General features: G+C 45.3%; 4 protein-coding genes across 11 annotated transcripts; 3 read left to right on the plus strand and 1 right to left on the minus strand.

Annotated features, from left to right (window-relative positions):
* Positions 1 to 1,485: 1,485 nt before the first annotated feature.
* Positions 1,486 to 60,539, minus strand: LOC142001109 (zinc finger MYM-type protein 4-like). 5 transcript variants are annotated; one of them, XM_074976047.1, is made up of 30 exons: positions 60,256 to 60,539; positions 57,109 to 57,409; positions 45,518 to 45,560; positions 44,865 to 45,389; positions 42,742 to 42,809; positions 42,071 to 42,241; positions 37,453 to 37,531; positions 36,808 to 37,060; positions 34,389 to 34,563; positions 34,080 to 34,292; positions 29,773 to 29,923; positions 28,841 to 28,956; positions 28,448 to 28,723; positions 27,838 to 27,988; positions 27,446 to 27,618; positions 26,401 to 26,431; positions 24,257 to 24,397; positions 23,855 to 23,892; positions 22,843 to 22,987; positions 20,261 to 20,379; positions 19,086 to 19,257; positions 17,964 to 18,017; positions 17,695 to 17,874; positions 16,974 to 17,068; positions 16,434 to 16,605; positions 14,519 to 14,670; positions 13,230 to 13,341; positions 11,740 to 11,988; positions 10,557 to 10,686; positions 1,486 to 8,326 (listed from the first exon to the last, which is right to left on the minus strand). In XM_074976047.1, exons 4-30 carry the CDS (start codon positions 45,364 to 45,366, stop codon positions 8,119 to 8,121), a joined length of 4,326 nt encoding a protein of 1,441 aa, XP_074832148.1. In that variant the 5' UTR covers positions 45,367 to 45,389; positions 45,518 to 45,560; positions 57,109 to 57,409; positions 60,256 to 60,539; the 3' UTR covers positions 1,486 to 8,118. The 5 variants fall into 5 exon arrangements, with proteins under 5 accessions (XP_074832148.1, XP_074832143.1, XP_074832144.1 ...); XM_074976042.1 differs by having other exon boundaries at positions 26,281 to 26,431; XM_074976043.1 differs by lacking the exon at positions 60,256 to 60,539 and adding an exon at positions 59,794 to 59,990 and having other exon boundaries at positions 26,281 to 26,431.
* Positions 60,540 to 83,131: 22,592 nt separating this feature from the next.
* On the plus strand, positions 83,132 to 100,371 carry SFPQ (splicing factor proline and glutamine rich). 3 transcript variants are annotated; one of them, XM_074976586.1, is made up of 12 exons: positions 83,132 to 84,236; positions 84,601 to 84,789; positions 84,877 to 85,178; positions 85,352 to 85,447; positions 86,181 to 86,377; positions 87,755 to 87,839; positions 88,672 to 88,789; positions 89,027 to 89,075; positions 89,151 to 89,272; positions 98,501 to 98,546; positions 99,269 to 99,332; positions 100,256 to 100,371. In XM_074976586.1, the coding sequence occupies exons 1-10, from the start codon at positions 83,559 to 83,561 to the stop codon at positions 98,522 to 98,524; spliced, it is 1,860 nt and encodes a 619-aa protein (XP_074832687.1). In that variant the 5' UTR covers positions 83,132 to 83,558; the 3' UTR covers positions 98,525 to 98,546; positions 99,269 to 99,332; positions 100,256 to 100,371. The 3 variants fall into 3 exon arrangements, with proteins under 3 accessions (XP_074832687.1, XP_074832686.1, XP_074832684.1); XM_074976585.1 differs by having other exon boundaries at positions 83,133 to 84,236; positions 99,266 to 99,332; XM_074976583.1 differs by lacking the exons at positions 98,501 to 98,546; positions 99,269 to 99,332; positions 100,256 to 100,371 and adding an exon at positions 92,025 to 92,445 and having other exon boundaries at positions 83,134 to 84,236.
* An 11,538-nt stretch (positions 100,372 to 111,909) lies between these two features.
* TMEM35B (transmembrane protein 35B) lies at positions 111,910 to 118,434 on the plus strand. Its single transcript, XM_074976271.1, has 3 exons — positions 111,910 to 112,081; positions 115,650 to 115,830; positions 117,088 to 118,434. Exons 1-3 carry the CDS (start codon positions 111,974 to 111,976, stop codon positions 117,216 to 117,218), a joined length of 420 nt encoding a protein of 139 aa, XP_074832372.1. The 5' UTR covers positions 111,910 to 111,973; the 3' UTR covers positions 117,219 to 118,434.
* Positions 118,435 to 127,002: 8,568 nt separating this feature from the next.
* On the plus strand, positions 127,003 to 133,157 carry LOC142001396 (platelet-activating factor receptor-like). 2 transcript variants are annotated; one of them, XM_074976547.1, is made up of 2 exons: positions 127,003 to 127,301; positions 131,075 to 133,157. In XM_074976547.1, exons 1-2 carry the CDS (start codon positions 127,132 to 127,134, stop codon positions 132,096 to 132,098), a joined length of 1,194 nt encoding a protein of 397 aa, XP_074832648.1. In that variant the 5' UTR covers positions 127,003 to 127,131; the 3' UTR covers positions 132,099 to 133,157. The 2 variants fall into 2 exon arrangements, with proteins under 2 accessions (XP_074832648.1, XP_074832649.1); XM_074976548.1 differs by having other exon boundaries at positions 127,187 to 127,297.
* Positions 133,158 to 142,590: the final 9,433 nt, after the last annotated feature.

Here is a 142,590-nt window from a genome sequence, read left to right on the forward strand (position 1 = left end):
TGATGTGCTGGGGCAGTATTTTTTGCTCTGCAAACAAGGGGTGGGTGGGTGTGGAAATACACACACACTAGAAGATTCAGGGACTTTTTCTCAAGTGGTGAACTGACGGCACTTTGCTCAGATGCTCGTCCTCCCCGACCAAATCCCTCCCTTTTTAAAAAAACAAAAGCTTAGCCCACCAGCCAGTGTAGATGGTCCGTCTGTGGTGACCAATGGCAGCGCGATACTCTGATGAGGTGCCAAAACAAATCTACTTCCAGAGTCCATGGCCTTGGGGGGCTGCAAGGTGGCCAAGTTCTTTTCCAGCAGCCTCAGGCTGCAACCCCCTGCCTCTGTGTGGGATGAGCCTCATCTTTATTACTCCCATGGGGCTCTCCCTGCCAGGGGAGAGCACGGGAGCAGCGTTGCCTCTCCGCTGTACACTTGTGTGGCCAACCAGACAAGATTCAAATACCACCCAGCTGGTTAGCAGAGCGCCCGGAGCCGGCCCGGCCACACCATGTGTTTCCACTGGCGGTGCACATCTGCCTTTGCTTCAGTGCATGTTGCATTTATTCTGCACATGGATGGGAAAAATTAGAGGGAGTATTGCAAATGGGTCCCCTTGTGTGAGCCAGGCTACCCAGTTAAGCATATTTACGTGACACCCCATGTAAAGCATCTGGATGCAGGACAATGTTACCTTACCACATTCACAGCTGCTTATGCAGCTTCCTTGGCTGTGTAAGCTACAGATCCAGTATGTCACAGTAGCAGTGCAGTCTCTCCAGCTGCGTCTTCTCCAGCTTCACTTTCAAATTGCCAAAGGTCACCTTTATCAAGCAGCAAAGCTTTACAGGCTGCAGAAAATAAAGTTCTCTTTGTTAATGTTCATAAACGTGGCTGGCCTCTCCTAGAAGCCTTCTCTGTACACCCCCAGACCTCACTATCTAATATATAGCACCTGGGGGAGAAGTAAAGGCTACCTAAGCACCCTAGAGAAACTAACTCAAGCATGCCCCCCCAAAAAAAGCCTCTTGTCCTTGCTCCACAAAGTCACTGTAGAGCTGCATGTTGACTTGTACAGACCACTCTCCATGCAATCTGCTGATTTGGGAGTAGTTCACGTGATTCCATCAGACCCAGCTTTGGGGGTGGAATGGGGATAGTCTAGATGGTGTTTGGAAGGCAGGGAACTGGAGTCTGACCTCTTGAGGTCCCTTCCAGCTCTAGTGTTCTAAGAGTCTGTGTGTAGGGAGAAGGTGGTTGGCTCGCCGGCCGGCCGCATGTTAAACAGGCAGGGTAAATGGGGAAGAAGGCGTGGGGCCAGATTCTGCACTTATTTACACCGATGTAAATCCTGAATTTCTTAGGATTCAGATGGGTCGAAGAGCAGACTAGCCCTTGTTTCCGTTGAAAATTTTCCACACACGCAGATGAAATACTGACAAAGATATAAGCAGTTTTATTATGAACTGTGTTTCATTTAAACTGTCCATGGTGACAGATGACCAACTGGTTGGACATGTGAAATGGAAACTTTTTATTGGAACAATTAAAAAAAATACAAATGCAGATACACACACACAAACCTGTCACTTTTCTCATAGCCTTCCCACTCCACTGGAATTCCTCAAAATGTAGCTGCTACCAATAGGCCCTGTAATTTTTTCCATGTGTAGAATAAATTTTATTATGTGCACAGAGGCATGTGCCATTAGAAACACATGCTGCCAGCTGAAAGCTCTGGAGGTGCTCTGCTAATCAGTTGGGCAGCATGTGAATCTCTCCTGGGTATTTTGCCCAAGCACTCAGCTTAGAGGGAACACAGGCCACTACACACATACAAATAGCAAAGACCAAGCGCACAACTGTTGGTTATTTAAAGTGGAAAAACTCACCAAAAAATCACTGCAATTATAAGAACTTGCATGGATTTATCATTTGCTAATCGCATCAACACTGCTACAAAGGAAGGAGATTAATGTGAAAGTCATATTGGTATATACTTAAGCCCCTGATCCTGTAACCATTTGTGCACATGCTCAAACTTTAAGCTCATCAGCAGTCCCATTCATGTCTAGGGTTCTATTCACAAGTTTTAAATGAAGCCCTTGCGTATTTGAGCCAGATCCTGGGGAGAAGAAATGCCACTGTGAAGACAATAGTAAAGTTACTAGATGGAATAGACTTGCTCATATCTCTAACGTTATTTTTGTATTAATGTGCAACATTTCCCTGGGGCAGAAAGGCATCAGTTGTTTCCTTTGAAATATAGTGCTGAGGACAGGAATGTGTTTCTGGGCCTTTGCACCAATGCTGATCTGCTGCCTAATTCCTCAGTGTAACAGGCACAGGATTTCAGGGAAGAAAACACTTAAAAATGTCCACACTTCTGTATTTTAAGCATGTATTTAAAAAAAACAACAACTTATCCAGTGTTATGCACTTACAGTACATTAGTGTACAAGGTTTTGTATTGCAAACCTTTGTACTGTAATGACCTTTTCAAACTATGTACCATTTTTCTTTACAAAAGTCTTGGTTTACCCTTTTCCGTCTCCTTAAGTGAACACCAGCTGTGAATGCTCATGCCTGGCTCCCTTACAAGAACAGTACAAAGAGATCAGATGAACAGTACTGCCTAGTTAAACAAGCCTTAATTTAAAAAAAAAAATAAATCACATGGCACATCCATAACTTGTCTTGATAGATTTGGCTTCATAAGAACCTAAGTTACAGCTTTAGAAGCAGACCACATCACTGGTCACTACTTGGAGGAAAATCCTGGTGGCTTAGTACTTTGACACTAGTGCAATATTTAGTGCTAAAATGGATGTGTGTATGTAAGTACTACACATACTGCCAGGACACTTACTTGGTGTGGTATGTATTAACTGCGCTATTGTGAACTTACATATCTTTATCTAAATAGAACATGACCGGACAGGGTCAGACCAAAGGTCCATCTAGCCCAGTGTTCTGACAGTGGCCAGTGCCAGGTGCCCCAGAGGGAACGAACAGTAAAATCATCCTGCGACTCCTCCCCTATCACCCATTGCCAGTGCTGGAAAGCGGCTGAATTATCCAGCTGATAAAATGAAGTGTAATTGTGGATTTTCAGGAACAACAGCTAAATTAAATTATCCTGTACCAAGGTATCTAGCTGGCCAGTAAAGATTAGATGCAGGACAGATTGCACTGGACCTTGGACAAGGTGTGTGTATGGGAGGGTGTAGCTCCGGAGCCCCAGAAGGACTGGGATGTTGCGTGGAAGGGGTAGGGCTGGAGCTGGCCTCCCCTAGCCAACCCTTCAGTGCACCCCAGGGCTCTGGTAGGGATTTAAAGAGCCTGGGGTTTCTGCCACCCCCTTATCAGCAGGCCTCATTCAGTGTTGCAGATGGGTAATGGCCATTGCGCTCACATGCAACTGCTGCACTTAGCAGCGGCTTTATTTTTACTTTCCATCAAGAAAAATGATTATCTATATTATGGCAGGTTTGCCTTGTTCTTGGAAAATGAAACTGGGGTTAGCTGCACAGAGTTATAGAAGAATAGGGGAACTAAGTGATTTCCCCCCTTACTTTTTGCTAGTGCGTGCTACAACTTTTGAAGTTTTGACAGACTTATGGTATCACCCAGACATCAAACAGGACCAAGTACCATTGCGTTAGGTCTCCTGGGAAACACAGTCCTTGCCTGGAAGAGCTTAAATTTTGTTTTCTAAAAAATTCAAACAGTTTATGAGACATACATTTTAAACTGGGACCCTGCTGTTATTTGTGAAATAAGGATTGAACCTTGCAGTCAAGTTGAAAAATGTTTTGCAAATTACAGATATTGCTTATAAACAAAGAACATCCTTACCCAGCCAGTCTACCTGGCAAGTGAGTAACCTGTCTTTTAGGTGTTAGACAAATCTCCACTTCTTTACAAAAATCAGCTTTTTAAGAGGTATTTATTCACTAACTGCCCATTTTAGCCTTTTAAATTAACACTTTGCAGTTAAGCACCTTTCCTCAGTGGGCTGCAAAGCTCTTTATAGAATTTAGTCTTGTAATGTCCGTGAAGTAGGAAATTTATAAATGGGTAAACGTAAGTACAGAGGGTCCAGTGACTCAAATATGTTACAAGAGCAGTTTTTTAAGATATGATAGGTCTAGAGCTACAGGATACGTCAGTTGCAGAGCTCGGAATAGAACCCAGGAATCCAGTTTCAGTTCTTTCGTCTAACGCCTGGAAAACTTCATTAAGCACAGTAGTTGTCCAACAGATCCAGCCTGAGCCATGTCGAATATTCTGGCTGTTCAGGTTATAAACATATATAGGAAATAATAAAATGTGAAGCAGTTTGACCCATTCATGGATAAGCGATGAGAGCCAAGCACTCTAGATGTAAGTCTGCTGCTGCACATGCATAGTCTGAATACCAAGAATACAGACTGGCTTTTGGCCAATGAAATGGACTGTAAATGTGTGTAGAAACAATGAATCCCCTGGTGCCTTTAAAACTTAGATTTATTTGGACATAGGCTTTTGTGGGCAAAGTGGGTTTTTGCCCAGGGATGTTTATGCCCAAATTAATCTGTTAGTCTTTTAAATGTCACAGGGACTTTCTTCAGATTTGGGCTAACACGGCTACCCCTCTGATACTCAGTGCTGCTGAACCTTTATGATTATCTGATTTTAATGGCTGTAACTACTGATTTAAAAACCCAAAATTTAACTTTTTTAAATGACCATTTTTCAAAACTGCCCTCCACATCATCTTTTTTTATCCTTCTCACCAAGGGTCAGGCTGGGAAATTCCAGTTGTTGAACCCAACCCTCCACCAATTAGCACTGAAAATCTTTAGCTGAACGCTAGCATCTTATCAACACAGACCTTTTGGGTACACAGTGCAGAAGCTGTGGAATCTCCACTTTTATGTAAATATTATTTGACCCCTTAGCAAGTTCAAAGTAACTTCCTTCTAAGGTACAGGTGGGCAATAAGTGGTTCATGGGCTTAAAGAGTTTGCTCAGGTTAGCCCCTGCTGGGCTGCCAGCTCCTTTATTTACCTGAGCATCTGCAGGTATAGACACTCACCGTTCCCTGTGGAAGCTGTTGGAGATCAGTCTCAATGGTATGGTCAGCATTTTTCAGGATGCATCCCATCAGAGAAAGTCAGAACTGTGCAAAGGACAGCTGCACCCCAAAAGAGGCACTTATACTCAACAGCCTCATAACTGGGTCTTGCTATAATTCACTATAGTAATAGACAATCTTAACAGCTATGCTGTCTTATTTGTGCCTAGGAAATAAACACCTGAAAAGCTTAAGTGTCAGTGGGTTAGAAGGCCTAAAAATAAGAGAAGAAACCCTATGAGCAGGAAGCAGCCCTTCTATTTGTCTTGCCTGCACTCAGCTTTGTCATTTCTCTGTCATGTTAGGCTCAAAGTTACAAATAGTGTTACACAGGCAGTGAGCAATACAGACAGAAGAAAAAAAGTGTTTTAGGGTACCCAATAATTTTGAACTTCTGCATGTAATTTACATCTTCAAGGCAACAGCTCCAGCCGAACTACTGAGTCCAATCAAACTGACCAAAGATCTGCAAGGCTGAGACAGCACTGGAAATGCATTTTGTCTCTTACAAAGATTGGCTAAGCAGCAGTTCTCACGCTGTCCTGTTAATGTGTCAAAAAGAACCCAGGCTTTGTAAAAAATTGAATAAAAAGACAACCACAACATTCACCAACCTTGCTTGGAATCAGTTGGGTTGAAGTAGTGCAGATTTGTTTGCTAAGAGGATATAAGGAGTAACTATTTTTCATTCCAAGTACCTGGAACAAACTGACATTCTATAGTTGCATAGAGAGCGAAGAGTGAGGTTCTCCAAAGATGGAAAGAAAAATGAATGTCACCCATGATATACAAAAACTATTTTATTCTATGGGAATATTTCTGTAACTTCTAGCAAGGGAAAAAGACAGAAATTTTTGTTTAAAAGCAAGCCTAACAAGATGTTTTGACTGTTTCCCTAGCTTATTCTTTGAAAAAAATTCACACAACTCTCTAACGGGGGATGGGGGAGAAACCTGACACATTATAGCTGCACTCGAGGGGTATTGCCTGTGACGTAATAGTATAGAGGTTCTGAACAGAGCTGCATGCAACTGAGACACTGATTGTTTTGTTTTTTTGGGAGCAATGGGGTGTGAGCTTTTTTGCGTTTGTACAACCATACAGTATATATGTCATCAGTTAAAGGCAAAGGGATATTTTTTCCTGAAATATGTCAGCTGTCCAAACACAGAACCGCTACCTAACCACTTTTAATATTACTACAGGGAGAAGAAGATTAGTATTCATACACTGTAAAATTAACGTAGTTGAAATCATTAAGCCTCCAAGTCTCTGGGTAGTTTATTGGTAGGGTAATAGACGGCGGCCAGGGTATTTTCCCCCACAACTTCAGGACAAGATGTGAAAAACAGTCTCTGATCCGAAATAACAGACACAGATGGACGTGGATCATACAGAATCAGGGGCAGGTTTACTTTTCACACAGTTTTCTGTATTAAAAAATACATCAGTGAAATCCGTTACAGGCAGGGACAGGACTACCGAGTACACAATGTCAATAGACTACTTTCCAATTTTATTGTTTTAATTATGTTGGTTACTGCTAAAAGTAAAGAAAATTTTAAAAAGCAAACAAATTTAACACAAGGATGTTGATTTTCAACTCCTGAAACTGCAGTGAAAAGGTCAACATATCAAAACCACTGCTGCAGAAGTTGGGCAACTGGCTGTAACTACTGATTTAAAAAAAAAAAAATCCAAAAAACCCTACAATTCTCTTTAAAAATAGGGTTGTATTCCAAATGCACTTACAACCTGTCGCCCTCAGAAATGAGCATCTTGCGCTTGAGAAAATGGAGAGACAGATGTTATCTAATCAGCGTCCTGTCCTCTGAATACGGTGTGGGAGACTTCCCCTTTTAAAAGATACAGTAACAGCCAAGCCATTGAAAAAATTTTCAATTTCCAACACTATCACTAAATTTCTTTGGGTGGGGTGGGGTAAAAAACCACACAAGGTACTTTTCTACCACAGTTCTGTTGTCAAAAGTAATACTGCACGCATTGCAAGGGTGGAAAGAGTATCTTCATTTTGAAATGACAAGGCCCTCCAAACTTGCAGGGTATAAAAACAAAAAATTAGGTAGGGGGGAGGGGATAAAAAGGAAGGAAAGCTGCCTGATGACAAAAAAAAAATTCCTCTCCCCCAAACAACCGTTTTTGTGCACCACAACACTTGCTAGATTACATCATCAGCCTGCACAAGCTATTCAGGGGATTTTCTGGGCACAGCCCTCGACCCTCCCTTGCCTCTATGTATTCCAGAGACTTCTGTCCCATAACATGATTTGCTCAGATGCCTGACTTACGGCATCTCCCCTGCATCAGGGATCCAACAGAGTCGTTGTTACTAGCATGGATGAAGAGCTAGACTCTGGGGTCATGTGACTGTTTGAACGCAGCCCAGGTAGTGATCCACTAGGGTAGTGATCTAGCAGATAAACCACTGACTTCTGGCTTAATATCTTTCTTAACCTTTGATCCCAGTAAAAAATAAAATAAAACTAAAAAAGTGTGTGTATAGATAACGGAAGGTTCTATTCATCTAGACTTCGCTGCACTTTGTCTTCTGTCCACATGAAGGTCCCTAGGATCTCCACTGGCTCGCTGGCAGCAGTGGCCACCAGCCAGGCAGCTGCAAAGTCATGTGAGCCACAGCCTAGTTCTCTCTGCCCATGGTTACTATGGTAGAATTTATACAACAGTTTTTCTTAAAAATATTTCACAATTTTGTTTTAATCCCAAACGAATAAAGGATTTATGCACCACTTGAACAGGTTAATTCAGCTTGAGTTTAGAGCATTTATCACTGCATTGGACACTGGCGTTTCTTGCAGCTTAAAGTAGTTTGCCTCCTTCTGATTCCAGTTTGCACATCCATTGTGGTTCAAAATATGCCTGTGTAGTGACGTTAACTTGGCTTATTTGATACACAACATTTTCTGAAGGCTGGATGTGTTCACAGTTTGGTACTTGCAACGTGTATTGAAAGGAAAATAACCCCACTTCAATTAGTCTGACAATTCAATATCAGAGTCCTCTGATCTGACTTTGGCAAGTTCTTCATGTACCTCCCTCACCATAAGAATACGCGTTAACATGATGTCCAAGGTCCCGGGGTCTATTGGCAACGTGGAGTACCACATAGGGCTATTAGGTACACAAGAACGCTCAGGTTGAAGGTAAAATACATCACTTCTCTGCTTCACGCTTTCAGAACTGTTAGTGTAAAACAAGGAAGACTGTATTAGAAGGCAGCATTAGCAGTTGTGCTTACAATGCAGTTTGAGACAGAAATGAAGGTAGTCTAAACCTCCTCCCTGGTGTTACCTTGAGACCAGATCACTACAATTTAAACAGTAAAGTTTGGATCAACACGTCAGTTGCCCCTCTTCATTGCAGTGAGCAGCTAAGCTGTCTCCAGCTCAGAGTTGTTTACAGAGCCAAAAAGAATAGCTGTGCCTCCTTTAGAGAGGGTTCTTCAACAGCAGTACCATCCCGTTACTGGGTATCAATGTCTCATCAACACAAGTATCTGAGGGGTAGCCAAGGTAGTCTGTATCTTCAAAAACAAGAAGTCCTGGGGCACCATATAGACTAACAGATATGTTGGAGCATAAGCTTTTGTGGACAAAGACCCGCTTCATCAGATGCACGGGGGCGGGGTGGTTCAGAGGAGGGTTTAAAGAGGGAGTCGCAGTCAAGGGGAGGGCCAGAGTTGACACAGTCTGTTCAGTCATGGAGGATGTGGCCCATTATCAGCAATTAACACTAACTTCTGATAATGGGCCACACCCTGCGTGACTGAACAGACCATCAGATGCGTGAGTGAGGGGGTTTTAGAGAAGGGTTTAAAGAGGGAGTCGTAGTCAAGGGGAGGGCCAGAGATGACACGAAGCAGGTCTTTGCCCACGAAAGCTTATGCTACAAAAATCTGTTAGTCTATAAAGTGCCACAGGACTTCTTGTTGTCTCAACACAATGTTTATCTCAGAACAAAATTCATTCATGTATTCTAGGCAACAGGGGAACTCCTGCTAAGTATGTCAACTAATAGCATTACTGTTATTTCCTGGGGCACTTGATAACTTTGCAATGTTGTTTGGGATACTTAGAGTACAAGAGCCAGTAATCTACAAAACCAGAGCCTTGCTTCTGCCCATTAGTGATAGCAGAATGGTGAACCCATCTACCCAAAAGACTGACTTTCTGAATGAGAGTGGCTTGCCTTGCAAGAAGCATAACGCTCTTAGCGGAAAAGATTTCTCTCCCTGGTGGGCTTCAGAATTGTCACATTAAAACACAGAAAGCAGAAGAGGCTTTTCACTGCCATTACTGCAGAGAATAAACTATGATGTATGACGAACTATGAGGTACAGCAAATGTGTGATAGCTCAGAATGACACCTCTTGACGTATGCAGTGAACACAAAGAATCATAGAATACTAGGACTGGAAGGGACCTCGAGAGGCCATCGAGTCCAGTTCCCTGCCCTAATGGCAGGACCAAGTACTGTCTAAACCATCCCTGATAGATGTCTATCTAACCTGTTCTTAAATACCTCCAGCGATGGAAAGGAATGGAGTGGAGAGGGTTGCTGGACATGGCTTTGCCTGAGAAGGGCTATTTTGCACTAATTTGGTTGTGTGGTTCACCTAAAGATTGATAGGGCTATTAAGCTTGCACACGGCTCTCTGGCTGTGTGTGTTCTTTCAGAGAAACGAATACTGAACTCCACTGCTCAATGATCAAGTGGAGAGTAGGGGGTGGGGAGACAATTTATAACTGCCTCCTTGTTCCGCATCATTCTTTTTGACACCTGGAGTAAAGTTCACCTCACCTTCCAGCAAGTAAATGTCAGCACGTCTAATTGTTACCTCTAAGTCACACCTTCCACACTGTTTTACAAGGAAAGTGCTACTGAGAGGTAACTTATTTTGAGCAGCAGACTACTGGCTCGATTAGTTAACATGAGGAGCTGAATTAAAATCACTTTGCAGGGTCCAGGCTCTATGAGAATGATTGGGGTTACTGCATTTTTCTCTCCTCCACCCAAGCTGGGTAACTCTGGGCAAAGCTAATCCAAAGCACAGCTGTGTTACCATGTGACAGGATTTCCCAAGTATCTTTTGAACCCTGGGGGGGATCTGCAGGTGCCTGGCTTCATTTGAGCAGTGATGCTGGGAAAGTGAAATGGGGAGCCTTGGAGTCTGGAGAGGCACAAAGGGCTGGGTGACCCTGAGGGGCTCAACATGGCTTGGGGGCTGGATCATTTCTTTGCAGGGTATGTGTGCGTGTGCACATCTGTGTGTAAGAACACTTTCCTTGTGGGTATTTGGAGAAAATCCCCCCAGGGGAAGTAGCATTGACCTGACTCAGCACAAGTTTCCTTGCAGGAGGGCATAACCTGGTCCAAGTAAAATTGAAAAAGAGGCTGTGTAGTCACTCACCATTTTGATAAGTAAAACTCATAGAGTCGGACTGGACATCTCAGAGGGTTATCTGTGTTTTCAGCCATTTCCACTGCTGTTGGAACCTCCTCGTCCTCACTCCGTTTCCTTTTTCCCACAGATAATTTATCTAGATAAAGGAAAATGGCAGCACATAAACTCACTGAAGACCAGTCCTCCTCTTTGAGAGTAAGCTGAAGCCACTTAGTTGAGTTTTGCATGTTGGCAGGGCTCTGTGCAGCACTTACACTAAGTGCTGTTTGAGATGATCACTTTTCATGCAAACTAGTGCTGCCAAGTCAAACAATGAAACATTTTTATCAGCTGAATGCCACCACTGTCACTGACAGATAAAAAGGAGCCCATCATAACATAAAGGATCGGCTTCTACAGAGACTTAAATGCTGGATCAAGAGAATGTAATTGCTTAAACAACATTTGGTTTTCAGGGACTGGTGACCTCTTTAGCCCCAATCCACAGCTCAAGTACTAGGTTGAAGTACCAGTACATGGTCATCCTTGGTGTGTCTGGTTTCCATACATCTCTGTGTTTATGTATCCTTTCCCAGACAGATCCACTTACCTGCCACTATCCTTTTCTCCTCACATCTCTCTGCTGCATCGTCTTCACACACACACACACACACCCTCACTGTGTTTTACTATGATGCCCACCACCACTTTTAATCAGTTATATTAAATGACGTAAAGATTTGCCACATCGTACGTCTCACTTGTGCAAGTGACCTTTGCCAGGGCATGGAATGAATTTTCAATAACTTCTGAAACAAAAGGGTATATCTATACCTACAGCGCCAGAGCTGTTGTGATACAGCAGCCCTGTTGCAGTGTATGATGGAGGTATTCAATGCTATTGAAAGAGAGCTCACCCAATGACATAGCACTATGCATACAAACACTTTTGTTGGTGTAACTTATGTCGGTGAGAAGGGTGGAATGCCTGAGCGACATAAGTCTGCCAACATAGGCTGTGTCCGCACTACAGCCCAAGACATAATGGCTCAATTCTGCACAGACTTGTAACACTACTGGAATCAATAGCTACAAGTGATGTAAGTCAATGTAGAAATTGGCCTCGTTTTAAAATAAAGCATTGGCAGGACTGCTGGGACTATGTAATACAAATTAAAAACACTCAAGTAATTAGAAAGCAGCAACACACCTGATTCTACCTCTTGTTTTTGAAAAGGTGGGAAAAACCGCAAGTACGTCATCTTGGTGTTGTATTTCAGACTCCGAGTGCGCCTCATAACGTGGGCAAAGGACAGCTTCAGATGCTCACTCACATTCTTTAGTTGGAAGTATTTGGTATTGAAGAACAGAAGCGTGTTCAATAAGACGATCGGGGAATATGCACCAAGCTGTTTACATTCCCATAAATGTTCCTCTTCAATTCTTGAGAACATGAAACCTGAGGAGAGTGAGTAAAGGAAAAGGAAAAAGTTTAAAAAAAAAATATCAGCTCTTTACTAAACCACCATCTCATTGTAAGAGTAACTCTCCGGCCTTGGAGATGTGTAAGCAGCTTCCAGTAACCTGAGCACATGATGTGACCCTTGGAGATTTTCACAGGTTTGAGGAAAAAGGATAAAAGAGAAAGAAGAGTTATATTAAAAAGACAGGTTTTGCCAGACAAATTATAATATAAATTAAATCCCCCTAGACCACATGATGCATTAATGAACTGTACATTAGGTCAAACTGAGATTTAAGGAGATTTAACTTTACTGAAATCAACAGAAGTGCACACACTTACACAAGAGATAAATTTGATCTATCAAGCATGAGAGAGACTAAGCTATTGAAGTCACAGAGCTTAATCAACTGGTAAAACGTTACACTTCATTGGCTGTACAGCACAGATAATTATGTGATAACTTCACGGAGAGAAAAATTGTTGTGACATAGTGAACCTGGAAGCAGGTAAAGAAAAGGAGTTACAGAGGTTAATCACTGATGCGTTAGGCAACCAGAAGTCTTTGTTGATGCACCCCCACATGAGGGTTTTTTTTTAGTTTGTTTTTCATTAAAGGAAAAAAATAGAAGACTGGTCCTAGATCCAAGTAAGCAGACACCATGCTCACAAAAGGGTTCTTTGGTATTCTGAAACAAAACTCATCTATCCAAATTACTAACTTTTTTCATTTAGTGTCCATCTCAAGTACACTAACCAGCCTACTCCACAGGAAACAGAGAGAGGATTTATAACAGTGCTTTGTAAGTTTCCTTTGAAAGATGCTAGCTGAAGGGCACTTAAAACATTCATCCATGAATATCCATGAGATCTGACTAAAGGAAGCATTACACCTATTTCACAGAGAGGTAATGTGAGGCAGAGAGATGCTTAAGTGTGTCTTCCTAAAGGCCCCATAGTAAGCAAGTGGCAGAATTGATTATGGAATCTAGGATTCCCATCTATCTCAAATTACTACACATTGTGGAGAGGGGAGGACAGCACTTCACAGTACAGATCATGCTCCTAATCATGATAGGCTTAACGGAGTCTTTCAGTTTTGCTGTTCTTTCATCACTGTGCTCTTGAGGTGACAGGTATTGCAAGGAGCAACCTGGAGAATGCATTCCTTTACAAAGATGAGTTTCACTGTCATGCATATATATAAAACAACACAGTATGAAAAATAGTTGTCCTACCATTTGGAAGTATTGTAGGTTCCCAGATTTTCAACAGTTTTGTAAGTTCAATCATAAACCTGGAATAGGGCTCGGTAAAAATGTTATCTATTCTACCGTTCTCAAACAGGTACTACGAGAGAAAAGAAAGGAAGATACACAATTCAGAGATACACAGAAGAGTGTGGACAGGTTGACATTCCTTCCTTTTACAATTATACTCAAAATGAATGTGCAATTCCAAGTGTGTCATGCACCAAAGCATTTTATTGGCAAGTATGTTAAACATGTAGCCTGGGACCTCTCTTATTGAAGGTGAGATGCAGTCAAGAAGAATTATGAATGTTCCAATCTAAAAAATTCATGATCCTTGAACACAACAAAATACATCCCCAAATATGGTTCTGTATACAGACGCCAGTGTGATTACTGTAGTATGTCTATAATCCCTTGGGCTTAAATATGTTAATACAGCATCTTTTGCCAACACAGACATCATCTAATATAAGCTTTCAAAAGGCACAACAAAAGACTTAAGTCACAGGCAGGCATGTTTGGAATATGCTTGGGGGAAAAGTTCAATCTTCATCATGAATATATAGTCCTTTAATTAATGGCTAATAGAATAGGATAAAAGCATTCTAATGCAGTCTGGAAAAAAATTTAGCTTGGAAAAAAGTGTAACACAGAAATTTTTGATCTCCCTGGATACTAAGTCATAGGCAACCCAAATTTATAGTTCTTCCATTTTGTCAAGAATGTCTGGTCAAAAAAGTTTAGGTGACAAATGAACAGCCAACCAAATGAGCTTTAATGCCAGCGAAAGCATTTGATCCCAATCTGAAGGGTTAGTGCAGAGAATGAATATGATACCTAAGGAAAAACTGGCACAATATGGAACTGAGTGTGAGTTTTAAAAAGCTAATTATAAGGTTCTGGGGTTTTACTGCCATTGTTCCAGCTTACTGTAAGCAAGCAGGACACAACTTACGTATTTTGTTTCTATTGGTTAATTCTTATTTTACCAGTCCCATATTATTTCTGTAAGTGGCATCTGTGATAACGGGTGAGCAATGGCAGCTTAACACATTTTCCAGCTACGCTAGCATGTTAGAAGGGTGCCCCTCAAGCATTCAAGAGGGCCTACACTTGCTGCCAGACGTAAGTTTTAGAGTATGCATGAAAGATTAAGAGTAAGTCTTAAAAATGGGGTAACCAAGCGGCCCACGTCTCCAACATCAACTGCTACCCATCGCTACATTAAAAAACATTTTTTGTATTCTTGACACTGCAAAAGTTCAGTGTGTTACCTGCTGAATTCCAAGGCACAAGTATAAGATACTATCAGGATCATATTTTTCACCATTTGGTCTCCGCACCTCTTGGATAAACTGGCACAAGCCAAAACTCAGTTCAGCAAAAGTGCATGCGAGAATATCTTCCTTGAGCTTCACAGGCCGAACTGAGGGAAACAGAAGTGCAGTGGACATAAGATTCCATTCTGCAGGTCAGTCCTTCTACACGTCCCGTATATCACAAGAGCAGAGGTCTTACAACATCCATCTAACACACAAGTCAACTCATACTTAAAAACAATCTGTTTATTGCCTTTCCGGGGATTAGTTACCAATTATGAAGCATAGTTATTGTTCTCAATATTTAGTAATATAACTTTAACTGCCACAATACAGAACCAATATAAATTTTAGTTGAGCAGTAAGAGAGAGAGAGAGAGCTTAAAACTGAGACTGTACATTACTGTGATCAGTGAACCCAGAGAAGAGTGACATATAATTTAGCCTGGCAGTGTAGGTTTTATAAATCAATTTCATTTCTAAAGCTAGATTCATGGGATGATCTTGAGAATTTCCTAGTAGCTCTGGACATGAATTGAGTGCATTATGTTTGACTCCTTAAAATGAGGAAGGAAAGAATTGAGGGCTAAAGGGCCAGGGTTTATGGAGAGTGAGAAGAAGGGCAAAATATAAGTGTTAGTTCCCAAATAAATAGCGAACTCTGAGTGAATGCACTAGGCCTGCTCCTGTCATCCCATAGACAGGTTGCATGGTCAGCTACTCCGGAACCCTGTGTGGGGTAAGTTTCAATATGGAGGTGGTTCCTGTGAGTAAACAAGAAAATGAGTGGAGTTCCCTCACCCACAAAAATAGGATACACAAAAACCTCACTGGTCTGTATTTCTTGTAGGGACTTAAAACCATCTGTTCTCATAGAACAAAAAAATTCCACAGGATGCACAGGAACCATTCCTAATCCTAATCACATTTTACTCTTGGATCTCTCACACACAAACCCCTTACACTGGTTCAGGGGAAACAAACAACCTTTATTTCCCCTAAAATGTTTTTGGAATACTTACTCTCTTCTGCAGGAAGGTTGCTGTCTTCCCTGCAACCAAACCAATCCACAATTCCAAAAACTATTTCTAAATTAAGGGCCACATTTTCAGTTGACCTACAAAAACATGCCCACAAAACTCTTGATCTATTTCTAGGTCAGGCCACCTGAGAGGGAAGGGGAAGCAGTGGCACTTGTTGCAGGCTTAGCCAGAATCCCAGAATTACTTGATGCTTCTGCTATAAATTATCACTAGTGAAAAACAAGGTTGACATTTCAGTTATTATTAGGCTCTAAAGATAACGTATCAGAGGCATGAAAGGAACAGTTCAGACCCTTTTGAGCGAGTTTCAAGTGGGCATGGCATGCCATCATGGCTACGTCTACACGTGCCCCAAACTTCGAAATGGCCATGCAAATGGCCATTTCGAAGTTTACTAATGAAGCGCTGAAATGCATATTCAGTGCTTCATTAGCATGCGGGCGGCAGCGGCGCTTCGAAATTGACGAGCCTTGCTGCCGCGCGGCGCGTCCAGACGGGGCTCCTTTTCGAAAGCACGCCACCTACTTCGAAGTCCCCTTATTCCCGTGAGCTCATGGGAATAAGGGGACTTCGAAGAAGGTGGCGTCCTTTCGAAAAGGAGCCCCGTCTGGACACGCCGCGCGGCAGCAAGGCTCGTCAATTTCGAAGCGCCGCTGCCGCCCGCATGCTAATGAAGCGCTGAATATGCATTTCAGCGCTTCATTAGTAAACTTCGAAATGGCCATTTGCATGGCCATTTCGAAGTATGGGGCACGTGTAGACACAGCCCATGAAAGCTACAGATGTACTCCAAGCATCAAGTTTTGCTTCAACAGAAACAAGTTTACCTCCAAATTTTAGTTCCCCTTGATCCTCCTGTGCATTCTTCCACTGGACCCAATTCCTCCAGGCATTTACCCCATACATATACTTCAGCGTCATCCCAGAAACCGAGCAGCCTGGATAGGAACCCTGCATAAGATTCCTAGGTTCCACAGAAACTAAGGACTTCTTCCTTCCCTGCAGGAAATCCAAAGAGCTCATGTAAGAGTGGTCATCTTCTTCTAGTCCCCTGCTCTCATCATTGGACAACAACAATGCCACAGTCCATGATTAAAATGCATAAATGAGTAAAACTTGATAGTTTTCTGTGCATTATTATACTACTAAAAATACTACTAAGAACTACTTTTAAATGCTATACCATAGGAAAAACTATTTCCCTCCAGCAAAAATATCTAATTTTACAGAATCAATATGTAGCTATTTCCAATCCTGATTTTTGTTTCCTTATTTTGATGTTTTTCAAACTCATAACTAGTACATATGCATGTAAGATTAACCCCAGAGATACATGGAATTTATATGGCGGAAGTATGCTTTCTTACCCGTCTTTTCGGCTGTGGGAAGCCATCTCTATGTCTCCGCCTTGCTCGTGAACGTGAGTGGAGACCCAGTCCTTTACTAAGTGGGTCAAATGAGTCTAAAGTCAAAGCAACATTGGCACAGGTTAATTACATGATTTAACTGGGCCATCGAGAATTGGAGTTTGAGACACTGCTAAGTCTCAAAATTAGAGGTGCCATATCTAGATACTCCTACTGCATGACTACGGGATGACTAAGCAGCAGTATTAAGTTGAAATAGGATCTCTGGCAATGTTGTTGACCAGAAGGAAGCTCTGATGTGGAGGACTTCCACGTAAGGGACATGACATTCTCAGGCTGAGGGGAAAAGCCCCCAACACACTGAAATGCTTCTGTACAAAAGAAATGGATATCCTTTGTATTCCTGAAAAAAAGACCTCCCCACCAGGACAGAGAGGAGACGAATTCAAAAGGAGTGAAGGAAGAGTAGCCGCTATCCCCTATTGAATCATCTAAACTATGTTTATTTTAAGGTATAAACAAACGTGTTCTATGTTATAAGGACAAAGACGATGTATTGCAGCATTAACAACAGACATCTGTGCAGAGTACAAACCTAAGTCCTTTGTGGACAAATTAACCAATTGCAGTAAAGGCAACAGAAGGGTAGTTCCCAGCAAATGATGGGATTTTGTTGTTGTTGTTAAATGTGACAGTGCATTTTTCTACATGTAACACAAACCTGAGGGAAAGTCGGCCTCCAGGTCCTGTTCCGCATCCCCTTTGGAAAACTGCCTCAGCTCAGGATCTGGATCCTGGATGGCACTGGATCGTAAGGCATAGTGATTCAGCTCATCCTCCCAGCTGTGTGGAGTCGATACTGCTTCTGATTCTAGATCTCCACTGTAAGTGCTGCCTTGATCTGTAATTAAGAGGACCCGTATACAAAATGCACCAAAGAAAAAAGACATGCAGTAGGATCGAAGTCCTTTCTACAAATAAAATACCAACCTTTCTCAAATATCTTAGGGTCCAGGAACAGCTCATGCTCAGATGTTTGGGATCCTTAGGGGAAAAAAAAAGCGTAAAGATAGAATTCTTATGGACAAGAAGTGTTTTCCTTTATTTAAAACAGCAGGTGAAATGCACACTTTTGCTCATACAATTGATCCAAAAGGTCAGGAGACTAACTGGTCAATCTTGGGCTAAGAATAATACAGGCAGGTGCTGTGCAGATTCTGTCCTCTTAATTACAGCTCTACGGGCCCAAGTCATCTCTTTGACAAATAAACCTAGACCCTTCATCATTCACACACTGTCTTCTGTTTTTTTTCCTCCTCACCTCGCTATTTACTGGGGTCATTTGCAGACAAAGAAGATTTTTGCTTTGTCCTTTTTCAAGTTGCTCTCCACTTTTCACGAGGGGAGATTCCTCCTTCTCCACCCCAATCCCTGCTACAGCCCAATAGATAAAGACAGCTGGGATGTTCTTGAGTGGCGTAATCAGCTGTATGCTACTGCTCCTGGTGCATGCTGCCTGAAAAGGCAAAGTTCTGTGGCAATAGCTTAGCACCACTTGGGGGGGTCTGTTATGGCCAATGCAAGCTAAGCCAATGTCTGGCTTCCCCCAAGATCAGGGACACTGCCACCTCTGTCCCTCCTTTGCTCCTGGCACAAATACAGCTCCATCAGACCCAAAGTTCTAGCCCATAAGCCCCTATAAAATTCACAAATGGCTACTTCCCTGCACAGCTTTGGGGGCATGGGGGGGAAGAATCAGGACTTGAAATGGGATCCAAGCAGCAACAGTAAATGAGCTTTAAAGAAAAAGAAGTATGTCCTCAAAACAAATACCAAGAATACACAGGGAAACAAAATTATTTCTAAGTGGACTGTGTATGTAAATATTCAAGAAGACAGCCTGGCTTTAAGAGTTAGGTTACCAAAATCCCTTATGGATTAAAAACCAATTTTCATTGTATTTGCCCAGGAGAAAACAAAATAGCACAACTGCTGCTAGAGTAAAAGGAAGGCCTGGCACAGAGGCATGCAGTCCAAGGCAAACAAATCTGACATTTACATTCCCGTCACAAGAATGCTTCCTTTAGTGTTCTTTTGAAAATGATCATGTACCTCCATGAGAATGAGTTTTTTCCTTTTCTTCATCTTCTGCAATCATTTCTGCCATCTGAAGGAGATCGGCCTCAAATGGATTTGCGGGAATCTTCTCCTTGATGTCTTGAATAGTCTCTATGATTTTATCAGCATTGTCCAGAGTTGTTGGGATTAGCATGGGAACTGGTACCTAAATAAATACAGGACAGTTTAGATTTTTGAGCAGTACCTTGTTTTCATAGCAAATTAACAGTTTTTTTGTGTACGAAACACATTAAAGAGGATCCAGCTATTTTTCTTCCTCTGGATCTTAGACTAAAGTGGCAATACAGATCCTCTTCAGACTGGGCAACTTGCTGCGTCTCTGCAATAACCTGAAGGATTCCTATCACTCCCCTCCTTTTCCCCTACTGCCCAGTTTCATGACCCCTTCAACTTTTCAAACCTTGGCTAAAGAAGAAGGCTGGATGGGTCTCCCCCCAAGCCCCTTCAAGCGTTCTATAACAGATTAGAGATGTTAGTGCCAGAAGAGCTCCATGTCTGAACATACTGCCTTCATGGTACTTCCAGTCTCTGAAACCTCTGGGACCTAGAGACCACATGAGTCCGAACCCAGGATGCTCACATTGAATTAGCTCATGATAAACTTTTTTTCCAAAATGGTTATTTCCAGAACTTACATTGGTAGAGGTTCTGAAAGCTCCCTGGGAGAGCAGTAGAAACACTATATAATCAGAGATCCTGTTATAGAGAGGCTCAGCCTGACTACTTCAGGAAATCTTGAATGCAAATCTTATGATGATAAAGTTGGAACCCCTATGTTACACTAAGAGCCCTGCATGGATACAGAATTTGTATCCACATCCACAGCTGTATCTGCAAAAACGAGCTGTGGATATCCACAGTGACATCCACAGATGCAGATACCCCTGGATATAAAGAGGATGTCTGCAGATTTGCAGGGCTCTAGTTATAATTTAAAGTACAGCACCAGAAGAGCTTTTAGGGGATGGATATAACATTTTAAGTGACCTCAAAGGCAACTGTAGCTCTTGCAACCTTCTTTTCTCCTTGAACACTGCCTACAAGATGCGTTTAAGAGCAAACACAACCTGCATTAATAAGACCCAACTTTAAAATTGCAGGCCGCAGACAGAACCATGAGTTGTCATATGAGCTAAAGAGTAACTTACCGGCACTGGGACCCCAAGGGGGACTGGTGTATACTGGGTGAAGAGGTGAAGGGGCACTGGCACAAATACTGGTACAGGAACAGGCACCACAAGGATTTGGGGTGGAACTTCATCTTCCTCTGTCATATAAAAAATAAATAAATAAAAAATGGTTTGGTTCCCAAGAGTCAAGGGCGAGTATGACACTCAGGGAGATCTCCAAATGTGCCTGGGGGGGTTATTATTATTAACTTCATTAACAGTGACTTCTGCTTGTAACACCCAATCCACAACCTCATATGTTCATCCCACTGATGGCTGCATCTACATAGCTGTGGGCACACCTCCTACCCCTAGCTCCTAACATGCCACATAATAAGACAGAGTTACCTGAAAAAGGACAAGATTCCTGTCAAGACAGATACATTCGTTTACATAGAAGGTCAAGGGCTGTGACTTACACTGCTCTTCACTGAGCTAGAATCTACCCCACTTATTTGGCAAGGGCTAAATTCTGGTCACACAGGGTCAAACAGGAGTAGTTTTGCATTAATTTCACTCAGATTGGAATGGAGCTCTAAAATGTTTAAACCAACCTGTAGTGGGACAAGTGCTCACCAATGCAAACAAAGGGATAACACAGGCTGGAGAGAGCATGTGCACCTCCTCTGGCCAATGACTGAAAGGCTCCTGGGGGGAGCCAATTACAGGACAGCTTTCTGGAGCAGCCTAATATATAAAGAGCTGCTTCAGCAGAGTTGAGGCAGTTAGGCCCTAGCTATGGAAAAGGCAGAACTAGGATACCACCAGAGGGTCCTGGGGCCAGGATTCAGAGTAGTGGATGGGCCTGAGTCCCTCCCTTCCACCCTGAACCATACCTGGCCACATGAGTGACCCTAGTAAACTGTAGTCTGCCCCTGACATGAGGGGCTAGACCAAGGCTGCAGTGGGCCACAGTGCTGGGCACCCTGGATTGAACCAGGACTGCTGAATTCCCCCAGAAGGAGGCAGTGCACTACTAGAGCGCTCATTGCCGGAGGGCCACACCCTGAAGAGGATGCTGTGACCTAGAGAGCAACACGGGTCCAGAGCGGATTGTGTGTGGAGAGAATAGGTAGGGGACAACACACCAGCCAGAAGGAGGTGCCCTGCTGAGAATGAGCTAATTCCTGGACCAACCAGCAGGAGGTGCCATGGTGGTGAGTTATGCCCTGTTACACAACTGTTCAAAAGGGTACCAAACTCGTACCTGTATCTGCATTAATAAAACCCGGCAAGTTTATTTAAACAAGGCATCTGCACATGAGAAGTAGATTAGTCCATATCTAATCATTTAATTTGCCCACGCTGGGTTTAAGTTTGAGACTCCACTCTTTGTATGGATTTACTCTAGCAAATCACCTGCATCCCCTGGGCACAGACGTTTAAGTTTAGTGTTGTTATGAGAAACTGTTAGGGACACAATTCAGACAAACAATAGTGTGAGGACATATAACAGGCAGAAAACCTATGGCTCGTAGGCTTGATTCAGCCAATAGCTAAATTTCATCCAACCTTTGGTTCCCCTCCCTCCCCCACCACACTGCCTGCAAGCCCTGAGCCTCATGCTGAGGCACAGAAATTAAGGGTGCTGTAATGCCCACAGGTTTTTTGCAGGGTCCTGGCTACCATCAGCCCCCCTGCACAGGGCTTTTCCCCTAGCCCTGCCTGTGGGGTCCCAGCTGCTGGCCCCACACCTTGAGGATCTAGTTCCACCTGCAGCTGTGGTCCCAGCCTCTGCTCCCTTTCCCTCTCTGTGTTCCTCCCCCTCAGCCCTCCAAGCCATGGCCCAGTCTTGGCCCACCACCACTGGGGAGAGTGGGCATGGACAAGGACAACATGGGGTGCCAGATAAAGTTTTGGGATCACTGGCTTTTGGCACCCCCACTGTAAAACTGGTTCAGTGCCACTGCCTCCATTCAGCCCCCCGCTCCCATCCACCCGCTGGAGCTACAAGGACCAGTAGATGAAGACCTGTGGGTGGAAGCCCAGAGCTTCCATGCCTGCCCCACCCCCAGATGAGTGGCCCCCAAGTGATATTTTTTTCTGTGCGTCAAAGGCTTGTGACAAAAAAAAAAAAAAGTTCCCTACCCCAGTATACACAAATACTGAGAGAGAACGAAGTATTTCATATGCTGCTCTGAGTATCAGAAAAAGGATGATTGTAATGGAGACCAGATAGTTAGGATCTCTGTCTTGTGCTCAAATATGGAGCCAAAACTCCTTAATTCTAATCTTAGCAGGTCACAAGCTCCCTGTGTAGCCTAAACATATCATTGACCTCTATGCTTTACTTTCTGTATCTGTAACATGATAGCACCTTTGTGAAAACTAGAGTGGATTCCAAGATGCACTCCACATGCAGCTTTCACGCGCTTCAGAAAACAGAAATGGAGATTGAGTCTTATGTAGTTATAATGCAACATGATGCTCAAAAACACTATGCAATGAAGCAAAGCCCCCGCCCCCCCCCTTTTTTTAAAATATTAAAAATCCTTGTCATGCACTACATTACTCATTCACCTGCAAATCAGGGTTTTTTAAAAAGACAATCTCTCACATACCTGTCTGGCATTCCTTATTTTGGGTATGAGGTTTGCAAGATGTGGCCTTGGTCTGGGTGATCGGCTTGCACAATAATGCTTTGTTTTTTAAAAGTCTTGGAGGTTGTGATGGTGGCAGTTTCAGCGCATCTGTCTGAGTACTGGCCTGGTTTAAAAGAGAGAAAAGAAATTAGGCCAAGGCCAGAATCTTTAGCTATGGTATTTTGTTACAAATAAAAAATGCAAGACTCCCAGATGCCATTTAAAATGTTGTATGCAACACGCTTTGCTTTTAAAGTGTGGTTACCACACCAAAAATTGCAAAAATGGTATCTTATTTACTCTTTGTATGTCTTCACATCTCTCTATGTCTGTCAGAAAAGCAAAGTGTGTTTTTTATTACTGTCAACAAAGCTGGGAATAAATCTACAAGAATGTGACAAATAAGGTAACAAAGATAACAAATAAGGTTTCAAAATCAAAACTTACCCATCATTAACTGTTTGTCATATATCTAAGACCCAGAAAGAATACATCTTATTTTTCAGATGCCATGTGGGGAATGCAGTTAGAAACATTCCATCAATTAGGCAAATGGGTGCAAAGACCTTAAAAAGGGGCAGGGGAGTAGAACACGTTTGACTGTAAACAAATTGACTAGTTTTGCTTCTGATTTCCTGCAGCCTGTGCTGAATCTCTCTTATCTATTCTAATATCATGATCAGATCACAATAAGGACTCCACTGGGGGGAACATACGTGTGAATTAATTTGCATATTGTAGTTTAGTATGTCAATAATCAGTTTACTAGTGTACACCAGAAGAAAGGTGGACTTACACAGTAAAAATTCTAAGAAGACATTAGCAAATTGCATGTATTCTTAATCTCAGTCACTATCAAAATAATGAGTTCATATAACTGCTGCAACATGACATATGGAACAGGGTTATTAAATGGTTAGATAATATTTATAACAGTGTGTCTGACAAAGCAGCAGGTGAGGCAGTAAAAAGGTTCTTCTGTAAAACTTACGTCTCCAATGATCTTTGCTGTCACAGTAGGAACTGCACCTGTTAATTAGAACAACATTAACTTAATTTCTATATTGCCTAACAGCAAGGACCCCATCCTGCGCAGGGCAAGTATTAATTGACATTGGGCCCAATTCTCTGTTGAATTTCATTAACGTTGTCATTATCTGTGCCCATGCAAAGTGAATGTGAATCCCTTGCCATTCTCATTTGATAGCATTTTACATTCGTTTTGTAGTAATGTAAATGAAAGCCCAAAGTATGGCATCATGAAGAACTGGGTTTGCTGCCTTCAACAGAAGTAGCACGTAATGCGGCATATCAGATCTATGAGCAACCAAAGTACAAGCCTAAGATGTGTAAAGACTCTGAAATTGCATATCAAAGGTATCCAATTGCACACCTTGTAAAACATTGTTGGAGTTAACTGTGGGCTGGGCAGCAGGTGCACTAGCTAGGGAGACGACGTTTGCTATAACTGGAGTCGAATCCTTCCTTAGAGAAGGAGGGCCCGATGAAGAAGCTGGTGCCATGGAAAGGTTTGCTGTTTAGAATGAACAAAAGAAATATAGTGTAAGCATTAATATTAATGGCAACAGGGTATAAGTTATAACACAGCTAATGTAATATATTATGTAAGACCCACCTTCTACCCCAATGCATACACTCTTACAGAGAAAGGCTGTGTAAGTGTCAAGTGCAGGCTTTCAATTTAAAATTAAAAGAATCTCTTTTCTTTAGATTTTCTGCAAAAACCATGCTGCCTAATCAGTGGGACTTCTAAGAAGTTCATCACAGCATGAAAGGACCTTTCTATTGTTATGTTTAGTTGCCTAAATGCTTAGGTGCCAACAGAAAGTGGAACCTCCCTGTTCTAGGCACTCTACAAACAGTAAAGTAAGATGTCATCCATGCCCCCAAAATTTTACGATGTAAGTAACTTAGGTACATTGTAACACTGTACTACAGACTTTTCACTGTCAAAGGTTTGTTCAAGTCTGACACTCATAATCCTCATGTTTACCATATTTCACCAAAGGTATTGTTCCCAGCAGCTTTGGGTGCTACCCCAGACATTCAAAAGTGTTGCATACCTGTAGCACATCTATTTCAGATGAAGTTGCAGGCACTCTAATCTTTTAAAAATCAGAACCATTGTACAGATCACTGTTCTTTCTATTTAAAAACACACTGACAAACTTTGCACTAGACCAGGAATGTCAAATGTTTTAGTAATGGCATGATTATAAATTAATTACTGACTAATGTATTATCCTCAATCCACACCAAAAGCCTGTCTGTTATCAATGGGAGACTTACACAAGGAGTAAGGACAGAATATAGCCTGGAAGCATACAATACACTTCAATGCTATCTATTTGGTGATCAACTTACTGTGTTGTCATCACTATCATTCACTAGAAGAAAATGCCCCTCTCTTTAGGAACGTGACTATTTCTCTCCTTTCTTTCCTCCCCCTCACACTTCATTCCCTACAGAAACTCATAGTTCCTTTTCATCTAGCTTAAACTTCCACCCTCCTTCCCATTTCATCTGCTCAGATAATCAGTGAGGAAAAGCCACAGCTTACATCAGATTTAATAAAAATATTTTGAGTCAATACCTAACAAGACTGGAGCTCAGTCGTTGTTTCAAAAAGTCTGCACATTTGGGAAGACATCCTAGAATTGGTTGAACTGAGTCCACATTTGAAAAAAAGTTTCTCTTCAAAACCATGAAGATTTCAACAAAATAGCGACTGCTTAGATTCTGCAAAATATGCTGCTGCCACCAAGTGGGCTGTTTCAAGAAAATCAGGTGCCTGACCTCTGCAACAGGTATTACTCTATTGAATGTGCATCCACAAACAGGAAGAAGGCAGATTTGAGTGTTTCCTCTATGTTGAGCATTTGTTTCCATTTAACATTCTCTGCTACAGAGGATTAAAGTAATCAGAGGTGGAAGAGCCCTATGTCAGCTCTTTCTTAGCCGGGATGCAGTGGGATCACATGTGCAGAGCCTGCATTAGGGAGTGGCAAACAGGGCAAATGCTTGGGGCCACATGGTACCCCATAACACTAAGTGATATGCTACAGCCCCGGGGCAGCAAGGCTCAGGCGTTGGCTTAGTAGAAGAATCACAATTATTTTTATAAACCCAAAGGGGGTGGCCAGCACAAAAAAGGATGATAAACATTGCCCTCTTTCACAGAATTATAAAGTTAGCAGAGACTGCAAGGAGCACCTAGTCTAATCTCCTACCAAGATGCAGGATATACCAGAGTCCTGCTAATGGCTAGTCTCTCAGGAGGAGAGTGTAGGTTATTTACAAAAAGGCCCACTGAACTGAGCTTTCCATGAAACGGTCATCCTACATTATCCAGAGCAATGGTTCTGTTTTTATGTGCTAATTCACATCCTATTTTACCTGTGTTGGTCTGAGGTGTGGGTTCAGACACAGTTTGCTGATTACAGAACATCAAAATACAAAGCAGGTTGCAAAAATGTTTGATCTCCCCTTGCCATTTCATAGACTCACTGAGTTTACCTTGTCTCTTACAACCATCACACTTTGCCATCTAAAAAAAACAGCATGGGGAAAAAAATTAAACACACAAATACCAGAAAACAAGGAGAGCATGTGACTGACTCCCTCTTCCCATCTAGCTCTAAAAGAACTTTCATTTTTATGCTGGTACTTTTATAATTGCTACATTTTTGGCACCACCATAAGACAACCTAAGGCAGTGGTGGGCATCTTGCAGCCCAGCAAGATTCTATGTGTGGCCCATAAGATTTTTTTTTTTTTAACTCATAGGCAGGGCTGCCAGATTCTATCCACATAGCTTTTTTCCTACCAAAAGTACTAAAGTGACACACATGTAAAGCAAGGGAAGGTGAAATGATGTGTATGCTGATTGCACACAACACTGAGTGTGAGACTTGTGGGTTCTTTCTATGTCCAATCAAAGCACTGCTACTGTTCAATGGGAATACCTCACAGATTCTAGGTAGACAAGTGCAGTTAGCAAAACTACCCTCTCCCAGGAGACCATCTCGGTTATGACAATCTTGTGGCCCATTGAAATGAGGGAGGGCCACTCATGCAGCCCACTCACTAGCCTGGATTGCCCATTGCTGGCCTAAGGAATGAGAGTATCAGAATGTATTCTCCTGTGAGGTTCCTTTGTGTGTACAGCTGGCATTCACAACCTGGAGAAGTGGGGGGGGGGAATGAAAGACATTCAAAGGCACAAAAGGAACATGGGCACCCACCTCCCCCTTTTCTGCCTTTGCCGATCTGCCCTGCAAAGCTTGCAAGCAGCGCCAAAGCAAACAAAACAGGATTTTATAATTGCAGAGACACAAGAATGGTGAGCTGTGCATGCCCAAAACTAAGATACCTGGCTGAAGAGCCAAACGCCTATTTCTGACAGAAAATGCAAAACATGAAAAGTAAAACACTTTTTTCATTCAGCATCCACAGATCTGGAAGAGTAGGGGTCCACTGCAGAGTTTCACACAGCTCTTGGGCTTCAGAGTTTCTGTTATGGTATTTAAATGTAAGAAAGTGACACATGAAAAGTACTTACCTGATAGAACAAAACAGTAAATTTAGACATGCATTCTTCTGAGCAGAACTCCTCCATCTTCCCCCCAAAGTGATTCTGGACCAGTTTGGGGGAAGCCTGTAAACAGTAACTGCACATTTTACAGTGGTTACCCCAGCGTTTAGCTAAGTCGTGCTTATAGAGCAGTTTACAACCTAAAAGACAAAGGAAGCACAAAAAAACAGTTATTTCATATCAAGTGAAGGTGTTTATGTAATTCTTGCAGCTAACTGTGACTTTACAATAATTTATTAAAACTGATCATAAAAACGTACAGACAAATCTCGTTAGATTAAACAGATGAAATGCCTCAATTATTGCTCTAGATGCTTTTTGATAGGATTTACCTGACATATTGTCCTGCCTTTTCTTACCTTCACTACAGAATGGCTTGTCTATGCCTGAGAATCGCACTGTCTCCTTGATAATCTTCTCAATTTTGCAGTAGGCACACATAGCCATCACACTACTTCTCTTCTTATATTCATCACAGCAGGTCTTCCCACAAAACTGAAACATTTTACCCTGCAATTACATGAGAATAATTCTATTATGCACAATCTTGTTTTCTCCCCCACACCAGTATTTTTAGATAGCTTGAGAAAAAAAAAACATGTAAAGGATTTCTAGCGCTGGTGAAAGCCATCACTTGATAATAAAGTCCTCAGAAAAGTATAGCATACACCACAGCTGCATATAGTTCACACAAATGCACCCACCAAATGTGCTTCACCCCAGAAAAAAGGGATCAACTCTAGGGGCAAGGAGGAATGCTGCCGACATAGTCATTTCATTTTTTGTCTAAATCAATCAATGCCAATTTTGATAGTGGCTTTGCTGTAGTGAATCTACTACCCAAATCCTAGGATAGCTGGCCACAGCAAGACACCAAAATGACTACTGCCAAATTCTTGCCTCAGGTTATGGCTTTGTGTATGTTTCTGATTCAGAAAGATCTGCAGGCAAAGCCCTAACCTTTATTACCTTATAGTCAAGCAGTTCTGGTTTGGTTGCAAACAGTCGGTTACAGTGCTGACACTTGAGTTTCACAACAGTGCGGGCAAAAGTGACTTGCTGGGACTGGGCAGCAAGCCTCTGGAGGCCAGCTGCAGCTGAGCTGCTCATGGAGCTGGGAGAGACAGTGGAGGTAGTGCCACCCGATGCAGATACGGTTGCCCCGGAGGGAATGCTCACAATGACTTGACCTTGTGACAGAGGCACCACAGAGGAGTTCATTCCTGTAGGCTTGTTGAACAAGTTCTGTTGGGAAGCAATTGAGGAAGGTACATTTTGCAACAGGAAACAATCTCTTCGAGATTATACCACTAGTCTGCCATTTTATTAACTGAACTTTGAAAGAAAGTCTAGACATGATACCTGAAAAGCTATAACACAGCTGTAACTGCAGAAATTGCGTATACTCCCATCTGACATAGCCAGGTGATACTGAGGGATTGCTGAAGTTTTACAGCTATTACACTGAACTTGGACACCTTATGGAAAAACAATGAAAAAAGAAAATAGTGAATAAAACCAATCAAAAGCACTGCAAAATGGCTTTATACTTGAAATACAAAAACAAAGATTATGAAAGACAAAGTTAGATATATCTAAAAGAGTAAGGCCAAATTCCTACAGAAAAAGCAGGAACAGTCGCAGTAAGTTATTTTGAAATAGGCGCTCTTCCTCCTGTAATGATGTTTACCGATTTTGAAATAAACACACTTGCTATTTAAAATTTATTTCAAAATAGCATGTACGTAGCGTAGACAGCAGCAAATTTATATTGAAATAACTGCTGTTATCTCGAAATAACTTGACTGTGTGGCCGTAGCCAAGTAGCGCACCCTGCCACTCATACAACACCTGTTCGTTTCATGCTCGTGAAGAAAAACATACACTGAGCATTACAGGTAGCTTAGTGCTCTGAGTCAAAAGAAATTTTGCACAGGAAAATTTGCAAATGGAACAGCATTTGTATTAGATATCAACACAAAAGTCAGAGGCGGTTTTAGGGCTATCAGCATTCAAAGCATGCAAGTAAGTTTACACCAAGTGCACAAAAAGAAAGAGAGGCAGCAAACTGTAAGTGGATAAAACTTTAGCTTCTTGTGTTTTCTCCTGGCAAAGTAAGACAGTATTTATCTGGAAACACTGCAAAGTTAATAAATAGGTATTAAGGAAGAAAAAAGCATAGCTCTGATTTCAGTTTATTATTCAATTTATTTTTTAAGCTTTCAAGATTAACTAAATTTGGTCTAAACTACACAGAACTAGAATGTAAAACAAAAACAAAGGAATAAAATTACCTGCAGATGTAACCATTTTAACTCTGTAAGCTGACAAGCAGTTAACAGAGCAAAAGAGTTCCGTCTTTCCTAAATTATTTGTGCTCTCTATCATCTCAGCTGAAGATCTTAAAGACTTGCACAGTGCACAGGGTGTAATTTTTGCTGACTTCTGTGGAAAGAATAAAATAGGTCACCCATTTAGAGCTTTAAATTTGCATCAAACCTACAAATTAACCATTCTGGCACATTAAATGTACAGAATATCAGGAGCCACTGTATGTGATAAATTTTATTTCTTAAGTTATTGCAGTGTTATCCTTATATTTCTTCACTGTAATCTTATTTTTCCTGATATGTTTGTACTCTATCTTATGTCTAGATTTTAAACCCACCTTTCTGTGTATTTAAATAATATCTAGGATTACAGGTCTGGGGGCCTTAACAAACACTTACATGCATCTCACAGCACGTGCTGGTGCATCTCAGAGATATTTGCTTATCTTAACTTTCAACACACTGGTGATGCAGGTATGCAATACCACCATTTTTGCAGATGGGAAAGATGACAGTACTAAGAGGTGAATTTACTTGCTTGCAGACACAAACTCCACAACAGACTTGAGAAAACCTTAAATGCATTTGCTTCTGTAATCCAGTAGCAACAGAATTTTGTGGAAGAACTCAAGTGAAAAATAGATGTGATACAATTTAAAATATCACAGACAAGCAGTTGGTTAGAATTAGTTTATCAGTTGTGGTAAATATATTTTGAGCTTATGTCATAAGAGATTTATTAATCTTTAATTTTCCTTTTCATAAGCTTGTAAATATTATATTAGGGCCAATAAGGTCTCTACAGGTAAATTTATGCTGAAGTTTGTACAAAGAACTACAATCCCTTTTTTCACCATTAAATTAATTGGTTTCTAAATTTGTCCCAATAGCTTATCAGAAGACAATTTAATTTGGTGGATCATTTTCTGGTTGCAATTTTTCTATATTTCCAGAAAAAAAAACCAAATTTTCATCATTTTGAAAGTCACCCCACTTTTTTTGGATTTATCTGAATTAATGGAAATATAGTCTCTTCAAATTCAGGCTTGTGCTATATAAAGCTTAGGGAATTTTTTTCTAAAAACAATTCTTTTAGATGCTATTTGTCATAACATTTTTATTTTAATTATAAATCAACAGTTTGTTGCTTAAGAGGCACCATTTTAACAAAAGAGCTAAAGATGAATGATTAGGGAGATACGGATGACTCTATCATTGTCCCCTCTTTACTTAACTCCCTTTGTACAGTCATTTCTCCACTGTGGTAGCTCCCAACAACACTACCTTCTGGAGCTGGAAGAACAGAAGACGAGAGTGGGAATGTGGAACTGTTAGAAATGTGAGTGTGGAGCAGTCTTCCATGTAAGCTGAGTTTTTAGGTAGCTTCCCAGGACAGATTCTGGTGCCACCCAGCTGTTTAGCAGGGTGCCCACAGTGGGTACTATGCGTTTCTACTGGTGGTGTACATCCAACATGTCTTAGTGCATACAGCAAAATGTATTCCATCCATGAATGGAAAATATTAAAGGGAACACTGGTGTGGAGGGACATCTAAGTCCATTCAACGATCTGCAATTGTACAAGCTGTACAACTAGTGTCTTGATATTTTCTTGTAAAAAGGAGACCAAAAATCAAGAAGGGAGCAAGGAAAAGGGAGGAGGGAGAAAGTGATCAAAGCATAAAATAAGATCAACAATGGACTGAATTTCTCTAAACCCTGGGAGATGATGTGGGGAGATTACTTACATCATTTGCAGGAAAAGAACCTAACAAAGAAAAGAATACAGAAAGGAAGGCTGGAAGCTGACATCAGTACAGGACACAGTTACAATTGTTTGGATACCTTGACTACAATTTTCTTTATTTTTTGATTGCTTAGCCATTTAGTTTAGCCATTTCTTTTGGGGAGATTAAAATATTCTTGCAATTTTATACATGCTCCCAAAATATAACCCCAGATTATTGTAGACTTTTCTCTGGGAATGTAAAAAGAAAATACATAATTATTTCATATAACTAACGGCATTTAGCTGCAAAGCTGTAAAATACTGACTATTCACAGTGGAAAGCAATAATTAGCTATTTAAAAAAAGCTAGATTAGAAAGGGTGGTGAATCAAGTAGAGTTGGGAAAACAGGCAATAAAGCCTCTCAACTGACTGCCATATGAAAATGTTTGTGATACATATTTGTAACTTACTTATGTGGCACAAATGGATTTCTCTGATACATATAAAACTCAAGTTTTAAGTTATTCTTTCCTATATTTCTAGTGCATAAACTTTTTTTTTCTCCCTTTTCCCAGTTCCATTCCATTTAAGACCTATTCCTTGTGCTTTCATCAAGGTTTAGGCCATGATTTTCAGTAATGATAATTATTTTTGAAGGTATTTTTTTTTTGTATCTGCACGTTAATTAACTGCAGATACAAATGCCACCAATTAATCAGCCAAGTACCTGATTTGCAGACAGAGTCAAGTATCTTGACATCTTAATGGTGATACCTGAATGGACAATGCAAAAATGGAGGTTACATTTAAAAATATCAGGGGTTTATTATTTATCTTCTATACAGTGCCACAAATTTACAGGGTAGCATATAGTAGTAGGTAAGTGTTGAACAGGTCCTGGCACTTAAGGGTTTCAGGGACATAATCATTAGAGCTTGAATATTCAGCACAGCATTTTCTTAAAGACGGGCTTGAGATATAGTTTAGATGTCAATTTGAATTCTTCCGAAGTTCACAGTATCTGGACATTAGACTTTCTGGTTCTATTTTTAGTTTTTTCAGAGGTAGAGTCCAAAGCAGGTTAGCATATGCTGGTAGCCATTCTAGGTATACATGAAAGTAAAAGGTGGCATGGAAAAAAAAAAAAAAAGTATGATTATAGGCTGCAGCTATACTAGTGAGTTTTGTCAACAAAACTCCCCTCACATCCACACACAAAATACACTTTGACGACAGTCTGTTAACAAGACTTGGCACTTACGCTGACAAACTTCTGCCTCTCCCAGATGAGAGCACTTTTGTTGACAGATTGTTGACAAAAAAAACCTGTGTGGACACTCTGGGGGGGCCTTCTGTTGACCTGTTTGCGGGGTAGACCTGTCTGCTGTGCTTCTGATCGGCTGCTTTTTCAAGGGAATGGTTGTGCAGTTCGGCTGCTCTGGCAACAGAGCAGACTGCTCTTTCAATCCGCTTTAGTGCACGGCCACACTCTCACAGATGTTTTGTCAGAAAATCTCTTCTGACAGAAACATCTGTCGACAGATGCTTCTAGTGTAGCCACAGCCAAAGGGTATGTCTGCACAGCAAAGTCATTTCGGAACAACGGCTGCTATTTTAAAATAACTTTGCGAGCATCTATAAGATGCAACTGCTTTTTTCAAAATAGCGGACAGCTTATTTTATATTTGGTAAACCTTATTCTGCAATAAACAGCATCTATTCCGAAACAGCTATTTCAGAATAGGGGCTGTGTACACAAAGGGCGTGTCTACACTCGCATTCCTCTTTCAAAAGAGGCATGCAAATGAGGTATATATTTGCGTACACCGCACCTCATTTGCATATTCTAATTTCTAAAGAAGAAAGCCAGTGCAGACGCTGCTCTTTTGAAAGTAAACCCCATCTCCGAAAGAATCCTTCTTCCCTTTATTTAATAGGAAGGATTCTTTCGAAGATGGAGTTTACTTTTGAAAGAGCAGTGTCTACACTGGCTTTCTTCTTTTGAAAGAAGCTTTTGAAATTCGAATATGCAAATAAGGTGCCAAATATGCAAATTTATACCTCATTCACATTTTCGATCCACCTCATTTGCATGTCTCTTTCAAAAGAGAAGTGCGAGTGTAGACATACCCAAAGAATAGGGGCAATTTTGAAATAAGCTATTTCGGAACAGCTTATTCCAAAATAAAGCTGCTGTGTAGACATAGTATTTCGGGCTCTAATCCGAAATAGCTTCTATTGTGTGTTGACATGTTATTTCAGAATAAGTTTTGCTTATTTTGGGGCTCCCTTGTAGTGCGGATGTATTATTCCGGAATAGTTTATTTTTCCAGAATAACCTATTACAGAAAAACTCTGCAGTGTAGACACGTCCATAGTGACATGTTTGTGTAGAACTTAAACAAAAGACAAATGAAAACTGAGGTCCTATTAATAGCCCAGGTTTGTTCTTTAAGTGGTGTGTTCTAAATTTCACACATCAATTAAAGTAACTTCTCATTCAGTGACTCACATGAGATTTCATAAGTATCCAAACAGTACCTGTTTGTATCCAGTAACACATGTTGAACTGCAGAACTTCTTTGACTGTCCTTCTATTTGAAGAACATGGCATTGTCCAGAGCCACTGTAACAATACCCCCCACAGTTCTCACAACAGTTCATAGTCAAGTTATTAGCAGAACGGAACTTGGAGAAGCAGGCATCGCTGCAGAGTTTGTGTACAACATTCTGATAATTCACTTCATGTCTAATCTAAAAAAAAAAAAAAAAAAAGTACAATAGTGTCTGTGAGAAACAGTTCTGATCTGCAGGAAGTTCAAAAATAGAAAGAAATTGCCTATAAATTACCACTGCATTCTTCTGGCACATGCTGCACTTGGTTGAAATGCTGTTAGTATGAATAGTAACAACAGGTTTCCTTTTCAGTTCATATGTAGAAAGACATGACTGACTGCAGAAATCCTTGCTGGAGTTTGTATTGTCAAACTGTGCAGTGATCACATCCTTTGGATTTAGGATGTCTCTATTAAAAAAAAAATTAAAATAAAAATAAACTTCAGTTTCATGTCAGCCTGCCACAGCCACTGCCCTTCACCAATCAAATACCTTATCTGGAACAGTAATAGTGCAGCAAAAAAAAGAACATGACAGTCTTTCACTCCAATGGGCTTTCTTTCAATGCAGTAGCCTCCCTCAACTCTAAACCCTGCAGAGTGCATTTGTTTAAAAATCTGGCTTTCCAGGTTGTTTGTGTTCTTCCTGTTGTTGTGATTGCCTTATATATAAGTTAGAGGATCTGGTTTGCTTCAATGTCACTGTGACTAATGTTTTTAAATGTAATGTGGAAAATAAGATGATGTATATTGGACCAGAGAAACATTTGTCAAAAACTTCAGAAAGCAGGATACATAAATTCAGAATAGAGTTTCTATAACAAGGAAAATTCTGATCAAAGGAGAAAAGACAATTAAATGTAACTCCTGATCATTGTGAAGCTCATCCCAAGTTGGCCAGAGCAGGGCTGTTCCAATGCTTCCTTTTTTACCTCTTCTGTTGCTGTATTTGACTTTTTTTTTAAAATCACTCAATTTGACATAGACAAGTTGTTTTTCCTCTTATTTCCTGTTCTGCCTTTTTAACTATTGAAACTCTTTTAGCTCAATGCTTTAAAACTCTTAGGGCTTGTCTATACTACCTCCCTACTTCAAAGTAAGTAGGGTGCTGGGAGTTTATTGATGAAGTGCTGTGCTACAAAATTTTGAGTAGAAGGACTTGGAAGTACCCCAGGCACTTCGAAGTACAGGAAGGTTAGCCACAGCTAGACACAAGCTAGCACTTCGAAGTTGCCCCAGGGAGGAATTTGCTTAATGAAGTGCTGCATATTCAGCACAGCACTTGATTTGTTCTTTGGGAGATAGTATAGACACAGCCCCTACTTCGAAGGGAGAGTGGAAAGTAGGGTGCTGAGAGTTTATTAATCTTCTATGCTTTTGATAGAAGGCTTTTGACAGTAAAATCAAGTTTAAAATAACACTGCACTTACAGCAAATGAGAACTATTTATCAGAACTCAAATATGAACTTCAGACAACTGAACATGTAAGAGATTTTTCACAGTGTTGCATTAAACAAAAGTAACAAATGCAGTTTTATGTTTAAGCTGAGCTGACAGTAAATCTGAGGCTAACATCAGTTGTTGAGGAAGTCACACAATAATGATGAAGTAGCACACACTCTGAAAAGTGACTTTCATAACTAAAAATATGACATACAAACAACTCTCCTTGATAATGAGATCCTGCCACAATTAAACTCAGAAGCTATTCACTGGCCTCAAATCATGGTCTGTATCTGATACAGATGGTAGCCTGAACAGCTGCAGCCAACATTTCTTGTTTCAGTTTGGAGAGAAGGACAAGGTATGTTTTATCTGGAATTAAAAACTGCTTCAGCAGCAGTAGATGACAAATCCTCATTCAATGCTACTTTCTCATTCAGAACAGGTTTTTTCAAATTATGCTTATAAAGTGAAAAGTTTCTTTTTGCCATAGCTGCCAGGAGTTGTGAGCATCTCATTAAAGTCCTGATATTCCTTAAACCAGAAACTTTCATGCTCAATAATTTAATCTCTTCAGCTCAGCAAGGGTTAGCTATTATATAATAAAGTGCCAACAGCATGTTCTCAGGTGGCTTCTTAGATCAAAAACTTAATGGACAAAATCTAAGACGAGAGATTAAGCTACTTCTCAAACTTGGCAGTAGGGGTAGAAAGCTAGAATTTTCAGGGAATCTCATGAAATACAAACAATTACTGAAATTTAAATTTACTTCATTGACTTCAGTAATTTAAGTTAAAGAGCATCTGTTAAATGTGTTAAAAATATAGTTAAATCTTAAGGATGAAAATCTAATTTTGAATATGATTATTTTAAGAATAGGGGAAGGAGACCCAGTACCTTTTGAGAGGCAAACTTTTATTTCCCGTTGATTTTAACTGAAAAAAGAGTGTCTGTAAGGCGAAGCACAAACAGGTTGTTTACAGTGACAGAAAACAAGTTCACACAACAATTGCAGGTAGCTCAGTCAGTGGAGGCAGGGAAAGAAATGTATTTCTGAAGGGAAAGACTGGTGGCAGAAGTGGATACTGGAAGGGAGTAGAGGATATAAAATAGCCGTCCCTAACAAGCTAACTTTACTTCACAAACAAAACCTTTTATTACCCATCTGAATTTTAGTCATTAATAGAACAAGCGAGAATGTTGCTTTACTTTGAGCAGCTTGAGCATGTCTTCTTGGTAGAAGCTAGTGGACGAGAAGCTGGAACGGTGTATCCAGTGAGGCACAATGTGGAGCAGAAGAGCTGAGTAGAACCTTTCCTCTGGTACGCTGTTTGTCCCTTCTGGAGGATTTTTTTACAGCCGGAACAGGAAACCCGAATGGCTGTGGTTGGAACTGAAGGCAGCATTTTACTCATGCCTGAAGATGGCACAGCAGGCTGGAAACCTGATGTCAACTGTGGAGCTAGAAAAACCAAGAGGAAAGACATGTTAACAGCTAACATTTGTTGGTTGAAATTTCACTCTATGCAGAAGGCCAGCTTCTAGATTTGAGGGAACTCAAAGGGACACACACTATCGTATTTGGCCTTCTGCACAGGAGCAAATTGTACCACTGTTAACATTACATACATACATTTGCTTCCCTATCAGACAGAATTCTTTCCTGGGTTCTGTAATATAAGCATGTTGTAGGTCTCCAGCTGAACAGTGTTCAGGGCGTTAATAACCTGAACCAGACTTCATTTCTGCTGCAGTTAGATAGTAAATTAAAAGCATGCTAACCCATGGGGTCATTTTCTTGAAGACGAAAACATGTGGAAGTCTTAATTAAATTTGGTCTTTCCTGTTCCTTACCAAGAGGACTGCCACTGACTGAGAATACAGCACTGATCTTCAGCTCTCCTTCCTGAGTTTTTGGCTGCTGGCCATACTCCTGAACAAAGTGAAAAGAAGACTAAATAAACAAACCTAACTAAAAATGACAATGAAACAAACTAAATTACATTAATTCCTTCATAACATGCTATGGAATACAAAATCCAAGAAACCAAAACATTAGGACTCTTCATAAACTATGGTCTTAAAAACTCAGGGCCACAGACATACCAGACATTGTTGCATAAGTTGCACAGAAAAATCATTCATGTGTCCACTGCATGCACAAAGCTCTCAGTGTATGCAAATTGTGTAGTACTGTGCAGGGATTTCATACCAAGAATTATATGTTCCCTTCCTCAGTTATATTTTCAAAACACTTAGGCTACATCTGCATGATAAGCCTCTGTTGACAGAAGTCACCCTCAGAAGGGATTTCCTGGCAAAACTTCTGTCAACAGATTGCTCTTTTCAATCTGCTTTTGTGTGTAGATGCAATCAGCTCTTTTGCTAGTCTTTAAAGTGCTACTTGACTGCTCCTTGTTTTGATAGCGTATAGACTAGCAGGGCTCCCTCTCTGTTACTGGAGAGCAGTCAGACTGCCTGTCTGTCTCTCCACAGAACCGCTGACTGGAAGCTCTGCAACCAGGGCTGCTGGGTGAACCAGAAGCCACGTCTGTTGACAAAAAGGGCCCCAGAACGCCTACACAGTTGTTTTGTCAACAGGAAACTGTTGAGAAGCGTTCTACCTGAACACAAAGAAATATAATGCTGCTGGTGGGTGTGCTGGGTTTTGTTGACAAACTGTCAACAAAGCCCATTTTGTGTGTAGATGCGCCATGATTTTTCCCGACAAAAGCCCAATTTTGCAGGGAAAAGCCTCTCATGTAGACATAGCCTTAGGTGGCCATGCCTTAGAACAAATTAATGTTTCTTAACAAATAATTAGCAGGTATTAGAGACCTTTTCATCTACAAAAAACATTGCAACTAATTGCTCTTGCCTTCTAATGCAGAGACAAACATAATCCTCAATTTACGTATGGGAAAAACTGTGACTAAATGATTCCCTATGGCCATAAAGGAAATAGGTGTCAAAACTAGAATAAGGCATTCCTGTCTTCTATTCAGACCAGGATTCCTTATTACCATCTCCGGACATTTAAACAGGACAGCAGCCACCACCCAGGAGCAAGGCACATTCTATATACAGATTCTGAAGTTTTAAAAAAATAGTTTTATGGAACCATATAAAAGTTTACACAGTTTTAAAAACACGCAATACCTTCAAGGTTCTATAATGAAATCTACAAGGCAGATTAAGTTTATCCTATTTATAGGCATGTGGGGGCACTAAAATCCACATACTGTACATAATGTCAAGCTTTATAATATTTCTATTGGGAACGGGGAAAATTTCAAAACATTTTTACTAAAATAAGAGTTACATCACTTAAAATTTCACAAAAAAAATCCCCAGGGTACTAGTCCACTTTGGGAACTGACAGACTACAACATTTCTAGTTTCTCATCTTTTGAAAGTGAAGTTTTATCTGTGTGCAACAGGATGGAACATTTTTAAAGTATTAAACTGTATTTTGTTCCTTTAAAACAACTGAAAACCACTACAACTTTAAAGGTTTACAGATCAGCTGTAAAGAGCCATTTTAACAACTTTAATTATAATGTTAGCTGCAGGCACTGTTCTTAACCGGAACAGAATCACACCCTGATGTCCACGATGCATAATTAAGTCCTTAGAGAGGAAAATTTCAAAGCAATGCAACTGAGCTGAAAACTAGAAATCATCAACCTTAAGTCAATCGCTGCAAAGAGAGTGATGTGTACTTCAAGTTGGAGGAAAATCATATTCCCAGTTTAACAAAGACAATTTAAGAAAACCTTCAGCAGCTTCAGTATAGCTCAATTTAAAAAAAAAAAAAATTATTACTATAGGCTTTTTTACTCAAAGGGAGTTGTCAATTTAAGAATTTAAATTTCATGTTTATTTCCAAATCTTCACTGCCATTCCTTGATATAACTTTTGATAAGCAAAGTTCTGCTTTCCTAGCCAAATCATGCAGCCTAAAAAGAATTTGCAAATTACACAAAGAAATGAACATTTAATTATAGTGAACAAAATAACACTGTAAGTGCAGTGTTATTAAATACTATATTATCCAAGCAAACACTGATACAGCTACCAACTAGAAAATCCTAGACTAAACAAAATTAATGACATATTTCATCAAATAATTTGGAATACATACATCCGTACTTTTGAGAAGAAAAATCATTAAATGTTAATGAACCTGCACATAGAAAGTGAGGTGCAGTTTAAATAGAGAGCTGTTACAAAATAATATTTCTAGCTTTAACTGCTACACAGGAAATTTTTTTTTCATTTAGTTATGAATAACATCTTTATTCACTTGGTTACAGAAGGCACTACAGTGCAAGGGTCTAAAGATTTTCAAAGAAAATTAAATGAAAAGACTAAGACAGAATATAAGGTACAGAAAAGAACAAAAAAAAATAAGCTAAACAACCCCACCCTACAACAGACACCAAAACACAGGAAACAGGCAGCAATATCAACACTATTCGTATTTATGAGCCCTCACATTATTATCCTCCTACCTAGGGAAGAGTATTTCGGTCCACAATTTGCTTTGTAGTAGTCTGTTGGACTATATATTTACTTTCTCATTACTAGGTGAACATTCCAGAATTATTCACGTACACACAAACACACCTTTTATTTTTAAAAGCCTTAGGCAAACACTACTTAACCATCATACCCATCTATGAGGATGATATTGTATCTATATCAGGAATGCAGAAGCCTGAGGCACTGTCAAATTCAATGATTTCCTGAAGTCCACAAAACAACCAAGTGGCAAAAACAGGTTGGAACAGGGGTCGGCAACCAAAACAGCAAGAAGAGCCTTTTTTTTTTTTTCATTCAGTACACTCAATAATTCAAGAGCTGCAATGCACGTGAATACAAGATGTACCTTAATAAATAATGTCAAACCATACTTTTTGAAACCCCTATTTTAAGAACAGCACACACACAATGATTTGTAACGTGATACATGTTTACTGTAGGACGTTCACTGTTCATCAAAAAATAATCAGGAGAATTTTTTCACGTTGCAACTATAGCATCAAGAGCCACAAAGAAGTCCTTAAAGAGCTGCAAGCAGCTCCAGACCTGCAGGTTGTAGGCCCTTGGGTTAGAACTTTTGAGACCCTATCGTAGCTGTGCTTTTACCACACTCATTCCATTAGACTGGGGTGCCCAACTCACTGCACAGGAGGGTCACATAAACCTAAGCACAGCTTTGTGTTGGCCAAACAGATTCTACATATTTTAATAAGACTTCAAGTCACCTGTAGTGGTTTATATTTTATGTTCAGTTTGTTCTGTAAGCATTTACAGAGACAGTACTGTATACAGAGATAACCTGTTTATACATCACTGAAACATAAATGGTGCAACTGTGATGACAAAGTGCTAAGGAATTGGCTGTGAGTATACTGTACTGAAGCAGGTTGCGGAATTCTGAAATGCTCTGGTCAGTGGTCCACGGACTGTCAGTTGGGCAGCCTTAACCTTAGAATCATTAAACTATTTTCTCTATGTTCACAAAAACTTCTATTAAATTCAAGAGAGCATTTAAGTGTTCCTATATCTCAAGTCAATGGGAGTTAAGCATGTGGTTAATTTCTTTTGTGACTCAAAACCTCCACAGGTATGCCCACACAGCGATAAAAGACCCATGGCACAGCCACACTCTGGAGCAGCCGATTTAAAGGGCATGTCTTCACTTGGGGCTGGTCCACAGGCAGCGATCCATCTAGTGGAGATTGATTTACTGCGCCTAGTATAGACCAGATAAACCAACCACTGAGTGCTCTCCTACCAACTTTGGTACACCATGAAAATGAGAGTAAGTGGAGGTGATGGGAGAGCAACAGCTGTCACTGTACCACTTTGAAGATGCTGCAGTAAGCAGACCTAAGTGGCTGGCTTTAGCTACATCATATAGCTGAAGCTGCATAAATTTGGTTGACTGCCTGTGGTAATATAGACAAGGCCTCAAGCTCAAAGCTCAGGCTTTGGGCTGAAAAAGTTGCTGTGTAGATATCTAGGCCTTTTTTTTTTTTTTTTTTTTTTAAAATCCCTGCACAGACATACCCCAACTTTATTTCCAAAAAAATTGTTTCTAGCCCTTATGCTTTAGGATGTAAGCAGCAGATATAGCCCATATTTGTACCCTGCTAAGGTGTGACAATTCACGTAAGTCAGTTAAAAACATGAATTATACCTATATATATATATATATATATTGCAGCATATTTTTAACCAACTGAAACAGTATGAAACATTCGGGGATAGGTGGTCATGGGAGGGGAAAAAAAGAAATTTGATTTTGGAATTGGGGCTGGTAAAAGATAGATAATTGCTGTATTAAGATGTACTGTCAGTAGAATTACGCTTCAACCAACAATCAAGTGCAAGATCTAATTTCTAGCCAGTGTGCAGGACTGGATGTAGGAAACCAGAATATAATAAGTAATGGCAGGCTCACCTCAGAGTGATTAGGCTCATCTTTAATTTTGTCTAATAGTCCCTGCTGCGGTGCCATAGCTTTATCATATTCATCATCCAATGGCTCTTCCTTAATTCTAATATTTGGTGCAAATGAATTCCCCAGCTCCTGACCAATAGATTCCTTACTAGCAAACAGGTAGCTAGACTCCTGAAGTGCAACAAGAGAAAAAAAATTACAGTATACAATATCCAGTGTTTAGATTACAGTTTCGTTTTTTTTCCTGTAACAATTCCCTTCTTTCTTTAAACACTCTTCTCTTGTGAACAAAGCAACAGTAGACTCTACAAACGTAGGATGAAATCACGGCCCCACTGAATAGTAAAACTCACACACTTCAGGACAGTCAGGATTTCACCCATTATGATGTTTCCCCTTACAGAACAGCTCCCCCAAAACCAACCACTTGTTTAATAGTTGCTCTCTAAATTCTGTATATAGCAGCTTTACTATCCAGGACTATCACTATGTAAAGGAAGTGGTAAAAATTAAAATCTGTATTTGATTGTTCAAAGTAGTAAAAATGTATCTGAAGACAAGCTGCAGATATCTTAAAAATTTACTTTAACACATAAAACAGTTATTTTCAAACACCCAAAATAAACACCTTTTGCTATACTGGAAAATAAACTGAGGGATCTATAACTTACCCTGAAGTTAGTTTCTGGAATCTGTTGTGCTAACTGCGTCCGTAACGTTTCTTCTACTTGATTTGTAACTGGAGAAAATGTATATTAAATACAAGTGAATACAGTTTTTATAGCAAACTGCTTCAAATCTGTCTAGGTCTTGCCGATTTCCACCATCATAGTATCTGCGTAACTCCAATGTATTATAATCAAGCTTCTTCTCTTCCTTCCCAAAGCAGTTAAAAATATAATGCTCAGACAGAATTAAGATTTTTGTTATCCCATTAGATCATTAATTTCTGCACACAGGTGAAATATTCCTAAAATGCTGAAGCAGAATACCCCTGCCTGTGGGTTATATTCATCTGAATGTATTATGAGGATCCTGCCACATTTCTGCACTTACACCTAGGTACTGACCTTTTCCAAAATGAGGAAGCAAAGAAGATTCATCCGGTTTTTATGCTTTTCTGCTCCTCTCCCCCACTATTTGGTTACTAGCAGCTAACCACGGGGAGGAGATTTATTCAGTGCATTCTCTTTTTAAAAAGTCCAAAAGGCACTGCATTTATTACATGTCTGGCAAGTTTGTGAAAACTTTATTATAGGTCTCACGGTTAACGAACACTTTACTCAAGGTTGCAAAAGCAGTTTCTAAAAATTTCAGCTTTAAGTTCTTCATAATTTTCTAACATATGATCCTCTGGAGCAGAAAATATCTAGGGACAGGGAAAACTGCATTCATTTGTATCTCCACTTTAAAAACTGTGTTTCCTCTAACCTCAAATATATGCCGAGATAATAAGGCATTGACTGTAAAATGCTAGTAGAGTCACAAGCATTTCAAAATGAAGGACCGGCAGTAAATACTTTAGTTGCTGCATATGCAAACACTAATGCTGTGTCTACGTTAGCAAGTTCTTTCAGAAAATCAGGCCCTTTTTCCAAAGAACCCACAGAGCGTCCACACACAAAATGTGCTCTTTCAATCCCAAATCGAAAGAATGCGGCTCTTCTTCTGGATGCTCTCTTCCACTCCTTGATCAGGAAGAGTGCTTCATTTTGAAAGCTTCTTCTGACAAAAAGCATGTGTATAAGCTCTACAAGCTCTTTTTTTGAAAAAGCAGTCCACATGGTGCCGTATTTTTCAATCCCTGGCCCATTCTTTTGAAAGAGTGAGGGCTGTGTGGATGTTCTCCATTAAAAAAGAGCGGATCAGTCTTTCTATCTGCTTTTTCTTGTGTGGATGCACTCTTGTGAAAGAAGAAGATCTTCCAGAAGAGATCTTCCAGAAGATCATCTTTGGAAAGATCACTGTAGTGTAGATCTAGCCTAAGAGGCAACTATCAGGAACTCTCATTCCAGGCCAGTCCTAGAGCCTTGTCTTTTCCCATCCCCAGAGATTTCTAAACATGATTAAATCAATTCAGCTTGTCTAGTAACTGTCAAGCTTTGCATCCCACAATGTAACAAGATTTCCACACCCTAGGAAGTTTGAAATATGTGCCTAGAGTAGCAAAGAACCACTAGGCCACTTTCAGGCTCCCTTGACTGAGGAAAGGATCCCCAGGCATCCCTTGGACCTCTCCATACCATCTGGTGACAGAGTTCAGGAAAAAAAATTCCTTGTCCCAGTGGAAAGTGGGTTTCAAAGCTGCTGACTTCTTGGAGGCACTAATGTAGATCTAGTAAATTTTCCCCCAATGCTACTATGAAAGTCACATTCCTTGAAGGGCACACATATTACAGCACGTGTTTCACAGAGGCATCAGTGCATTACCGACAAACTTTTAAAGACAAATATCATGGAAAAGGAGAATGGAAGTATAAAGAAACTGAAAAGAGCACGATCAAAACCAAAGTAAGAACGCTTCACTGAGCTTGCTTCATAAGGCCACAATAACAGAGTTTAGGCTGAGACATTCAAAAGAAGCCTCAGGAAGTCAAACGCCCAATGCCTTGAATATTCAGACTAGCATAAATTGGTAATTTATAAAACATCCATTCATCATGTTTCAGGGCTCAGTGTAAAATGCTTTCCCAGCATTCAGGTGAACACGCTACCCTCCTCAGCATAACTAACTTTAGGAGTGGTCTGTATACAGTTCTCTTCCCCTCCCACCCCTCCTGTTTTATTCTGTTACCTGTTTTATCAAGGAAACTGCTTTTCAATCTGGAATCCAACTCTTTAGGAATTTTTTCCAAACGTTTTTCACGTTCTTGGAAATGTCCTTCTCTGCTTTTCTCTTTTGTTGAAAAGGTCTCTTTGCCATTATCTCTTGCTATGCTAAAATCCTTCCGAATAGGTTTAAATATAGGGCCCTGATCACACGATGAAGTGATGTCCTTTTGGATTGCATTTTGTATTTGCAGTTCTTTTTCACTGTCCAGTTCGTGTTCTGTAACTCTCTTTCCATTGTCCATGCTATCTTCAGTGTGAATAGTAGAAGGGAGGCTCTCTTTTGCAGTAAAACTATGATCGTCCTCATTGTCACTCCCAACAACTGGAATCCCTGCAAGATCCCCAGAGTTCAGAAAATAATCATCTTCATCCAAGAGTGAATTTTCAGATCCTGTTCGATTCTGCATTTCATAGGATATGCTTTCAAGGCCAGGAATTAAATTGTGATCTGTGTCCTCAGACATTTCTGTATCTAGAATATTACCACCTATAAATAAGTAAAAAAAGAGTGCAGGTCTTCAAAAAACACCCTATTTGGCTTTAACACGGAAAATGTGTACAACATTAACATTTAGATTACTCATAAATACATACATAAATAAAAGAAGCACTTACATTTCTCTGGAATGTCAAAAACTGCATTAGATTTGTCTTCAAACTGTTGAAAGGAAAGCATTACATGATTACCCATAGTAACTGTTGTTTTGTGGCATAACTTACCCTACAACAAAATTCACAACCCACCACTAGCAAAAGTGTTAATCCAAGATTTCGTAAATTAAGATTACTTTATACTGCAAAATAACTGCATTAGATGTTGCAAAGTGACATTTACTGTAGCTGCTTTAGTAGTGTACAGGAAAGTACAGCATGGAGGTTTAGAATAAAAATACACCTCACTGGGAAAAAAAAGTCAAAATTTAGTTTCAACCTTTCTTCCATTGGACTACTGTCCTCCCCCCCACCAAAAAAAAACCAAAAAAAAAAACAAAAAACCAATAACCCCCTCCCCACGCACACCAACAAAAGATCAAAGATTCTACCCCAGGAAACCTAAGGCCTAATGTAGTCCTAATTAGCCCTTGCCAAACCCACATGCCACGGAGGCCAGCACATTATGAACAGGAAGATACCAACACGCAGACCTTTGACCTTTTGGGCTGCATAACCACAAAAGCTAATCTACCTATTCAGCCAGAGAATCCTCCCTTTTCCACATATAAAATAATACCTTATTTCCTAAGAATTTTAACACATATGCCAGTAAGGCACGGAATTGAAAATAGGTTCTCTTTTTTTATACATTATAAGACCAAAATGTTTTTATTACACATTCCCTGAGAGATGTTAACACTGAGAACATCCTTTGAGGCTTTTCAAAGCAAGATGTGTGCTAAAGAGAACCAGAATGTCCAAGAGAATTATTATAATTTCTTTTGGTGACATATATTTCCTTCCAGTGGAAATAGCAAAGCTTCCTTTTCAGTTATATCTGCTTTCTTAATTCATTAAACCTCTGTTCTTTGCTATGTCTTCACTTCTATGTGATCTTTCCATAAAGTCCCAAACACATTTCCTTAATTTGTATTAAAAATTGAAGTAATGTTGTGTGATACTGAAGGGGTAATCTCAAGTTCCACTGAATATTCAGTCTAGTTTACTATTAATGCAGATAGGGCTTCTGTAAGATAACTGCAGAACTGTTGAGGGCGAGCCATATAATAGGATGACAAATCATATTTTGAGGATTCATCTGACAGATGTGCCAGCAGTTCTTTATTTTTTTTAACTATAAACAGACAGAATGAAGTCTTCAGTTGCAGCCGGCAATGATGGATCTGAGGCATGAGATCAAATATGTTCTCCTTCATGAGATGTACGAACATCTTAAGTGATTCTTGGGTTTGCTTGAGAGTTCTTCAGCATCTCTGGGAAGTAATTTTTTTGCTCCATCACAGCCTTTGGTCATCAACTTCCACGTGTTCAGAATCTAGCTAGTCTTCCTCCCCTCTGGGTCCTATACCTGCTCACAAGATCTGAAGTCCTGTAGTTACTGTAGGCTGGTGTGTTAGAATCCCAATTATTTCTGCTCCATGGCTGCTCTGTGGTAGATAGAGCCAAAGAGAAACTTGTTTTATAGTAAATTTGCAGGATATGTTCTTACCATAACAAATCTGACAAGTAATACAGAAGATAATACAGTCTACATGAAAGATGGAAAGATACACCTCAAGAACAAATCAATTTTTCCATTACTGAAGTCTCCTGGAAAGAAATCACTGTTAAAGAGACATTTATCCCGTAGATGATCTCTCTAACCTGGGCACCTCAACACAGCACTATGCAATCCTTTGGCACTTTGTAGAAGCTGGAAGACCTTGTGAATGGTTCCCCTCTTGGCATTCTTAGCAAACTTGAGGGAATCTTCAATAACTGCAGGAACAAGGAATAATTGCTCTGGGACAGGCATACTGGAATGTAATCGCTTAGGTTAATGCAAAAGACAAGAACTGGGAACAGATGTACCAAGTCTAAATGTGTCAGAGGAGCTTCTCTATCCACTGTCAATAAGGCTCATTACAAAACTCCAGAGCTAAGAGCTTTATTATAGGAACTGTTTAATACTCAATCAGTTCATCTAGTTCTGGGTCTAGTTTCTGACAGTGGCCAGGACCAAAGTGCTTACAAAAAGGTACAAGGATCCTCAAAATGGACAACTGAATGTGCCTACTGGGGTTGTAAAAACTTCCCCTATCAACAAGTGATTTAAATATGCACTGAAGAGGAAGGAGTTTTATGGCTTTTTTCCCCCTAACTAATACAACTATGAAAATTCTCCCCATTCACATATACCTCTAATCCATTTTAATCCTATGAAGCTCTATGTCTCCAGGTTATCTCTTGGAAAATTTCCACGTTTATACATCTTGCTCTAATAAATAATTATCTTTTAGCAGATTTAAAATGTGTTGCTTTCAATGTCTTTAGGTGCTCCCAACATTCTTGTACCAGAAACGAACAAAATATTCCAAGTATGTATAGATATTTGATTTTTACAAATGATAAAGTATGTTTTTTCATCCCATTGCTTATGTACCCTAAGATTGTTTACTTTAAGCAAAAAACGCTGCTGCACATTGAACAGAAATTCTCTCTGAACCTCCAAGGAAATCCTTAGTCCCTGAACATTGACTTATCCTTTCTTACATAGTCTGTGTGACCTACTGCTCCTGCTCTTCTTTACCATCACATTATTGTTTGGAAAGAACAAATCCCAGGATCATTTAGTGGCTTGGGATACAGACTCAACTGTGCTCAACTTATCTCTTAAGGAGGTACCTGCCTCTTCCTATCTTATGTGCATATAAAAACAACTTCCTCCATTTTGGCTCCAATGAGTAACTACCTAACAAGCAGGACAGCACGTGTATTTTTTTCTCTTTTCACTCATCCTGAGTACTAGAGTGCCTTATTTGGATACTCCATGAGAAAGCAAGGAATCAAAACAAACTGGACCCCAAAACTCCTAACTTTGCAAAGTTAAGGCTAGACAGCCTAATTCTCAGTAAGGAAGGTTCTTATGTCACAGGATTCTTCAACTCCCACAGAAGTCCTTGAAGGTTGAGAGTACTAAGTACCACACACACACCTCCCATCAAGTCCTATAAACATAAATCTGCAGATTAGCTATTGCTTTTTTTTTAAAAAAAGCAGATGTTTTCATTGTCACAGTGCAATCTTAGGAGTCTCACCTTCTTAAACACTGCTGTAGCTTTGAGTGGTGCCCAAGCCTTTAGAAAAACATTTCTAGAAAATTTTGTGGAGAAAAAGTAATATATTTCTATAGGCAAATAAAAGGGACAAAGTGGTGGCTTCAAGGTTTTGAGATTATTTTCATATACAAAATAGTACACAACTGTAGAGAGTAATTTGCTCACAGCACAGTATCCTATGAATTACAAGCAGTACATAACTAATACAAATTGAGAGGATAGTAATGTAACCATTTCATAGGAAACCGAAAGAGTCTATTTCCAAAAACAGTATTGTTGCATTAATACAGTGAAATTAAAATAATGGGGTTTTAATAAATTACCATATTATGCTAATATAGATGTTCTGGTGTGATGCTGTAAGTTGATGCCCAATAATGGCAATCAACAAACAGGAGGAGGAAGTAGAAGGAAAGTTCTTCCTTGTAAAAAGCTGCTTGGCCTACACTGCCCCAAAGCAGAATTGTAAGGAAGCTGGCTGCAAAAAGTAGTATTAACATAAGATAAAGGATTGTTCTTGCTACTCACATTACTATACCACTTTGTAGTCCTGACTTGACTACACACAGGTTTTTAAAAAGACAACTGCACAACTGGCACACTACTTACCAGTGGAGCACAATATTCTTATAGTAGTTACCACAGGACTTACTGCTTCTGTATGTAGACTTTTCCTTTAAATGGTATACATACTGGAAAAAATGCTGTGATGCATTAAAGACAATGTTCTGAGACTCTCTCTCTCTTACTATAATACTTCTGGGTAGCTCTGTTGTAAGATCTGCAGCTCTAGTCAACATGAGAAAACTGGGTAAGCCCATATCACTTTAAATTCTTAACACTGCCTTCACCTTGACCTGAATTGGTTCTCCTGACATTGCTGGTGATGTGTTTTAGTGATCACAATATTGAACTGGAGTCCAGAAATTCTAATCATGGCTCAGCTGCTGACCCACTGCATTACCCTGAGAAAGTTAATTTGAACATTGGACCTCAGTTTGCTGATCTAGCATGAGATACCAGCATTTCACAACATTTTTGTGAGGATCACTTAATATCTGTAAAGTTATTTAAAGATGTGAGTTGCTACATAAATAGCAACTATTATTTTGTAAACCAGATCCTGCTGCTTGTAGGCCTGATTTTGTGAAACATCTTCAACCCCTATTCATATCAGTGGAAACTGGGGACACTGCATATCACATGAAGTATCCCAAAGGCTGCAAGACAGAGCCCTACATACTACATAGATCACCAACACTTCTTGATGATGCACATTCTTTACAGCCAAAAGAACCTCAGAGCAGTTGCCATCAGATTACAGATGATGTTCTGGGCCACTGATGAGGAACTGTCAGAAGAGAAGATGGTGACTGTAGTTCCAAGCGTACCCACAAAAGTTATCTTAATAAATTAAAGCAAAATGTAGGATTACTGTACCACTTTTCAGCCAAAATCTTTTTAAAAAAAAAAGAAGATGCTCTATTTTACTATGTATTTGTCACATCACTGTTGTAAAGCACACTTAAGTGTGATACGTAGTAAGATTTGCTAGTTTCAGAATTAATTTGTCATAAGCATAAGTTACATGTTGCTATTTTTCATAAGAGATGTTTTAATATTTTTCTAAAGTTTCAAGACTACATTCACTTGTATTCTGCATGCTCAAGTTGCAAAAAGAAAAATGCTCTTCAAATCTGCACACCAAAATCATGGTCAGGTGTTAATTTGTCTAAAGAAAATAAGGCTTTTGAAAAGATGGGTACCCAGTTACTTATCAGAATTATCAGATTTGCTTAATTTAATCTGACATGCTGTGCTTTAGTTTAACTCTTCCTTTTAAACCTGAGAACCTAAACAATCACAATGCTGTGTAAAATGCATTTTACTCACGTTCTAAAGCATAACAGAATTATTAAACATCAGAATGTTCACCACTAGCCCTTTCTGTGCCTGGCACAAGTGACAGAAGTGCATTAACTGGAATTTAAGCACTACAAACTTTAATTTGTAACAATTAGAAACTTGTTCATCATTACAATGGCATTCAAAACTGCAACAACATCCATCAACCAAACCTTTAATTACTGGATTATTTGTAATACAAAGAGTGGCAATTTCATTTTTATGCAAAACAGGTAAGCATAACATTTTAAATATAAGAAATCAAGTGCCTTCCTTTGTACTTTTGTAACAACCACTTGGAAGCTTGTCACAGATTCCAAAATCCTACCGCCTTCTGCACATACACTACAGCTTACACCATTGCTTTGAAAACAGAAAAGTTTTACAAGAGACATTTTTTTTTCCAAAAGTCATTTGAAATTTAATTACTATTCCTGAATCCAGGTGTAATAAGGCCAGAAAGTGCTCCCTGACCCTTGATGCATGACATCACTTGAAGGTTGTTAGGCATTTAGCCAGTCACTTTGCCCCTCCTAGATTTGAAACCTGTACAATACAAATAGTTAAAATTTAATCAGTGAGCCATTCCTAGGGCTCCTTTTGCAGAATAACAGAGAGACCAATTGATTCATACCTTTAAAACACCTAGAGAGTGAACTGAGCAGAGGGTAACAAAGAACCAGCCTGCTGCAAATACCTGCTACAGGAAAAGAAGCACTTCAACAGGAAGAGAACCCCTAGAGGTCAGAAGAGCCATAGAGATCTGTGAATAAGAGAGCCACAGAGTTGTGCATTAAAGACTGCTATTTAATTCTACAGAGCCCCCTAGCAGCTTCAGCTGTTTCGGCTGCCTGTAGCTAGCATCTTATTTCTGCCATTCAGTTGCAGTGGGTGTGTAATGTGTTTCTGTGTTATTTCTGGAGATAGTAAAAATAAAGTTTTGCAGTAACATGTCTCTGGGATTCTAATTTTTACTACACTGTATACATTTTTAGATACAAATTAATTTTTAAACAGAAAAAAATACAACTACATTTCAATTTAACAATAGGGAAGTTATCAACAAGTTGCTGCAACAAGACTATCATTTCTCCATGTCTAGGGAAAGGGGGGAAATATTTAGTTTGACAGTGACCCTGCTTATTTTCTTTCAAGTCAAAGAAATTACATTACAAATGCATTTTAGAGAAGAACTGAAATGTGCATGAACTCTTCAAGCAAACATCCTGAAACTGTGATTTTAGCCTAATCTTGATGTCCCTTTAATTACAGTTATTAAAAATAGTTCCTAATAATCTACAGCCATGTTAAAAATGCAGCTACATTCTTTTGTTTCAAGCTGTATCTGACCTTGCTGTTCATGATAAAATGTAAAGTGATACTTCATTCCAGGATATCGGGCAACCAAAGCACCAAAATAAAAATTCTCAGAATACCCTAAATAGTTTAACAGTGAGTTGCTAGTATCTTTACCCAGAAATCTAGGCTCCTACTATACATAAACCCTAACCCTCCATTATGTCAGTGGCATCACTCACCCACCCTCCCACCCTCAAATCTCAGCTGCAGACTGCAGGAAAGCTGTAGGAGATTGAGCAAATGGTTGCCCCACAAGCATACACACTTTATTACATATTTATGCAAATTATTTGGTACTTTTCAGTTTTACCGAACAAGAACAGAAGAGACTCTTACTGCCATTAAAAAACCTCACCAAACATGCAATAAGGTGGGGAGGGAAACGACACACCTTCCTACCTGACCTGCTGGACCCTAGAAGGCAGCAGTGGCTTGCAGCAGTGTTGTGCTGGTTGCAAAACCACCAGCCTAGTGTACAGAGCCCAAGCCTGCCACTCTAGATGAATGGAATTTACAACCATTAAAAATGGGGAGGGGTGAGAGGAACTGGGGAGGTTACATGTCGTACATCCTTCCTCCTGCTGCCATTTAAGGCATTCTATACATATCCTCCAAATCCCTGGATTGTGGTGAAACATATTTACAACTCACTTAGAATTTTAGACAAATTTTCATTTATAAATCAAGACAATCTGAAGTAGTTGTTACCATGGTGTAAAACCAGGATGAAATCAAAGTCAGGCAATCTACATGTTAGTAACAAATGTTATTGATGTGATATTCGTTACATGAATTACTCCAAACCCAACTGACTTTAAATATTTCGTTTACCCACTAGAATGCTTCTGTTTTCCAGATTGAAAGTGTATGCTTAGAAGGATTTGTCCGCTACTTCTAAAAGATTAACATCTCCTCAGTTAGCGGATTCCATCCTGCAAAAGTACTGAGAACTCTCTGCTCCTACTTAGCTCAATGTGAACTGAGGCAGTCACTCAGTACCTCACAGGATTGAAGTTTTGATCACATTATTTAAAAAACAAAACAAAACAAAAAAAAAAAACCACACAGCAGCATACATTTAGAAGCAGACTATTTGGGTTCAAATAATATAGCCAACTGACAATGTTGACCACAAATATACTAATTGTGACCGGAAGACCAGCATACCAGAATCTAAGAGTTGCGCTTTCCTTTGCTCTGTGTTCTTTGCAAGAGGTTAACTAGTTGATCACATTAACTGTCAGCAATTATATTATTACCAGAACATAGCTTGTTTTATTAGGCTTACAACTAATCTTTGAGGGCAGTGCTAAATCTAGAAAGACTGTGTTTTCTTTTGATTTTGGCTCTTGTCTGCCCCCAATAAAGAACACTGCAAGAGAGCTTTGCATATAAATTAAAAGAACAAAGTAGTAGCTATCTTCTGTTTGCTGAAATACCTGAAGAGTTTGCAGACTTTTTTACCATGTGGTGGACATTATATTGATTGGTTGGAGGACCAGAAAACAGTCTTGTGGTATTTACATATAGCTGCCTCCCTTCTCATAACGGTACTGTGGCAATTACAACAGTTGCTTATATGGAAGCTAGGAAAGCCTTTATTTGTTTTTAGGGATCTCTTCTACAATGTTTTTTGTCCTCTCTAACTGAGACACCGAATTTAGCTCTCTGAAGAAGTGAGTCTTGGCCACTAAATAAAGCTGTTGGTCTTTAAGGTGATATAGGACTGCTGTTATTTGTTTAGCTTTTGAATTCATCTCCTTGTTGATGATTTCCTTTGCCTGTTTCTCCCATCTTTTACATAGTACCCTGCCACCAAATTCTCCTATTCCCCCTACTCTCAATTTCATGGACATTTTTGATTCTACTTCCCATGGCTGGCTCCTATTTCCTCTTCTCCTACGTAGTTCAGGCTCTTACAGAGGCAGCTCAACTGGGTAATCCTTCTTGTTTCAAATGTCTGATGCACCTAGTCTGGATAACTCCAAAAAGCGGTGGAAACCAGAAACATTAGGTAACCTGAAAACTCTCGACACCTCGCTAGCAAATGCTGCCCAAGAGAGTTTTGAACTTTTACACCACATAAATAAAGGGGAACACAAAAGCAAGACAGCCTGTACAAGATGCATGTTAAAAATAGCCAACACAAACATTCTAAAACCAGCAAAGATGCGGACCCTATTGGCCCTAATGCAGACCCCTGAACTGTTTCTACTGTAGCATTTGGCTCCAATGACAGTATTATATTCGTAATGAGTGAAGCCAGCAGCCGAGAACTTCTTCATCCATGATACTTTCCAGAAATTCACTCCATAGTTGACACAGTGAAGCAATTTCAGGAGACAAAAAAGATACAGAAATTCATACCACTATGCAACACATGATGCTTCAGGGCCCCAATAGAAAAATAAGAATGTGTTCTGTAGAGTGGATATTTTGGAAAACAAGCTGAAGCAACAAGTCTTTAAATAAAAATCTGAAAAAACTAGAAATAGGAGATTGAGTTTCTCCCACTGACTGCATGAAGAGGGTTTTCTAATTTGGTAGATAACTGATTTTTTTTCTAGTGCTCTGCATTAAACATTTGTACCAACAAAGCTCACTCTTCTTCCATCACTTCAGGTTGTATGAGGTGCTGATGAATATAAAATTATTCCTGTTAGGACATCTCAAAATTAGTGACCAGTCTGGAATGCTAGGTTATTTTAAATGGAATATCTCCAGATTATGCATCATTACAAATCAAAGGACAAAAAATAACTTAAGGATAAAGCAAACTTTTAACATACATCAGTTTAGCTTCAACAGTGTTATACCCCTGTAGTTACAGTGCTTTCTAGGGGTTGCATATATGTTTTTAGTTAACTAAGAAAAAAGATAAACTTACAGCATACAGAAGTTGGGACTGAATACCTCTCAAAAGGAAATGGGGGTCAAGGCAAACAGTGCAAAATAAGTTCATGTAAAAATACAAATATTGTTGTTGAATTTTAAATAGCCTATTTTGTATATCTGATTACAGATATTTTTAATTCAGCTAGGTAGCTGAACTTTACACTTTCTGATTACAGAATTAAATTTGTATGTAGAACTCTGTTTTGGCTTTTCTATATAAGTGGAGAAATCATAGGTCTGATATTTGTATAGTTTCATCTGAATTGACATTTTTCTGAACAGTGCTCTAAAAGTATTGTTTGATTCTGAACTAAGAAAGACCAGGCTTTAAATTTTCTATTACTACTGTGTGTTTAGTACAGAGGTGTTGTACTTTGGCCTAACGGATACGGAGGCTGTTAGTTGTTCATATCCCAGGCTTCATTGTGCTATATTGTCAGTGTTCAGTTGGACCAGCCTTTGCTGTCTGTGCAGCATGACTGGAGATTCTCCTCTAGATTTATGAATAATTACAGCTACAGCTGTAAGGGGGAAATTTCATGAGTGCTGTACATGTTTCATCTGTCTCAAATACAGATGTCAGAAATTACATTTGGTTACCATAGAAGTATCTAAACATTTCTTTACCTATTTTTATTAACACGGTGAATATTTCCACATTATTTCTCCCGCCAATATTTCACTGTATGCTTGATTTTAACCTAGTTTGGATGGTAGTCTTTTGAACATTAGGATATGAAACACAGAGTGAAAGCAGATTATATAATCTTCCCAAAGAGGCTTTTCTTTTCCCCCTAAAACTCTACTGATTTGCCTAAATAATTTTCTAGTTAATGCTGCATTTTTGTCATGGGAAAAAGTATAATTTTCAATAAGAATCATGGCAACTTTCACAGGACATCAGATTTCATAAACAAGCATGTTAATAGGCGATATCATTAAACAATACTTCATCATTAACTGAAACATTTCATTATGTATCAGAACAAAGCAGCAAAGGATATCCACTTACTTTTTAACTTGTTGGAACTTTGAAAAAATTCAAGAAACAAAGGGATAGTTTATAACACTGAAAACAATAAATTATAATAAACATTTAAACAAAGATACAGGAACATCTGCACTAGAAAAAATTTTTGCTCAGCTGAATTTATCCTGCTACAGTATTCTATGTACCACATGCAGTATGAGACTTAAAGTGGATACAGACAATATTTACTCTCACTTTCAGTCCTTTTGTTGGAGTAATATAAAGTGGCAGTATTATAAATGAAAATCCAACCCAAATTCTTTCAGGCTCCTGTGTTTAAAATCCTGCAGTCCAACATAGTGTGAAAATGTTATTTCAGCACTTGCACTGTGGACTGGCACATAAACAAGGTGCAACTTTTGTCTAATCAGAAAAATTATCTAAGTGCTTATACTTTAGCAATTTCAGCCTGATGAATCATGGCCTAAGTAAGAGATTTTCACAATAAGCTGGGTGAATAAAAACAGCTGGACAGTTCAAATTCTGTTTTAGAAGCAAGTGCTCTACTTGTAGGATTCTCATAAAAATGAAACCACAGTTTAGTAAGTTTTAATTACAGTGACATTTTAATATCAAATGTATTTCAATTAAAACTAAATTACGTATAAACAAACTTCAAAATGTGTTGCATTTTGCATATGCTTTTGAAAGGCCACTTAAAAGTTTCTAAACATGCAATATCTTTGCAGTGTTAGTGAGTTAATAAGAATATTATTATTAGAGCTTAGAGTATTCCTGGAATCTGATGCTAGTTCTTGCTGAAGGAATTAAAAGAAAAAACAAAAAACATTTCTGATATCTGACCAACTACAATTTTACCCTTCTAATTTATTTTTTGGCAACAGCTAAAGAAAAGCCATAATTTTACACTATTAAATCACATATCGCAGCAATATGTATGGAAAATACAAAGCTGCTACAGTTTTCACAAAATTACCAGTTCTCAACTCACGTAGTAAGTAGTATGCATTTGTTGCACAAACAAGACTTTTGTAGCCTAATGCTATAGATAAGAATTCTTTAAGTAACAATTATTTTTATTTTTGTTTCCTGTGCAGTTTCTGGAAAGTAGCATTTGCAGAAAGACAGCATTAAGGGAAAGGGTAAATAGAGAAAGAAATTTCATTAAGTTATAAAGTTAGCACCATTCCCTAGCCTTTCTTACGGCTTACACGGGTGTCCCTTTCTCTGAGGACGCTAACACCAAAACAGGGTAGCAGATGTCCTATCTGTCTCAAACTCACCTGTCATGCAGTCTTTGCTTCAGTGTGAGCTATGCTGCTAGCCGTGCAAACGCTACCTGCTGGTGGAATCAGTTCCACACAAGAGGCCAACTCGCCAGACTTCCTACTGCATTCCTGATACAATCCATTTAATCTTCCCTGTGGCACAGTTCAATTTCTTCTCCAGGTAATTCCCCACATGGATCCTCGCACATCCTCTTTTTCTGCTCCCTTTAGACATCTGACATTTAAAAAATGCACTTCTCTTGCTGTTCTCTCCCTGTCTCCCTTTTTCACGAGTGGAGACGTGATGTTGCTTTCACTATAGGACGGAAAGCAAAAAATAGGCTAAGAAACTAGAAGGCAGGAGCAGCTGCCACACTATCCACAAGTGATTGACAGAAAGTTTTCTAATGGAAAAGTCTTACTTGAACAGGTATAATTGATTACAAAACACAGACGGTATCAGCAAGAACAGGAATGGGCTATAATAACTGTTTCTATGCTGCAAAGAACTTGTTATAAAAATGGGAGAGCTGACAGCTATCTGGCTAGACTGGGTTACCTACAAGAGTTCAAGAAAATTTGGTAAATACAATCAGCTACAATAGTATTTAGACATTATTAGAAGGTTAAGATAAAAACTGTTTCATTTCAAGAATGCTGGGCATGATTCTCACATCAACACCACTTTACACTGCTCTGCATGTGTGAAGGGCCTTACCATGTATAAGTATATTTTACTTCAAGTTGAAGACCACTTGGCACTGAACTGGCCTCAATGTATAACAGAATCAGACCCACTATGTTCATGTGTAGCAGCCAAGTATGGAAGGATAAGGCTTGCAACATTTTACATACGCTTTGGAGAATCATAGGCTTAGAAGGGACCACAAGTGTAACTCCCTGCCAAGATGAAAAGCTGTTTAGGTCTTCACAGCACTGAAGGAAATTCAGCAATTGCCATTCTCAAATGAGAGAACATTTCCTTCCATTTTCAATGGCACAAGAATCATACTGACGTTAACAAATGCTTTACGATACCTGCTTTATTCATATAAGATGCCTACTTGTTTATCAATGCAAATTTAAATTCTCAAGGCTGCCCGCCTTTATTTACCCCGAGTACTATTTTACTCCAAAAAGACTTCGACTGATTTCAATAAAAGTGACAGAATAAGAACCAAAATAAATATATGCCCTGTTTAAATTGTAATCTGCTCAAGACAGGTACATTGCAGTTAATTAAGAGGAACGTAACATACATATTTGAGGCACGGAAAAAAAAATCATTTTTATTAGAAGTTAAGAGACAACCTTCAACTTAAATCTTTACCATTTTATAAATACAATGGTAGTTTTATAATAATTTAAGTAGGTTTATTTATATTTCTTATAAAATATTTTGGTGCTGTTTTTGGGAGAACATTAATCTCCTCTGATATGGATTTTTTTAATATTAAAAGTTGAAGCCTTATACAATACATTAAATGGTGTATCCCAAATATCTTCTCTGAAAGATATTTGGAAATAAACACTGCATAATGTACTTAAGCGAGCACAGATTCACAGAAGAGCTCTATTACTCACATGTGAACTAGATGAAAAGTAAGTTTTGCTTCACATTTTCTAATGTATTTATGTCTCATTCAGTCTCTCCCTTCCTAGCTCCCTGTTAAGATATTAAAGCCTGATCCTGCATGCTCAAGAACATATAATGTACATACATAAAACTTTACTCTTGTGGGGCAGTTGCACCAATTTCAGTGAGACTCCTCATGAGCATAAAGCGATACAGATGTGTAAGTGTTTGAAAGGACAGGGTCCAAGACAATATGGTTACATTTTTTGTTCCATGGGCCTTTGGCAGTTGAGCCATATAAAACTACTTAGAAGACAGTGTCACCAAGTATATTTTGAAGATCCACATATTCTATGTTACAACTAACCAATCACAAGGTTCACGCTATTTGAGGCAAACAGATTAAAGATCTTTTATATGTGGGAACAAAAAGTTCTATAGACTCTGAAGTCCAGAGCTTGAAAGAACTCCACCATGAACAGTATCTCTCACACAAGAATAGGACATCTCAGAAAATGATAAGGGTACATGGAACTTTCATTTCTAAATCTGAAGCTCAAATTGAGTTTAGTATTGACTCACTTATTAGTGATAAGTTTCCAATGTGACTGATATAGGTTTAGAAAATGGTCATGGACTTGCTACACATTTATTTAGAAAAAGGCTTTTTAAAACTTATTTTACCAGCTATTTGGGCAACTGATCAGGGAGAATTAAAAAAAAAAACTGAAATCCATTATCACTGTGACTAAAATAACCTGCCTGATAGATATGCCGTCTTAACTGTGTAATTAAAGCACCATTTCTCCATCTTAGTTGGTCTACCAGTATGAGTATCTAAGAACTGGATGAACCTGCCATGTTGAGAAGTCACTTTGATATGACATGCTTAATTAACATAACTTTAAAAACAACGTAAAGCCAGACAATTAAATACGGGTGATGAAACCTAACATATTTGAATTGTAGGGTTTGAAGGACACCCGGAGGACCCAGTTACAAAACACTCCCTTGCATTTAAAGCATTTTTTTAAAAATCCCTTGATTGATTTGCACTGTCAGCTTGAGAGACACCTACAACGCTTTAAGCAATTCAGGTACATGTCCGCTAGCAGGTTCCCTACCCTTAGTTCGTGGGGACTCTGCTTGCTGGCTCAGGGCGCCCCCAAGAACTCCCCATGCACGCTTTACTGGGGCCTCTCGCTCCAGCCAGGTCAGGACCCCCAGGCTGTGGCGGGGCGGGAGGGGAAGGATGGTTTCCAGACAGCCATCTTTTGAAGACCACTTGTCAAAGCTGCCTGGTGCTCGCCCATTCCCCCGGGCGACAGGTCACGATAAGCCCGCGGCCCTCGCAGGGGCTGCACCCAACCTCCCCCAGGCACAAAGGAGAAGGGACGCTCCGTTCCCCCCTCCCCCCCGCCTGCCTGGCCCACTCCCCCCAGCGCTGCCGGGGGCCCCCGGCTCCTCGCTGCTGCGTGCGCGCGCAGGGCCCCCTCCCGCACGGCCCTCCTCCCCCTGACCCCCACCTGACCCTTCCCCTTTGACCTCCTCAGCCTCTTCCCCCCCCCCCGTCCCGCCCCGCTCACCCTGGCACGAGCTCCGAGTCCCTCCTCCTTTGCCTCCGCCATGTTGGGCCCCCGCAGCGCTCACACTTCGGGGAGGGGGTCTCTGCCGCTCGTCCCCTGGGGGGGGAGGGGACACCCAGAGGCGGGGGTCGGCCCCGAGAACTGCTGCGGGGGACGGGGGCTCCGGCCGGGCTGCCGGGGAGGGGGGCTAGGCAGCTCCCTCAGAGAAATGAGGAGGGGGCTAGTCGGACCCTCCAGGCCGCGAACCTCTTAAAGCTGCAACGACAAGCCCCAGCGCGGGGACCGACTGCGCAGGCGCCGCACGCATGCGCGGCGGCTCAGCTTCCCTCCGCCCTCCTCTCCGCGCATGCGCGCTTGCCCCCTCGCTGCCTCAGCTCCAGGTTGGCTCCCTCTTAAAGGGCACCGTAGCCATTTAGAGGCTGAGCTGGGAAGGGAGGAGATGGCAACCTGCAGCCTCACTGCAGACCCAGGAGCCTTGGGCTTCAAAGGGAGGGTTGGCTGGTTATAACTTTAGGGGTTGCACTACTCCAGGCAGCACTATCTGCCATGGCGTGCCTGCATGGGGCTGTAACACCCTATGCCAGGGCGTCCTTTGCGCTGGTGCCATGGCGTGGCCTTCCCCCATGCTGCAATAGCTTAGCCTTGCTCGAGGGTGCCCTCACCCTCTGGGACTCCTGCCTCCCACTGTGCACCACAGCCCGACAGCTCCCTTGCACTGATGCTTCTAGGTTGCACCAGGACCCGCCCACCTCATGCCTCACATCACAGCACCTAGCCTGCATGGCACCAGTGCCTCTGCCCCTCCTGATACACTGCCCTCACATACATCCCTGCATCCTCTCTTCGTGCCACAGTGCCCTCCCCTCTTGTACCTGGGAACAGTTGGCCTCAATGAAGACTGGCTGCAAGTCACCATCACCAGTGGGATTGCCTGATACGGTAATGCACCTTTGTCCCAGTGACCAAGTTGTTCCCAAGCCCCCGTGGGAGTCATGCGTGCTTGAAGTGACCTCTTGGTAGTATGACTTTACTCTTGTAGACAGTATATATGTGCTTATTTAAAAGGAAGCTGAAAGGTTACAAATAATCTATTCTCAAGCAAATTTCCTCTTCTGTACTGCTAATAACATTTGAGCTCATTAGCACTGAAAGGAAGTTGTTTATCTTTTATCCCTGAGGCAATCTATTTTTATTATTTATATTACAACAGAGCCACCAAACTGCATCTGTCCCATTCTGTGATCAGCATCCTATTGTTCCAGAGACAAAAGTAGACACAGTTCCAACTTTTTGTTTCTTTGCATGTTACATGGAGGGGCTAATGAAACTAAATTAGTCAATTTTGTTTTTGTTATATTACCCAGGCTATGTCAGTCACTAATAATAATATCACATCAGTTTCCATCTGATTTCACTTTTTGTCAGTGCATACCTCGAGGATAGTTTGTTTTCAACTGAGTTTTCCTAATTTTGCAGAAATATTTCTATTGGTCAGAGGTTCAGCAAAGATCAATTTCTGCAGAAAATGAGGCCCTAATCCTGCAAAGATTTGCCCATATTTAACGTTTAATGCATACGAGGCCTCATTTTTAAGTACACAAATAGTCCCCCTGATTTTAAGTTAAATTTAATGATGTGGGTCAATCTTTCCAGGACCAGAGCTTAAACCATTAAAGCTTTTTAATGGTGTACATCACCAGTAACAGGACATATGCCTTTCAAAAAGACCAGGAAAACTGTAAATCATTCATGATAAAGACTCTCATCAGATCTTCCCAACTTTGTGTGAAACACATAGTCAGCACCCAAGGCCAATAAATATGGACAACAGAATCCCTGTTGTCTACTAGTTAGATAATCAAATTGTTAATTAAAATTTTTACTAAATAGAATAATAGAAATATAGAATAATCTTAATTTCCTGCCCTATCTGATGTGTGCTGTTGTTGAACAGCTATTAAACAGCATCCACCTTCTTTGCCGTAGATACTGTGGTGGTTGAAATGATCCCTGCATAAACTATATCCTTCACTTCTTACCATGAATTATTGTGTATTCTTGTGATTTATTATGAAAATACTGCCAAATCTCTCTCTAGAGGTGGCTGTATTCTAATTATGAAGAAATATTTTCTGTATCTAATAATTAATAATAAAGTATTAATAATTTTTGACATTAAGTGAATTAACTATTTAATAGTTGATATATCAGCTTGTTACTTCTTAAAGTTCTTTGGGATCCTTCACAATTAAAAGTGCCAAATTATATAAACAATAAACTTTTTGAGAGATTTAATTTATATCTATAAAGTTCTTTAAGATTCTTGGATGGCTGGAAATGCTAACTATAAACATTTATTAATGGCTCAAAACAATGGAGTAACAATACTGGCAAATCTTAAATTATGGAGAACTTGTCTTAAAATTATTCATTTGAAAATAAATACATGTGATTTTCTTCTGTGACTTCTACTTTCTGAACCTTTAAATTGCACTAGGATTATATTTTCAAACATTGTTGCACAATCATGAAGACTAGAAATCTTTATTTTTCCCAGATTAAAGCTATATAATTTCGATAATCACATGACTCCAGGAGCTGTGGCTTTAAGAAATATCAACAGACAAGAAATAAAATCACAGATCTTGGCAAAATTGATGTTGTGCACTATTGTGTCTGGAACAATGCTGTAGAGCACTGTAGTGTTTTTATGAGTTGTTCAGCACACAACAAGAGGAACAAAAAGCTTCTTCTTCTTATGTTTTTCTCATCAAAGAAATAAACTGGGGAGCTGAGGAAATGTCAGCATAGGCCCCCAGATCTGATAATACACAAATGAAAATGCATATAGAACACTAATCTTTTTATAGCAATAGGCGCTGTCGTTCAAACTACATCGCACCAGCGAGTTTTGTCAACAAAACTGAGGGAGCATCCACACTAAAAATGCATTCTGTTGACATACTGTCTGCAGAACTTGGCACTTTTGTTGACAGCCTTTTGCCTCACCCTCAGGAGGCAGAATGCCTTTCTCAACAGAACCTGTCGACAAAAAAAAAAAACGTGTGGATGCTCCGGGGGGCCCTCTGTCAATAGATCAGGCGTCAGGGTCACTGGGTTGTTCTGGCTCCTCTGCTTCCAGGTGGTTGTTCTGTGAAGAGAGCGGTTGGGCAGTCCAGCCGCTCCCTGTCGACAGACTGAATTGATAGAATGATCCGCTTTTGTGTCTGGCTGCAAGCTGTGGACAGAAGTTTTGTCGGCAGATATCTTTCAACAGTAACTTCTGTCGATAGATCACTGTAGTGTAGACATAGCCAAGGTGCCAAGACAATGTGTTATTAACAGGTATGCCTGATAAAAGATTTTCTTTGATAGATACATTTGTAGTAAAGTTTATTATTTTGTTAACTAATCTCCCACTAGAAGTGATGAAAACCATGTCCCCTGAGAATTTAAAACTAGATCAGGCAGAGCCCTGGAACATAGATTCTAAAATACAATCTTGCATTAGCCCCTGTTAGAAATAGTGTACACAAACTGAAGTTGCCACAACTTGGCTTAATCTTGCACCTAATATTAATCAGGTTTGTGTTAAAACTGGTATATAAGATTGTGACTAACTCTACTTTTCCAAAAACACTGCAGGATCCGCTGCTCAGTTATAGTTAAAACCATGGCTTTACCTACACACAATTTGCACTGGATTGATTAAACTAGCACAGGCAACCCCCATATGGACACTATTTTGATGTAAGATTGGCTTTGTTTCACGTAGCATAGACCTGTTCTTAACTGATTTAAGATAAACTGAAATAAGCCGTGTTTCAACTAAAGTAAGTGTTTCCACACAGCCTTTGACATTGGCTTAACTAAGTTTGTGTAATATCACACCTGATGTTAACTGTGTGCAACAGCATTAGGTAATAAGATTTTTACCACTGGAGTGGATCGAAAATCCTAAATTAAATTATATCAGTACATTCAGTGATCTTTCACTCTTCTTATAACAAAACATCACTCCATTAACGGTAATATTTCACTCCAGTGTGCTTATATGCCACCCTACTAAGTCCCCTGAAATATAGAATTTTCCACCTACCAGATGAATGCATGACAGGGAAACTATTACCTTCTGCTCTCCTGCGCTAGGGGTCTGATCCTCATGTGGGAATCTATTGGTATGTCTGCACTGCATTGTAAGCCCAGGACAGTGAGGTCTCTGCTTGTGGATTCTGTGCTTCCAGGTTCGCACTTGAGCGTTTTCACTCCATGGTAAATCTGACTTAGGTTTGCAGCTTGAGCTATAGCCACAATGGAAAATGACAGGCTTAGACATGAGCCACAGAAAGATTCAAGTTGACTCATACTAAAAGAAGGACATAAGTACCTGGGTCCTCACAGTGCTTGCTGGCCCAAGTCAGACTGACTTTGTGTGTGGATGGAAGAAGCTTGAGCTCAAATCTGAGTCAGAGCTTGCACATATAGTGCTGTGAAGCTATATCAGGAGCAAGCAACAGGTGGCCCACAGGCCAGATGTGGTTCACCAGGGTTCACCCCGGCAGGCCACCAAACTATTTGTCTGTGTGTCAACAGGTACAGACTCTCACAGCTCCCATTATTCACAGTTAACCATTCCCAGCCAATGACAGCTTTGTGAAACAGTGGCCCAACCTGTGCTGCTTCCAACAGTTCCAATTGACCAGGAAGGGTGACGCGTGTCCAGCAGGTGCTGCGGGTGGCCATATCTGCAGACATGCTAGTAAATAAAGCATCTGATGGTGCAACAGGAGCTAACCCTGATGAACTGCATCCAGCTCACAGGCCACTTATTGCCCACTGCTGAGCAATACCCTGTGGGATTCAAAGAGGATCAAGCCTAGGTAATAGAAGTGAATAAGAGAATTAAGCAGTATCCTATGGTAAAAAGATAAAATGGCTCCCACTAACTCCCACGCTTGGTGCATCTTCCAAAGAGTGGAATGAAAAGGAACTGGAATACTCTTGCAAGAGCTGGTTCCTCCTGCTAGCAACCACACACAAAAGGGATAATGCCTGCTGAATATACAAGGAGGTGAAGAAAGCTGTGGGACTGCAGAGGTGGGAGCAACAGAGAGGTAGGCTCTCTCCTGCTAGAGCAAAACTCCACTCAAACTTGCCTTTTCTGTGTGAAAATAAACACTCCATTTCATCGCTTAGATGACTTGGTGATGGGCACTATGGAAAAAGCAAACATATGTAGACAGGTAGATCAGACAGGTGGAGAAATGAGAAGATTCAGGTGTATACTGATTTATGACTGATTTTGATTATGGAAAACCCTCAAATCATAGCCTATGGCAACATTTCTTAAGCTGTGTTCTGCAAATCACTGGTGTTCCATGAACAAGTCACTGTTATTAAAACCATAAACAATGTCACTTCTTCATCGCTATGATACCTGGTTAAATTACTTTATTTCGTTTTGGCTGTATATGTTGCTGTTTGGTTTTCGGCTTTGTTTTGGTCTGACAACATTTTTTTAAGAACATTTTCATATGTGTTCCACATTAAAAATATTGTTTGGTGTTCTGTGGTCTCAAAAAATTTATGAAACACTGGCCTATGGCACACCTCTGTTTAAGAATATTTGTCTTTCAATTATTGACTTTTTTTAGAAAGTGATTGTGAAACTCCAGTCCTGGGCAGGCTTCAGCATAATGAACTCAGTATATGATCATTCTACATACCTGCAGGCATGAATAGTTAGTGTGGATCTTCCAGATAAGCTGCTCAGTATTATACATTCTTATCTATGCACTCCTTCCTCTACTTTAACTCAATTCTGTTTAAAAAACTGCAGCTGCAAATACATGGAATATTAAGTGGTTCAAATCCGGTACAAATAAATAACAGTAATATTGTTTTCTTTCAAATTTGGAAGCAGATCCTGTGAGCATCTTTGCTTTACTTTGAGGGATTACCTGTATAGAATATGAATAGCATAGCTCAGGTGCACATGGTGTCCATGGAAGGTGCTAAGACATTTTGAAACATTAGGACAATATTTTAACAGCTGTAATTTTAAAAAATGGGAGTTTGGAGTTAACAAACCTGTATGTCTCCTGTAGAATAAAACACTTATTGCTGTATTAACAAAGAACCAGGCCAATTTTCAAGGGATGAGAAATAGTTTGTGAGAAAAATGTTGGTAAGATACTCTGTTCAATGAAAAATGAAGTTTTGGGTCAAATTAATAAATTCAGTGAATAGTTTTGGCCAAATTAATAACTGAGTTTTTAAGAAGTCTAAAGAGTTGATTTTGACATTTTCAGAAGGAAACATTTCCACTTTGTGTCTGAAACAATCTTTCTACATTTAGCTACATTTAAAAAGAAATTGGAAGTGTAAAAAAACTGCCCTGAAAACGTGACAAGTAAAACAAAACTTGCATTTCTGGTTGAATTCGAAACACCTTTTACCCCCAGATTTTTGTTTCAGACACCAACCCAAAACCTCAGTTATTTATTCAGCTCTAGTGAGAAATCTGTGTCTGAGAGCGCACCTTTCTGATATGTTTATATAATACAGATGAAATGGCAATGCGTCTGGGACACAAGCTTAGACAAATTACTTTAGACAGAAGAATTGCCCATCAAAGGCCTTTCCTTAATGTCCTCCTGTTGGAGTCATCTACAAAGCACGTTTGAGTTCCATCCCTTAGGCTCAGTGTTAACAAGTCTGCTCCATTCTGCTTATTTATATGAAACTAGTTTTTTTTCCTTTAGTTTTTAATAGCAAAAATAGTGGCTTTGATTTACCCTTTGATAGAAACCCCTGAGTGAGAAAGAATCCCCTTTAAAGAAAAACCTCCTCAGCTGTACTCACTGTTGCTTGTCCTTATATGCCCAATATCTGCCCCAGGAAGTTTGGAAGCACCTGGACTAGTATTTTCATCAACAATCCCTGGATTGATCTCTGCATTTGTGGATGACTTGTGTGGAATATGGAAATGTTACATTGGAGTCTAGCCTGCCATAGAAATAGTTCCTAAGCCGTTTTCGTCCTGTGGCTTTTCACATTGAACATACACCCTTGCCGCACAAAGATGCTTCCTACTGGAGCTCAAACTTCGGCTCCCTGCTGCCAGCCCTGCAGTTGCTTATATTCTCAGTTCGGGGATAGCTTTCTTCTTCAGAGGGCTTCTTTTATATCCACAGCATCATGCCATGTCAGCCATCGCTGAGGAATCACATTCATCAAAGGGATCACCACAGAGCATGCTATTCTTATTTGGTTTCTGGCTCATTTCCCTTCTGCAAGCATCAGTCCATGCTGCTCTCTTTTTCCCCTTTGAAGGGAAGCGGTAGAGGGGTTTCCCACTGCTCTGCCAGTTAGTACATAAGGGACAATACACCACCCTGACCAGGAATTTAGTTTGCCTTCTGACCCTACTCACAGGACAGCTCAGCTGTGCAATCTCTTTCCTGCTCTCCATTCTGCCACCCCACAGTCCAGCAGGGAACTCTTGGGGTAGGGAATGTGGGAGTTAGCTTGGCACTGTTTTGTCTCCTTTCAGGCAATGTGGTGGGCTGTGAGATCAGTGTTTCTGGCTCCCCTTCTCCTTCAAATGTAGCAGCATGGGAGGGAGTGGGTGAACATCAGGGAAAATCTGTAAAGATCCCTGGGAATGCAGGAGGGGATGGTGAGTGTGGGCAGGAGCTAAGGTTTACCCCGCCAGGGAGAGGGCAGTGAGTGTAATACCCGGTCTACAATTAGAAAAGATGTGCTGGTAAAGCTATACAGCCTGGCTAGGCAGGCCATCCTCAAAACCTGCCCCGTGCACACACAGTTTGTACCAGCCAAAGAGTGCCATGCCAGTCTAACGTCTGCAAGCTCAGCATGTGACAGAAGCTCTGCCAATCAAAGCACTTCTGTGCCAGTATAACTGTTTGCACTAGGACTTTGGCTGGCATAGAAATGTCATGAAGATATTGTATGCCTAACTGATATAACTGTGTTAGGGCTACCATATGAAAAAGAGAACACCCCTGAGAGGGAGAGTGGCGATCAATATCTACCCACTCAGGATGTATTCATGGGTTACAGTGTGTACAGTACATGAATACATCCTGAGTTGGTAGCTACTGATACAAATATGCTCCCTCTCAGGGGTTCCTCATTTTTGAAAGGTCAAATTTGGTCACCCTAAACTATGTTGCAAATGTTTTAATGAAGCCAGGGCCTGGGAAGGCACACCTGCCGGGGAGGGCATCTCTTTACTGTCACTTCACCCTTCAGGCACAGGTAGGGGTGTCTCCAGAGGAGGAGCACTGTGGGATCTGAAGCAGTGTTCCCGGTGAGCTCAGCACCCCAAGCAGGCAGCCTGTGTTTCTGCAGGTGGTGCACATCTGCCTATGCCACAGCGCACAAAGAAAATTTATTCCACCCACAGACGGGAAAAAAATAGAGGAAACACCAGTCTGAAGAGCCGATCCCTTCAAAGGAGGCGACAGCAAAGCCCATGGGATGTTCGGAGAGGACAGTGTTAACGGGAAAGGGGAGCTAAGACTGAATCAGAGACAGAAGCTCATGGATACAGCAGATGTAGCTTAGGCTCTGCTTGTTGATCTTGCAGCTCATAGATTGGCTCTGAGCTGGTAGTTTTAGAGGACATGGTGCTTCAAATGCTGTTGGCCTCCAGGAGCTAGGCCCACCCTCACAGGTAGGGCTGCCTCAGGGTTAGCAATGGAGAGTAGGTATTCGGGGGAAAAAAACTTAGAGTAGATACAGCAAGAAGTCCTGTGGCACCTTATAGACTAACAGATATTTTGGAGCATAAACTTTCGTGGGCAAAGCCCCGCTTAGTTAGACACAACCTTTGTGTCCCTGCAGCCCAGGAGGGAGATGAGGAAATTAAACACGAGGAGCAGCCTAGGTTTGTTTTAATTTCTCCTGCACACAGTTACCATTGCTGTGTCTCAGAACTCTCCCACCGCAGCACAGGGCACTATTGGTGGGGAAAAGGAAGCTGGCAGACTGCTGGTGCAGCAGGAGTTCAAATTACAGTGCAGTGATTTGCATTTCCATGGCACTAGTGATGTCACAGGCCTATACTAAGCAAGGTCTCCTGAGGCTCTGAAGACAAAGGGGAGCCACAACAAGCACAGAAACAACATGCACTGAGAAAGAACCGAAGCCAAGTTTAAAAAAGAAATGCATCCAGCAGGCTCAGTCATAGCCCACGGTAGGGCCATCATTTTTTTCTTTGCATTCACCTTAAACCCTCTGTTTATACATGGCTCCCAAACTTACAGGGCTCGATTTGTCATTGAAATAACATCCCCTTCCCCCAGGCTTCTGCTGATTAGCGAAGGAGCAGGCATTGCAAATAAAAAAAAAAAAAAAAAGGAGGGAGTGGGGACAGATGCTTCACGCTCCATGCAGTAGAGAGACCCAGGAAGCATTTAGTGGAAGGTGGATTGAAAGGATGAAAGGGAACTCAAAAAAGACTATCCTAGTTCTCCCCATGCAGACAGATGCCTTTCTGCATTTTAGTCAATAAGCTCTTACACCAGGGACCTTCTGCAGGATGGGCTATTTACTTCTAGAGTTACGATGGATTTGATTTGCTTGTGTTACATTACCCAAAAGCACTACAGGAACTAGAGAGCACACTTGTGTGAATAGCTAGTGAAAAAGCAACCATATTTTCACAAATCATCCAATAACATATTTTGCTGTGGGAATGATCGGGGTCAGTCAACGGATGCACCTTTCTACGATGGATGGACCCAACAACTGAAATTGGGTGCAGAATTTAAAATCACTATAAGCATGCTTTCATAAAATCTAAGACCACTTAAATCCTCCCACTATTACTTTTAATTTCAAAGGAAACAGTTGTTGTTGTTGGTTTTTTTAAAATAGGCCAACATTTAGTGTTCGCAACCCAAACATGGCCGTGCTAAGATTTCCACAGTGAAACTCACTGTAGGTACAAATTAGGGAAACCGATTTCAATGATTTTCCTTGTTTAACCGGAGACCAGTGCAAAAACTGAATGAGAAGCATATACTCACTGAGAAGTACAGTGTGTGTTTTTTTAAATCACACTCTCAGTAACTTAGAAAAAATCTTGTCTGTTTAACGATAAAAATTTTAGTTGATAGCGGACAAGATATGCAAACTTGGATGTCTATAAAACAAAACAGAAGTTGTGTAGCACTTGAAAGACTAACAAAATGATTTATTAGGTGACAAGCTTTTGTGGGACAGTGCCACTTCTTCTTGTCCACGAAAGTTCATCACCTAATAAATCATTTTGTTAGTCTTTAAAATGCTACATGGCTATTTGTTTTGTAAGAATAGAGACTAAAACAGCTACTTCTCTATTGGATGTCTATAGTTAGGCACCTAAATCTGTGTTTAAAACACTGGAGGCTCATCCCAGCTATTGGTTATGCAGGTGTATAAAACCATGAATGTCATGGAGAAGATGAGTAAGGGGACTTTATTTACTCCTTCACATAACACAAAAAGCAGGGGTCACTCAATGAAATTTAGTAGATAGTAGGTTTTAAACGAACTAAAGGAAGTATTTCTGCACACAACACACAACCGATCTGTGGAACTAATTTCTGGGGATGTTGTGAAAGCCAAAATTATGACTGCATTCAAAAAAATTAAATGAAATGAGAGATAAGAAGGCATCATTTTAAAAAATTGAAGTTAAATCCTGGAGAGGCAAATAGAAAGGAGCATAAAAATCTGTCAAATGAAGAGTAAAAATATAATTAGAAAGGCCAAAAAGGAATTTGAACAACAGTCAGCCAAAAACTCAAAAAGCAATATCAAAGGATGTTGAAGTATGTTAGAAGCAGGAAGCCTACTAAACTGGATGCTCAAGATGCTAAAGGAGCACTCAGGGATAAGATCATTGTGAAGCGGCTAAGGATGTTAGGGAGATTCCCAGACCTGAGCCATTCTTGTCAAGTGACAAATCAGAAGACTCATCACAGAGGAGGGTAGAGTTGGTTTAGAACAAACTGATAAATTAAACAGTAATAAATCACTAGGACCAGATGGCATTCACCCAGAAGTTCTGAAGGAACTTAAATGTGAAATTGTGGAACTACTAACTGTGGTTTGTAACTGATCCTTTAAATCATCTTTGGTACCAAGTAACTGGAAGATAGCTAATGTGACATCAAATTTTAAAAGGGTTCTAGAGGTGATCATGGAAATTACATACTGGTAATTTGAATGTTAGTACCAGGCAAATTAATTGAAACTATAATAAAGGACAGAATTGTCAGACACAGGATGGCTGAACATAATTTGGTGGGGAAAAGTCAACATGGTTTCTGTAAAGGTAAATCACGCCTCACTCATCTACTGGAATTCTTTGAGGGGGTCAGCAAGTATAAGGGGAATCCAGTGAATACAATGTATGTAGATTTCCAGAATGCCTTTGACTAGGTCCCTCACCAAAGGCTCTTAAGTAAAGTAAGCTGTCAAGGGATAAGACAGAAGCTCCTCTCATGGACTGATTGATAATGGAATGAAAGAACAAAACAAAGGGTAGGATGAAGTGGTCAGTTTTCAGAACAGTGAGAGGTAAATAGTAGTGTTCCCCCGGGTCCATGCCTCAGTTCTCTATCTGTCAAACAGGAAGAACGGTACTTTTGCCTCACAAGGATGTTGTGAGAATGGATATGTTAAAGGTAGAAAGGTGCTTAGATACTGTGGTAACGGGTGCCAGATACGCACAGTAGATAAATAGGTGAACCCATGTACCTCTGATTAGAAAAGCGGGGGATAATTTTTGCTGCTTGTGGCTGGTGTTCATTCCCTTTTACTTCCAATGTAAATCCCTCTCCACTCAACCTCACAAACTGGGCCCCAATTCTACAAACACTTAATCCCATGAGTAGCCTTAGGGAAGTCAATGAGCTGGTAAATATCGCAGAGGTAGCCGTGTTAGTCTGTATCTTCAAGAACAAAAGGAAGTCCCATGGCACCTTATAGACTAACAGATATTTTGGAGCATAAGCTTTCATGGGCAAAGACCCACTTCATCAGGTGGGTCTTTGCCCATGAAAGCTTATGCTCCAAAATATCTGTTAGTCTATAAGGTGCCACAGGACTTCTTGTTGTTCTCGAATGAGCTGGTAAAGTTATTCAGATGTTTAAGTGTTATAGGATTGGCACTTAGTGCTGGGTCCTCTGATCCACTAAGCAGCTCAAAGTAAATGTAAACCAGCCAGGGATTCCCTCTGTGGACTCCTAGGCTAACTGGATTGCCCACCATAGGAGAAAGAAGGTGATAGGAAGAGAAAACGAGGAGGCACAGCAGAGTAAGTTTCTCTTCTGCCCAATTCTTCACTGTTGTCATGTCCCTAAATTAAAGCTGTCCCTTTACACCTTTAAACTACACAAGCCCGACTTCTCCTCCTTTGTAAGTCACTTTTATGGATGCTTCGAACTTTTGTTATCGACCTGAATCTGCTGCCACTAACATCAGCAGTACATTTATCAGTGACTTCAATGGGAGCAGAGTCGTATCCAGAAAAATTAAATAAAGGAGAGTAATTCACTCACCTTGTTGACCCCCTCCTGCCCTGACCAGTCTCCAACAAAATTTACAGCCCCTGTTACAGCACGGCTTATGCAAATTTCCCTTGTAAGTTTAGGATTTTCTTTCCTTTTTTCCTTGCATGTGGGCCCTAATTTATGATCTCACTTACCTCAGTGAAAAATCAGGGGAGTTCCAGCAAAGTCAATGTTAAGTGAACAGAGTTTTAGGCCTTTGATCTATGTCTTTGTCTTATTGTCAAAGCAGTCACCTAACTAGCCTTCTTGGTTAATAGCTGGCCTGCAGGCATGCTAGTTATGGTGCACAGGAAATACCACTGGAGAGCAGATCTAATCAGTGTTGAAGCCAAGAAGAAAAACGGTGGAGGAGGGGAAGGAAGACTCCCATTATCAAGTGACCTTGGAAAATTGCTGAGCTGATGGGAAGGGTCAGAGCTGTGATTAGCCACTGCTGTCTGTTATCTCAGTCCTGGAGGTTGCTGAATGGATATTTTCCCCTTCACTCATTCTTTTTATTGAATAAAAGGGTCAATTTGTGGTTTGTAACCTGGGCTTGAGCTCTCTGGCATAATATGGGTAAACTTTGTGCTGCCCTGCAAGTCCCCTGCTATTCCAGATGTTGTCTCCTCCCGCCCCACAAAAGCATGTCAATTCTGATCAACGATGCCGGCTAGTCATCACTTAGCAAATCCGCCTGCAAGCTGCTTATTCTCGCCTTCTAGAATCAGCTTGGGGGTCCCTTAGACTCTAGTCTCTTGTGGCCTGATTGTCAGAGGTGCTGAATACCCACAGCTTCTTTTGACTTTGGTTGTAGTTGCAAATGCAGCCACTGAACCATTCTGCACTGTAGGTCAGCTGCTTGGGACCAGTAATGCCCAGGCATAGGATTGTTAATCCATGGGTGCACCTACATCATCTCCTCTCAGCATGCTGTTGATGGCAGAGATAGTTCATATTTATCTGGGGTCTACAGTGTGCCTGTAGATGACAAAAAATAGAGCCCCTACACTCACAGCACTAGATGCATCTTTGTGTGCTTTGTGGTCTCTGGGGGCACCCCCAAGCCTGATGCCTGGACCTATTCCCAGGTGGAATTTTGCAGTTCTCCCACTCCTAGACCAGGGAACGGGCTACAGAACCCTCTGCATCAGCCACGCTGACTCAGGCCATGTCTACGCTATGGTGGAAAAAAAAATCAATTTATGACATGCAACTCCAGCTATGTGAACTGCATAGCTGGAGTTGATGTGTACTATGTCCATTTTCCCTGCCATCCCCACAATGGGAGGTCGATGGGAGAAGCTCTCCCATCAATTTCTCTAACTCCTCACAACAGCGAGGTGTACCCAGGTGTACTGGTGGTGGAGCCTCAATGGTTTGATTTAGCGCAGCCCCACTAGACGCACTAAATTGAACCTTGGAAGATCGACCACCACCTTTTCAATTTTGTGGTAAGTGTAGACGTACCCTCAGCATTGTCAACTACCTTTGAGCCCCTACGGTTCTGCCCTTTTAGAAGTGGTATAAAGTGACAAAGCAGACTTTTGAAAACCAAAGTGTTACTTATTTTACCAACCAGAACAAAGTATTTTATGAAAAACAAAAAAGCAATATATATGCATGCCTGTCTTGCCTAAAGTCTTACCATCCCTGGATGACTGTGCCTCATCCTGGTTATCCAGAACAGCTACCCCACTCCTGGCAGTGTTCCTTTTTAAACCTTTGACAGTTCATTTGATCTCCTGAGTTAGAAAACCTCTTCCTGTCCTGGTTCAAACCACTTTGGTAGGTTCAGTCAAAAGTAATAGCCCTGGCAAAGTCTCTTAACAAGTCTTAAGTGTTTGCTGAAGAGCAGCTTATTTTGAGCCATTTTTTCTCATTCCTGCTTCTTTTTCTTGAACAGCCCCTAATAAATTAATTTGTTCATACAGTCACCCTTCCAGCATCCAGGTCAACAGAGTGTATTCATAAATTATTATCAAGCAGCCCCACATCCTTCACAATTCCTTCCCAGAAGACTTTCCATGTCCAGGTACCTCTTTATTTAGAATGGAACATAGGCTAAACCCTGGACACTATCTCAAGTATTTTTTCTTGTTTGTTTTTGTGTTTCTATTGTAAATAGTTACAAAATCAGTCAAGAGAGACTTTTTTTAAAGTTCCCAACTGCTTAGCCAGTATCTCTGATTGCCTACCTATCACAAGTGCTCACTGCTCATGGTGCACTTACAATGTCTGGAGACATCAGGTCATATCCTGCTCTCCGTTAGACCTGTATATATCCAAAGACTTCCATTATGTTAGTCTAGATTTATATAGGGTTGAGAGCAGAATTAACTCATGGAAAATCATGGTTCTAGGTCATGCTAACCGGCTATAATGTAGTAATTAGCCCATGAGTTCTTGAGGCTGGAATGGGATTAATTTGTGTCACAGGCCACTTGACACTATGGCCCCCGTTCTGCCAAGACTTACAAACTTGCGTAACTTAAAGTACATGTGTGAGTTTCTGAAGTCTTGTGAAGAAGTGAGGGGGAAAATTCAGAGGGAAAGCAGGGGTTTCTTCCTGATCTAGATGGCAACCTTCTCGTGTGCTGATGCATGCGGACTCAGAGCCTTTCTATTCATTCATTCATGTTGCTGCAGGTGCAGTTCTTATTCATACATGTGTTTAGCCCTTTTATTTAGGCTAGGATTATGCAAATTATTGGTAAAAGAAAACTGATAAACATCTACCAGAAACCACAGGTGCCTACTTCTACTTAAGCCGAGGTTGTTCGAACCCACCCTAAACCCCTTCCCACAAAGCCTTGACCCTTTCCCCAGACATCTGTCCCCCACCTCACCTCTTTCTGCCCCCTCCTCCAAGCACAGAATCACAGAATCATAGGGCTGGAAGGGACCTCAGAAGGTCATCTAGTCCAGTCCCCTGCTTCAAGCAGGATCAACCCCCACTAAGTCATCCCAGCCAGGACCTTGTCAAGCTGGGACTTAAAAACCTCGAGGGATGGAGAATCCACCATCTCTCTAGGCAACGCATTCCAATGCTTCACCATCCTCCTGGTGAAGTAATTTTTCCTAATATCTAACATACACCTCTCCCTCTTCAACTTCAGACCATTACTCCTTGTTGTGCCATCTGACACCACTGAGAACAGTTTCTTACCCTCCTCTTTAGAGCTCCCCTTCAGCAAGTTGAAGGCTGCTATTAAATCACCCCTCAGTCTTCTCTTCTGTAAAGTAAACAAGCCCAAATCCATCAGCCTATCTTCACAGGTCTTGTGCTCCAGCCCCTTAACAATTTTTGTTGCCCTCCGCTGAACCTGCATCAGCAAATCCACATCCTTTTTATACTGGGGGACCCAAAACTGGACATAATATTCAAGCTGTGGCCTCACCAGTGCCGAACAGAAGGGAATAACTACTCTAGATCTGCTCAAAATGCTCCTCCTAATGCACCCTAGTATGCCATTAGCCTTCTTGGCTACAAGGGCACACCGTTTACTCATATCCAGCCTTTCATCCACCATAACCCCTAGGTCCCTTTCCATCGTACTGCTGCTGAGACAGTCGGTCTCCAGTTTATAACAATGCTTGGGATTCTTCCACCCCAGGTGCAGGACTCTACACTTCTCCTTGTTGAATCACATCAGATTTCTTTTGGTCCAGTCCTCCAATTTATCCAGGTCACTCTGGATTCTCTCTCTACCCTCCAACGTATCTACCTCTCCCCCTAGTTTTGTGTCATCTGCAAACTTGCTGAGGGTGGAATCCAGTCCCTCATCCAGGTCATTAATAAATATGTTGAATAACACCATCTCAAGAACCAAGCCTTGCAGCACTCCGCTTGAAACCAACCGCCATCCAGATATTGAGCCATTCACCACTACCCGTTGGGACTGACTGTCAAGCCAGCTTTCTATCCATCTTATAGTCCAGGGATCCAATCCATATTTCCTTAACTTATGGACAAGAATGTTGTGGGAGACCATATCAAAAGTTTGCTGAAGTCAACGCATATCACATCCACTGACTTCCCCATGTCCACAGAGCTTGTTACCTCATCATAGAAGCTGATCAGATTGGTCAGGCAGGACTTGCCCCTGGTGAATCCATGTTGGCTACTTTTGATCACTTTCCCCTCTTCCAAGTGCTCCAAAATGGATTCCCTGAGGATTCCCTCCATTATTTTCCCAGGGATTGAGGTAAGGCTGACCGATCTATAGTTCCCTGGATTGTCCTTCTTTCCTTTCTTAAAGATGGGTACTACGTTTGCCTTTTTCCAGTCATCCGGTGTCTCCCCCAATCTCCAAGAGTCTTCAAAGATAATGGCCATAGGTTCAGCAATGACCTTTGCCAATTCCCTTAGTACCCTGGGGTGCATTAAATCCAGACCCATGGATTTGTGCACATCTGGTTTTTCTAGATAGCTCAGAACTTGTTCCTTCCCCACAGATGGCTGCCCTCCACCTTCCAATACTGCATTGTCTAGGACCATCATGTGGAAGTTGACTTTGTCCTTGAAGACTGAGGCAAAAAAATTATCGAGTACTTCAGCTTTTCCTACATCATCTGTCACTAGGTTACCTCCCTCATCCAGTAACAGCCCCACACCTTCTCTGATAACCCATTTATTGTTAACATACCTGTGGAAACCCTTCTTGTTACTCTTCACATCCCTTGCCAGCTGCAGTTCCAATTGTGCTTTTGCTTTCCTGATTACTGCCCAGCATTCTCCAGCCATATGTTTATATTCCTACTCAGTCAGCTCTCCATGTTTCCATTACTTGTACACCTCCTTTTGAGTTTAAGCTAAGTATTTCCCTGTTAAGCCAAGCTGGTTGCCTACCATGTTTTTGCATCTCTTACTATGCAGCGGGATGGTTTGTTCCTGTGCCTTCAGTAAGACTTCTTTAAAATACTGCCAGTTCTCTTGAACTCTTTTCCCCTTCATCTTCATTTCCCGAGGGATCCTGCTCATCTGTTCTCTCAGGGAGTCGAAGTCTTCTCTTCTGAAATCAAGGGTCTGTATGTTACTGCTCACCTTTCTTCCTTTTGTCCGGATCCTGAAATCTACGATCTCATGGTCGCTGCAGCTCAGGTTTCCTCCCACTTCTACTTCTCCTACTGGTTGTTCCCTGTTTGTGAGCAGCAGGTCAAGTTGCGCACGGCCCCTGATTGGTTCCTTCAGCACTTGTACCAAGAAGTTATCCTCAACATTCTCCAAAAACTTCCTGGATTGTCTGTGTGCTGATGTATTGGTCTCCCAACAAATGTCTGGATGATTAAAGTCTCCCATGAGAACTAGGGCCTGTGATTTGGAAGTTTGACTTAGCTGCCTGAAGGAAGCCTTGTCTATCTCATCTCCCTGATCTGGTGGTCTATAGCAGACACCAACTACAACATCACCTCTGTTACTTCCGCCTCTAAGCTTAACCCAAAGACACTCAGCTGGATTTTCTCCTTCCTCATACTGGAGCTCTGAGCAGTCATACTGCTCCCTCACATAGAGTGCAACTCCTCCTCCTTTTCTCCCAAGTTTGTCCTTCCTAAAGAGTTTATAACCTTCCATGACTGTACTCCAGTTATGTGAATCATCCCACAAAGTCTCCATTATTCCAACCACCTCATACTTCTTTGACTGTGCCAGGACCTCTAATTCTTCCTGTTTGTTCCCCAGGCTTCTGGCATTAGTGTACAAGCATCTTAGAGAAGGGGCCGATTGGCCCACTTTCTCCTCTTCACCCAGGAAACCCACTTGATTGTTCCCTCCTCCTTCCCCACTTACCTCAGAGATAGACTCTTGGATAAGAAATCATAGATTCTGTCATGCTGGGGAAGGGGAGCAGGCAAAGGTAGAGTGGGGACAGAGCATTGGGAAAAGGGGTGGGGAGACTGTATCACATGTGGAGAAGTCAGTACCAGTCCAAGAAACATAATATGTCAGATTAATGTGTGTGTAACTCCCATGAATTTAGTAGAGTTACACGAGGATAAATTTGGATCATTGCACTTACACAGGATATTTCCGTTGCTCCCCTAATGCACGAGCACTTGCCTCCAACTATTCTCTGCAAAGATTTCCTGACAAGCCTTTGCATACAATTAGTTGGCCACTTCTTCAGTTTGGCTTTACAGAAGGTAAGTCATGCGAGACCTGATCCCCTCCTCTGAGAAGATAACTGAATGTTTAGATAAAAGAAATGTAGTAGCTCTAATCTACCTGGATTTTAGTAAGGCACTAGTAGTTAAATTGGAGAAGATGGTGATTAATATGAGAATTGAAGAGGAACAAGGAACTGGTTAATAGAGAGACTACGCCAAGCCATGCTGAAAGGTATATTTTCAAGAAGGAGGCAGGTTACCTGTGGGGTTCCTCAGGGATCAGTATTGGGAAGAATCGTAGTTAACATTTTCATTCATGATCTTGACACAAAAAGTGGAAGTATGCTAATAAAATGTACATCTGACACAGCCTCTCTATTACAGCCGTCTCTTGTCCAGCAACATCCGTAATCTGGCATGATTTTAGTTAGCCAGATGACCACTTATCATGGGTGTGGCCAAGTTTCCTGTGGTCCCATAAAGTTTGTTTATAGCCACCAGTCCTGGCTCTCAGTGTTCTGTACTGTTATTTAGCTCTAATTTACCCCAAATATCTTCTAAGAGCCCAGTAAACTGTAGGAGAGTTGATAATGCTGCTAGACAATACTGACCCTTCCCACGGTCCGGCAAATTCTCTTGTTTGGCACTGGTCAGGTTCTGAGACTAAACAGCTTCAATCTGTACAAAAGGGGAAAAAATATCATAAACGATGATCTGGAGGAATCTGGAGTGCAAAGTGCAAGGTCATACAGGCGTGGTAATACCCTGAAAACTCCATGAGTCAAATCGAATACAGTTCTGCATCTCTTCTGCATCCCACCTGTAGATAGTTCTTTGAAGCGATATAATCTGGCTGCCTTTTTTCATGACATTGAGAAGAGCTGTTTAGCATCACAGCTATTTTCAAATAATTAATTTAACCCCCTTTCTCATGTATTTATTAATGGACTTTCTTTCTGTCTATATGCCGTGTTCCTCTAAGTTTGTAAAACCCCTCTTGGCCCATTTAATGGCATTAGCTTGTTTTGCTGTTTTTATATCTTTCTTTAATATCTTAACTGATTCTGAGAGGTCTTATTTTGTTGCCTCCTTTTTCTCTTTCCAGTTCATATGGCTATTGATCTCAGAATGGTTGGTGAAATCATTGCTTTTATTCTTTTCAGAAAACCTGTCATCCACAATACCTCATTTACAGTGTCTTTTAGTATTCCCTAGTATTTTTCAAACAGATGGATTTTAATAATTCCTTTCTCTGTACTTAACTAACTAGATTTAATAATTGCCAAAAACCAGCTTCCTTGAAATCTAATTCCCTGTGTGACAGCATTCTTTGAATTACTGTAGTTCTTTACTATGATCAACACAAATACTGTGTGTAGGTCATTGGTCCAACCTTCCCAATTATTTTCAGATTCCCAGGAAGTTCCTCCTGTGATACAACCAGGTTGAATTGTCCCCTAGGTAGAATCTCTGCTTTACGGGGTTATAAATTTGTCTTTTATTCAACTCAGGGACCACCTTGGTATTATCTATTTGGCTGGCTTTGTTAGCTACAAAGATATCTTATTTGCATCCCTCACAGCATCCTGACACTAAAAGAGCATTGAGAGTTGATCCCAAGAATTGCTATTTGTTTCCACTCTCCTCTTGTCCTCTAGGTTGGTAGCAAAGGGCAATATTTGTTTCTCCATAGCTTTTTGTACTTTGTATCTAATCCAAAGAGTGTTATCAAAGAGAAGGGCCCAAAACTAAAAATAACTTTCACTTAAGACACAGCAAAAGCAGAAATATTGATTGCATATTGGATGCTATTCTATGTTTTCTTTGACTACTGAATGGAAACAGTCCAGCATATTGGAGATAATCCCAGTTATTAGAATTTCGGTTAGACTGAGTGAAAAAAAAATGCTTTTCCTGTAATACAACCACTGAGACACCTAGCGGTGGAAATGTTTACTACTCTTGGCAATTGAAACTCCCATCTCAGGAGAGCATCCATTTTGAAACAGCATTTTGGGTTCCCACTTGCTGGAATTAAGTTGATTGAAGCATCACGCTGGTTATGTATGTAATGTTTCGAAAAATAATCAGAGCTGTAAGATAACTCTCTTTAAAGCCAGAAGTCATAGAGGAATCCATTAAACTTTGTTACATGTAATATATTCCCATGCTCTGCCTTTGTTTATACAAAGATGTAACAAAGACTTTCAACAAACCTAGGTCTGCTTTAGAATTTCACACCAAAAACCACCTGAATGTTTCAGTTTCAGTAGGAAATCAAGCACGTTTGGTTTGATTGAGTTTTGCTTTCAGTCGCCCTTTAAACTGATAGTGAATGTGAAACAGAGAGGAGGAGGGAAAACTCCAAACCTGCGTAGACTGAAAAGCTTAAGACTGAAACTGCTGAATGTCACATGGCTCTAATGGCAGCACTGAAACAAGGCCATAGTTTCATTTAATTGCAGTCAGTGGCACTATCTATCTGGGATGTATTTAGCCTACTGTCTTTGTTGATCTCTGGAATGTTGTGACAACAGTATTTTGTGATAGTGTTGTGATCTGTGTACTATTACTTTTCAATGTAGCTATCTAGCTCTATGGATAATAGTCCATGTTATGACTATTTTTGGCTCCCATCTCAAATCTGCTTTCTACAACAGCTAGCTGATGTAGGTTTCTAACCATACACCCATCTTGGAACTGGTAGTAAAACCAAGAGGTGAAATAAAATGTTGCCACAAAGCCCAAGATCACAGTTGAAATGCAATGACTCGTTTTAAATAATAGCAGTGGCTCAGTAAATGGCTTTATTTTTCTAACTAGAAGATTTTCACTTGTAATTAAAACTTCTTGAAATTTCTCACACTAAGTTTTTTTGGAGTGAAAAATACAGAAATGTTGACACAAACACATTTTGTAAATTTGTCAAATAGTTCAGTTGGGAAAAAAACAAAAACAACAACAAAATCCCCCTAAAAAATATCAAATATGCTCATATTGTGAAAGGAAACTTCAGTTTTTGCTACTGAGATATTGAAATATGTTATAGAATGACCTATTTTTGTTGTAAAAAATGAATTGTGTAACAATATTTTCAAAAGTGACTTCAGGTTTTTGGTACCCAGACAATCTGTCCTTTTATTTAAAATAATATTTTTTTAAAAAGTCACAGGGAAATGTTTCATTTGCCCTAATTTTTTTAACTTACTGATTTGCTGGAAATTTTCCAATCTGAAATGATAGGCCGATATCTCAAAATTGCCAACGTGCCAATAATCTGTTACCTGTCCAGCTTTAACTTTGATGTCCTCCTGATCTGTAGATCACGCTACATTTAATGAAAATGCTAATGACTGCAAATCCCCTATATTTTACCCAACTTTTCAGTGGATAGACAAGATTTCCAAACCAGCAAATTTCAATAACACTCAAGACTTAACACAAAGCATGTACAATTAAAGTGTCATTACATCAAATGCTTGTTTTTGCTTATTTATAACCTCTTCCATGGCACAGTTAATTGTAATTTCTGAGCAGCTCATACATACAAATTCCCCCGACTGAAATCATTTTACAGAAGGGCCTATAATCTGGCTTAACATACTCAACTGTGGTTTCTGATTTTGGAGTGCCCAGAAACCCCACTCCAGCAGGAGCTGGGGTTAGTCAGCTCTTCTGAAAATCCACCTGAATTCGCAAACAAAAACAAAACAAAACAAAGGAAGAACCCCAAATTGAAGTTGTTTTTGAAGTTAGCAGCAAGTCTGGCACTGAGTCCCCAGATAGTGCCTTGTAACTGGAAGAACTGGCTTCCTCTGTTAGGAGGGGTGCTCGTGCAGCAATCGGTGACCTCCTTTCTGTATCGACAGGGAGGTCGCTGTGTTAGTCTACCTTCACAAAACACAAAAGCAGTCCTGCCGCGCTTTAAAGGCTTACAAACTAATTTATTAGGTGATGAACTTTTGTGGGGAAGGTCTTCAGCGCTGAAGAAGTGGACACACCCCACGAAAGCTCATCACCTAATAAATTATTTTTAGTTGGTATAGTGCTACAGGACTGCTCTTCTGTGTTCTGTATTGTCTGGGAGTCAGCCTGCCTGTGAGCCACTCATGCGAGCCTGGCCGCTCAGGGTCAGGAGCACCACGTGGCAGATACGGAACCACTGGTTACATTGTGGCAATTCACAGACTCACCGCCCCCCCCCCCCCCCCCGTAGTCTTTCGTGCAAGGGACAGCTTAGTAGCATGAATGACTCAGGTGCCATCCAATCATCATCTACATTCTTTTGACGACCCGCCTGCCGGTCCAATTGTCTAACCAGTGCGCAACAGTATAACGGCTCCTACCATCCGGTACTCGAGAGTCAAACGAGCCAATCCGGAGAGCGCAGATATCCTACCAACGGGCGAGGAGAAGTGGTGTGATACGTACAGGAGATTGGCTAAGAAATCTATCAGTCTTGGCAAACTCGTCTCTCTATTGGTTAGAGGGAAAAAAGGGTGGTTTCCGGGGGCGGGAAAGCTATATCAAGGGTGGACAAAGCCGCTGTCGAACCCGTTTGCCGTAGCCGCCATTTTGTGCGCAGGAGTCTGGACTGAGGAGAGAACAGCCGCAGCGTCGGTGCCATGTCCCGGGATCGGTTTCGCAGTCGAGGCGGTGGGGGCGGCGGTTTCCACCGGCGCGGAGGAGGCGGCGGTGGCCGGGGAGGCCCGAACCACGATTTCCGGTCTCCACCGCCCGGCATGGGTATGGGCCAGAACCGCGGCCCCATGGGGGGCGGCCCGCAGGGTGTGGGCGGCCCTCCCGGCGGGGGCCCGAAGCCCGAACCCCCTAAGCCGCCCATCTCGACGTCCACGCCGCCCGCCTCGTCCACCTCTACCGCCACTACCTCGGGCCCCGCCGGCAGCCAGGCCGGCTCCGCGGCGCCGGTGGGGCAGCAGCAGCAGCAGCAGCCACAGGCCGCTGGACAGCAACAATCGCAGGCCCAGGCTGCCGCCTCCGCGCCCCCTTCCACCCCGACCGGCGCTGGAGGGCAGGGCCAGCAGCAGCCGCCACCGAAACCGAGCCCCTCCCCCGCAGGCGGCCCCAAGAAAGGGCAAGGCCAGTCTCCGGGCGGGGGGCCGAAGGGGCCGGGGGGCCCCCAGCAAGGCCCGGGCGGTCAGCACCCCAAAGGGGGGCAGGGGCACCGGGGCGGCCCGGGCGGCGAACAACGCGGAAGGGGCCAGGCCCAGCAGCACCTTGGCCAAGGGCTCCCTCCGCAGCAGGGCCCGGCCGGAGGCGGCGGCGAGAAGAGCGCGGATGAGGTGAGCGAGTCCCGCTGTTCCCCGCGCCGCGACAAGATGGCGCCGGCTGGGCTCGAGCTCTCCGCGCGCTCAGGCGCCATCTTGGCGTCAGCCTGGGCCGGGATGGGCTGGGGAGGGGGGTGCGTGGGCGGCGGCGAAACCATATGCTCCTGCGGAAAGGGGAGGGGGCGGCATGGTCCCAACTGGGCGGGGCCAGTGGGGACCGGATCGGGGCAGAGGAGGCTAAGTGGGGTGCTGGGCTAAAGGGTCTCTTGTTGCGCTGGTGTCCCATGGGAAGCAGAGTGGCAGCCATTTGAGCTCTGGGTGAAAGTCTTGTAATTGGTATAAAAGCGACGTATGCCATTAACTGCTCTGTTCTTCCTAGGGCTTTAAAGCAAATCTGTCTCTCCTGAGGCGGCCTGGAGAAAAGACCTACACTCAACGTTGCCGTCTGTTTGTGGGCAACTTGCCTGCTGACATTACGGATGAAGAGTTTAAAAGATTATTTGCTAAGTATGGGGAGCCTGGAGAGGTTTTTATCAATAAGGGGAAAGGATTTGGATTCATTAAGTTGGTGAGTTCTTGTATGTTAGCCACTTTAAGTTGTTTGGGTGAGTTAGAGCAGTACAGTTGCTGAAAACTGTGTCTCAAACATTTTCAGGAATCCAGAGCCCTGGCTGAAATTGCAAAGGCTGAACTTGATGATATTCCCATGAGGGGCCGACAACTTCGTGTTCGTTTTGCCACGCATGCTGCTGCTTTGTCCGTGCGTAATCTTTCACCCTATGTGTCCAATGAGTTACTGGAGGAATCCTTTTCACAGTTCGGTCCAGTTGAAAGAGCTGTTGTGATTGTAGATGATCGTGGCAGATCAACAGGAAAAGGCATTGTTGAATTTGCATCGAAGCCAGCTGCAAGAAAAGCATTTGAACGGTGTACCGAAGGAGTATTCTTGTTGACAACGTAAGCTGTTTGACTATATAACATTTTTTGTATTTAAGTGTTACTGGTAAACATTTTGTTTGTTGCTGTTTTCTCACAAGTTAAATGTGGTAATCAAATATTCTGAAGCAAAACTTAGTGTTCGTAATATGGGGAGGAGAAACTGATCTTTTTTCTGTTTTGTTTTTGTTTAGTACTCCTAGGCCAGTTATTGTGGAGCCACTTGAACAGCTGGATGATGAAGATGGTCTTCCAGAAAAGCTTGCTCAGAAGAATCCAATGTATCAAAAGTAGGGGCACTGTTGATCTTAAATATATTTCAGTACTTGCTGTTCATAATATGTGATGATTCAACAGTAAATACTCAACTGACAGTGAACATGAGTTTTGTCGATTGTTTTGTTTTTATCCATTAAAAGGATGTTAGCTTTAAGATTACTTTGTGCAAATGGTTTTACATAATTGAACAAGTAAAACAAATATTTTCTTTACTTGCTTTGTGCACTTTACAGCTCCTGGCAGTTTCCACACAAAGATTTCAAGTTTAGGTTACATCAGTGAAATGTTTTAATGTTAATAGACATTAACTCATATTTAGAAAATTGCAGTGGTGAAGATGTGGTTATCATTTGACTTTCCATGGAGATCTGATGATAAATGCCCTTTTTCAGTCCAGCTACTAAATTACATTTCCTTGTGGGCAGTGTCCTTGGTTTAACTGTCAGCTATTTTTTTCCTAATTGCTAATATAGAAAATGCTTTGGACCTAGAGAGCAATATTTGTTTTTAATTTCTTGAAAGAAATTAGTACTGTCACTGGGATTCCTCTAGATTTTGTTCTGAGCATCTGGACTGTGGCGGTGTACAGAGGAGACAGTAACATCAGTTTTATAAGTCTACTGTAACATATATATTTTGAAGATTATTCAGTTTAGGAAGAAACCAGTTAATTCTGAATGGAGGATTTAAGCCGGTTTCTCAACTTTTCTGTCTTCTAAATTATTGATTTAATTTCATTAATAGGGAACGAGAAACTCCACCCCGCTTTGCTCAGCATGGCACTTTTGAATTTGAATATTCCCAGAGGTGGAAGTCCTTAGATGAAATGGAAAAACAGCAAAGAGATCAGGTAGAGAAAAACATGAAAGATGCAAAGGACAAGCTTGAAAGTGAAATGGAAGATGCCTATCATGAACATCAGGCAAATCTCTTGCGTCAAGGTGATTGGCATTAATGCTTCTTTTTCAGTCATTTTGGTTTTATGCTGTACACACACATAATCATATGGATGTTTGTGTTTTAGGTTTTTATGATCTAATCAACAATAAACAGCCAGGTGGAGTTTTGATAAAAAGTAGTTTGCATTCTGTTCTGATTCCTGTAAACTTTATTGGTATAATACCTGAGTCTGTATCCTGGCTTTGTGTAGTTTGCATTTACATAATTACTGTGGACTTGAGACATGCAATTCTGGTTGCTCAGTAAGCTGGTATGAGAAGGAAAGGTTTCTTACAAATTCGTTGGTTTCTTTTACATTTTTTTGGTGAGCATAGCTCATTTTGTTTGGCCAGTTGAAGATCAAAAAGGGAGTTGTGTATCGGACTAAGGCCTGGTCTATGCTGTATGCTCTCCCGCCAATTGATCTTGTTGTTTATGCCAGGGATCTATGCTGCACTGATCCATGCATCGGGTGTTAGTTTATCTTCTGCTTAGACAAGATAAATCTTTCTCTAACTACTCTCCTGACAACTCTAGTATTCCCCCATGATGAGAAGAGTAGCTGGTGTCAACAGCAGAGCAGTCTCCTCCCACTTTACTGCACACAATATGCCACAGTAGGTACATAAACTTTAGCTGCGCTATTTGCATAGCTGAAGTACTCATAGTTTAGATTGATGCAGAGGTTAATAGAAATAAGTCCTAAGGTATGCAACTTCAGTTATGCACGTAGTGTTCCTTAAGTTAACACAACAAAGGGTCCTGTGGCACTTTATAGACTAACAGAAAAGTTTGAGCATGAGCTTTTGTGAGCACAGACTCACTTCTTCAGATGCTTCAGTGAGTTTGTGCTCACGAAAGCTCATGCTCAAAACTTTTCCAACAAAACAAAGCAGTAGCAATGTAGCACTTTAAAGACTAACAAAATGTGTATTGGAAGTGAAATTGATCTGAAGAAGTGGATCTGCCCCACGAAAGCTCATAACCAACTAAATCATTTAGTCATTCTCTAAAGTGCTATGTTTCTGCTGCTTTGCTTTATACTTACACCTGCTTGTCCTAGTGCTTTTCATGCAGTTACATTGATGCTCTTTTGTTCTCTTCTTCTTCTAGTGGAGTCCTGGAGTTGATGGGAGAGTGATTTAGAGTTTGATTGCATCTAAACAGGCAATAGTGACAGCTGGTGTTGGATTGATTAGTGTGTTGATCCACTAAAATGGAAAAAATGTTGAAAAAGCAGTGATATCAGTTGTGTGCTATGTACTACTTAAATGGGATGTGGTGGCAAGTGATTGAAGGGAGGTAACATTCTGTTAAAATAAAACCTTGTAAAAGGGAAGGTATGTACAAAGGGGTATTTGATAAGCTTATTTTTTCAGATCTTATGAGGCGTCAGGAAGAATTGAGGCGTATGGAGGAACTTCATAATCAAGAAATGCAGAAACGTAAGGAGATGCAGCTGAGGTAGGCCCATGTTTTATTTAGGTTTTGTGACAAAAATCTTGTTTTGCATGGTAAACGGTATACTTCATACGGATTGGCAGCTAATGTATATACTGATACAGTGCTCAAGTTGAGGTTTGTGTGTTAGTTAGCTTTGTAAAAATCTTGTCTTGAACATTTTGAAAATTGAAACCATTTAGTTTTTCTCCATGTCTTCAATTCCTGGTAGCATCACATGGCAGTTTTGCAGCTCTCACCAAAGTTGAATACAGTGAACTCTTTCATTCTATCTAACTCAAATAACTGGCATTTTAATAAGTTATTTTGATTTTTTTTCCGTAAGTCCAGCTTAGTGAAAGTAAATTTTAGTTTATCATGTCCAATGATAGTTAGTAAAGGAAGAACTCTGCATACATTTTAGTTTAATATTTAATCTTGTTTTTCTTTAGTGTTATGCATTGCTAGACATACCACTCTATTATCCAAAATATTTGAATATCTGACTAATGTCCTGGTCCTGGGGCTGCTGGATGTGGCAGAAGAGTTTGAGAGGTAGCCATTGTATCTGTGTGTTCACAAAATAAAAATCCAGTCCTGTAGCACTTTAAAGACTAATATAATTTTTTAGGTGATGAGCTTTCTTGGGACAGGTGGATCTGTCCCACGAAAGCTCATCACCTAACAGATTAATCTTTAAGGCACTACGGGACTGCGTTTTTGGATGTGAGGACTTACTGTAATTTTAACCTTTTCATCTGCCAGTCAGAATACACATTCTAAAATGTTCTTTGCTTGTGTTGGTTGTGTACATATTGAGGATAAGCTTTTTGAGAGAGAATACGTAAATTATCAGGCAGGAGGAAGAACGTCGTCGACGGGAAGAGGAAATGATGATTCGTCAGCGTGAGATGGAGGAACAGATGAGAAGACAAAGGGAAGAGAACTACAGTAGAATGGGTTACATGGATCCAGTAAGTATTTCAGATGCACTTGTTGGGTTATGGATAATTTAGCTGATTTGAGAAGCTACAGGGATTTCCTTAGCCTTTTATTTGGGGGGCGGGGGTGGGAATTCAGAATAACTAATGTAAAGTAGTTTTGGAAGGTGAATAGATACTGTTACATGGTGCAGATGCTGCCTGAAATCTCTCACCTATAAGGGAAGACAACTAGTGACTCATTTTGATACTCTTTTTTTGCCTTTGCAGAGAGAGAGAGACATGAGAATGGGTGGTGCCAGCACAATGAACATGGGAGGTAAAGGATTGTTAAATATGTTTACATGGTTAACCTATAAGTTATCGTCATATAATTATATGTTTTTTTCCTTAGATCCCTATGGTGCAGCAGCTCAGAAATTCCCACCTATGGGTGGTGGTGCCGGCATAGGTTATGAAGCCAGTCCTGGAGTTGGCCAACCAGCCATAAGTGGTTCTATGATGGGAAGTGACATGGTAATGTATCCTGTGATGGCTTTCCTTTAGTACAGGGGAAATTAAGGCAGGAAATTCTGAAGTCTACCACGTTTTGAGTGGTAGATGGTTCAGATCTCATGCATGGGTACACGCTGCTTTTTGGTCAGTGACTACAATAGAAATATTGAGGACTGGTCTGGCATTAATAGCTTAGTTCTTACAAGTACGTTCGTTTAGACAGAAGTTATATGTAAGCAACTTTAAATGTGCTATTAAGCATATTTGCTGCTAACCCTGTTACAGGTTGGGTTTGAGTGCATGCATTATATTTAGGCTTGGAAGGAATTATTTCATGAGTTCTGATGTTTCAAAATACTGGAGTTATTTCCAATAACTTAAGTTTGTTATCACAAATAAAATCAAGGCTTATTTATCAAGAAGCAATTACTGCATGAATTGAGTTACAACACAGTGAGACAGGAAAGCTTAGTTTACTGATTCTGTCTAAAAACTTTAATTGTATCCAGTGTCCACAAGTGCTTATGTGGTTCTGATCTTGTTCTACAAAGTGTAATTACCGACAACAATTAAAATCTGGTCCTTCCAAACCTAGTCACAAAATCAGTGCATCATTGCATTGATAAATTGCAAAATGCAAATCTGTACTCATGTATGTTCATGCAACAGATTACTCACATGTTGACAGAGATGAGTAATCAAATGGCACACAGTATGCCATATTTTTTGTGGTAATGTTTGCTGTGATATCAGAAAAGCAGAAATGCAGTGGTTATAGGCATGTTTAAATATTCCCAGTGCTCCTTGACTGTAGTCATTTTGTGACTATATGACAAAGGAATGATAGTCTGTTATAACTTGTTTCCCACTTTCTGGGCATGACTGTAGATGCAGGTTCTTAAACTGCTGTGTACCTCATGTTTAGAGGTATGTTTCCAAACTCTTTTTGGCACACTAAATGTGTGCATGTGGTTGGAGTCTGCTTGGTGCTATCCCACTGGAGCAGTGCCAACAGAAATGCTTTAATGGGATGGAAATCTGTTTTGGGTCAAGTGGTTGATAATAGCGTGCTTCCATCCTCCCTGTCGAGGGTGCATATACCCTCAGTGGCACAAAATGTAGAAAATCTTTTTCTGGGTGGGTTTAAGGTTAGACTGTACTCAGGCCTCTGACTTAATACGGTGTGCTACCAAGTAGCTTGCCAGGTATCTTCTGTTTTTATAGAAACCATACCTATGGTATCTAACTTTGCAATGCATTGATTCAGTAGATGATGCTGGCGGCCTTAATGCATCAATCTACATCCAGCACTTTTAAGCAACTCATAAGTATCTAGTGAACAGTTAGGTAGTCTGTGGTAAATGCGGTGTACATTTTTTCTTCCTTACTCTAAAAGTCTTGGTACAGGTGCATGCTGAACTTTTGTAGTATTTTAAAATAACTTGACACCATCCAAACATACTGCTGTTTAGGCAGTTAAACTATCTTAAGTTCCCTAGGACATAGCTCTGCTCCACAGTGCTATCCAGCTTACTAAATTTAAGGGTTGCAGTTAGGTTTTGGCTGATGTCAACATTGTGAAAAGGACATGAAGTATGAGGAAGCTAAGATACTCTAAATTTCTTCACAAAGATTGAGGTAACTTTTCAAATAATTCTATGCTAGTAACGGAAGAAAAGACTGAATTAATCTATGATCTGTGTTTACAGACTTAGTTTAGTGAGCTGAAATTATTACTGTATTTTAGGGGATAGTGAAGATTAAAATGGAAGTTGAAAGAGATCTTTGACTTCACAGTACTGATGTAACTTTCAGAGATATGCTGCCAGCCATACCCATCTAATTATCTCTTAACTAAGTAGAAATATGTGCAGCTACAACTCTAGGGGAGACAGTCCATGAAGCCTTTTAATAATTGTGAAGTCTTAGTGGACTTTCCAGGAGCTCTGAATCTGGGGAGGGAAGGGGGCTTTAATAGGTGCACCTGTGAAAAGCACAAAGGGCAAACCTGAAACACCATGATTAAAATGTAGTTCTGTGAAACTATTTCTACATTTGCTTAAGGGAGCAATAGACCTGAAAATGTGAGAACAAATGAAGGTCTTTTGATTAAGGAGTTGTGTTGGTTAGGTATATCGCTGCTTATTAGCCTTTCACATTTTTCATTTTTGTAATTCAGTAGCACTGTATTACAGTTGTTTGTTCTACTTAAGGCTTCTGCAGTTTAGTCAGCAAGATGTAGTCTTAAACCCATCTTGAAAAGCCCATGATCTCTATTGCAGCACATGCCATTAACTGGTGAGTAGGCATCCACTTTATAATGGCATTTTATTAATGTCGGCTTGTACTTCAGTGAATTGAATCTGCATTTTCTGGATAGGCTTATTTGGAAATAACTTACAGAAGCAAACAAAGCTGCTACTGAATTAAAGGTGAGAGTTTGCAAAGCTAGTTTTGTAAACTGCTAGAGCTTATTTTGGAAAGGGTGTTAATTCACATCTGCACTAATGCTTACATTTCTAGCATTTCAGGGAATATCTGTTCTTTGTAACAGATATGTGAGAATGCATCAAGTTGGGAACATACCTCAAGGCATGTATTACAATAAACTAATTTTTAAATTACCCTTTTTTCCTTTCTATGTTCCCGGTGCCTGTGGATCGGCTCAATGGTGATTGTATCGACGAACCTTGACTACGGAACCTTCTAAATATATATTCTTAACACACATGGACAACAACTACACATAATGAACTGTTAACTGTTCCAATAGCGTACTGAACGCTTTGGGCAGGGAGCTGCGGGGCCTGTGGGTGGTCAGGGTCCTAGAGGACTGGGGCCTGGAACACCAGCAGGATATGGTAGAGGGAGAGAAGAATATGAAGGCCCAAACAAAAAGCCCCGATTTTAGATGTGACCAGTAGTTTCATTCCAGTTTGTTTTTGTCTGCCTTGTTTAGACACCAACTTTTTAATTCTTGCATTTTAGTAAGAAAGCTACATTTTTATGGCTGTTAGAAACTATTGACCTAATATTTGTAAGTGGTCTGTTTGGACGAGTAAAAAATTAATTATGTAATGCAGTGTTTCAAAAAATTTAGCTGTTTTTTTGATGTATAACATCCCTAACTTGATGGTAGTGTACCAACTTTTTTTTACTGTGCTTCAAATAAATAGAGTACTAAATGTAGTAACTATTCTGATCTTAAACTTGCCATTGATTTGAGGCTAAATGCCATGCCTTTCAACATAAACAAGTCTTGGATTAGAGGTCTGATTTAGACCACAGTATGGAAAACTAGCTAAGGGTAAAGCCTCTAAGAATGGCTCATGCTTTAAGTTTGGGTCAGTTGTAGTCTAATACTTGATCTTCCAATGGATGTAGATTTTTCAGAGCATTCATTATACTGCAAAACAAATAGAAATTTTGTAAGTATTGTAAAAATGTAGTAATGGAAGCAAAACTGCAAATGGTACTCCAGTCGTAATGAGCTTTGTATTTTAGCATTTGAAGGCAGGATGTGGGCAGAAATGGGTCTCTTTAGCAGCTCTTGCTTGAAATTTAAAGACTTAAAAAGTTGAAAAGGTCCCTTAAAAAAAAATCCCACTGAATGGGTTGGATTGGCTGATTTCCCAATTAAAGGACTGCTAATGTGGCAGTGTTGGTTTTATATGTAATCTGTCTACCTGAGTTTCAGGTTTGGCCTGTTTGTGTTTAATACCTAATTTAAATTGCTTGGCAAGAAGACAAAAGTATTTCAGTAAAACAGGGAAACTTTTAATTTATACTCTAACTTAAGTCCTTAAGCTAATTGCATGGACTAACTCTTATTAGAGTTCAGGAATTAATCAGTAAATTTCAGGGGTCTGTAAAGCTGGAGTAGTCTTTCGTAGACCTTGTAGTACATAAATCCTAAAATGCAGCATGTTAAATTTAGATAAATAACATCTTGCAGTTAGCTGTGAGTTCTCAGTGTTTTTGAACCTTGACCCATCTTAACATTTCTTTTTACTTGGAGCTTCTGCTCACTGTGTGCCAGGTCACAGTGCCATTTAAATTGCCCCAGCTCCCTGCACCTCCTGGGTGAGAATCCTTATTCTGATATCATATCTTAATACCACACTGATCGGAAGGCAAGGGTAGGACTGAACATGGAGTTCACTATGTAATGGTATGCAGTACAAATGAAACTCCCTCTGTGATTCTAACAGAAGAGATTGGTGTTCATTAAACCACATAAGAATGCAAGATATTCTGGGCTGTGATATTAATGTAGTTATCATGATTATGTCTGACCAGCTGGGAGCAGCATGGCTTCCCAGTGTAAAATGGATTGGTTTTAAGACAGGATACGTCAGCCTGCTTGTGAAAAGTTGGCAAACTTATTGGGTACGGCTGTATTTTTACCTGCCTCCCAAAATGTTGAGCATTCTGTGAATAGCTTAATTGTTTGGAGGTCTTTCTTCTGTTTGTGCTAAGCATTGGCTAATCCTAAATTCAGTCTCTGTGGGTAAAACTTTAGTGTTTAGATATCATCTTGGAATATAAACAGTCCCTTTTCAGAATTGAGCGACGTTTAAATGCTAACAATCTTTAAATGTAAAATATTGGCAAGCTGTGAAGTTGGGGGGTACTAGGTGTGTGACTAAATATTAGGTCTCAAAATAGAGATTTAGCCAGTTTGGCAAATCTGTTCATATTTTCCCAGAGCTTTGCTATGATACTTTGCTATGAATTGAAATATAGGAAATCTTGGGTGAGCTTTTCTTAAACTGGAGATCAAGTGTCTGGAATACTCTGTATAAAAGTCTTAAAATCAGCAGTCCAATTACAACTTATGTGAATTTTATAGCAGGGACTTGACGAAAATACTTTGAAAAAGGTGTTTGTGGACACCTACAGAGGGTAAAAGTGTCTGAGATGGGGAACTCTGAACATAAACATTAAATTAATTTTTTTCAGTTTATTTTTCAGATTACATGTCATTCTTTATTAAAGAGCTGCTGGCACATATCCTAAAATGCTTTCCTTTGTAGTACTGTAACTTTGAAGAGTGAAGGATGCTGATGTCCTAATCTTCCAGAGGTTTTCTTTTTTGGTACTCTTGTATGTATGATGTTGCTAGGTCTTAAAAATAGACCGCTTGCTAAACTGTGTTTAGCATGCATATACAGAAAGATTTGGTGGCTTCTACAACATGGAAATAGTTTTCTTAAACTGTGTAACCAGTGTTGTGGCTACATAAGCAGATTTAAAAACCAAATCAAGTTCTGCTTGGAGTTGCATGTATTAAACAGGTATTCAGTAGCTTCTGACAAATTTGATTTAAAAATTTTTTTAAAGGTGCAGTTGTAAAAACTGACAAATGTCAGAATTTTAAAAAAATAGAGACCCAGTTATTAAGTTGATGGGAGGTGTTAAGCAAGTTGTCATGTTCCTGTGGTCTTTCCCTATGGTTCTTTGCTTTTGGAGTTTTCACAGTCAGGTGATTGAGAACTGAAGTAAAAGGGTTTTCAAATCTGTTAAGAAAAGTCGTTGTCATGGAAAACACATTTCCAGATGGCCTAGACCATGTAGAAGATCTTTTTTGTACTTAGAGGAAAATATTGGCTTTTGCAATTTAGTCTGCTTTAATTAAATTAAATTTTAACTTCAATCCCTTGAGTTTTGCAGCATGTAGAAATGGGTATCCTTTTTACCTGTTTTCAGACTTCCTTTAAAAATGAATACAGAGCATATCTACTGTACTATGTAGAAACATCACATCACCTACTAGAAATACAGCTTATGAGAATTTGAAACTGCTTTTGAGAGATTTTGTGGTATTTTTATGGTAGAATAATTCTTGGCTTCTTCTTGGCGGCAACCACTTACTGTGGCAGCAAGTTTTTGCTGAAGTTTTTGAGACTGCAATTTTACACTCTTAAAAGTAGTGGCCTGCTACATAACTGCACTTAGCCAGCATTTCTGCAGTGCATAACTGTGAGGAACGTAGTACCACAAATGGCAATGGACATTAGGACCCGGATGTAGTATTCCTGCTTGCTCCGAGATTCTCATTGCCGACTGCGTACAGGTAGGTACCAAGCAATATAATATAACTTGGTGACTTTCTGTGTAACCTTATTCTGTGGGTATTCTGACATCACACTTCTGACTATGAAATTACAGTGCAGCACTCTCCATACTTGTATAATGCTTAGTTTGCATCAAACGCGTGGCTTTCGGTTTTAAGCTATATCTTTCTCAGCAGCAATAAGCAACTTATTGCAATTCTTAGATAAGAATCTCAGACCCGATTTCCTTTGCACGTATGACTTGGCTTGTGTGGATTTTCTTAAGCACTTTGTAATGAAGATATTCTTAGGTGAGCTCTGTGGGGAAGAGGGAATGTGATTTTTTTAGACTCATTTAACCAGTCAACTGGGTGCTATTTGCACCTAGAAAATCTCACTTGCATTAACTTTCTATGATAACAAAATAATCCATCTGCAGCGCATCCCCTTGTAGAGTCTTGGCTATCTAGAAAATGTATTGGTATTTATTGCTCTAGCCTTCATTGAACTAGGTGATGACAATGTGAAGTTCACTGTAGTGAGCTTTAAGACTGGGTGTAAGTATGTTTCAGCACATAAATTGTGTTCAGATATCTTAGTTTTCAGAGTTCATTAACTTCAGAGTTATGTTCAGTTAAAGGCAACAGACTATGCTGGGAATCTGTTGATTCCTGTCTTTAAATATTCATCTTAATAGTGAGTGTACCGATCAAAGTAGCTTAATTTTGCATCAGAATACCTCTCTAGTGTGTGTGTATTCTAATTTCTTCACTGCTAGAAATACCAGATATGGTGCTTCAAAAGGTTACATACCTAAATGTTTCCAAACTTTTGATTGTGGTGACCTGCTCTGATCTGTTTTGTTGTGCTAGTTAGCTGTAACTTCAGAGTCTGTCATACATTTCCTTATTTCATCCCCTGATCTGGTTCTTGGCAGTGCATAAGAAATCTTTTGCAGAGATACTGCAAGGGTTTTTTTTCTGACATGAGATGCAAAGTTTTAATTTGCATACTTCCTGGTGGACATTTTTGTCAAATTTAGGCATGTATTTTGTATTGTATCTCCAAAGGAAAAAAGTCTTTCTCCCTGGTAAGCAGCTTACAAAAACTAGATAGGAGGCTTGCCCTCTGCTGTTTGTATTCATGTTCTTTTGAAAAATTAAAATTTCTGCACTTTATAACTTAGTAATAGATATTTAGTTATTGTCAATGACTTCAGTGTTTTCTGTGAATAAAATTCAGTAATGAAATTGATAGTATATTTGCTGTGAAACTGCAAGAATTGGGTTATTAGGTATCTTTAAAACAACAGTCAGGTCTGTTCAGTTCTGCCAGCGTGCGAAGTATTTACTAGACACATGACTTGTCTTCAGGAATATCATGGAGGGGTTATATGGGCACATCTGCCTTCTGCATACTTGAAACATTAATAGGTTTTTGACACTTAGAGAAATTTGTGACTAAGCATTGGGTTTCATATTAGCGTTGAAATGCTTGCAGTAACAATGCTTAGTGCCCTAGGTCTCTCAAACAGTAATGTCTAGTTTAAGCAAACTAGTAATTGTAGTGAGTGGGTATGAGAAATAACAGTACACTGAAGTGCTTGCATTGTGTTTCATCTTGGTTTTATCTTTTTCACTATGAATTATGCTTTTCCCAAAAGTTTATCTGAAGCTCAGAAGTGTGGTGCCAGAATATATATGCGTACCTGTTAGATCAGATGCTGGTGCTGTCAGGAGTGAGCACAGCACAGTGTAGCACATGGGGGCTTTTACTGTAATATTAAGCACATCAAGTGTCTCTTACTTGCAGTTTCCCCAATAGCAAAACACTAAACAGCTTAAATATTGAGGCCTGTGTGTAGTCTTAGGACTTGAGTGGCATTGGGGTTGCATGTCTGTTAATCATTGCCAGCTGCAGTGACAGGATCAGGAAGGCCTGTGCTTCGTAACATGTTACATGAGGCTAAGTGTGTTGGAGAAATTGCATCAGTGTGCTGTTTTGGACTGTTACTTGGCTTCCACTACTAGCAAGGCTGGAATCAACTGATCAGCTTTTGATTTCTCTCCATACCAGCTATAGTGGGGTTTTTAAATGGTGGCCTACTGGACAAGAAAAAATGGGAGGATTGGCCTTCTCCCATATCTGTCATTGCTGCTAGATAATGATTGACAAGTTAGGACTTGACTGTGCAATCCCACAGTGGGCTGTGAATACACCCAACTATAAAGGCTGTTTTCGAACACCAGTACTGAAGAGCTAACTGGGGGAAGGGTGGTTGCTACAAATACATAATCTGGAGTGCTGGAAAGATGCACAAAGATATAGTATCCCTTATGCATGGTGTTTTAGTGCTACAGTATAGAAAACAATGTGCATACATTTTTCTATTAATTTATAATTCAGTGTCAGCACTACCAAGTGGTGGGTTTCAGCTTAAATTTGGATTTCTCATCCACTTGGCTGGCTAAATAGCATTGTGAAGGCAGTGTGCTTTGCCTTCAGTAGTGTGCACAGAACTTTGTATAGAGTTATTCTTAGTTGCTGATGAGTAGATGATCTTCAGCCCCTTAGTTTGCCTTCAACATAGCTGCAGTGAAAGGCTTAATATGCAAGGGGTGGGGGTGGGGGGGAGCTGTGACATAGAACAAAGGTAGTAAAAAGCACATGACAAACTCCAGTGTTTTCCTTTGGCTTACGGTGCACTTGAAGGATTCTTGGGCTGGGCATAGCTAGTATCCAGGGACACTTTTCTTCATCCATATGGAGTGTGGATTATTACTACAGATAAACCAAACTGTGGTAAAATAAAACTAGTATAGTTGAAGAGTTACCTTCACATACCTTCACATAAGGGATAGTATACCTCTGGCTGCAATCAAACTTCATTGTACTCAGACTGGTGGAGCTAGCAGTTGTGGCTTGGTGCTCAGACTAGGGGCAGTTCTTCACTCAACCACCTGGATATTCTTTTACTTTCTTAAGTGCTTAGACTAGCCTACTTCTGCCCCTTATACTAGTTTTACTTAGTATTTTGGAATAACTTGTAAATTCCCTCATCTGATTAGTCCATCCATCTTTTTAAACTCTTATTTTTAATTTAAAGGTTAGAATTTTGTAATGGATTAAAATTTTGTTTTCAGAAACTCTTGTTTCTGTGTTTATAATAATAACTTCAGTTGTTACCCTTTAGGTGAAGATGATGCGAGCTGAGTGAAACCAGTGTGCTCATCCGTGAAGTAAGTATAAATTGTTAATCTTCCATTTTAAAAAAGTTGGTCAGTGTGATCTTAAGGAATGTGGAGTAGTGCTGCTAGTGGTTCTTGTTTCCAGTTGCATTAAAAGGTATACCTAGCAATTGCTGTCTCAAATGTTAGTTGTCTTAGGCAACCCATTGTGATGGTAGATTAGGGAGGATAGGTAGTTATCAAACAAAAATGTTGGTACAGTTCATCCTCTGTGGCATGTCTGTACTAGACATAGCAGTCAGCAGCTGAAAAGACAATATTAACTGTCAGTTGGGTAGCTTTAAAAAAAAAGGACTTTTCAGCCGTGGACTTCTGTGCCTGTCTTCACTGTAGAAGGTCTGTGGAAGTGATCCTCCCATCGACCTTCCTGAAGCCTAGTGGCTTGTGAGGAGTTAGAGTTGGCATTGACTTAGTGGTCAGTTGTCTGTGCTAGTGTATATGTAGGTTGAATAACTTGGGGTTCCTTGCCATAAAATGCTCTTTAGGCCTCCATATAAGTATTTACAGTTGTGTGAGCTGTCACTTCTGCTTGCTTGTTTTCCACTTCAGACTCAGCATTCCTCCTAATTTCATGGTCTGTCCCTTGCCTAGATGCTTCATCTCATAAAGGGAATGGCCAAACTTGGAGTTGCCATATAACTGACTTGCATTGGGCTGGGTATGAAATCATTTTTTATAGAAACCTTAACTTATCCATTTTCTCATGGCAGTAGAGTCTGAGCACAATCCTGAATGTGACATCGGGGAATGTGGAGTAGTCCACTGTGAAGTGAATGGGTGAGTAGTAGATTCTTACTGAATTTGTAAGAAGAAATTACATATGTAACAGTTTCTACCCAAAATGTGACCTGGTTTTTAATACTGATCCTTAAGATAAAAGCCATTCTTTATTGGAAGTTATATAAAACCATATCTTTCTTTTGTAGAATCAAGATAAGCATTATTTGAGACTTGCTGGCTCTGCAGCATCAGTAAACCCTGCCCATTGAACTCTGATTCTCAGGCACAAACAAGGAGCTAATGTTAATTTTAAGCACTGTGGGAAATGCGTGGTGCATTAGGAGGAGAAGAAAGGGTTAGGGCAGATGAGGGTAACATGAGTAAAACAATTAACTAAAATAAATTTGGTACAAATGTATTGATTTTTCATCTTCGGAATATTTTTGTAAACAACTGAACTTCACAGCAGGGTAGGTGAATCAATATTATACCTGTTCTGTACGTAGGCAAGTGAGACACACATGCAGGGAGTGTGCAGAGCTGCAATTTTAAAGTAAAATTCTTCCATCATGTCACAAGACTTTAGTCTGAAATGCTTTAAAATATTAAGTTAGTATGTAAAACCACAGAGATGGGGAAGCTTGCTATATATTTTAACATTTTCACTGTTGATGGTTGTATGCATCTGGTCTATCCATTTAGCAGATATCAGAAGAAATTTGAACTCAGTGATATAAGGAACCTTGTGAGTTGTTTCCTGATGAAACCTAGTCCAATTCAGAATTGATTCTATGTTCCTGTTTCTGTGCTGTTCACTTAATCACAGGTGTATACTGAAAGCTTACGTACATTTGTTGAACATTTGGTGGCCAGGTGCATTATTGCTTTGTGCTCATTCAGTGTTTGTTTCAAAGTGATCTATACATGAAGATTGCTGGTAACCTTTAGATTTTGGGCATAACGTTGTTTTGTATTCACAGGAGGAAGCCGTGTTTGAAGTCCAGAATCCAGTGGAGAGGAGCCAGGGACCAAGTGGCAGCATTTTTCTTTTAATAAAATACTCAATTGCTGTACAAATTGTTTGTGTTTGTAAGTTTTACTCCAGAAGCTAATTTAGTTGAACATATTTGTGGTTGGATATCACTACTAAACTGAGGTAGCAATGGGAAGATGCATAATAATGAAAATGTGTGAACGTCCCATAGGCATTCATACATCTGTGTGGGGTGCTAAAGACTCAAGTTTTGAGCTTGTGTATGTATTTGCATGATTAGTGACTTCCAGTGCTGTGATGCATCTGTACTCAATAAGGCCAACTTGAGACCCTGGTGAAGCATAGAAAGTAGAAGGCAGTGGTGTGAGGTGAGAGGAGAGCTTGTTTCATTTGCAAAACTAGAAGTCTGAGTCTGAAAGGCTTGACTTGAAGAGAAAAGATAGCAAATCACGAGAGGTGACTTCCTTCCCCATGAAGCTTCACCTGAATTGATATGTCTAGGTCTATAAACTGACTGCCACAAGCCACTTTGTCTATCACTGGTAATCTTATACTGTTCAAAGCTTTTGGTGTTCAGGTGATCGCAGACAATGTAGCAGCAGGTCCTTGGTTAATGCGCTTTGGAATTTGTTTTTCTGTTCTAATACATCCATACCAAGAAAGCTGCCAGAGCCAAACCAGCGCTGATGCATCAAACCATCCTTGTATTCAGTTTTTTGCTGTCCTTAGCCCTAATATTTGAGTGGGTGCTGCACGTTGCAAAAATTTAAGTTCTGAGAAAGTACCATCAGGAGACAGTCTCCTTTATCACCTTTATCATCTGAAGAAGTGAGTTAACTCACGAAAGCTCATGCTCAAAACTTTTCTGTTAGTCTATAAGGTGCCATAGGACCCTTCGTTGCTGCTACAGATCCAGACTAACAGGGGCTACCCCTCTGATATTTATCACAGGGAGGTTTCTTTCTGACAACATTCTCACTGCCCCCCCTCCCCAGCTTGCTATAGAAATGCAGTCCACCTGAATGATGGCTTTCTTCATATAAAAAGCCAGGACCAACAATATGGGTTGCTACAAAACTGAGTTGCTCAGGCTCCTGCTTCAGTCCTAGGTGTCAGGGCTGAGAGCCCCACAGGGTTCAGCACTGGAGTGGGGCTTCAGCTTCTGCCCAGGATCTAATACTTCAGTTATTAATACTAATTTCTGAAAGTCCTAACACTGGCCCTGCTCTGTGCTCCTCCCCCCCACCCCCCCAAAAAAAGCCACCTTGAACAGTCTCATCCATAAAAGTGCTTGAAGTATGATACCAGTAACTTGTGATTTGGCTTTTGAAACCTACCTCCTATAGTAGGACTACAGTAAGCAGACCAGTAAGTGGCATACCTGGTCTTGTGCTTCCACAGTCTTGTGGAGTCAGTCATCCTTAATGTACCATCCTGTTTTAATATGTTCAAAATGTGTGGGTTGCAGGCCAGCAGTGAGGTACAGAGGCATGGGGAAACCCAGATGCACAATAGCAATCCTGAGTTTGCCATGAGGCTTTTGTTTTGCCTCCTAACAAGCTTGTACTTGTGCTGATTTCCATTTCTTCCTATAATCACCTAAGACATTTGTTCAGCTACAGTACAATCTGCTCCATGAAAAAGGGATTTTAGTTACCACTACCGTTAGCTGTGGCTCACAAAAATTCTGGTTTATTTTGAACCACAAGATGGGGTTTTTGGATGCTGAAGGATGTCTAATGTTGCATTGCATGTTTAAAGCAGCCATTTTTCAGGCAAGTTCTCATGTTACATAAGCTAGCATCCCTTATGTTTGGGTTGTAATTAGGTCCCATTTTACTCATCACTCATGAATATTACATAGGGTTCAACAACTGAATTATTCATGTCACGTTAGACCTGAGCTAAAGTGGAAGCCGGGGGCAGGTGCTTTAGGTAAGAAGCTTAGAACTCTTCCATAAGTTCTTGCAACTGCCTTTTGAAAGTTATTCGGCAGAATGAATGAACACAGCAGAATGTTGCACTTACCAGTGCCAAAAATAACCTTGGGGCTGCACAGCCCACTTGCTCTGGACTTGCAAGCAAGGAGGGATCCTGTGTCTCACCAGACTCTCCCCCTTACTTTGAATCCTGTTCTTCCAGAGGTGGAGCATCTGGCTGTGTTACCCCAGCTATCTAACAGATGTTCTAGCCATTGTCAGCAGTGCAGTTGGAACTTGCACTTTAAAAGCAGGTGAGTCCCCTACTACTTCCTATGTGTGTGTTGATGTGTAACAGTGAGTACTTGTGAACTCTCTTTACTATACCTGATTAAAGCATAGAACTTCAAGCTCTGGTAGAAGGAAGAATAGATGTTACTGTTACTCAAGGTTGCTAATGGAGGATTGTGGTTTTCCTCTGCCCGTCTGACAAATGCTATTGTCCAGTGTTTTACTTTAGCTTGATCTTTGCTTAGCCAGCAGTGCAGTTTCCACTGCGCCAGGTGAGAGACTGTTCCACCACTTAAGTGTGATGTTAGAAACCAGGTCTTCCATTTGAGAGAATTCAAACTCTCTCCAGCTACAAATCCCTGTGCAGAATCAGGAGAGCAACTGTAGGTCATGTACAACTGAAGCAAAAATGTGGCTTTAGCACTTGAAGTGCTATTCCAGCTCAGGTCAAGTATTCACACGTCATACGTTGCCTGGGCTCACACCCTGCCTCATGCGGCTGCTTTACTCACATGAATCATCTCTATCCACTCTGAATACAACCTCAGTACTTTGCAAGTTGAGGAAGTACCACTACAGTGTTCCCAGATCATTAGGCGTGTCAGTTCTCTGCCCTCAAGCCGGTGCATGACACCCATGCTGTGCGGCAGGTTGTAATTGCCATGACATTGCACAGCTAATAACAAGGGCATGTAACCCATCCCTTAAATGTGCTCCTGTACCAGATGACTTCAGGGTAGCTAATATAATGCTGATAAAGGTTCCAGGCAGGAGATGATCCTGGTAATTACATTGCTCTGCTCCATGCTGTTTTGCCCTTAACTTATGTATTGCATGCACTTCTGGGGGCTACATTTCAGTCCAGAGAAAAGAAAAATGATTAAAGGTCTAGACCATGTGTCTATAAGGAATGACTGAAAAATGGGGCTGGGTCAGTCTGGAGCATAGGGGGCTGGGTCAGTCTGGAGCATAGAAGACTGAGGGGAGAACAAAAATTTTCAAACATGTAAAAGGTTACGAAGAAGGTCAATTGTTCTCAACCTCTGAGAATAGGGCAAGAAGCAATAGGCTTAAATTGCAGTCAGGTGATTGAGGTTGGAGGTTAGGAAAAACTTCCTGTAACAAACTGCCTCAGAAGGTTGTGGAATCTTCATCATGGAAGAATTTGTCAGGCAAACATGACAGAATATTGGGCCAGGTAGGCCATTGGTCTGTCTCATATGGTCAGTTTTTATAAATAGGGATCAGAACTGGGCTACACATTGTGGAGGGAGGGTGGGATGTGTTGATCGGCGCAAGAAAACCTGCTCAAACAGCCCACCAGCAGGAAGTTGGGGAGTGTGGAAAGAGTGCCAAAGCAGATGGAGAAGGGAACAGGCTTAGGAATAAAAGAGCAGCTGTGGAGGGGATAAAGCCATGGGGACGGGTAAAAATGTAATGCTTCCCTTTGTGGCAACCCTCAAGGAATACTGAGTATCTCTGCAAGGTGTAAATTCTGTGTTCTCTGCTGTAACAGCGCTAGCCAGCTGGGTAAAGCCCTTACAGGGACCCCAGAGTCTGGAAATATCAACCCTTCTCCGTTCCTGCAGGGTTGAACGAAATGACTTCTTTGTCACTATTCCATAGTGCTTTGTTTTCCTTTTATGTAGGTGAATGAATAAACCTGTTGGCAGCAAAGGACAGCTTGCCTGTTGCAAACTTCCAGCTGCTCTGGGCTGTGGCAATGGTGTCCAAAACAATAGCCTGTCAGGCTTGGGCGGTCATAGGGTGCCGGAGGACTCCCCTCCTTTAAGGTTCTATTGCTAGAGGAGGCCGAGACTGTGCTGCACGGAAACCCCCTGGTTTGTGGGAGGGAAGAGCTTGAGAAACCACTGCTTAGACTTCAGGGCTGTACACCTTTGGGGTTACAAGCAGTGCAATTATGAGTTCTTGTTCTGGCATCAACCTGATGTTGGCAACAGGCCATGGCTGTCTGAGACTCCCCCAGAAGAGGAAGGTGCTATTTGAATCCCATGCAGGACAGCAAATGACATGGAGCCTTTACTGCCCCCTCCTGTCCTGGGCCTGTAAAGGAAAAAATCTCTGGTCCAGTAATTGCACAGCTCAGATTATGGCGTGATGCTACTGGCTTCCAGCCTGGACATGTGGCAATAGTAGAGCAATGTAGTGCCTGCGTGTTAAGTATGTTCAACCCTGGTTATATCCTCCCTGCCCAGCATCTTCCATTTCCTGAGCAGCGGTTGTTTGTGTCTCGAAGTGAGGCTGTGGCCATTGTGCTCTATGGGGGGGTTTGGAGGAGTTGGAACACCTGAGTTCCATGTCCAGCTTTACCACTGCCCTGATGTATCACTTCACCTCTTAGTGCTTACAGTGATACCGACCTGACTTATAAATCACCATGTGGCAGAAAGCAGGACAGTAGTTCCCACCTTGTGCTCCAGTTGCAGGGCAGAGCCTTTGAGAGGCACAGCAGTGGTTGGAACCTGGCCCCAGCTGCAGGTGGCTCATGCAAGGAGGCTGGCCGGCAGTGAGGGGTAGGAAGCATGTTCCAGGCTAGCACAGGCAATCCTGACCCAGTGCCAGCAGCAGAGGGGTCAAAACGGTTTGCGGCTCCCAACTTTGCAGAGAGGGTAAAGGGAGAGTGGGCTACAGGCTTCCCAACTGGTAGGCAGGGGGCCCTTACTTCAATGGCTGTTGGACCAGATCTTTGGTCTGAGGGTTGAACTTGCTCCTGGGTTCTGTTCCCTGAGCTTACCCCTGACAACTGTGGTCTTGTCTCTAAAGCAGGTGCAAAACTTTCCGTACCAAAAGTGAATGCTCTGCTCTGCAAGGTCTCCTTAAGAACCACAAGCTACCCTTCCTAAGGCCACCTCCAGGGCTCCTGTACTCCACGGGTAGCAGAGCACAGCAAGGCAGCATTTCCAACCAGAGGGAGAGGATGATAGCCCATCGAGGGCCAAGAAAGCAACAGGCCTATGTGCACTTCTCCAGTCCCATCCAGCCAGCTGTCAAGCCATCTCTCAGCAAATTGAGGCCTGATGGAAACAACCTCCCAGCAGGAGTGGCAGCCCAGGGGAATATGCAGCCAGCAGCTTTGAAACACTTTCCCAGTGCTATGGCACAGAGCCTGCTGGTGTGTGGGCTCTCCTGCCTGCCACTGGCCTGGGGGGATCGGCCTTTGCTGCCCCCAGTCAGAAAATCCAGAGGAGAGATCCACATCTATGTACCCCGAGGGGAAGACAACACGGACTGCGATTTGCTGGAGGAAGACATGGACAGTAAGCTGAGCTCATTGAGCTTGCAAGATGAGAAATGAATTAGTTCCCTGGGAGTTATTAGTGTCCGGTCTTAAATGGAATAGCAAGACAGTCTCAGCTGATGTCCTGCTGCGAAGCAGTTTGACAGCCCTAACCTGTGAAAATGGATTCTGTTCCATCGTAAATCTAACGCTGGGGGGTGGGGTGCAGGCAGGGGGGGGCAGCAGACAGCCTTCTCTAGAGTACTTGGGACAGGCAGGATTCCTGGGCTGTACCTTTAGTGCCACTCCTGTGTGACTGCAGGCGAGTGATTTAACCTCCCTGCATCTCTGTCTCTGTAAAGTATCGGAGGGGGAGCCATGTTAGTCTGGATCTGTAACAGCAATGAAGGGTCCTGTGGCACCTTATAGACTAACAGAAAAGTTTTGAGCGTGAGCTTTCGTGAGCACAGACTCACTTCATCAGATGCTGGTCGTGGAAATCTGGCCTTGCAGATTTCCACAACCAGCATCTGATGAAGTGAGTCTGTGCTCACAAAAGCTCACGCTCAAAACTTTTCTTAGTCTGTAAGGTGCCACAGGACCCTTGGTTGCTGTCTCTATAAAGTGTTAGTCCAGATCTGGAGAAGTTGGTCTGTCCCACGAACGCTCATCACCTAATAAATTATTTTGTTAGTCTTTACAGTGCTACAGGGCTGCTTGCTTTGCTTTAAGATACAAACTAACACAGCTATCTGTTAGTCTATAAAATGGGAGTGCAGGGATCTGCCCCATGAAGATCTTACCCAGATCACCCCTCCAGAGAAGCTTACACCTTGATTTTTTCAGAGCACTGCTAGAAGTCATGGACAACTAGGCACGCTCAGCTCCTTTGAAAAGCAGGCTCTGTTCCTCCCAAGCAGAGGTGGCCTACATACACAGAGCACCTTTAAGACATGCTGGACTGCAAAGCTGTTGCAGTAAAGTCCATGAAGTCCCAAATTCATAATCTGTGAGGCTATCCTTTGTGTAATCTCTGGTTTTAAGTGCCTAGGGGGTGAATTCATGCTGAGCATACTCCCCCTTCCCCATCCCTGTCCTTCATCCTGGCCCATGGGTATTACAGCACTAAGGTATTGGAGCCAATGTCATTTGAAATAATTGTCAGACCAAAGGTCCATCTAGCCCAATAGTCTGCCTTCTGACAGTGGCCAGTGACAGGTGGGAATAAACAGAACAGGTGACCAGCGAGTGATCTTTCCCTGTCACCCATTTCCAGCTTCTAGCAAACAGAGGCCAGGGACACCACCCCGACCCACCATGGCTAACAGCCATTGATGGACCTATCCTCCATGAGTCCATCTAGCTCTTTTTTGAAACTGGTTATAGTCTTGGCCTTCACAACATCCTCTGGCAGGGAGTTCCACAGGTTAGCTGTGCACTGTGTTAAACACTTCCTTTTGTTTTAAACCTGCTGCCTATTGATTGCATTTAGGGATCCCTAGTTCTTGTATTATGAAAAGGACCAAACAGTACTTTCTTAGGTATTTTCTCTACACTATCTTTCCATCTCTGTACCTTGGGCATCTTCTGCTCTTGGGTAAGGGGGAATTAAATGGCTCTTGCAGAATTTTAAAAATTAAAGCCAAGTTGCTGTTTTACACACTGAGCAAGAGAGAATATGGCCCAAGATTACCAGGAGTTTCTAGAAAATACAAAAGGATTGAGGTGAAACCTCTTCTCGGTCCAAACACCAGCTGATTCTTTTTCAGCTGCAGTAAAATGATTTTCACAGTCTGGCTTCTCCTTATGTTCATCTGCCCTCTTCTGCTCTAACTGTTGTCCTGGGAGAGCTGTTTAATATTTCATGCAATGATGCACAAGGTATTAAGGACACAAAAAATCATCCTGGCAGAAGAGAACATGGGTGCCTGCTGCAGGAATCTATTCTTCAGAAAGGATTGTTTTAAAAAGGCTTTCACAGAATTCTGCCCTGGTGCCTGCTGCATTTTGCATTGTTTAATTTGCAATCCAAAATAGCTCAAGGTGCTGCAGACCAGTCTGCTGGTCCATTGTTTCACCAGCTGGCCCAAGTCATCAGGAGGGTCAGGGCAAAAGTGAAAGTCAGGGGGTACGCCAGGGTTCACAGAGCTGGCTGAGCTATGGCAAAAACCAGCAGGGAGCTCCTAAAATTGCTGGGAGAGACTGAGTTGCAATAGGACAGTATCTGTAAGAACTTCGTTACTGTCATCGCTGGGTCAAGGAAGGAAACTGACCAACAGAGCTAGGTTCTGTGTGTTCCACTCTATTCCATGGTCCCATGAGCTAAACCAGGTGTTAGCAACCTTTCCAAGGTGAGGTGCTGAAATTTGACCTCTATGTATGGTCCAAGTACTGGTGATACTCGTTTAAGTCACTAATAATCCTACTTACAACTGCTTCATTAATAAATACATGAAGACGCAGAGCTTTGCCCTTTAGGTGGGGATTGGTAACGTTAGCTGGCTTTGAGCAAACTCCTGGCTGCATGGGAGAGAAAGAGTAGGGCTGAAGTCCTGCCTTGCATGCTGCTGAAATTTGGCTTACATGCGACTCTTGGCACCCATGCCAGGGGTTGCTGACCCCTGTGCTGAGCTCTTCAAAGGAAAGGCCAATGGCAAAAAACTCTGTGCAGAAACCTGCCTCTGGTTTGACCCAAATAAATACTGTGCAAGAACAAAGATGCCTTTAGCCACAAGAAAGTACAAAGGCTTATGCGCATAGGCCCAACTCAAGCCTTTCTGTCTGTCCAAACCAGGTGCATGCCCTGAGGCTGCCTCCTTCATCTCCACAAGCCCAGATTTACCTGTTAGTGATTTGTTCTTAAACAGAAGTCCCCAGCTGCTCTGCTTGCCTGGAATATAGGTACCCACAGCCCAGCTGCTGCAGTGCTGCCTTTCCGCGGTTACACAGCACCAGGAGAGTGCCCCACGCACCCCACAGGAGGCTAACTCAGATGCCAGAGATAATGCCTGAAGTGGCCACGTGGAGAACTATTTCACTGCTTACCAAAGCATGCAGGAAAGGAGAGGGGGGACGAACTTATGAAGACGGGGAAGGTTTGTCTGTACTTCAAAGGCTGCACCAGTGCAGCTGCGGTTCCCTGAAGATCCTCTCTATGTCAACGGGAGGGCGTCTCCCCTCGCTGCAGGGAGGGAGGCAGGTAGGTAGGGGTGTTGATGGCAGAAGCTCTCCTTTGACATCGTGCTGGCTACCCCAGCAGTGAGGTTGGTATAAAGTACATCACTAGAGGTGTGTAAGTTTATATGCTCCGCATGCAACTGTCCATCCCAGGGCACGCACAGCATCTGGGCTACTGTGCCCTGCATATGAGCTGTTGAAGCCCCTGCCATTTTTCCCAGTGGGAGTGCCTGCCCAGTGCTATGGTGTGATTCTTACAACCCCAGTACTGTTTATTTTATCTGTGGGAACAAAGTGCAGGAGAAAAAAGGTGATTGAATCAACAATTCATGTTTGTTTACAGTATGTACAAGCTGAAGGTAACAGGCTATGGCTACCCTGGTGTTTGCAGAACTGGAACGTTCTGGCTCTGGAGTGTGAGAAAACATAGACACACCCCGAATGCAGCAGGTTACAGTGCGAACAAGTGTCCATGTGAACCAAGCTACAGTGCTGCGTGCTGCCAGTGCTGTTCACTCTCACAAAGGGAGTAGCTGTTTACACAGAGTTCTGGGAGCTCTCCTGTGGTGGCCACACTTTAAATTTAAACCAGGGCCAGGCCTGTGCTTTAAACTTTTAAGTACAGGCAAAGCCATAGGCTGGCCTAATTGGCACCCCACAATCCCAGCCAACTGCAAAAGTAGTGCTATTCGTAGCCTGAAGGTAGAATCTAAACAATCCACTTGCAGGGATGGGAAAACAGGGTAGTGCTACCAGCACTGGTGATTTCTGCCACCATGGTGTGACAAAGTGGGATGAGAGAGGATTTTATTCCTCCGGTTAGGTCACATGTGTTTCCTACTCTCCCTTGGTAGCCCAGGTGGGTGCCTCTGTTTCCCTTGGCATAGCATCAGTGCATAGGATGAGGACACATACAAATGCGAAATGCTGGAGAGGAGGAATGGGGAGATGCTGGCTGCGCTGGATGTTTTGTACACAGTAGAGTGCAGATTCTGGTGCTGTGAAATGAGTTCAGACTGGTGGGATGGTAGGAAATGAAATTCAAATTTTCCAGAGTGGTTTCCTGCACATCTGGAGAGAAGCAGAGTTGAAAGTGGGGGCTAGAGCAGACAGGCTGGGGCATGCTGGGACAGCTCCAGGAGGCCAAGAATGTGGAATTTCACAACACTCCATCCACACTCCTCTAGGACTGACCATGCGAGGGGGTGGTACTCCTCGTGAAAAGCAGGAGTACAAAAGTCGACCTTAGGAGCCCTTGAAGTCAATGCAATGGCCCTATAGGGTGAACTGATTCCTTGGAAATTTTGATCTAAATCACCTAAATTCAACTGCATCTAATGCAGACTCTGCCGAAGCTGGTACCACACCTTGGACCCCTCCCCTAGTCAGGAAGGAGGCAAGCCCCAGGACTGCAATAGCCCAGGGGTTTGAGTGCTAGCCTGGCATTTGGGACACCTGGGGCTGAGCCCCTGCTCTACCATCCTGGGTAGCCACGGACAGGTTACCCCACTGGCAGCATCTCAGGACCTGCTTATGCAGCAGAGACACCTGCAGCGTTCCCCATAAGCGGCACCCTTCTTCCCCAGCTCAGGAGAGACTCCATCACTGCCCAGCCGATTAACAGAGCACCTGCCACCAGCTTCTGCAGGTTCAGCCAGAGCTGGCAGGCCCCAGCGTGGCACAGCAGCGGCTGGCCAGTTGGAGCACAGGCACCGGTCCCACGGCATCTGCCTCGCCCTAAGGCTGGGCCTGAGGTTTGTTCTTCCTGGTGGGGCACATTTGGGGGCAGGTAACAGAACCTCTTCTGCCCAGGGATGGAAAGGGTTAGGGCACTGGTATGGCAGGGGGTCGGTGAGGGTGTGGTGGGAGGCTGGTGAGGGTGTGGGGTGTCGGTGATGGTGTGTGGGGGTCGGTGAGGGTATGGGGGGTCAGCGATCGTGTGGGGGCTGGTGAGGGTATGGGGGGTTGGCGATGGTGTGGGGGGGTCGGGGATGGTGTGGGGGGGCTGGTGAGGGTATGGGGGGTTGGTGATGGTGTGGGGGGGTCGGTGAGGGTATGGGGGGTCGGTGATGGTGTGGTGGGGGGTTGGCGATGGTGTGGGGGGGTCGGTGATGGTGTGGCGGGGGGCTGGTGAGGGTATGGGGGGGTCGGCGATGGTGTGGGGGGGTCGGTGAGGGTATGGGGGGTAGGGGATGGTGTGGGGGGGTCGGTGAGGGTATGGGGGGTTGGTGATGGTGTGGCGGGGGGCTGGTGAGGGTATGGGGGGGTCGGCGATGGTGTGGGGGGGTCGGTGAGGGTATGGGGGGTAGGGGATGGTGTGGGGGGTCGGCGATGGTGTGGGGGGTCGGTGAGGGTATGGGGGGTAGGGGATGGTGTGGGGGGTCGGCGATGGTGTGGGGGGTCGGTGAGGGTATGGGGGGTAGGGGATGGTGTGGGGGGTCGGCGATGGTGTGGGGGGTCGGTGAGGGTATGGGGGGTAGGGGATGGTGTGGGGGGTCGGCGATGGTGTGGGGGGGTCGGTGAGGGTATGGGGGGTAGGGGATGGTGTGGGGGGTCGGCGATGGTGTGGGGGGGTCGGTGAGGGTATGGGGGGTAGGGGATGGTGTGGGGGGTCGGCGATGGTGTGGGGGGTCGGTGAGGGTATGGGGGGTAGGGGATGGTGTGGGGGGTCGGCGATGGTGTGGCGGGGGGCTGGTGAAAAAATAAAAGATGAATAAAACCGATCATAGAAAATACATTTTCAACGAGTTGCAAAGTTCCCGTCAATTACTATTAAATTAACTCTTCCAGTAACGCCCCGAACGCGGCGCTTCCCTTCGCCACGATCTGAGGCGCCCAGCGGGGTGCAGCTGGCCGCGGTGGGGTCCGGGGGCGGCGTGCGGGTCACTGAGGTCCGCACTAGCGAGGGGCCGGGGGGGACACGGGGCGCGGATCCGGCCGCCCCCTAAGCGCAGACACGTCCCGCGGGAGCAGCCGCCCATGGGGCGGGGAGGAGCCGCCTCCGCCTCCGCCTGGTTCGCCCTGTCCGGGGCGGTCCCTGGTCCCGCCCGGGCAGCCGCGCAGAGCCCCCGACCGGGCCATGGCGCTCGTCTTCCCCGCCATCCGGGTGCTGCTCGGCCTCTTCTTCCTGCTCACCGGCGCCGTGAAGCTGACGGAGCAGATCTCGGCGGAGCTCAACCGGCAGCTGGTGGGCGCGGGGGCGGCTCCTTGCAGGGCCCCTGCGGGCAGCGCGGGGCCGCCGCGCCCCCTCCCCTCCCCTCCCCGCCCCTGCCACGCACGTGGCCTTGTGCCGGGTGGGCCCAGCGGGGCTCGGCCCCTGCAGCCTCGCGGCGGGCCCCGGGGGGGCGGCTCAGAGCCATGACCCCCCCCGCGGCCGCTGCCTCTGGCTGGGCCCGGCAAATCTCCCCGCGTCCCTTTGCGGCCGGGCGTGTGGGGCTCTCCCCGCCCCTTGCAGAGCCCGGCGGGGCCCGGGGCGCGGCTCTTCCCGGGCTTGTCTTTGGCGCGGGGCGGCTCCGGGAGCCGGAGCGGGCAGGGCTGAGAAACGCCCATCGCGGGTTCCGCTGAGCCCGGCCCGCTGGCGGAGCCCCCGCTGACCCCGGGGGTGGCACTGCCGGGGGCGGGAGAGCGTCTCTGACAGCGCTTTGCCCGTGCTCGCTTGCCCGGCTCCCTCGGCAGGGAGCCCTGTTGGCTGGGAGGCTTTCTCCGGGGACAGCAGCAGGGGAAGGCACAGCCCCTCTAGCTGTATGTTTGCAAACCCACAGCTGGCAGGGGGCAGCGAGCCAGAGGTGGCACCGGGGGGGGCTGTAAGTATCTTGAGGCAGTGTGACGCCGTGGCTGGAGCACGGGGTTGGGGTTCTGCTTCCTTCCTGTGTCACTTCCCTGCTTTGTGCCTCAGTTTCTCCTCCCACCTGTGGTGGGTTTAGATGGTGCCTGCTTGGGAAAGCTGTCCAGCACCCTTCTAAAAGGGGCCGGGGCCGGCAGGACACTGCCCATCTGCTCCCCATTGCACAGCACTACGATGCCTCCACTTTGGCTACGGCGGATACCAAAATGGTATTTAGGTTTTTTCAAAACAAAACCTAACAAAACAAAAGAGCCACCCTCAGGAATTCCCCCACCCGAAACCTCCCTCCTTGCCAGCTTTGGCTCAAAGCCCTGAGCCTGTACTTGGCTTTGTGCCTCTCAAGAGCAGCCCACAACCAGCTGCAGTGCTTAATAACAACCACTTCTGCCCCACCTATGCGCCAGAGCTCTGCCTGCGTAGCCAGTGTTAGACGGGCCTGAAGAGGAGTGATCCTTGACCAGCACAGCTGCGCTGGCAGGGTAGATGCAGTTTCGTTGGCAGAGTTGTGTGTTTTCTGGTCAGGCACATATCAATGGGGCTGAGGGGCGAGGGGGGCGGGAGAGTTCTCTCTGGGTCCGAAGTGCAGCTTTGCTGGAAGAGCTGAGTCCACATTCAGAGGGCTTTGTTCCTGCCATTCCTGTATGCAAATTGTTCCTGGGGGAGATGTGGCCTCATCTGGGGATGATGCAGTGGAGTCTGTTCTTCTATGCCACCCGATGGCAAACTTTACAGATGCTGGCTGTGCGTATACCCACGCCTCGCTGTCTCCCCCTCGCCTGTATCAGCACGGAGGTCCCCAGAGCCTCGCTGACTTCCTTGGTGCAGGAGCATGGAGGACTGAGGGATATCCCTTAAAACACAGGGTGGGGGGCAGTGTTCCCTGTAAGCTGAGCACTTGGGCAGTCGCCCAGGAGAGATTCAGATGGTGCCCAGAGTCCCCGTGGCTGCCCAGAGCTGGCAGCCTGTGTTTCTACTGGTGGTGCACATAACAAAATTGATTCTGCCCATGGATGGAAAAAATTAGGGAACGCTGCTGGGATGGCAATGAGAGAGCAGAATTTGCAAATAAGATGTGTTCTCAGCAGTGCTTGTCAGTTCAGCTTTTACTGCTGCAAAATTTCACCGTTAAGTCATGGAAACAATAAAAGCGCAGACACGTGCAAAGCCATAAACAACTTCTTTGAAGGTTTGGGCCTGTAATGTGACCTGCCAGACTCTCGGTCTGCTCTTGTGCCATTTGTGAGGGTGGGAATGAATGAATGATGTTTTCTTTGCACATAGGGGAAAAATAATTCCTTGCTGTATGTGAGATTACAGGTGGAATCGTTCAAGGTGGGAGGGAATGGATTTCTGCTCTGTTTATTTTCCGTGCCAAACCACTCCTCTCCTGATGGTTTTTGCAAGCGGACAATATTGCTCCTTAGCTATAAAAAACAAAACCGCAACCGAGAACTGGCAATCTCTGCTCTTTGCTCCTTCATATCCAGTTGGCTTCATCTGAAATCAAAGTTTGTTTACTTGAACGTTTATGTGAGGGAAAGTTCATTGGCAGATTATTTAACTTCTCTTCTAAGTTAGTTCCTGCACAGCCTGTTGGCAGCCTCTTCACTGTACGGCAATATTGGCTGTTCCTGTAAAATTCCCTCAACAGAGGTTAAGGGATGTGACCCAGATTCTGCATTTGCCCATACAGGTGTAAAACCTGTGCAGCTCCATGGAGACAGTCTTTATCGACACAGCTGGACCTGAGAGAATCAGGCTCCTTTGTTTTCAGGTGCTCAGCCGTTCCAAGCTCAGCACCCAGGTTGGTGCCAGATTTTGTAGATTGTTTGGTGTCCAGTATGTATCTGGCATAGTCACACTTTGCCCTTGTGCAGCCCCTGCCGTCCAAACAGCGCTCCCTCCTCACAGAGGGAAGCACCATTATCTGCGTTCTTTAGACGGGAAGTGATTGGGCTAAGATGACCCATTGGGTTTGTGTCAGAGCTGAGGAGAGAACCCAGGAGTCCTGGCTGCTTATGCCTTCTACTCGACGCATGACGGTAACCCATAGAATTAAAATTCCCTAATTGGGTTACAGGAAAGAGGCTTAGCTGTGCCCACAGCCTGTTGGCCCTCTCATTTTCTCCATCCCTGTGCAGAATACATTTTGTTCTGTGCACTGAGGCATGGGTCTATGTGCACCATCTGTAGAAACACAGGCTGCTGCCTGGGGCGCTCTGCTAATCAGCTGGGCGGCCCCTGAATTGCTCCTGGGCAGCCCCCATGCACTCAGCTTACAGGGAACCCTGCCCCCCAGCCCCCAAGATAAAGATAGAACCTCCTGCCGGGCCAAAAGCAGCCTGGAGGTGCAGGTTGGAGCTGTGCTTGGAGTCCAGCATGCATGACTGCTAGGCTGGGGCCAGCTTCGATGGGTTGAGTGAATAACAGGCCTGTTTTCCAGCCATGCTCTGTACTTGCTGCCCTGGGAGCAGCTAATGCTACTGCACACAGGCCCTTTCCTAGGGCGCCTCCCTCCCTCTCCTGCTGCATGTCTCTGTCAAAAGAGGCGCCGAGTGCAGCCTGGGTTGGGTTGCCCAGGTCTGCTGGGAAAGGTGTGGGGTCCTCCCTGCGGCTTGTACATGGCAGTGCCGGGGAGGGGAGGGAACTGCCCACAGCTGCTGTGTCCCCTGGATGGTGCATGGTGTCCAGCTGGCTCTGGTAGAGTCCCCCGCAGGTGCCAGAGAGCCAGGAGTGCCCTGCCAAAGCCTGGGATGCCCTGCTCCTCTCTGACCCCTCAGAAGGGAGCCACCCATCTGCTTTCTCCCCAAGACTGTGCACCAGCGTCAGTGCTGGGGGCCCCAGCGCCTCATCTGAAGAAGGGGCTGGCCGTGGCCCTGTGCCCACTGACTGACTCTCTTCCCCTCTCCAGAAGTCCCAGTTTGTGCAGTTTGCCGCTGTCTTCCCCCTGAAGGAGTTTGGCTACGAGCCGGAGCCGGAGCAGTACCTGCAGGTGGTGGGCTGGATCGAGGTGGTGGCTGGGGCTCTGCTGGCCTTTGGGCCGCAGCTCCTGCAGGAGATCAGCAACTTTGTGCTCACTATCGTCATGATCGGTAGGTGTCAGCCACCTGGCCAGTGGGGCTTGGTACTGGGTGCTCCCCGGCCCTGCTGCCCTGCCCCTTCCACCAGGGAGTCTTGGCTCACACTGCTGGAGCCTCAGAGTTGATCTTTTCTCCTGCACCATGATGCTGTCCTGTCCTCCAGAGCTCACAGCCCAGCTGTGAGCTCGCCAGGCAAGGGGACTAGGATCCCCTCTGGGGTGGCCCGTGGTGGGTGATGCCCCCTCCCTTCCCAGGGGCTGGATGCAGGGGCCCCCTGCCATCTCCAACCCCGTGGGACAAGAGATCGGCGCCTTGAAGGAAGGCTCTGCCCCCTGAGCCTGGTACGTGCCCATGCTGCAGCCTGGCCTAGGTGTGGCTAACAAGATGCCCAGGTCCAGAGCTGGGGGTAGCAAAGCTCAGCCCAGACTCCGCCTTTGGCAGGGGGATTGCTCCCTGCCCCAGGTGTCCGGGGCTTTGTCCAGCTGCCAGATCTGGGTCCTTCAGCCTGGATGTCTGCCTAGACTGCCCACACGCCCCCCGACTGCCACCTCCTTCCTGTTCTCACCTCTTGGCCAGTTCTCAAGCCTCCCCCGGCTCTGTTATTACTGTCTGAGCTCTGCCAGTCGAGCACATTGTGTTCTGCTACTTAAATTTGCTCCCCAGCTCCCGACTGGTAAACCTGTGGCAGTCTCCTCTGAGCGGTGTTAACGGGGGTGTCCCAGAGAGCTGCGGGCAGCCGCCTGCACCGTGCCAGCCACAGAAGGGTTAAAAGCCAAAGCAAGCACCTGTCGAAAATGCAACCAGCGAGGGGGGCGGTTGGTCGGTCGGTGGGTCGGGTGAAAGGCTGCGATTTCCAGCCCTCGTTGGGTCAGGAGCCCCTTAGCAGGGGCCGGCCAAAGACAAGGTGCCTGAATGGCCTGTCGGTCATAAGCCAATGGCTGCTGGAATCATGAGGCTGCCCCAGGGACTCTTAAGTGAGTTGCAGTGACAGAGCCTGCCCTTACGTCACCCATCCTTGCAGTCTCTCAGGGACGTGTTCATAGGCTGTGCTCCCGCTCTGTCCTCATGGCGCACTGTCCCCGGCCTCGCTGGGCAGCGTCGAGGCAGCTAGTGACTGCAAACGCTTGCAGCCAACAGGATCCCCCATCGCTGACCCCGGGGCCCTCGGGGGAGCTGTGTGCTTTGGGCTGCTGGCTCAGTGAAGGGGTCTCATTGGTCTGCTGCCCCCTGACTCTTCCCTGGCTTGTGTTTTTCTCTGTCTCGCCCCAGGTGCCATCTACACCCTGCTGGTCCTGAAGGAGCCCTTGGCCATGTGCGCCCCAGCTACAGTCTGCCTGGGCCTCCTGCTGCTGCTCAACATTCGAGGAAGAGGGGGCAGGCCCAAGTCCAAGTTTGAGTGACTGCGGTGAAACGGGGGTGGGGGTGCGGGGCTGCCATGAAATGATGTCACCCCCAACAAAATGTGGCAATGACATGGCTTCCTGCCAATGACCTCCCAGCTTATGCGCACCACCAGCTCCGCAGCACCAGGCCGGGGGCCAGCTTTGCTCGGGGGCTGGGAAGTTTCTGCCTTGGCTTTGCCGGCTGCCTCGTCCTGCCTATGGCTGGGTCCCGGGGCATTGGGCTGCGACCTCGTGGGCAGAAGCTCTGGAGTCTGCCCCAACTGGGGACCAGCAACGTGAGTTCTCACACTGGGTCCCACCAGCACGCTGAGGGTTATCGAGCTCTTGTGGTCTAGCAAGCCCTTTGCCAGCCAGCGCTGGTGGGGAGACCTGCTAGGAAGTGAGCTGAGACCCAGCCAGCTCATCTTGCATCCAGCCTGTGGCTGGATTTGAACTGCTCACCCTAGCAGCGTCCCATCATTCAGCGCCATCCTGGCCCTGTGGGGCAGCTCCCCTTCCGCAGGAGATGCAGGCTGCTTGAGTTTCAGGGGAAACAGCTGAAGTGGAAGCAGCCTTTGGCCCACGCGTCTCTGCTGGCCATGGGAGCGGCACGGAAGGATTCTGTGCTGCTGAGACAAAGGAGGGACGGGACCTTCCTCCCTGTAACGTCCTGGCTGCTCAGAGCCAATGGGGAGGGGGCTCAGGTACTGGGTATTCAGGCTGTGGGTCTTGTCGTTTCTGGGTTCTCAGGGTGGATGTCGTGGACTCTCCATACCCATGACTCCCACGCAGGATCCTCCTCCGTCCAGGTCAGCCCCAGGCCTGCACTGAGGGCTCACCGTTGCTGGTGAGATGTCCTGCCCCGTTCTCCAGGCCTTCTGGGCCAGACCCTGCAAGGCCCCTACACCCTCTCCTTGCCCCGGGTGCCAGCCCTGCTGCTCTGGGGCTGAATCCTTCAGGTGCCAAAACTCTGGGGCTGATTTCCAGCAGCTCCCCTGCTACCCCTACTAGCTTCCCCACCAAGAGCCCAAGTCTTCTGCATCCCAGGACCGGTGGTGGAAGCCGCCTGGCACAGCACTGGATGTGCTGCCAGCCTGGGCCGTTGCAGGAAGCCTGGGGCTCAGTTGTGTGGTGGTGCCCATGGACCTGTCTGGCCAGGCCTCGGGGAGGAGGTGGTCAGACTCTGTACAGAGGTCCCATGATGCTGATTTTTAAATAAACGCCCTATGCCCAACATGCGGCCTCTTGCTCTCCTGCTCTTGGCCTCGGCGTCCAGTGGCTGCTGCAGCGACAGGCTGCATCTGCCTCGCCAACGAGGAGAGTTACTGGTGGGGAGGTGGGGAGGTGGGACTAGGACAGCTCAGCCCCCTGCGGGCAAGGCACATGGTGGAGGAGGGGACGGGAGTCTAGGGAGAGTCCCCGTGCCTGCCCGGGATGGGGGATGCCTGCCTGCTGCTCCCTAAGCGGAGCCTGAGGGGCAGGCCTGGAGGGGCCCTCCAGCAGCTGGGACCCCCCTGGTCTCCTAGCAGAGCGGTTGGGATCTAACGCTGGGTGGGATGTGGCAGCGAGCCCCCGAGATTGGAGCTGGGCGAGCCCCTGGGAGTGGCTGTGGCTGGAATGACGGTGAAGGTTCACGAGGACCCCAAGGGCCTGGCCTAGGCGACTAAGAAAAGAGTGAAGGAGAAGCGTGGGTGGGCTGTGTAGACGGGGGGGCCTCTGCTGCCCCCCCAGGCTGGGTGAACGTTATGGCAGGTGAACCAGAGTAGGGGCCAGAAAGGAATGGACCAAAGCTGGTGCTTTAGAAATTTGCCCTAAGGGACAGGCAGAAGCCGAGGCAGGATCCTTCTATCCATCACCCCTTTGGGGCCCCGTTGAGGAGGTGGGGAGGAAGGAAAGGATGTTCTTCCACCACTGACCGTGGGCATGAACTCCTGCTCTGCCGTCCCCCGCCCCCGGTCACCTATGTGCGTGTCCACCTGCCCTGCCAGCAGCCTGCTCTGCCCTCCGCTTTCCACGTGCTTCTGAAATTGGCTGAACTGCCTGGCAAGGTGAGACAGGCCCTCGGCTCCCTGGTTCTGCTCAGCTGGTGTAAGCAGGGGGAAGGAAAGGGACCCGATAGGGGGCGCAAGCTGCGGCCCAGAGCAACAGCTGGCACAGCCCAAAGCATCCATCTGTCATGGATCCATGGCCCTGCAGCCTGTGACCATCGACAAGCTGCACCCTCGTCTGCCCACTGCGCTGCCCTCTCCCTTCTCTCCCTGTCCGGTTGGTCAAACGCAGAGAAGTGCCCTTCCTGGCTCGCAACTGCCTGGTTCCCCCTGGCTGGAGGGCCACTTAGCAGAGTGAGATTCTCCCCCAGAGCTGTCCTCTGGAAAGAGACGTTGATCTGGTCTGGTTGCTCGGCAGCACCCCGGAGCCCAGTTTCTCAGGCTTTTGCCTTGTTTGGGTCTTTTCCTTCTGGGAGCTCCAGCCAGCACATTTCCAGCCTTTGACGTGATGGCCCTGTGGCATTTGCTGTAATACGGAGGGGCCAGGGTCTCCGTAGGATGCAGCCATGTTCCGTCCTTGTGAGCGGGGAGCCTGGCCTGGCCCATCTCACCCGGCTATGCCAGGCTGCTGTCTGCAATGGGCACAGCTTCCGGGGGTCCTGTTTGCCTTTGCTTTTTGGGCACATTCTATGCATCCGCATGAAGCTGCAGCATCCTGGCGAGGGGTATGTGCCCACATACAAAAGAGCTGTTGGTGTGGCAGTGGTCCTGGGGGTAGCAGACCCTCGTGGGTCACCAGGGGTCAGTGCTGGGCTCACTGGCCTCTCCCTGACCCCCTTCCCTGTGATTGAAGGGCTGATTCTCCTGGCAGCTAGGGCAGGGAGGCCTGGGCCATGGGGTGGGGTCACAAGGCTGGCCTGCTAAGGGCTTTGGCTTTCAGAGTGCAGCCTGCAGGGGAGCAGGCGCCCTGGGCACAGGAACTGCGTGGGTCTCCTGGTGTCTCCAGGGGGCAGAGGGGGCTCCAGGCCCCAAGGTGGCTGCAGCAGGGAATGGTTTGGGGGTAACTGTTCTTGGCACAAGCTCTGTCTAGCAGGTGAGGTGTCCTCAGAGCAGGTGAGCCCCCGCCCCCCCAATGCACTTGTGGGGAGGCAGGGCAGCTACAGGGGGGGCAAAGCACCAAGCATCCATGTGGACAGGGGGACCCCCTGCCACCCTCCCCTGCTCCCCAACCAGCAACACTTTGCTTTGCCTGCCCCGCCAGGGGGCCTGGCTGGGAGGGATTGTGGCTGCCACAAATGGCTGTGGCTCAGGATCCTGGGGGCAGGGGGAGGACCATGCACGTAGCAGCTGCCAGGTTGGGTTGGCTCTCGGGGGTCCAGGCCTGAGGTTCAGGCCTTCCTGCAGGCTGCCGCTCCCACCCCTCCTTGAGTGCCACATTCTTGGCATTTTTCCCCAACCCCTGTGGATTCTGCCTTACTCTGCTGCTGAGCCTGGTGTTTGCCAGATGCCCTCGGTGAGGACCAGGTCTCCCCACGCTGCCCCAGAGCAGGGCCCTGCTTGAGGGCTCAGGGAAGGACTTATTCTCTGGTGGGCCCAGAGGCCCAGGGCTGTGTAGTCCCAGTGACGGCTCCCTGCTTGGCCCTACAGAAGCAGGCAGGTCTCTTCTTGGCAACAAGGGGCACAGCCTGATCCAGCAGGGCCTGCAACCCCCTGGCAGGCGCTGTCTCTGAAGCCACCACAGCGGTTTCCAGCATGGAGGAGACCCCTGGGGAGCCTGAGATAAGAGTGCCCTGCCGGCCGGAAGGCAGCAGGTGAGGCAAAGCCGCTGTGGGGGCGAGAGCCAGGCAGCCCACTGGAGCCTCCAAGACGTGCCAGGCCAACTGTCGTGGGGCCAGGCACCCCACCCCAGCGGTCTGACAATGACCCAGGCCTGGAGGTTAGACCTAGGCACGGCTCCAATGTGCTGGGCTAGACAGCCCTGGACAGAGGTTTTCTCTGGGATGGAGCTGACTCCTCGGGGCTTGGGGGCAGGCCCCTTGGCAGGCAGAGAGACGCGCACACGTTCACAATGCTGTCAGACTGAGCGCGTCAGCCCTGGTTCACCATGGAAAGCAACACAGAACTGTGGCACTTGCCTTCCACTAGTGAAAGCTGCTGCATGCGGAACAGGGCAGCGGAGAATCACACCCAGAGGATTTGCCAGGCACACTTGGACAGCATGTGTGTAGCTCACTTCTGAGACCTCACAGGAGGAGGAGATTCGGGGAATGTGCCTGATTCCTTGAATTGTGTAGATTCCTTCCTGACCCTGGCAGCTTGAAGCCTGGGATTTATTGCCACCATCATCCTACTTTGCAGAGACGCACTGGATGGACAAGCCCTGTCTATATGCTGAACACGCCCAATGTGTGTCGGAGTCCGCGGGACTGAGCACGCTCAGGATCCAGTCAGGGGGTTAGTGATCCAGGCTCAGCATTAGTTCAAAGCTTCTTGCAGCAGGGAGTTCCGCAGCTAGCTGCACGAGAAAGCACGGGGTTCGTTTTGAAAGGAAAAGAAGAGCTGTCACTTTCAGCACTCCCACGCTGGACATTGTTCCAGGTCCCTGCCTGGGCTTCAGATTGGCCCATCAGATTCTCTTGCTCCTTGTTTCTGAGAGCAGAGAATGAACTTTTGGGCATTTGATGGGCAGGACAACCTCTGAGAAGCAGGTCGCCCCATGCATCTGTCGCCACTCAGCCCAAAGGGAGCCAGGCTATGAGAACACAGAGCTCGGCAGAGGGGACACAGCTGCTGAACCCTCGGCCAGTGCCAGGATCAGAAGGCAAACAGCCACTGGGAAGATGGTGCCTCTGAAGAGGGAGGACTTTGCTTGGGGGGGGTTCTACGAGCACTCATTAATTCAGCTGCAGAATGGAGGCGAAGGAAGATCTTGGGTGCACTTAATCACCGTCACAGCAAAGAGACCCTCAGAGCCAGCGGGAGCAGGAGTCTCCCGTTGGCAGAGGTGCCATTCTCCCAGCTCCTGCCACTTGGAGATGAGCTCTCTGGCGGAGGTGGAGGGCATGTGGCAGTGATGCTGGCCAATGCTCTGTTCTGTGTGTTACGCTCTCCCTTCTCCTTATGGCTAGAAAGAAACCCCTGTGCAGACTGAAACTCCACCATCGCCAGTGGACTGGGTGGCGTTGACTCTGGAACCTAATGGCAAAAGTAAACAAACAGCAGCACAAATGCAGGCCAGCGGGCTGGGCAGTGGGGCTACGTGCGCAGGTTGGCGCAGCGCCCGCCAGTGGGAAACACCCTGTTGGAAAGGAAACCCAAAGGAAACCCTCTGAGAAGGCCTTGCTTCCCTTGCAGCCACGCGGTCTCAGGATTAATTAGCGAGCCGTGCAAGCCTTGCTGCTCAGAGGGGAGGAAACTGAAGCACTGAGGGGAGAAGTGACTCATGCTAGGTCACACCGGCAGCCTGGGAACCGAGCCCATCTCCTGAGCGCCCGCTGCCGGCGCCACTGGCGGAGCACCGACGGCTCAAGGGGGTGCACGCGTGTCTGGCAGGGCCTCCCGGGAGCCCGCATTACTGCTAAACATGCTTTGAACGGAACAAAGAGCAAAGCCCAACAGGAACAGGAACTCCGGCTTTGATCTGCCATCCCTGCTCCCTCTGTGCCTCCCAGGAGTCGTGAAAACATGACCACGTGGAGCTTTTGTGCTCCCCCTCTATCCCCTGGGCTGCCTAACAAGCTGATTCTCCAGATACATGCCTGTCCCTGCCCTGGGGCCCTCCCACTGCCCCTCTCTGCAGCAGCCTGAGGCGGGGAGCTGGGTTCTCAGGGGTTCCTGCTGTGTCCTCTGGCGCAGAGCCTGGCCCTTCAAAGTCCTGCGTGACGCATGTCTTGTAGCTGTGTGCTCGCCGGAGGTGTAAACGGGCACTGAGTGGGACCAGGTTTGGAATGCGACCTCCGGACATGGCATTAGTGAAGGCGACACCGCATCGGGGGGGGGTCTACATGTCAGGCTTTTTCAGAAAGAACTTATTTCGACATTCTAATGCTGAGATCAGTTAGTTCTGAAAAGAGCATTCACAGGGCAAGAGCATTTCGAAATGGAGCATCCACCCGGGAGAGCCCCGTTTCCAAACACGAGCAAAACCGGGATGCCTCCCTGGAGGCCAATTAAGTCATAATTACTTCTGCTTAGTACCCCAGAGTCAATTTGGAAATGGAAAGGCGGGCTGTCGGCGAAAGGCGGCTGCTTTGGTGGAGTTCCTATTCTGAGTTCAATGCCCTGTTCTTGCAGAATAACGAGCTTTGCAGCGTGGGCACAAGGGGCTTTTTCCGCACCCAGGGTAGACAAGCCCTAGTTCTGGGCTCCACATTTTGAAAAGATGTTGAAGGGGCGGAGAAGAGCAACAAGCTATTGGAAGGGCTGAGAAAATCCCCGGCAGTGAGAGATGTAAAGAGCTCTGCCTGTAGTGAACTGGAGCTGGCGAGCGGACTCAGGTTTTGTGCACCAGTAACTTCCTGGCGAGAAACACCAAGGAGTCTTGTGATGCCTAAGAGACTGAGGGATTTATTAGGGCATAAACTTTCTTGGGTCAAACTCCCTTCTTCAGATGGAGAACACACAATCCAGTAGCACTTGAGAGAAGAACAAATTTATTGCGTCAGGAGCTTTTGTAGGGAAGACCCTCTTCTTTGTGTGAGGAAGTGGATTTTCTCCATGCAAGCTTATCCCCTACTCAAGCTGCTGGTCTCAAAGGTGCTCCAGGACTCCTCGTTTTTGCAGCTGCAGACTCACACAGCTACCCTGCCGAGGCTCTTTTCCCAGGGAGCAAACACCAGCTCTGAGAGGGCTCTGGTGGAACACGAATGAGTGGCTGGTGGCAAAGCCAGATGTTTTAGCCATGCAGGTGAGGAGCCATGGGAACCTGCTACGGACGGAAGTGGTAGCTCTTGGTGGCAGCAGGTCCAACCAAACACAAGTTAGGGGGCTCAGAATGGGGGTAACTGAGCGACAGGCCATGGCTATACCAGCCAGGGGTGCCAGAGGGGGTGATCCTGGCTTTGGCATCTAGGAATCCTCATGGGAGCTGCTTGTCACAGAGTGTGTGTGTTGGGGGGGCGGGGGGAGGTCCCCAGGCCCTGCACCCCATCCACAGGCAGATGTGACGCTCATTCAGCAGGGAGAACAGATGGGTTATGAGGCGACAGGGACACAGCGTAGAACTACTATGCACTGATGCTGTTCTAGGGAAACTGAGGCACTCATCCCGTGTTACTACAGGACACCAGGAAACACATACTGCCGAACCAGGGGAATAAAATCCTCACCCCTTCCCCCACTTCATCCCACTGCTCATTTAGCAAGGTGGGTGTTGCCCTGCTGGCCTCTGGGGTTGAAGTCAGGACCCATCGCTCTCAGGCATTGTCCCCCTTCTAGCCAGTGGGTCTAGCCCTGGTGCAGCTGTGCAAAGACGTGATACACGAATTTGCACGAGGCGTTGGTCACCAGCAGGTGTAAGCACTCCCAGTCTGGGAGGGGGAGACTTCCTCCACCAGGGGCAGTGCTGCCTGTAGCCCTCCTACAGTTAGGAAACTTCTCCCTTCCTGTGGGGGGAAGGGGACCCGGACGCCTGGGTTCTGATTCCAGCTCTCCTAATGGAGATGAGTCCCTGTCCTCCTCCGTGCCTCAGTTTTCCTCCTGGTAAATGGGGCTGGGGACAGCTCTTGGCAGGGCTAATTTCTCCATGGCCTGGCCCCTGTCCTGCAGCAAGTGTGCCGGGGTCAGACTCCTGTACCCTAGCACGGTTCATGGCAGTGCAGAGCCCAGCTTGCGCCCTTCGCTGCCGCGTTGCTCTGTCAGTTTAGCCCAGAGAGCCAGGAATGAAAGGGACCCTTACCCCTGCAGCGTCACACCAGGCTGATTCACCCCAGCCAGCACCAGGCTTTCCTGCTGGGCTAAGTGCTCCGGGCTGGCGTGGGTGGGAGGCCTGGGTCAGGAGAACAGGAGCCCCTTGTACTGCCACAGTGACCCCTGCTGCTCAGTGCCTTGTGGCCCCTGGCAGGTGCGTGGGGGCTGGGGCTGCGACAGGCCCATGGCTGAGCTATCTCTGGGAGCCAGGGCTCCATCCCCCCAGCCCCACATTCAGTGCTGCTGGCCGCCCGGGGCTTGGGGAAGCCTTAGAAGGGCTTGTCATCTCGGAGTCCAGTCCCCTTTTACAAACATGCACAGGTGCCGTGCTCTGCCCTGCCTCCAGCTGCCGCCCCGGCCCCGGCAACACCACGTGGATTAACCCTTGTCAGGCGGCGCGCTGGGGCTAGAGATCAGACGTGCCACGCAGCCTGGCCAGGCTCCTTAAAGCCTCCCCGAGATCCAGCGCAGACAGCCAAGTGCAGCCAGGACAGGACCGCAGTGAAGCCACAAGCCAGCCCAGCAGGGTAAGCCACTGGCTTGGAGCAACCTCTCTAGCCCAGGGCATTCCGCTGGTACCTCTCTGCACCCCGCCCCAAGCGAGCTTGTTGGAGGGGAGCACGCGGAGCTAGCCAGCACTTTGTGTGGGGCTAGCACAACAGAAGGGGGTGGCTTGCTGGGGCAGGGTCCAGCCAGCCCCCCCCTCACCCTAGTCTGGGGGCTTTATCAGGGCAGGCTGAGAGCCCCCCTGTCACACCTGCTGAACAATGCTCTCTTTAGTTGTTTGCACCCCTGGGTGGAATACATTTTGTTATGTGCACTGAGGCATGCGCGGATGTGCACCACCCATAGACACAGGATGCCGGCTGGAGGGGTCCTCTGCTAATCAGCTGGGCAGCACCTGAATCTCTCCTGGGCGGCTGCCCAAGTGCTCAGCTTACGGGGAACACTGCTGGAGGGGCCCGAGATGGCTTTTTCCCTACTTGAAAAACCACGTGGCTGCCTCTCCGTAGTGGCTGGGGTTTCTACACCAGCCTGAGAGCATGGGATGGCCTGGCCTGACGGAGCCCTGCTATCCCCAGCCATGGGGAGCTCCGAGAGGTCACGGAGTTCCTTCTTCTGCTGGGGCACCGAATGTGTCCCAGCCCAGCCATGTGATATGGGACAGGTCTGTCATTTGGCTGGGCCAGGCAGCTCTGCAGAACACAGCAGGGTAGCACCGTGTACGAGCGAGCTCTGGAATTTGTGTGCTCAGTGCAGTCCGGGTGGGTGGGTGAAGACTGTCTGTCTCTCCTTGGTCAGTAACCTCTCACTCTGTGCCTCAGTTTCCCCTGCCATTCAAGAGGGATATTGATGAGGCGCTACCGACACAGAGCACAATGTAAGATCTCAGGGGCATTAGGAGGCTTTTGCATCCCAGTCTCGGAACTGCTACTGCTTAGTAATTAGTCTAAGGAGAAAGCTGAAGCGGCCAAATCTTTTCTGGGTCTCAAACTCGCTGCGCTGCCAGCGTGCTTGGAAACCGAGCAGATGTGTGTAAAATCCTCTGCCAGGTGCTGTGCTGTCATGAGACTTAGGAGAGCATTGGCTTGTTTGGGGCTCTGGGGCGAGGTGTTCTCCAAGGCTTTTGCCATGCAGGTTCTGTCCCAAACTCAGCCCCCTCTGCGAGTAACCAGCTCCCAAGAATCCGGCCCTGAAATCTTGTGAACAACAGGGCCCTGGAGCAGATCCTCTATGGTTGTCAGTAGAAGTTAGGAACCTAAATCCCTCTGAGGCTCTGGCTGAAGACCAGCAATTAAAGGAGGGAGACCGTAATTTTGGAGCTGGTTCATAGGAAAGGGTCAAGGCAGCCTGAACTCTGGGGTGCCATTAAGATCGTCTTCCTGCAGCACAGCTTTTCTGTGGCTGAGATGAAAAGCCCCCCCACCCCCACCCCTCGGGTGATTTGATTCTCTTGTGCAAATCTGCTGTGTTTTGTGGCTGTTTGTCAGCAGAGGAGGCCTGGCAGCATCTCGGCCTCCCGGCGTGGGCCTGAAATGACTCACGCCAAAACCCCACAGGTGTTAACAGCAGCTTCCTTGCAGCTATGTGACAGCCAGTGCATAGCAGGCAGGTTGTGCCTGGGCTGGGGCAGCCTCTTCGCACTCTTCTTGAACTCTCACTGGCCTCTTGAAGCAGCAGAGACGGAAATCGGCAGAGTCGGTGGGTAAGGACCAAACCAATGTTCTTAGCGCGTGGGCTCTTTGGGGCTCTGTGCTGCATCTCAGGGGCATTGTCCTGCTGCTTGTGGGCCTGCCACTCTGGGGGAGGGTGTCTGTGTGGTCCCTAGCCCAGAGAACCAGCTCTCTCGGGGGTTAGCTGCATCAGATGTGGCATGTAGCACCCTAAGGCACCGTGCTGGGCAGGGCTCAGCTGGACGTGGCAGTTCTAGCTCTTAGTTGCCCTGGCTATCGGGGAGGAGGGTGCACATGCCTCTTTGGCCTCTGCAAAGTCACAGCCTGGCAGATGATAGCCCCAGAGCAGGGACACAGTGAGCAGCAGCTTCCTGCTCTCCCACACACCCATAGGGCCACAACTAGCTGGCCAGTTGGTGGGTGTAGCCTGTGTGTGCTTGGCCCGGCTGCTGAGGGGCCCAGCCAGAGTCCAGTGAATGTGGGGTGGGGAGACAGAAAACCCCTCTGTGCTGGACCTGTGTGAGCCGGAGGCAGAGGCACAGGGCAGCAATTCAACCTCAAGCTTCAGGGTTCATGCTGCCTGCAGGGCTCAGGAAGGAATTTCCAGCCCCCCGCATCAGTGGCCACGTGCCTTTGGTGGAAGTTGGCTCCCGAGATGCTCCTTCCTTTCTGGGGGAGTGCAGCCTGTCTTTTGGTGCCCCAAGGGTGCTAGCAGCACAGGGTGAGCATGCACAGCAGGGGAACTAGCCATTGGCAGGCAGCCAGCAGCCAGCACCAGTCTGGCCGTGCTGGGGCTGGGCCGGGGAGGGGAGGGGAGGGGTGGGGTGGGGGCCACGGACTGGCTGGGGCAGGACAGTGGGGACATTCCGACGGGCACAGCTATGCGACTGTGGCAGGAGGGCTAAGCCCCTGCAGCTGCAAGCTGGACTGGGGGTTGCATCTCTGCGGGAGGCTTAGACCCTGCTGGGGCCCGGGATGCAGCTGTGACTCTGACTTGCAGCAGGGGCTGGGTAATCCCCACTCTGTGACCGCCTGGGGGGGGGCTGGGGAGATCGGGCTGGGTGAAATCCGGCTTTCTTTGCCCCAGATTCGGGCTTCTCCGTAGATCCAGGGAATGGCAGAGGCTGCCGCTGTAGCTTGCTGCCTGGTCTGTTGGCAGCTGGGAATCTCTGCAGTGGAGCCAGTGTTCCTCTGTTCCTTCCACCTCCCACCACACAACCAGGCCCAGTGTTTCTGATGCAGCCCAGCCACAGGCCATGGCACCCCAGCCTTGCTTGGGCCAGGCCATGGGGGCGGGGTGGGTGTACTGCCAGGTGGATGTGAGAGCAGGGAGCCTCTGCTGGTCTGGGGCCCTCAGCTGGGTCTCTGTCCTTGGCGGGGGGGGGGTCCCCTAGAGCAGGGCAGGGCAGGGCAGGGCAGGGCAACCACAAAGAGTGGGTGGGCTGCATGAGTGGCCCTCCGTCTCCTTGGTGGGCTGCAGCAGCCCATGGCCCACTGGAGCTCCACCTGTGCCCCCCAACCCACCAGACAAATCCCTGGGGAAGCCTTCCCTGTAGTAATGCAGAGCCCCCCCGGGCATGGCATCCCACCTCCAGGGATCTTTGCAACAGGCCGGTGCAGATGGGCCACACCCCCCTCCACACCCATCACAACCCTCTCCCCTCCCTAAATATATCAAGCTCCATCTTGACGCCAGTTAGGCTTTTCACCCTGGCTGCTCCCCCGGCAGGCCGCTCCAGCGCGTCACTCCTCTGACGGTTAGATGCAGACGCCTCATCTCCAGCCTAAGCTTGTTGATTGACGGTTTCTATCCATTTGTGCTGGGGTCCAGATGGTGCTTCATTTAAATAACTTCTGTCCCTCCCTGCTATTTATCCCTCTGATGTATTAATAGAGAGCAGTCGCAGCTCCCCTCAGCCTGCTTTTGGTTAAGCAGAACAAGCCAGGCTCTTTGAGTTCCCTCTCCTAGGATAGTTTTTCCATTCCTCAGATCGTTCTAGTAACCCTTCTCCGCACCTGTTCCCGTCTGAGTTCATCTGCCTTAAAGGTGGGAGAGCAGAGCTACATGTGGTATTCCAGATAAGATCTCATCAGTGCCCTGTATAATACAGGTACAACCTCTCTCCTTGGGCACCCTGGGGACCTGATGGCTGCTGATCCAGAGAATTTGCTGGACCACAGGAGGTCAATATTTTCTATCACGTTACCAACACCTCCACTGCTGACGGGGCTCTGAGAAGACACTTAGGGGTAAATTGCAGCTCAATAACAGCACAGATCACAGAGAGCCAGGACTGGTGGCTGGAAAAAAACGTTATGGGACCGTGGGAAACTTGGCCACAGCCATGAGAAGTGGTCTTCCAGTTAAATAGAATCACGCTGGCTCACAGATGTTGCTGGGCCAGAGAGTGCCAGACTAGAGAGATTCAGCCCGTACTCACATTTCCCTGTCTCTACTGGAAATACCTTGCTTGTTGTGCCCCAGGACTGCCTTAGGCTTTTTAAGGGACACCTCCCTTTGACAGTTCATAGTCACCAATACACCCCGTGTCTTTCTCCTTTTTTGTCACTTCCAGCTGGTAAGTCCCCAGCTTAGAGTAACAAGCTTTGTGCTATCAAACAGCAACCAGTTTCTATTGCTCCAGTTACCAAGGCCCTGATATTCAGGTCCTCCTTCCACCTTGGCAGTGCCCCGACCCCTGCCCCCAGCTTTCTGTCCTCTGCAGATTTTATTTGCACTCCTCCTCTTTCTCGTCTTTGCCAAGGTCAGTAGCAAAACCGTTAAACAAGGTTGGTCCTGAAATGGATCCCTGATGAACTCCACAAGTAACCTGCTCCAGCAAGACAATTCACCTGCCAGTATGCCTGGTGGCGGTCTGCCCTTTGGCCAGTTCCTTATCCACCCACTATCAATCCCCATCTTCTGCAGTTTAACAGATAATTCCTCGCAGGGAACTGAGTCGAAGGTTTAACTGGAATCCTGGCAGATCTGCTGTATCTCCTTTGTCTAAAAAATCAGTTCTCTCTCCGAGAAAGATTTAGTATCTTTGGTACCATCTCTTGCACACAACAACTGAGACAGCGGCGGAAAAATCAACAATCCCTTTTCGTCAGTTAGGCTCCTTTTTGCAGTTCACAACCTCGGAATAGACTGTTTCATTTTAGGAAACACCCTAACGGCCCTTCCATCCGCTAGTCACTTTGTGTACAGCAATGGAGCAGCCAGCGGCCCTGGGGCCAGGTGCGTGTGTGAGGTGAGGGGCTGGTTCTGTGCCCGAGAAGGGGTGGGACCTCATGTGGAAGGGGTGAGGCTTCAGGAGGTCAGCCCTCACGGCAAGTGCTCCTCGTTCCCATCCTGTAGGTGGGCCTTGTAGCTGCCTGCCTGAGGCCTGCACTGGGGGGACACCCCCTGACCCCCCAAACTCTGCCGATGGCTGCTGTGCTGGTGTTTGCTCTGAGTCCTTTGGGCTTTGCTGTGAGCTCGGCGCCTAGCTGTTAGACGTGGGGAGGGTGGCTGGACAGACAGAAGGTGTGTGTGCGACGGGATGACCGCAGGGACCGGTGTGGCTGGCTGGCTGGCTGTGCAGAGATAGCTCAAGGGGTATTTGTGGAGCTGGCCAGGGCTGGCTGGACGGATGGGGGGATAGATGGAGACCGGAGGGGTCAGACCAGCTCCCCATAACCAGCAAGGTGCGCTGGAGCCTGGCTGATGACACAGCTTTCAGGGCCCCCAGCTCTGGGCTCCACTCCCCATTCGGGCCCACAGCCAGGCCTGCCGGCTAACCCTGCCCCTCTTGCCTTGCAGCGGAGCCGACATGAGCAACTGGACGGCCCCGTTGGAGGCACCGGAGGCCCCCGTGGGCCCAGCCCGTGGGGCGTGCGAGCCGAGAGACCCGGTGCAGTTCGTGCTGGTGCCCCTGGTGCACAGCCTGGTGCTCTGCGTGGGATTGCCTAGCAACCTGGTGGCCCTGCTGGCCTTTCTGCAGAGCGGCCAGGTGAGGAAGGCCATCCGCACCTACCTGATCAACCTCACGCTGGCCGACATCCTCTTCAACCTCACCCTGCCCCTCTGGATCCCTTATTACTTGGCTGGGGGGCACTGGGCCCTCTCGGAAGCCGCCTGCCGCCTGGCCGGGGCTGCCTATTACGTGGCTACCTACAGCGCCATCGCCTTCATGGCCCTCATCAGCGTCAACCGCTACTCCACCGTCCGGCTGGCCAAGCTGGACCTGACTCTGAACCGGCGCCACGGGGCTGTGGCCGCCTGCGGGGCAGTCTGGCTGCTGTGCTGGGCCTGCGCCGTCCCCAGCCTGGCGGCTCAGCAGACCCAGGCGGGGCTCGGGGGCACCAAGTGCTTTGAGCAGAATGCAAGGCACAGGAACTACGCCTACGCCATGGTGGGCTTCTTCGCGGCCTCCTTCCTGGTGGTTCTGGGGGCCTCCACCTCCATCATGAGGTCGCTCTCGGCTGCAGCTGCCGCCTCCCACGGCAGCCACCGCCGCCTGGCCCGGGCCATGGTGCTGGGCGTGCTGCTGGTGTTTGTGGTCTGTGTGGCTCCCTATCACCTCACTCTGGCCCCCTGGGTGGCCAGCCGGACGCCGAGCCCTGGCTGCAGCCCCCCCTCCTCGCTGGACATCCTGCACAGCCTGAGCATAGCCCTGCTGAGCCTCAACAGCTGCATTGACCCGCTGATCTACTGCTTCGCCATCAGGCGCTTCCGGGCGGACCTGTGGAGGACCGCGCACAACCTTGTCCGCTGCCTCCCCCTGTCCCCCTCCCCGCTGGAGAGGTCCGGGCCCAACATCCGCTGTTCTGTCACCTCCGCCTAGCCGGCTGCTGCGAGAACAGTCTCCCTCCCTCCATGACACCCCCACGGGCACTGCTCCGGCTCCAGCCACTTGGTCTTGTCGTCAGAATCTGAACTCGCCCCCGGAGCTCTTCCCGTTGGATGTGGGCAGTCACTTGGCAGCGTTCCCTGTAAGCTGAGCACTTGGGCGGCCGCCCAGGAAAGATTCAGGTGCCGCCCAGATGATTAACAGAGTGCCATGGCCAGCAGCTTGTTTTTCTACTGATGGTGCACATCGCATGTTCCTCGGTGCACATAACAAAATTTATTCCACCCGTGGGTGAAAGAAATTGGAGAGAACACTGTCCCCTGGTAAACGCACCTCTCTGGCGTGATTGGAGGGTGACTGACTGCCCAGTGTGAGCTGGGGCTCTGCTCCTGTGAGTACATCCTGTGGGAGGAGGTTGGCAGACGTTTGAGCTAACCTCCCCCCACCCCCTGTATCTCCCTTGCTTCTACCCGCAGGAGCTCCAGTCCCCATTGCTTCTCTCTGGGACATGGGCCTTCTGGGCTTTGTCGTTTGCTGAGAGACGCCATCAGGGTGTGTCCAACCTCTGGGTCACGCGGACCGGAGCACTAGCCGTCATTAGCTCCTGGCCCCCCAAAAGCCACGTGCCCGGGTGGGGCTCCAACAGGCTGTGAGTTGGCTGGAGGGAAACATAGCTTTGAGCCTGGCCCCCTTTCTAGAAGGGACAAGACAGAGGGTCCTGGCTGTACCTCGTCTGCTTGGTGGGGCTGAAGCGGAGTGCCACAGCTGGGGTCTGCTCCCCACGAAGCCCACTGAAGAGGGGCTGTCACAGGGTGATGCCGGCCATGTAAGAGGGAAGAAGCTGGTGCACCTGTGACTGGCCATTTGCCCCTGAATTAGGGCCCAGGGGGGGCGTGGAGCCAGGTGAGTGGGAGATCAGTGAGTCAGAGCTGCCTGGGAGCAGCCAGGGAAGGGGCAGATGAGAGCTGCTGGGAACGACAGGGTGCTGCAGCCCCCCTGCAGAGGGGAGTGGTTGTCCGGAGAGCCCTAGGGGAGCTGAGTGGGGCTGAGGGGGTTCCGAGCAATGGGCCGGGCCGGGTGGAAGAGTCGGGGGCGGGTGCTCTCAAGTGGCTGGGCGGGTGAGTGGGGGCCTGCGCTGGATACTGAGTGCGGATGAGCTCCCAGGGGGTGACCTGCATGTGATGTTGGGGGAGAGGGGAGTGGCAAACCTCCCTGTGCTGCTCTGCTTTACGGGGGGGGAGGGGTTCCCCAGCAGGGGCCCACGGACTGTGCACAAGTAAATTCCACCCCGAGGTGGGGTCATTTCCATTGGACACTGAGGGAGACTGTGGGTTTTGTTTGGTGGCTGGGCTGAGGGGAAACTGAGGCGCGTGTGCTCAGGTTGGGTGTCTTTTTATGGCGGCATTGTAAGGCTCTCCCTGCCCAGCGAAAGCCAGGCAGCAAATGCTGGTAGCCTCAAGGGCACGCTTGCAGGGGGTCCTCTGTGCTGGCTGGAGCTCTCGTAGATGCTGGGGTGGGCAGTCTCTGGAGATGGCTCCACACTAATGGGAAGGGGGCCCAGTAGCTCCGGGGAGGGGGGCCATCCATATTGTGATCAGTGTTCCCTCTATTTTTTCCATCGGGGTGGAATGAATTTTGTGTGTGCACCAAGGCGCGTGTGGCTGTGAACCACCAGTAGAAAAACACGCTGATGGCTGTGGGAGCTGGGCAGCACCTGAATGTCTCCTGGGCGGCCGCCAGGGCACTCAGCTTACAGGGAGCCCTGACCGTGCCCATAGCATGAGGGGGTTCGGGTGCGTGGGGTCTGCTGTACAGAGGGGGAGGCAGCGGTGGGGCTGGTTGCCCAGGGCAGGGCACTGGGAAATGCGCCGTGTCTGACACCCGCTCTGTGCAGGATGGCTGCTCCCTGTAGGGACAGCTTCTAACTGGCTCAGCAGCGGCACAAGCGTTTGATCCCCACCCCTGCTCCTTTTTGTTGCAGAATCAGCTGTTCGGGAGCCTGATTTCACTCACCCCCCCAGAGCATCAGCATCTCCCCACACCCAGGCTGCTGCTTGGCACGGTGTGTGCTGGGCACCTCCCAGTCTAACCCTTCGTCCGCACTGGAGGCTGGTTACAGATCCTCGTGGCACATCTCCTGAGAGCCAACAGGGCTGCCTGGGAGTCCTGGGCCAGGGTTTTCCCTGTCCTCGTGATGCATTGTCGTCGTATTCCTGGCTGCCGTCCTCTGCCCCAGAGGTGGCTGCATTTCAGTGCTTGGCCTGCGCATGTGGTTGGTGAGGTGCTTTGGGATCCCTCGGGGTGAAAGGGGCTCGCTGCTGGTGTTAGCTGGGTGAACATGGTGCCATGGGGAAGTGTGTGCAGTTCCTGAAGTCTGTTACAGGGGAGCAGCTGGATGGTGTCAGGGTTCACTCCTTCCCAGGGCGACACTACGCTGTCACCTGTTACCCAGCAGCGCCGTGGGTGCCACCTCTGGCCCCACGGCTCATTGCAGGCAGGACTGAAAGCCCGACCGCGGGTGGCTGTTTGGCACTCCAGTTTTGCAGCCCCACCCACCTCAATTGGTCCCCCTGTCTGAGCAACCACAAGGCCTGTCGCAGGGCAGACCCGGCTGGCCTCACCTGCGAGCAGGTGGCCTCTGCAGTGCTGTAGGTGGGTCCCTTGGGGCCTGAGCCAGCCTCTGCCGGGAGGGAGCAGCGTGTCTCGGCCAAGGCGTTGGGAGGGTTTGCTTTCTCCCGGGGGCAGCCAGTGCCTGCCCTGAGTTCTGGGCTGGCAGTGCTGCCTAGTGGGTGCTGCTTGCTGGGCTGCGGCAGGGAGGGGAGCTTCTGGCCTCCACAGCTGAATTTCAAAGCAAAGCTCCCAGCCAGCCCCTCTGTCTGCCTGGACCATGTGTTTGCAGTCACAGATCCTGGGCTATAAAGCCCAAAGGGAGCCACAGTTCCCCTCCCCTCCCCTCCAGTCCACCCAGACCAGACCACAATTAACCCCTGGTGAGCGAGAGCAGATCTAGTCGAAAAACTCCCTGTCTGGGGTTAAAAGCTGCCTGGGCTGGAGATTCCCCTGCAGCCCTGTGGGGAGCGACCTGCGCTGCTGAGAACGGGCGCCTGAGTTGGGTCTAGCTTTAGCCCCCAGCCACTGGCTGGGGGTGTGCGTGTGTCTTTGATGTGCCTAGTGGCACGCATGTCTTCATGCACATCTGTGCTCGTGTGTGTGTGTGTGTGCGCGCATGCGAGTCAGTGCTGTGGTTTCTTTGCCTAGCGCTGACTGTTAGACTTCGTCTCCCCCTTTCTCAGGGGGCCCCTTTTCACGTAAACCTTCCTGCTTCCACCCGCACGCCTGCTCTGAGCCACAAGACCCACGCACACAAACCAGACCCTGCGAAGGAGCCTGTGCACAGCTCCCCGAGCGGCCTGCAACCCTGCCACTCGCAGGGCGGCCACGGCTCCTAGGGATGTTCCCAAGGTCATATCAGTGGCCCGGAGCGTGTTGCTAACTTGGGGATCCCCTGGATCCCTGCAGCCCCAGTGTGGAGCCTGCTTCGCCCATCTCCTCTGCTCTAGCAATGCTGGTCCCAACACAGGGTGAACCGTTCCTGGGGGCGCTGGGAGTGAGCAGCGAGGCTCCGGGTTCCATCTGCGGCTGGGAGGGGGCAGTGCAGGGCCCCCGGAGGAGTGGCCACCTGCACAGTAGCCCCCTTGGCTAAGGCAGGAGAGGCCCTGGAGGTCCATGCAGTTCCCTGACCCTGGAGAGGCGGCTGGGGCATGGCCTGCCCGTAGCCATTGGCTGTACTCTGCTAGGCCTGAGACCCGTGAGCAGGGAAGCAGCAGGGAGAGAGACAGCCTGCAGCAGCAGAAAGGGAGGGGAATTCCCTCTGCCTCACCTGCTCCTGGGCTGGTCGTGCTCACAGCCAGGATGGGGTCTGTGGGTGCAGGTGCAGACCCACAGAGCAGAGTTGCAGGGGGCTGGGATGGCTCTGTCTCACCCCACAAAGGGTGCGGTGGGGGGGTGTCGGCCAAGGCTCAGGATGCCCTGGAAAAGCTAAGCTGCTGGGGACAAGAACAAAGGAACCCCTCCAGCCTGCACCATTCGGGGGGCCCCGTGGGAGGAGTTTGCACCGGTGCGGGGGCTGGAGGAGTGAAAGGAGGCAGGTTTCCAGTTGCTATTGAGGTGCAGAGCTGCCCTAGGAAGGGCAGCGCCCCTTTAGCAGGGCCAGCTCCCTGGTGCAGCTGCCCATGTGGCAGGTGCAAGGGTTGGGGGTCTGCACAGAACTCAGTCACTCCAACCTGGGGCAACCCCCTGCAGCCTGCCTGGGGCCTGCCTGGTGCTTTCCTTAAAGCCCCACCGCCCCGCCTGTCTGAGCATCTCAGCAGGGAAAGGTTCTAGCCTGGCTGCTGCTTGGTGAGAAGCTGGAGCAGTAGTTCATCCCCCAGCAGGGAGAGCCCCTTCTGCAGGGCGATGCCCTGCTAGCGCCTGCTGGGGCCCCTGGGTTCTAACTGCAGTGCAGCAGCTGGGGTGACCTTAAGCGCTGGGGGCACAGTGGAGAGGACAGTCCTACACCTCGGCTCCTCCAGAGGGCAGCAGCTCACACGCCTGGACAGACCTAGGGAGCATTAATGAACAACTCCCACCCAGCCATGGGGCAGCTGCCCCCGGAGGGATGGAGGCGTGCAGCAAGGAGGGGCCAGACCCCTGGAGCTGGAGGCCACCAGCATCCTCTGCTGATCCCAGCCCCCCGTCACACCTCTCGCATTAGCAGGAATAGAACCCAGGTGTCCTGACCCCAACCTCCGCCCCTATTCCCAGAGCAGGAGCAGAACCCGGGTGTCCCTGGGCGGAATACATTTCTTTATGTGCACTGACGCATGTGGGGCTGTGCACTGCCGGTAGAAACACCGTGGGCACTTTGCTAATTGCAGGGTGGCAGCTGAATCGCTCCTGGGCAGCCGCCCAAGCGCTCAGCTTACGGGGAACTCTCGTCCTGACCCACAGCCCCCTGTAGTCTAAGCATTAGGGCCTCTGCTGTTATGCTGCATGGGGTGGGGGAAAGGACACTGGAGAAGCAGAGCTCTCTGTCTCTCCATCGGATGCTGAGGCTGGCAGTGCGTCCCGGTGGCATAGCGGCTGGACAGGGTACCGGCACCCGGCCGGAGGGCTGTCTGAGTGGGTGTGAGAAGGAGCTGGCCCTTTGCCTGTTTCTGGTGCCTCCTGAGCCTCCACTAGTGAATGGGAGCATGATGGGCTGGCTGGGGAGCCCAGCACGAGCAAAGGAGCAGCAAAGACGACGGGCCGAGCACAGAACAGGTCCCCAGAGTGTGTCTGCCTTCATCTCAACCCCCTTCATTTGCACCCCTGCCCCCAGGCCTGCCCGGCTCAGGGCAGGTGACCCCTGGGGGGCAGGGGCTGTCTTTGGAGGGCTTAATTAATTGGTATTTCTGAATGAATTAAAAGGAATGGTGAAGGGATGCAAAACTGGCGTTGCCTGGAGTTCTCAGTCTGTTACGTCCCACCTCCCCACCTGCCGCCTGTCCATCTGTCACCACCGCACGCCCCCTGCTAGCCAGCTCTAGGTGGAGAGGGGTGGGAGGGATGCATCTCTGTCTGTGAAAGGAATGTATCTGGCCCGCTTCACTATAGCATCTGAGTACCTCAGTTTTTAATGTATTTATCCTTCCCCCCGCCCCGCAACAAGGCCAAGGAGGGCTCCTATCCAGTTGGAAAACTGAGGCACAGAGAGGTGCTGTGACTGGCCCAAGGTCACTCACTGAGCCGGTGGCAGAGCAGGGAGTTGACTCCTGGTTCTCCCAAAGCAAACAGTAGTGAGTGCTGCCTTGTCAAACTGGCTGCTTCCCGCTCAAAGGCCGTGAAGTCAGAGGGGATGTTCGTGCCCTCCTTGATTTCAAAGCCAGAGGGAACCATAGTGAGCATCTGCCTTAAGCTCCTGCACAGCATAGGCCAGAGACCCTCTGCTAGTGCGTCCTGCCTCAAGCCCCGAACCGATGGCCAAGCCAGACCGTAGCTTCTAGTTTCAGGTGAGCAGAAGGGGCTTTTCTGCAGGCCTCGTTCGTCTCCTGTTCCACTGGGATACAAGATTCACCACAACCCTGTCTCCTAAACCAACATTGCATGCTGGGATGCAGCTGCCATGCTTTTCCCCAGAGGTGGCCGCATTTCAGCTGCTCTGGGAATTTGGGAGCAATTCCCTTTGTTGGTTTAGGTTGCAAACCGGCTGGATCACTGCAGGTTTATACCGATTGCACTTTAGGCCTTTTGAGGCTTGTGGTGTCGACCGAATGAGTATTAATGCCGCCTTCATAACTAAGCCTTGTGACTCATCCCACATGCCTCGTGGAGGATTTTGATCTGATATTAAAAAAAGAAAAAGAAAAACACTCTCTCCCCAGCTTCATCTGAGTGCTGAATGGAGAGCGACGGTTATTTTACTGCAAGAGAGGAAGGCCAGTAAGAAAAGCCCAGAGCACTGAATAAACCAAGTCCCTTCCGGCCCAGTAGGAACACAGAATTACCAATAACTCAGCAATGCTCCAGCTGGTGCTGCCTGCATCAAACCAGCCAGTCAACCTGCTTCTCTGCTGCTGGCCTGGCTTCCAAGCCTCCTTCCGCGGTGGTTGGTGGGTCACTACCCCTTTGGCTCAGGGTAGCTGAGCTTCCCACGGGAGCAGGGCTCCTTCTGGCTTGGCCAGTTTGAGGTGGAAATCGGACGGGTTCAGTGTTGGTTATGACCCATTGCATTTCTCTTCTCTGTCCTGGCTCTGTGAATGGGCTGAGGAGGGGATCTGCTCTCCAGGGGGTGCGGTGCACACATAGTGCAAGGACGGCTGAGCCACAGGCATGCTAATGGCTGCGCAGCATTTCAGCCGGTGCTGAGACGTGAGCGGGTGGGGGAAGGGCTGGAGCTGTAATGGCCCATGATCCTCTTCCTCCCTCACCCCCATGACATAGCATGCACTGGGACGGGAAAGGGAAGTTGCACCCAGCCAGGCCTACGCCTGGAGCAGAGCTTCTTTTAACTGTTTTCACGCATGGGTGTAATAAATTTTGTTACATGCACCAAGGCATGTGCATATGTGCACCACCTGTAGACACTCACGCTGCCGGCTGTGGGTGCGGTGGGCACTCTGCTGATCAGATGGGCGACACCTGAGTCTCCTCTGGGTGCTCAGCTTGCGGAGAACACTGGCTGTTCAGCAGCAGTGCAGCAAACACACAAGCCTTGGGGCTATTTGGTCCTGCTCAGGAGCCATATCCCAGCTGGGGCAGGATATCAGTTGCCCTTCCAATCCCTAGTGACAGGCAAACCGCCAGGGGATCCCTGGCTAGGAGAAACCCTCTGAGTCCTTGGTTGTTGGTCTCCGAGCTGGGATCTGGAGCAGTGGCTGGACCTGGGTCCCCCTCCCAGGCACTGGGGAAGTGGCACATTCATTGGCAGTGGATTTGATGACCTCCAGGGAGGGGCTTTGATACCGCAGCAGGGGGAAAGCACACAGACCTGGCTGTGGGCAAGCCATGGTGAGAATGCCCTGCCCCTGAGCCCTGGGGGCGGCTGAATGAGCAACGTAAGGGACTGTTGGACCTTGGAGAAGCTGATTTTCAGAGCAGCCAGGAGGCGGTGCCCTAGCCATGAGTGACTCCTGAGATGAATATGCATGCCCCATAACTCTGGGTGATGCTGAGCTCATCTGCCAGCCAGCCAGAGCCTCCTTCATTTAGCAAATCGGCAGGGCTTGCTCTGAGCCCTGGGGGTTGCGCTGGTTGTGCCTGATAAAGTCCTGCTCCCATGGGATGCGTGGAAAGCCAGAGCATGTCTGTGTGGGACTGGGTGCTGCTGCTGGCCCCTTGGCAATGCTGCTGTGTGGCATCTCTCTGCTACCTGCCATAGGTGCAGCTGGACAGGGTGCAGGGCAGAGAGTCACAGAGCTGGGGGTTCTCCTGCCTGCCCACGTAGCCCACCAGGGCCACTTCCGGGAGGGTTAAAATCAGCTGAGTGAAGAGGTGACTAGCTGGGGCAACGCTGCAAAGCGCAGCGGCAGTAATCACCTCCGCTCATCTCAAGGCCTGTCTGCTGGACGGTCCCCAGAGGCTTCACCAAGGACTTGTAAGTTGCTGCACCTGCTGCTGTAGGCACCACCTCTGGGGTGGAACACTTTGGTGCAGAGCAGGAAGCAAAGGAGACTTCTGCTTCCTGTTGCAATGGCTGGGGGAATGCAGGGAGGCAGGATGCAACCACTGAGTGAAGGTTTAGCCAGGACCAAGGTTCCCTCTAACTTTCTCCATCCATGGGTAGAATAAATTTTATTATCAGAGAGGCGGCCGTGTTAGCCTGTATCTTCGAGAACAACTAATTACCTGTTAGTCTATGAGGTGCCACGGGACTTCTTGTTGTTCTTAAATTTTACTATGTGCACCGAGGCATGTGTGGATATGCACCACCCATAGGAACACAGGCTGCCAGCCGGGGGCGCTCTGCTAATCAGCTGGGCAGCACCTGAATCTCTCCTGGACAGCCACCCAAGCGCTCAGCTTACAGGCGACACTGGCCTGGACCCTAGGGCCAACCTTCCCATTTATCCCAGAAAACCCTGGGGCTTTAATGGGCACAAGGGTTTAGCTCCTACAAGCAGACAGTGCCCCAGTGCTATGCTGTGGCATTAGCTCAGTACTGGTGGGTGGGGAGGAGTAATGAGCTCCATCTCCTGCTGTTCTCCTGGGTTTCCTTTTGCAGCTGGCTCCACTTAGCCTGAGTGGGAGCCCAGCTGAGCTCTGCTGGATCTGAGCTGAGCCTTAGGACCTTTATTCTCCTGCCATTCGGTGGAGCCTAGTACTGGGGGTTTAACCAACACAGCCTAGCCAAATCTGCCATGCTCCTCAGATCAGGCCTTGGGCTCTGCCCCCTCCAGCTTCCCTCAGGCCTTCCCCAGTGATCTGGGCTGCATGCACGAAGGGGTTTTGTGCAAATGATGCACGACTCTTCTTGGCCTGCAGTGACCAAACTGCTCTCCTGCTGCTCAAGGGACACAGGGCCAGGGAGCTCCATGCAAACAGATGCTGACCACTTCCTGCAGTGGTATCTTCCCAGCATGTGACTGTGAGTGTCCTGGCAGTGCTTGAGGGGTAAGTTACTGTGATTCAATCTCCTGTTACTGGAGGTACTGTGGGTTTCCCTGTAGTCACATCAGCCTTACCGTGGTTTAATTCTATGGGGCTTGAGGCTAAGATAGCATCCGTGCGGGGCCAGGATGGTGTGTATGTGAGAAGGTTAAGGTGGCTTGCAGTCTTCTTTGCCTCTCTTGTATTCTGAGCTATTTCAGGGCAGGAGCCTGTGTCGCAGTAGCCCCAGGGCTGATCTAACTTGTGCTCTGCTCCCAAGGGGCCTTGGGACGCTGAGGATACCTAATGCAAGGCAATCCAGGTCCACCTCTGTGCCAGGGGCAGGGAGCAGTAGTGAGGCATAACCCCCCAGGTTGGGAGCTGCTGGGGGTTCCTTTCACCCCCCTTTCAGGCCCTCTAATGCTGCCAAGGTAGGTGAAATGGGGCTGAGAGTGGCTGACCCCAACAGTCACCTGCCACTGTGCCTTAGGGAGGGAAACTGGGCCCAAAGAGGTGAGCGCCTGTTAGGTGCCAAGGTGCCGATCTGGATGTGGGCGTTGCAGGGAGAGCTGCTGGCTGCTGTGAGGCTCAGCTTTATTTTGGTGCTAAAGGGGAGATGGGATCTCTGAAAAATCTGATCCTCGGAGCCTTGCCCAGAGCTGCTCAGGGTGGTCAGAGCTGGACTAGGGCTACAAGGGTCGGCCTGAGTGCTGAAAGCATGCAGGAGCTCCAGCAAAGTCAGTGGCATGATGAAGGGTTTACCCCACTGTCCATGGGGCCTGGATCCTGCCCCTGGCTGGCTGGCCTTTGACCACCTCACCCTCTGTTCATCGGTTTGTGTCACCTCTGACACCCGCTTCCTGCCAGCCCTGTGGCAGGCTCCATTCATGGCTCAGCAAGCGAGGAGGGTTGGCCAGAGCAGCCAGTGGGTGTCTGCCAGTGTTCCCTCTAAGCTGAGCACTTGGGCGGCTGCCCAGCTGATTAGCAGAGGCCCACAGCTGGTTGCATGTGTTTCTATTGGCAGTGCACATCCCGTGGTGCCGACAACAAAACTAATTCCGCACGTGATGGAAAAAACGAGAGGGAATGTTTCTGTGCACCCCTCACTTACCCTCTGTCAGCTGTATCCAGGAGTTAACGTCTGTAACACGTGGTGCCCCCCAATACTCACCATCCGTTGGTGACAAGGTTTGAATAGAGCCACCTGGCAGCAGCTTGCGTAGCTGCCTTGGTAGCGTATTAATTTTTAAATGCCTGGATTAAAATTGAATTCTAACGTCTGTAAATCCTGGAGGGCCAGCTTGGAATGCCTCATGCCAGTCCCCTGCCTGGCAACCACGGCCCCTCCTTGGTAACTGGGACTTCTCCAGCAACGATTGTT

Source organism: Carettochelys insculpta, chromosome 24 (genome assembly GCF_033958435.1).
Source record: "Carettochelys insculpta isolate YL-2023 chromosome 24, ASM3395843v1, whole genome shotgun sequence".
NCBI lineage: Eukaryota > Metazoa > Chordata > Testudines > Carettochelyidae > Carettochelys > Carettochelys insculpta.

Coding starts and splice junctions, on each gene's coding strand:
- LOC142001109 (XM_074976042.1), bottom strand. CDS start 45,366: ATGTCTGAGGACACAGATCACAATTTAATTCCTGGCCTTGAAAGCATA. Junction 26,432..27,445: donor TTACTGTTTTGTTCTATCAG/GTAAGTACTTTT, acceptor TGTTTTTTTTAG/ATGGCAAAGTGTGATGGTTG. Junction 22,988..23,854: donor CAGCAAAGATCATTGGAGAC/GTAAGTTTTACA, acceptor CTTTTAAACCAG/GCCAGTACTCAGACAGATGC.
- SFPQ (XM_074976583.1), top strand. CDS start 83,559: ATGTCCCGGGATCGGTTTCGCAGTCGAGGCGGTGGGGGCGGCGGTTTC. Junction 85,448..86,180: donor AAGAATCCAATGTATCAAAA/GTAGGGGCACTG, acceptor TTTCATTAATAG/GGAACGAGAAACTCCACCCC. Junction 89,273..92,024: donor CTATGATGGGAAGTGACATG/GTAATGTATCCT, acceptor CTGTTCCAATAG/CGTACTGAACGCTTTGGGCA.
- TMEM35B (XM_074976271.1), top strand. CDS start 111,974: ATGGCGCTCGTCTTCCCCGCCATCCGGGTGCTGCTCGGCCTCTTCTTC. Junction 112,082..115,649: donor CGGAGCTCAACCGGCAGCTG/GTGGGCGCGGGG, acceptor TCCCCTCTCCAG/AAGTCCCAGTTTGTGCAGTT. Junction 115,831..117,087: donor GCTCACTATCGTCATGATCG/GTAGGTGTCAGC, acceptor GTCTCGCCCCAG/GTGCCATCTACACCCTGCTG.
- LOC142001396 (XM_074976547.1), top strand. CDS start 127,132: ATGACTCACGCCAAAACCCCACAGGTGTTAACAGCAGCTTCCTTGCAG. Junction 127,302..131,074: donor GAAATCGGCAGAGTCGGTGG/GTAAGGACCAAA, acceptor CTTGCCTTGCAG/CGGAGCCGACATGAGCAACT.